At 40.0% G+C, this 144179-nt stretch overlaps 1 protein-coding gene across 1 annotated transcript; it reads left to right on the top strand.

The window, feature by feature from the left end:
* Positions 1-45065: 45065 nt before the first annotated feature.
* On the top strand, positions 45066-134126 carry SLC24A4 (solute carrier family 24 member 4; the record flags this gene model as incomplete). Its single annotated transcript, XM_080344660.1, has 17 exons — positions 45066-45222; positions 47718-47825; positions 97250-97326; positions 98536-98610; positions 100566-100650; positions 104843-104946; positions 105599-105673; positions 106670-106695; positions 107393-107446; positions 108504-108646; positions 114447-114616; positions 116581-116725; positions 126703-126869; positions 129060-129174; positions 131358-131470; positions 132131-132196; positions 133950-134126. The coding sequence occupies 17 exons, from the start codon at positions 45066-45068 to the stop codon at positions 134124-134126; spliced, it is 1857 nt and encodes a 618-aa protein (XP_080200786.1).
* Positions 134127-144179: the final 10053 nt, after the last annotated feature.

Here is a 144179-nt window from a genome sequence, read left to right as displayed (position 1 = left end):
ATTACTTTTTTCCCTAAACATCAGGTATTCTTTGCCCCAGATTTGACAACATGTTGGAATAGTGCTGCAGCTGGAGAGAATCTCAAGGTAAAACAGTCAGGCAGAGTGAAGAGCCATGACTGTACCAGCACCAGCTGTATGCATGGATTGTGCTGGGTAGCAGGGAAAAGGTAAGTGTGCAGCTGCTGTCAGCAGGCTGGGTGGTGACTCCATTAAGAGATCTGTACAGAGCAACAAACGCACGTGAAGCAGCAGGTGGTTGTCTGAGCCAAGTTAAGAAAGATGTGCCTAGGCACATTAAATCCAGCTCGAATAATCTTCATCAGTGAGGACAGCAGATTTATGTTCCTATGAACAGGCTGTGTCTGAAATAGCGGACACAGCTCCCAGAGGGGATTTTCACAGGCTTTGGCAGGCAGCCTCCGAAGGGATTTTCACTGGGTGGGTGTTCCCAGAACAGATTGTGCGCATTATTTCAAGGGAAAGTTAAGAAATGAAAGCATTTCCCCTCTACTCAAACACTTGGCCAAGACTGAAACCCTTCCTTGTTGGGTTGCTGCTCTGCTGACCTGGCTGCAAGATGCCTGACAAGAGCTGATGAGGCTGGGAAATGTCAGTCTAACATTGGCTGTCCTTGTGTTAGGTGTTGAGGGACTGTGCTATGTCTGTATTTGCCTGTGCATAGGCCCAGTAAAGCTGAACTGAGGGAAATGAATGATGCTGGAGGAATGGGAGGGTGCTTTGCTCCCTACACCACAAACTGGGTGTGCTGCAATGAGTGTGCACCGTCAGCTATCTTGAGAATGTCCATGAGAGTATTGACTCTTTCCTACACCCATCAGCACAAGCGGTCCAGTGGCTGAGCAAAGGGGAAGAAATCTGGCAGTGGCACCCTGCAGAGAAGCAGCAGAAAGGGAAGGAGTCTGTCCAAAGGTCACAGCTTCCCTCCTCTGCTCTAAGCACATGGGGAACTTTCTTTGCAAATAGCTTCTTCCTATGGCTGTCACTAAGCTCTAAACCATTCTCTATGTTGGATACTGAGAAAGCAGCTCCTAGCCAGTCCCTCCCATCAGACCCCGTGCTCCCAGTGTATCTGCCTTCAGGCCAGCCTGGGCTTGGCATCTTGTCTGTGTAAAATTGGATCTTGCCCTGGTAAGTTAATGCGATTGATCTGGCAGGTGATTTTCAGGATCAGTTATGATAATGCCAGGTAAGTGAGGCAGTGCAGACTCTGGGAAGCCAGCAATGTTTGAGAATTATAATGTTTTTTTTTCTCCAGAGCCTGGGGAAATTTGTGAAAAACTCCTTCAGCCTACACCTGGTTTCTTCTTAATCCTCTCTTTTCTTGTGTATGTAGTAAATACAAACAATACCTAAAACAACTGGTCCCTACGAGTGCTGGTGTCCTGCCAGGGCAGTGGCTGGTGCATGGCCCCAGTGCCCGTAGCTCCCAGCAGTGCTGCTGATTTCCTTGCAGTGCTGTCCTTGGGCACTGCCACTGGGAAAGGTGTCAGCTCCGGGTGGGACACCACTCCATGTTGTTATTGTTTCAGGAAACCTGATTAGTTTCAGGAAAAAGAAGTTTTTTTGTTTTGTTTCTATAACAACTCTTCCTTTGCCATCTGCTGCTTTTTATGCTTGAACCTGGCGGGTGCCATGAAGCTGATGAACAACTTGGGTGCTTGTTTTCTCAGCCGCAGCAAGGACCTGAAGCTACACACTGGGGGTCCTGAGGCTTGTGCCCTGGAGTAGCATTAGCAGGACTTTCTTGCTTCCTACAAAAGGTGGCCAGATTTTTCCACACAACACCATCCATAACTGTGTCATTTTATTCACCTGTATTTTAAGGGTCTGGAACATATATTCATGCTTAAAAATATAGTGGGCCTCAGCACCTTGCTGATGTAAACAGGCTCAAGACCCTTGGCATTCTAGAAAGCTGGTTTACACTGACTGGCAAAAAGGTGCGTAGTGTTTAAGACATCAATAGCGACAGGCACAGACATTTTACATTCTCAGTGATCAATGGAAGTAAGACGAACAGGCTTGTCCCACTTTAGCACTCATTTTATATAAATTCAGTGCCACTGGTTGCAGTAGGACTACCCTGGATTTGTGTGTGTGAGCAGACATAGGGGCTTCCATTCCGCTCCATGTCACCCAGTGACATTTTTACATTAGTTTCACCCATTTAAATCTTGACCAGAAACTGTGAAACCAATGGCAAATCACTGCACCGTGCTGCCCACTGGTGTGGTTTCTCACAGCAGTTTTATGCTCTGTTCATTTCAGGATATGGTTAACTGCTATTTAAGCGAGATTAGTTTTGAATGCAGTGCTGCTTGGAGAACACCTCTGGATAATCAAGTAAAAAATGTCTGTCACACTTCTGAGAACTGACTGAAAGTCTCTCGTTTTAGTGGCTTTCCAGTTCAGCTAACTGGAAATATTAGAAAGTCTCTGCACTCCTACAGAAATTATACTCAAGTTTTGAGTTAGTTTAGTTCTTAACAATCACCTTCATGTATAACATTCTTTTTTGCTCTTTTGATATAATATTTGTTGACTTGAGTCTCCCAACAACTGTGTGGCCTAAAGGACGTCCATAGACAGTGAGAACAGAAAATTTACCTTATGGCTTATTACCTATAATAGAAAACTCTTCTTGAAGGTAACCATGCCAGGTGCTTGTGTTAGAAATAATAAATCAGGCTTGGAAAATATATAGTTTTAGTTTCTTTATGCCTGCATTTCAGCTTTGGAACATGTTGCCCAGGGAGGCTGTGCCATCTTCAAATGTGGAAGCTTTCAAGCCCCAGCTAGACAAAGCCATGGCTGACCTGTTCCAGTGTTGGAAATGATCCTCCTCCAAGTGAGCGATTAGACAAGAGCTGTCCAGGGGTCCCTTCTAATAGGCATTTCTGTTATTTTGAATTTGAATTACATTTATCAGCTCTTTCCACAGTCATGAGAAGGTAAAATTAACTTTTACAACTACATGAAGTCATGAAAGCATAAAGGAAAGCTTCTATGTTGATACTTGAAATAACAAGCATGGCAGTGCTAAAGGAGAGTGGTGCCTGAGATTCACTTTGTACCAAATTTGGACATGGTGTCAGCAAGTTTCCAATCTGACATTGACCTTGGGACTTTATTTTAGGAAGATTGGACTTGACAAAGTGACCATCTTGCTTGACCATATCTGGTACAATAATAAAGATCTGTCCCAGCTGCATAACCTTAGGATTCTGTCCTGTGGGGATTCTGCAGAAATAATTCCCTGAGTAACATGGAGCTCCTGTGAATACAAACACCTTCCTCTTTTTAGAAATGTGTGGGAAAGTAAGGCTTTCAGCTATATAATGTGCTGCGGAATCACCAGCATAACAATTCTGATCAAAGCTGACACCTCCCATCTGTTTCTATATGCAGCCTGTTCGGCATAAATCATAAACAGATGGTGTCATGGTGTCAGTGTCTCACAAGTCATGCTACAGTCACTGGGTGTTAGCTAGGGCTCAGTCAATGCCTAACTTTGCCGCTTAATCCTTAATTGCTGAGTATGTTTCATCCGTAGAAATAACCTTTTATCCATCTGAAGCCAACCGCTTGCTGGTTTCCATGGTGTGGGTGGCCAGAGAACAGGTTTTTCCACCAGCCAAGCTGTTCATCTTCCAAAGCTGCCTGGCTGCAGCACCATTGTCAACAAGTTTTGCAGAGGATCAAGGGCGGGCTGGTGGTGCATACTGACTCCGTCCAACCCATTTCCCATCTCTTTGCCACCCACATAGTTACTCTGATTCTCAGAGAAACACATGCGCTCACTCTCTCATCCTACTAATTTGCTAGTTGGTGTAGCTAGTCATCTTGCTTTACTCCACTTGATCTCGCAAGCTAGCCAGTGTTTTGGAAGAATAGTCTACCTACACATAAAAAGTCTCCCATCAGTCAAGGATTTTGAAGGATTGGATAATGGTGATGTAGGGCTTAACCCTTATTATTGTGACTACTGTTGAACATCTGGCACTTTAATAGGAGTTGTTTCTGGCTCAAAATCCAATCAGTTAAATTCTTCCTCTCTGATTTCTCCCTGAAGTTGCAGCTGAGCATATTCAACTGCCTTTGAATGCCTGAAATTAATTTTTCTCCTTTGTGGTATCCTCTTTGGCCGTATCAAGGATCGCATTTGAAATTTATCTTTCTGTTGCTCTGATTTAGAGCCCAATCAGTGAAGCTGGAACAAACTCCAAAGTTTCTTAATTCTCCTTGATACTGTTGAGATCCAGAGTCTTGGCTATGTCCTGCTCAGAGAAAGGTTGCTGCTTCAAAGCTTGGGTGTAAGTCTGGACCTGATGAGCTCGAATGGCTGGGAATCATCTGCACCTCAGTTTAACCGATACCTCTGTCAGAGTACTAGGCAACCACTTTCAGCAATGCAGCTGCAGCTCTGTGATGTGACATCGGCTATTGACAGCTCTGTCCCCAAGCCCACAGCCCACATCCAAAGTAGAATGAGTCTTAGTTTGCAGAGACAGAGCTCCAAGAAATTAATTCTTCACCTCAGCAGGAACTTCAGCTCTTTGGCTTTCTTCAAAGCCTACAGGAAAGCCACCGTGTGAGTGTGAACAACACCTGAATGTCTTACAGATCAGAACAGCCAAATTTCAGCTGCTGTCCTCTCACTTTGACATGCATGTCGGTGTGTTCAGAAGTGAAGCACCAGATCAGTGATTTATGTCAAATAAAGCAACAGCAGACAAAACTCCAAAGCAATTTTCAGCCTGAGTAATCACTGCAAATTTGCTCCAAATGTTGAACAGATGGAATCTGTATATGACTTCTCTGGGTATAAACACAAGCACCCTGTCGTATTTCAGTTGCTGATGTAACAACACAATGTGGCTCTTTCTAAAGGGAAAGTACATGATTTTGGGGGTCTGATTATTTGTTTTCTCAGTGCAGTAAAAGATCTGGTGTATTGACTTGCAAATAACACATGACAATTGCCAATTGGTTTCACTCCATTCAAATATTTGCTCAGCAAAGTGGTAGTATGAGTTCTCTGCAAAAGGTGTATCTGTCATATCAGAACTAGTTTATGCTTAATTTGGCTCTGCTATTGCCACATTGGGTCACTTCTGATATGTAAACTGGCGCGAGAACAGAAGCAGAAGAAAAGGAGTCTTTTCTTGAGTGGCAGTCCCCAAACAGGGCTGTCCTACTCTCTCCTCACTTGCTCTCTAGCTTTAGGAAAGTCACTTACCAATTCATGACTGTATTTGTGAAACAGGAATAGATGGTTGTTCTCATCCCACAATATGTCTTGAGATCTGTTGATGAAAAATACACAAATTAATATTCTTACTGTTATGGCTTAAGGTGGGGATCTCAAATGGGGAGAGTGAGGCTCCTTTCTTCCTCTGCTGCCAGTGTTTGTGACCCTGCACAAATGCTGTTGTAGAAAAGGAGGAATAGGGCTAAGACCCCCTTACTTCTTAAAGGAATTACTGGAGACCTCACAGGCTTCTGGTAGGCTATCTGGAGCAGGTTGTCCTGACCCTTCATGAGTGTTCCCCAGAAGGGACCTGTACCCTCCACCCCAGTGCCTCCATAGGTGACTGGGATCACAGTTTCCATGTGACAGTGTGGAAACTCTGTTGCTGTCCGCTCCCTTGACAACTGGCTTTGACCTCTCTGTAATTCCCTTCTACTCCAAAGAGTGAGCCATGATATTCCTCCTACCTTCTTCCCCTCCGCTAATGTGGATCTCCTAGTGCTGTTTTCACCTCCTGAGCACCTGGGATCACTGCCCCTTTCCCTCTGCCAGCTCCATTTCTGTGAGTGATGGGAGCCATCCCCATACCACCCCTCTCGCAGTATCACCAAGTGCAACAGGACTTTTCCTTCAGAAAACTTATGCTGCTGCAGACAAGTTCCCTGAGCTTTTCCTGCCACCTTTTTCCCAATCACATACATTCTTTATATCCGAAAATTATCCTGAGTGGAAGAGGGGCCAAGCAGCCAGATGAGTGTTGTAGCTGATTGCAGTGTCTGCTAGATCCTCATTAGTATTTTAGCTTTTGGATGTAGTTGCAGGATAAATTTGCTAGTTTCATTTGCTTCCAGCAAAAGCTGCTTTAGGCTTACACATGTGAGGCCAAGTACCCTGAGGAAGGATTTAACATGCCAGGCCTATGTGTTAGTGTTTTACATAATGTTTGATAAGAAACTCAGGTGTCATTTGCTCTTAGTCAGTTGATTGGTTCTTCAGCACTTTCCAATACTTATGGCAAACTTCTTTCCCGCTGGAGATGCTAAAGCTGTCAAAACCTCACACACAGTATGATGTTTGGGAATGTGTGATATTTTGAAACGTGTGCGGGAATTTCCAGCTTCCACTCACTCTTTTTAGGTCCTGCTAATATCATCTATATAAATACACAGACATGCAAAGTTTCACACCTCAAACTTCCTTTTACTTCTCTGTTAGCCTCCTTCTCTCCTTTTTAATAGATGCCTTAAAACTCTTTGCTGTCGGCAAATTTTCATCACCAGCCTCCACTCTGGATCCAGTTATATCTGCCTGTCTTTTTTTTTCCCCCACTCTTTTCCAACTTTTTCCCTCCACTAGGAAAAGAGAAAAGAGAAGGGGAAGGAGAGTTAGAGCAGTGTTCTCAGTACAGATCTCTCAAGGGACCTCTCTCCTTGTGCCTCTGGAAATCAGTTGCTGGCAACTCTCAGCGCTGCCATCACTGTCACAAAGTGCATAAGTTGGTCTGTGAGCTTCCTATAGTATCACTTGCTGACTCTGCTGCCTTGTCTGTGAGCTCCGGCTGATCTGATATTTATGACAGGTGCTTGCTGTCTCCTCTTCTAAAACTATCATACTGAAGAGCTGTCAAAATATTTATCAATAATAATGGTAACTGGGAAGTGCGTAGTCTGCAGGCTACAACAGCCATTTTGTTTTTTCACCTCTGCTATTCCAAGGCTGTCCTGCATGTGTGTGTCCTCTCTGATGTGAGCAATTACTTTCAAACACATAAATTTAGTCAGAGTTTTGTTGCTCTGATTTTTTTTTCCTCCAGTTTTTCAGTGGTGGGCGATTGTGTCACGTCTCACAGATCACAGGACAGTCTCCTGATTCTCAAATGACCAAGTAAAGGAAATTTATTTTAGTGCCCCAAAGCTCTTGCTAGTTCCCACTTGCTATGTACCTTTTTTTCGGTTATGTTCTGAGAAGCTGCATAAACGTTTTCAGGTCATGTTGTAGCTGAGTCTCAACATCCTTTGACAGGAACCTCATCACCCTAAATATACTTTATTCTTGCTGGCTGTTTCCATTTAACATTCTGCTGCTGTCAATTGGGAACTGCTGAGTTTCATCCCACAGTTGCTATTTGGTGGATCTGACATAACACCTTCCCAATAGTAAGCTAGGTAATTCTTCTATGTATGAGAATTAAATGAAAGCATAAAGATATAGTTATCCTCGAAGTGACAGAAAAGGGTAGTCTTTTTTTTTTTTGCTCTACTCCTTGATAGAAAAAGCAACAATTGAACAAAAAAAGCAGATTTTGGAAAACCAAGGTGATAAAATCTTATTGAAAAAATGGTCATTATTATGTCCTGGGCTAAGCGGTGTCTTGGACCTTATGTAATGAATTCTGTGGGGAAGGTAGTACTGAATGTTACTGCTATGATGCTATGTTTTAGAGTTTCATCCCTCCTTAACATCTCTGTTCAGACTAGTCTCCACTACCATGGATTGAACATATACTGCTTGCAACAGGCACAGGCTTTAACCCTGCATGTCTTAGCCTGCTCCTGAGGGAGGGGGCTTGTCTTGTAGGATTGATCTCATTTAATTTTTCAAGGTCGTGAGCAAATCTTTTTCCTCTTCACTAGTGCCACTGGGAAAGGATTAACTTTTTATTTTACGGTGTGGTATCAGATGGAAGACGCTTTCCTGAAGAAAGAGCAAGCAAAGGCATGCCCCTGGGGACCTGACCTCAGTCAGGATCTGATACTGCGAATGCTGCTGACAGGCTGACCACTTGAAAGATCATGAGATGTCTCTGATGTTTCATGAGCTATTGGCTTGTTCATTCATGTGAAACAGGTCATGTTGTGTTTTATTATATTGCTCTTCTGAAATCAATGTAGTTTTCCAAACTGGGTAAGTCACTCTACATGTGTTTTGCCATATTGGCACTTTTAAACTTTCTGCATATATTAAACTGCTGCAGATTTTAAAATCCTTCCTATTTCATAGAGCTTTCACTGTTTGAATCCTTGAAGAAAAACTTGAAGTTTGCTGTACTTACACTTTTGAGAGATGAAGCTGTGCCAGAATGCCTTCACAGATCCTGAAAATGGTAATTACAGAAATGGAAGTTATATGCGTGCATCAGGAACCTGGGGAGCTGCAATGTTTCTAGCTGCAAATAGATACATGGCCTAGGAAATTTTAGTATGGTGACTGTTGGTAACAGAGAGGCATGTAAGAAATGTGGACCAAAGCAAGTACTTTTCTTCTCCCATTATTTTTGCTATTTTCAGTATTACTTTTGGACACACATGGCTTCTCAGAGGAAAGCCCCCACTTAAGTCTCTTACCTGTCTCTGGTCCCTATGAGTCTATGTGACAATCTTAGCTGTGGAAGGAGAAGAGAAAGAGGGGCTATGGTGAGGAGAACAGGAGCAGAAGGCTGCTGGATAACTGAATGCCAGCTTAGAGATGGTGACAACTTCCTTTCTCTCCATAAAAAACGCTAATTAAAAATAAAATTCTTAAAAATCAGTCTTTTTTTTTTTTTTAAATCTCAGCAACTGAACTCTGGGAAACTGTCAGTTTTATACATCAGGCAAATTTATCTGTATTTTGGCTTTCCAAAGAAAAATACATTTTTTTTTAAAAAAGAGCAGAGTTTTACCCAGGAAAGTATTTGGCTGTAACATGCTCTAGTTTCTCTTCAGATTGTATAAATTTTATACTGTCTGTTGAAAACAAATTTTGAAAGACAATTTCTGGCCAGCCTCTGTCTTTGTACTCAGCAGCACAGCTGCTCTGAGGCCTCAAACCAGACTGAAGGTAGATTGCAGTCATGCTGCCAATGACCTTCTTCCAGCACTTCTGAAGGTTGCTGGGTTTTCACCGAATATTTTTGTCTCTACAGTTCCTGGCATGTGGCAGCTTTACACATCACCAAAGCAACTCTCCTGTGCACCGTGAGTGCTGTGGCTGGAAAGGTAAGAAAGCTGCCTGCCTAGGGGGATGCAAACCTGAGGCCCAGGCTTCATGCTGAATTGTACGTGATGGAGGAATCTAATGCACATAAAGAGGACCCAGCACAGCTTTTGTGATTCCCAGGGTGTTGATGTTCTCCTAGCAAGCATCAAAGCAGCCTGGGTGCTGCTCTGACTTGGCTGCGTGTGATCACTCGCAGCCCCGCACCTACGCTGGTTACGTGTCCCCAGGGCCCTTCTACAAGCATGTTCTCCCTGCGGGATGAGTACCCTGGGCATTGACAGCACACAGAGTTTATCTTGTCTTCTCAACACTCCCTGAAGGTTTCTCCATGCAGGGACAATGTGTACCTGCTTCTTGGAACAAGTTAACAGCTTCTTTGTCTTCCTGGAGCTGTGCACAGCTACTGCTTTGACAGCCAGGACCTGATCTACAGGAACTCAGTAAGAAAGCCGTGAGGTCAGCTTCTCTCTTTAGTGAGGAATTTATATTAATATCTCTATTTTCATCAAATGTGCGACTTAGAGTGAAAGGACACATTCAGCTTATGCTGTCTAGAAACACAATCCTGTCTTTGTCAAGCTGTGACATCATTAGTGATGAAGGTCTTGCATCACTGATCTCAAACAAGGACATTTTCTGCAGCTAATCTTTGGATAGATGAGCAGATCCTCTAACAGACACCTTGAAGACATTTCTGTATATTCTGGAACAAATTTAGTATCTCGATATTTTTCCTAACAAAGGAAGGATGAAATATTTATTATAATTAAAGTAATTGCTTTACTCTTCTTCTGCCATCATCTTGTTATAAATAATTTCTTTAATCTACCACAAATCTGTTGAGAACATTCAGAGAAAAAGAAAAACCTAAAAAGCCATCGGACCCAAAATGCTGCTCTGCCTCATTGGTTGTTCCCGCAGCCATCAGCTACTCAGTGCCCCAGTTCAGTGGAGATGGCCTCCAAAAAGATTTCTGTTGTTTTCTAGAAACCTTTTTGTAAGAACAATAGCTAAAAGATGACAGGAAACATCCACATATATTATTCACTGTTAATACCAGCACCCTCTTTTGGTCTTTTTATAAGCGACACCAGGTGAAGAAATCTGTGATGACCTGCAACAGAGCAACCTACTTAGCTCTGCTTTGAGCTGGGCCTGTTCTTAAGTAAAGAATTACTCAAAACTTTTTGCAAACGCTATTCAGTAACTTTTTTTTTAGTCACAGAGACAGTGCTGGGTTTTGTAAATGCCTTCCTTGCCTGCAATTGCTAATAGTTTTTCAGATTATGGAAAATGGGATTGTTTAAGAAACTTTCACTTGCTTTTCTCTGATGACCTTTCACATCTTGCCTGGAAAATCTAATCAATCTCTTTAATTTTTTTTAAACAGCCTCTCTGCTGCCTGTTTTTCTTTGTAGGGCCATATACAGCGGCGCATTCATGCACAGCACGCTGCTGACACTGCATCATTCAGCTATGACCCTTCTCAGAAAAAGAACCTGAAAAGATAATTTCAATTGCAAAATCAGCCCTTCACTTCTCGATTCATCCTTCTCCTCTGTAGATAACTAATCTAATTGAGGTTTTAGGTTGGTCTTATAAAGTTGTGCCTCAAGAGAAGCCAGGGGTGACTGAGCTCCTAATTTGTTTGACCCAAGTTACAAGTCTGAAGTGTGGTGGGATGAATGCCATTTGTGCCTCTGTACTGCAGTTAAAAATAGCATCAAAAAGCATCGGACCCAGTCTTGTGTGTTTGAGTCTGCTCTTGTTATTCACAACAGGGTTTGCAGCAGTATTTATCATGTTCTATGAGTTCCCTCTGAAAGCGGAACTGGTGATTTCTGGGCAGGCCTTTTCCTCATACTTATTGCCCGCTTCCATGCTCTGTGAACTACAGCGAATTGATTGCCCCATCCCTGATTTGCTATTATCCACTTTTTGCTGATAGGAAATTGAGGGAGGGAGAAAGTAAGGGCAAAAATATCTGTGAGATTTGGGCTTTTGGGTAGCAAGGTTGCCTACATTTGTAGGGCTAGTCCCTCTCTTACTGAGATACAGCCCTTTTCAAGGAAAGTGTTTGTGTATAAGAGTCTGTGTCTATATAGCTAAATGAAACAACATCCTGTAGTAAGCTTAAGCACTGGACAGTAATTATCCATATTGCTGAGTAGGCAGCTTACTCCTCGCCGTGGTGGGGCTATGCCAGCTGGCAGCCTGCGTGACTAAAGGCAGCTGATGCTTCAGAGACCATCCCTAGCAGGCGAGATAGAAGACATGGTGCAGCGCCTGGCTTCCTCCTCAGTGCCCTGACATGCTCTAGCAAGCCTTACTTCCTCAAACCCTCCTGCCCTCATGTATACCCTCATGCCATGCTGCGTGGCACATGTATTTCACATGCTCTTGCTATAAAATTATCATTCACATGGTGTGTTGAAGTCCCATAATTTCAATCATTTTGTATTAAATACCGTTCTCTGTCACAATAGTGTCTGAAGTCCACAAAACTTTACATGGACCCCAGAGGACATGGAGAGCCAAGTCTGTACAGTGTGAATGTGACCCACTGTGGGTCATTTGGCCTCACTCTTGGTCCTGTTGTTGTTTAGCAGAGCATTCATGGGCAGAGAGACGGGAGGTTTGGAGCCAGGTACCTCTGTGAGGGAAATGCAGGTGATGGGGGTGAGACTGGAAGCTGAGGGAGCTCCTGGTATTTAGGACAACTGAGGAAGAGCCATCTGCAGCACAGAGGCATTGGCAAAAGGCTCTTCTCCTGGCCAATAGTAATGATGTCATGTTGGGATTTATACAAGCTGATGGTGCAGCCAAAAAGTGATGCCCTGAAGGAAAGGTTGAAACAGCCATTGCCTGTTTGGATTTATCTGTGCTAGTTGTCCAGGTCTCCAGCCCATAATCTAAGGCAAAAGTCATATGATTCATACGTCCTATTTTAGGATGAATGACTCTCCCGATTGTGCTGGGACTTCTGGGGAAAGGCCTGAGCCTATTTTGGATTTTTTTCCCCAATGCCATTTGGTACCAGGGTTAAAGGGAGCAGAACTTGTGCCCAGTGGGAATTTCTGCACATTTGACTCTTCTTCAAGCTCTGGTACTGGCAGCTAGAACAATGGTGGGATGAGTGAACTTGATCACAGATGTGAATATCTGCTTCTATCAGAATACAAAAAAAAAATGGGGAGGCTGTTATTTCTGATAATTTTCCTTCATGCAAGTCTGCAAAGCTTTTTCCCCACAGAAACAGAAAATGGGAAGTACTTTTTGGTCAAACATGTCCTCTGTAAATTCTGTGGTTTGTACTCCTTATAACTGTAGTTACTGACTAGCAACAAGTGGTTACTGTTTTCTATTTTTGTTTTTAGAACCTAAATATAAATGCTGCAATAAAAGCAGAAGAGAGAAAATACTGTAGTGCTTCAGACTTGAAATGTTTTGAAACCAGCTATTGAAGTCAGAGGTTCATGCACTAAGCTCTGGTGTACCTAGTAATACTGGCAGGAGTTGGGTCTGTATGTCTGCAATGTGGCCAGTTAACAGCAGATCTCCTGCAAATAAACAAATAAACCAGCAAAACAGCAAATAATCCAGATATGACATCCGTAGGTCACAAACTGTACCAAAACCCAATGGCTGTGTTTCATATGGTGCACTAGGAGGTGTGAGTCTGAAATTTCCAGTAGTAAGCCACTAGCCTTAGGCTCTAACAGCTGGAAATGATGGAGACTGTTATCAACTAATGAATGCAGCATTAGGCCTTGTCAACAGACCACTGAATGCTAATACTTTACTCCTGGCTTTGTCCTTGCAATGCTAGGCAGTGATGAAGGTCCCTCTGTAATTAATTTAACTTTTGTAATTCTATTTCCTTGTCTGCAAAATGGGACAGTGAACAACCACATTTGCAGAAAAGATCTGCTGATGAGAAGAACTAGATTACAGCTTGGGGGAATGATTGTTAGCCCACATTCTGAGTAAGCCTTGTCTTTGTTCTTGTTTTGTAATGGCCTGCTTGTCGTTTCCTTCACCTTGCATGTGGTGCCCCTCTAAGGGGAACCAAGTGGGAAGGGCCATATGAGCCAGCCAGGATCGCACCTGTATTCCTGTGCTGAGTATTATCTGTTTGATGACTCTAGAAGGGTTTACACTCAGCCCAGTGATGGCATCAGCAAATCACCCTTGGGATGTGCCTTCCCCTCTTCATTGTCTACATGCAGCAGCAGTTCATTCCCCTTGAATGCTGTCCTCAATATCAAAGCAAAATCCAATGCCCTTAATTTGCTTGCTTTGTGAAAGCTGAATGAGAGTAATGTTTATTTGACTTTCATTTGGAATCTGAATTCCGCTAGGTTCACTCAAATGTTTAATCAGCATTGCTCAAATGTTTTTGCAACTTCCTATTGAACCTCAAGACTATAATAAAACCTGAAACTGAGCAATTTATTTGCAAGTCCTTAAGATAATTCAGAAAATTATATTCTCTTCAGAAATGCATCCTCCAGGAGCACAAAAAGTATTAGCTTTCCATTTCACCCTCAAAGAAGAATTAAATTTCATTATTTGTTAGACTTCTGCATATTCACATCCTTCCTCTCTAGGGAACCTGTTTTACTAATAATCACAAAGCTTTACAAGCTCCCAGAAAGAAGCCAGAAGGGACTGTAACCAGCAGATGTTCCCATAGGACATCAGGGTTATGCATGTAATGCAGACATGGCCCATCTGTAGCTCAAATATTGTATCAAAGCCTCCTGCTTCAGCAGTGCTGCCGCCAGTGCAGAGGCCCTGGGGCAGACCAGGGGGTTTAGGTGGGTGCTCTGGTTTCCTTCCACCAGAGCAGCACGGACCAGATGAGGCTGAGCAAAATGCACCTACTTCCCCTGCTCAGCTCTGCCACAATTTTTGAGCCTTATCTGTAAGAACCTCTGCCCTAACCTTCACTGGGCTGGTGAATGCCACTGTCTGATGTTCTATTGCATTTATACAAACACCACTAATGACTAAGCACTCTATCTCCAGAGTGATGCAGGACCAAAACCCAGAAAGGACTGAGGCCAAATTTTGGTGCCAAGTTCCCCATCTTTCATTAGATGAGGTTGCTCAAAGCCATGTCCAACCTGACCTTGAGGATGTCAGTCTTTGGTCTGAGAGCTAGTAATACAGGGAAATGATCAATATTTAGTGAAAAGGACTTCTAGTCTTCTAGTGACTAGTCTTCTAGTGACTAGAATTTCTTGAAGTGCCTTTGGCATGCAACAAATCTAAAGAACTCAAAGAAATCACACAGGCTTGCATCATGGAGTTCAAGTCCTTGCTTCAATTCAGCCAAAGTGGTGATTTGAAATTATCTAACCATTATTTGGACCTGTCTCTCTCTAGCTTTAAACAGCCAGTCTCAGAAAGGGGCTCATGCCTGACATTTCTGAGCAGACACAACTACATCTTCTTAGTGGCCTTCCCTGTTGGCTAGGCTTAGACATCCCTTTGCTTGGTTTACCTGTTTCCAGTGAAGACAACTCCATTTTCTAGTGCTTTGTGATTTTTTCTGGGGAGCTCCAAACACCCTACCCAGGACTGTGAGGTCTCTCAGGTTCTAATTCAGTTACCCTTTGTATTTAACCCTCAGGTCCAAATATCAAATTTGTCCTCCTTGTTTTTATCCTGGTTTTATAAACAGGTCTCTAGAAAGATGAACCATTAGTGTGTTGTACCCTCTAGCTTTGCATGTTACTCAGGGGCAGGTTGGAGAGTGCAGCCTCTGAGTTAAACAAATCTGAGACAAACTTTTGCAGAGACCTAAGAGCATGGTCAGAGTTCCTTCCTGAGTCTTCTCTACCTGTAATAATCCAAACACAGTCTTCTAAAAAGCTGGGAGGCTTGTGCTCCTCTTAATCCCAGAAAGACTGTGCTAACCATGCTGCATTTCAATACTTTGAGTACTATCTGAATAATTGCCTTTTAATGGAGAAAAGGCAGATTTTTCTTGTGTTGCCATAACTCCTGGAAAATAAAGCATAGAATAGACTGTTTCAGTTGGAAGAGACCTACAATGGTCATTTAGTCCAACTGCCTGATCAATTCAGAGTTGAACAAGCTAAAGCATGTTGTTAAGGGCACTGTCCAAATGCCTCTTAAACACTGACCAGCTTGAGGCATTGACAACCCCTCTAGGATGCCTGTTCCAGTGTTTGACCACCCCCTCCATAAAGAAATGCTTCCTAATGTCCAGTTTAAACCTCCTGTGGAGACAAGGTATGCTAACAAACTACTTTTGCCATGGCTATACTAGGAAATATCTTTACTTAATTAGCTCAGTGGATTATAACATTTACTCACAATCAACATAGAAGTGCACTTGGGTTTGGGAAAAGGCTGTATTGTATGTGGAAGAGTTAAATTGAATCAGTTCTTCCTGCAGAGTAGCCAGATGTAGTTGGTTTTGCCTCCAGGCAGAGAAGCCCAGCTGTAGCCCCACGAAAATACAAATCACTGTGAAGACTTTCTGTGAAACGCAGCAGTGTGGGCTGGTATGATCTTAGTTTCATCTTTCTTTGATCAGCTGTGAGGCCAAGTGTGACAAGGATGTGGTCTTGTGCTACCTGCAGGCTTGTTTGTGTATTTGGGTGTTTTTTAAATTTCTTCATATCTTAGTTCCAAGTTCCTAAGTCCGGTTTAGTCATAGACTGTAGACCATTAGTTGAAGTATTATAGTAAGTGTCTGTTTTCTGTGAGTTTCCTGAGTCCTGAAGAGTTGAACAGCAAAGCAGCTAGTACTGGAAGAAATAACTAGAGTCCTAGGTGCTACTTGTAGCTTCTTCAGATCAATTTTTTGAAGTTGTCTTTTTACAAATTATCAATTATCCAGATACTAAAAAAACCATAAAATATATTTTAAAGTATTGAGTTTTCTGTTCCTCCAGCAGCAATGTCTATCTGCACATAAAATCCAGAGAGACTGGGTGAAAACCAATGCAAACATTACTTTTCAGCCACTTGTGGCTGATCAGATGAGCATAAGCAGTTGGTCTTTCTCTGCTGTCACTTTTTTCTCAGCGGTAATGTATCTATCTGACTAAAAACGTTGTTCTCAGGTTTTGTGTATGGCTTGAGCCCTCTCTCTGGGAATGTGCAGGGCCGAGTGATGCAGCTATTTTTCCTAATGAATCTGCTCCTATTTCCTACATCCTAAACTGTCCTGATGGCATATGTGCCTATTCTAGGGTCATCATGCCCTTTCGCTTGACTCTTATCAGGCACATGTGCTGCTACATAAGGATCAGCAAACACATCCCTCCTGGACCTTTAGCTCAAACTTGTGTTCTGTTGTCTTCTAATTTTGGAATTTCAGGAAAAAATGAAAACTCTGTGACATTAACTTGGAGAGTACTTTTGTTTAAGTTGAATTCTCTTGAAAGGCAGGAGTAAGCTGGAACTGAAACTTCACAGCTGAAATACTTGGATTATATCTATTTTGTTGGGCTGTGCCTTTCCTGAAGGTAACTTAGACCGACTGCATCTTCAGTTCATAGTCAGAGAGCTAGTGTTACAGCTATCTTGTGGAAATGCAGATCTCACTGATATGCTGATATGCTTCCATCTTCTCCATCTCTTGCTTGGTTGAAAACTTCTGTTGTTGGCCTGCATGTATTGTTTGATAAAAAATTTCTTTGGCATATCCACATCAAGCTTGTGGACGATGTTTACTGCTCCTCAGGCTGAAACAGTAATTATGCATCAAATGACAGAGTGAAGGCCCTAGAGATAGGAATAGCATCTAAAATATGAAGCCTGGGATGGTGCTGCCCACCTTCTAACCATCTACTAATCACATACGTATACATAAACTTCTCCCTAATTTTATTTATATGTTTAAAAAATAATTAGTATTAAACTCTGCTCTGATTTAGGCATTAGTTCATAAAATCACAGAATGGTTTGGTTTGGAAGGGTCCTTTAAAGATCATCTAGTCCAACCCTCCTGCAATGAGCAGGGGCATCTTCAACTAGATCAATTCTTAAATGCTATTTTTGAGTGTCAGTGATTTAATTCTCACCACAAAAGGAAGTGATTTTACCCCAAAGTACAGATGGGAAACCTGCACCAAAGAACTCCTGTGTGGTTGCCAATAGGAAGGACTTGGTGGATAAGAGGAAGGCCATGTGGGTGTACAGCTGTGCTGGAGTCCTGTCTGCCCAAGCAGGGCTCATGAGGTTTGAACTGTGGTGCAGGGGAATCACTGGTTTTCATACCACTTACAACAGAGGAAACCAGGGGCCCTTGCTCTCTGCTTTTCAGTTTCATCTTATAAACACAGCTTGAGGGCCTGGATAGTGCAGAGCCAGGATGATTTAAATTCATTATTTAAATAGATGCAATGACTATCTTACTGAATCTCAATGAACTGTTTATGTATGAACTTCTGTTTGAAACACTACCCCTAATCAAACATCAGGAGAAAAGAAGCCTCCATATTTTCATTGAGCTCCATTGTTTCATTTTATCTCATAATAACAGCTTCCCTATTTTATTTCCATTGTATTGAGCCTAAGATCAAAGCAACAGCTTTGTTAAAAAGCAATCAATTCTAATAAATTTAATAAGCAGCAAAGGAATTGCTTTGACGAAATGAAAAGCGTTTAGGCAAGTCTCTGTGGCCATCAGCCCATGTGTGCTGGCACCGCTCTGTGCTGCATGTCCAGCTGCCCCTGTCCCTGTCCCACTCCGTCCCCGGGGAAGAGCAGGACCTACCTCGCAGCACTGCAGCTATCTGCCTGCTTCTCCCACTCTGGGAAAATGGAGCAGCTTTAGTCTATTCAGCTCACATGAGAAAGGCCTGAATAATTACACCCTGGAGGCTTTCCTGGAGCTGAGGGTAAACAGCAGGCAAATGGGATTTCATTCACTTCTAATCTAAGTAGAACATACTCAGCTCTTGGTATCCAGTGCGGAACATTTAGGTGTATTACTTTTTTCACTTACCACTGCTCAGTCTAAAACCAAGCAGTAAGTTGGTGCATGTGCTCAGGTCATTTACTTCCTGGGGCTTCCACATACCAGGGCCGCATTTCTGGAATTCCTCCTATTCTTTAAAACATAAAGCTCCAGTTATATCCAATCTTCTGGTGTTAAATATGTTCCAGGCACCCAACATTACCTTATTGCAGACCAGTTAGGACATGGTATTGATCCTCCAGAGGAGGTTGTTGTGAGCAAGGTAAACCACAGCTCAACAACTGAATTTACTATTCCAATTGTAGCGCTGATCTGGAACACCAGGCAGTGACTGGCACTTGCATTAGCATTGCCTTTGAGACGGGAAGCAGCCTGTGCTGACTGGCTCTGCTGATTCCCTCCCAAAGGCTATTTCTGATATGCACAAGCCTGCAAAGAAGGGTAGGGTGGAAGAAGAGGGAAGAACAAAATAAATACACAAGGCAGAAGCATCAGAGGACTATCATCTGCTGCAGCCGCAATTCAGATTAGCCAGTCATGCAGGACGATGGCAACATTGCTGTAGTGGATGCAAATACTGCAGCAATGTATATATCTTGGCTACACAGGTGAAAAAAAAATATGTAAAAATGACATGCATTTTTATTGCATGGCCTCAGAATCCCCTACAGAAAAGCACCCTCAAAACTCCTTCAGGTCTCAAATCTAATTATTGACCTCAGCAGTGAGTTAAAGGACAAGAAGAAAACTTTTATTTTGGCCCCTTTTAAATTAGAACAGTATTTATCAGCCCTCAGATAACCTTGGTGGAAAGGTGCTGTATTAGTAGTTTTTAAACTATAAAATCTGACCAAAAAAACTTGTAGAAAATATCCTTATTATGTATTCTCATATGGTATTGGGAGAACAATTAAGAATAATTACACCAATCTATGGAGCTTGTACTCAAAGACAATAAATTATATTAGTTCTTGAGCAGTGAGTGGCGAGCAGCCAGCATTGCACCCTCAAAGGGGACCAGAGAAGTGTTTTAAATGCTGTCAGTGGGAGTTTAAAATCCACTCAGGACTTTGTGTTTGGATATTTTGTAAAACATCCAGATACTACTAAAGTGATGAGCAGCAAGATAAAAACACAAAGCACAACGGTAGTAATAGCTGCCACTGTAAGAGCTGCAGTTGGGTCAAGGACAGACTAAGTCCATTTGTCAGAAGTAAATGGTTGAGTGTACTCTCACCTGGACTTATTTGGTCCAATAGACTTCTGTGGTGAGCTGCCAGTACGGTTATCTCCCAAAAAGTGAATGTTAGAGCAGAGTCTGTGCATTTCTTTGCCAGTGAGGTAGAAGTCCCATCTGCTTCCTGTTACCTGTAGGGATTTCAGAAAAATTTATCATGACCTCTATATGTTTCCATTGCACAAACAGATCTCAGACTCATACAAGAAGCAAGTGCCTTGTAAAATGAAAGTTTGTTTAGTACATAGAGATCACCTTTCAAAAAAGTACGTAAATAACCCAGAGAATTCAATCCCACTGAAGTTATAGGTCATAAAGACCTTATTCCTACCTCTAGATCTTAATGCTGCAGACTTCAAATCACTTTTTGTTTAGGAACTGTCCCTTACCCCAGGGTGAATTTGGGGTAACTGTGCTTTAAGTGTTGCCTAATTACATATTTAACTGTGAGGCTGGAACCCTTCTGTCTCTTGGGTGATAAACCTGCCTAAAATAAATACTGACCCCAGATACAGTCTCTTAAGTAAATGAAAGACAGCTTAGAAATTTTCTCATTGGATATTTGCCGTTGAGACTGGAATAGCTCACAGAAGTCTTGTGGAGAACATAGCAATGGCATGGAAGATTTGACAACTAAAGTGAATGCAAGAAAAAGAAATGTCTGTAATAAAGGGTCTGATCCAGCTATACTTAATGAAGGAAGGTCTCTTACCAATTCTCTTGAAAGAAAATTTAATTGAGCTTGGATAAGGTTTGAAAAGTTGCTGATGGATTTTGATGCTGCTGTGTACAGCCTTTAATCCCATAGGTAGGCTGCTTTGACAAGAAGGTGATCAGGAGCAGTCAGTATGGCTTTACCAAGGGGAAGTCACGCTTGAGCAACCTGATAACCTTCTATGATGAAATGCCTGGCTTGGTAGATGATTTTTGAGAGCAATGGATATTCTCCACATTGACTTCAGCTTTTGACACTGTCTCACAGAAGGTCAACATAGAAAAGCTGATGAAGTATGGGCTGAATAAGCAGACAGCAAGGCAGACTGAAAATAGGTTGAATGGCCAGGCCTAGAGTGTGGTGATCAGTGGAACAAAGTAGGTATTGGAACAAAGTAACTAGTGGTTTACCCAAGGCATCAATATTGGGTCCAATCTTGTTTAACATCTTCATTAATGGTCTGGTTGATGGGGCAGAGTGTATCCTCAGCAAAACTGGGAAGAGGGACATGGGCATACTGGAAAGACTCCAGAAATGGGCTGCTAAGTTGATTAAGGGATTGGACCATATCTCCTACCAGGAAAGGCTGAGACAACTAGGACTGTTCAGCCTGGAGAAGAGAAGGCTCAGGGGGTATCTTATCAACGGGCACAAACTGAAACACAGGAGGTTGCCTCTGAACATCAGGAAATACTTTTTCACTGTCTGGGTGACAGAGCACTGGTGCAGGTTGTCCAGGGAGCAGGTGGAGTCTCCATCCTTGGAGATATGCAAAAGCTGTTTGGAAATGGTCCTCAGCAACTGGCTCTAGGTGGCCCTGCTTGATCAGGGAGCATGGACCAGATGACCTCCAGAGGTCCCTTCCAACCTCAACCATTCTCTGATTCGGTGACCTTTTCCTGTAATAGATTAAGGCGGAGGATGAACTTATAATTTGATTCACTTTTAATATCGAGCATCTGTTCTCTAGCTAACTTGTTATATCAGAACAATTTCTTGGTGTAATGCTTTTCCCAGATGAAATAGTTTGAACTGGAGTGCATTAAAGGAATCATTTACCTGAGACCTTTGGGACTGAAGGAAGCACCCACAGGAAGAAGAATGCCTAAAAATAGATGTGGCAGACAAACATGAGCATTTCTGTGTGCCAGATTACATCTTATATAATCATGCTCATCCTTTGCCACCCACGACTTCCTCTGGACACACACCTTGGCTTGGGCACCATGCGAACAGCACTGAAGATCTTGAGTCTTTCTTCAAAAGTAAAAGGTATGAAGCAAGTAAGCAAAAGGTGAATCTCAGATATCTGATGACCAGGCAAGCCCAGGTGCAACAGGTTGCTGTGAGGCATCTTACAAAGGGCAGAGCTGTACACAGACACTAAGTCACTCTTTACACTATTAAAGGTCTCATTACATGGCACTTGGACTACACTTTTCAAAGTACGCTCTGCATAATTGTGTTTTTCATTGCAAAGCTGTATAGAGTTTTAATACAGGAGTGTAATCAATCACTGCTGTGTTTTCTGATATTAGGTGATGTCAGCCCTGACGTGCTGTTTAACATGAAAGTAGCAAATGTCTGCATCATTTCTGGTATAGATTGACACTGAATAACCTGGCAAATATATTGACCTGTTCACTTGACTTTAGTTTGTCTAAATGCTTCAATCTAGGCTGTGAATTCTTTTACTTAGAGAGCATTCCTCCCTTTTAAAATTCATCACCCTACTTGCTTTCTCTTTTAAATACCTCTACTATAAACCAGTTTCAAACACTAAAGCCAAACAGGCAAAACACTACGGGAATCTTCAGGTGAATACTACTATTTTAAATTTACTTTCAGGTACTTTTCCTGACAATATCAGGGCTATATTTCTTTTATTTGATAATGCATATGTTGGTGATAAACCAGGTACTAATTAACATACCCCGCACTTAAGATTCCCTAGTGACAATTAAAGAACAAAGGTCTTGGGAATGATTAACAGTCAAAGCTAAAGATAACAGTTGACTTCAGAACAATCTGATCTTTACCAGAATGCATTTGGCTACAAAGACTTGAAGTAACCCCTGTAATCCTTTAAGTGAGGTTACTCCAATCATAAAGAAGCCATAAAAATAGCACTTGAAATTTAAGAGGTTTATGGCGGACACCACCCTAGACTAGTTGTTCTGAAGAGACATCAAAGGAAAATATTCATTACACACAAAGCCTGCTGAGGATCCTGAGGCCATTTAACACCTATAGCATAGCTTTCAAGCTGGGGAAAATGCATTTCTTTATCCTACCCTCTACACAACTGGTTAACCTTCAGTTCTGCCTCTCCTTCAGCCCCCTCATCTTCAACAAATACAAAAGATCTCTTATACAACATTTAGGTGACTACCTTTCTTTTGAGTTTGCTGTTATATTCCACTATAAATATGATAAACTCTGCTTTTTCAACGTAATGTTCCGCTTTAACTATGCCGAATCCTAAAGCACATTCTATTTTGGGAGCATCCTAGATTCTGGCATGCTTACACATCAAGTCCTCAGAAACCTGAAAGTAGAGTGATGGTTAGTGTCCAGGGCTGCAAATCAGCTTAGCAAGGTTGCTGATAGATATAAGAGAAACACGTGTCTGCAACTAGTTGTAATTTTCTCTTGCCGGGATGTATTTAGGGATAAAAAAGAAGATTTTAACACATAACATTGAAAAAATCTCTTTCAGACATGTTATCTGCATCTTCTTAACATATTGTTCTGGGTGTCTTAGTGTAGAAAGAGCAGGAAGAACAATTTAAACCTTACTGAAATCAAGCAAATTGGATTGTGGCAGCTAAGTTCAAGTGAAAGCTCCTTGTATATGAAGAGCTTACAACTATTTGCCTGGCAGAAAGCCATGTGATCTTCCTCTTATAATTAGAAAGAGACTTCTACATGGTGACAATTCCTACTGCTCCACTGGCTGCACGTGTGCAGGTGCAGGATCACAGAGGTGCTGAAACGAATAGTGAGGGATGAACAGCAAGAAGAGAAGGCAGGATGCTGCTCCTCTCTTGTCACTGCTGCCACGTGCTCTCCCTGTGACAATTCTGTTACTGTAATTTCCACTCTGATTTATCACCTTAAGGCCAAAGACTCAGGAACTATGTACGTACTCAGTTCCTCAGTGTGGTTGGTACTCTGCAAACACAGAACAAAAAGGCAATTTCTGCCTCTAAGCTTGCCATCTAAGAATAAGATATGATCCGACAGGATGCAGACAGCTGAACAGGAATACATGGGATCCAGTGGAGATATTATCAGAGGCAGGAGGCTCCAGCTATGAGCAGCCTAGCTAGCTGGTAGCTTTTTGGTGACATTATGGCAAAAGAGAATTTAAGGATCATTTAAGGGTGCACGTGAGCATGGCTGTGGAACTTCATAGAGCACATATTGTGTGTGAGGGGCAAGATAAAGAGAAATGATGCATACTAAGCCTTCAAATAAGTGAGTCCTGACACACAGACTGATTAGAAGCATGGTTTGGTTGCTCTGAGAATAACTACAAGACAAGAGCTAGGATGGAGTGGAGGGTTGAAGAGCTGGAAGTGGAAAGATGAGAAATAAAAGACATTAATGCACTGTGAGAATAGGATAAAGTGAAGGATCCAGGCAGAGGCGCAGGAAAATTATTTTCTAGAAGGATTTTGAATGAGACAAGTAGGTAGCAGGGATACTGGTAAAAACAACCTGTCAGGCTGAGATGTTGCCTGGACATGGAGGCAGGAGACACAGAGTGGCAGGGCTGAGAGGATGGCAGTGTTATCCCAGCTGAGCTAGAGAAGGGGAAGGACACATAGTGGGAAAGACTGTAGCCATGTTGACTTTGTGTTAGAAATCACATATGTGTAAGGAGGTACCAGAGAGACAGACAGATCTGCATGCAGGTGAAATGCAGGCCCAGATGGAACAGAGCAACAGTTCTGCCAAATATCTACACAGAGACAGCAAGTGTATCAGGGAACAGGTATTGATGGAGAGTAGATGATCAAGGATGCAGCTCTGGGAGGGGTGCTCAGGTGACTGCTGCTGCAGAGGATGCAAAGGAGGAGCAATGAGGGAGGGAGAGGAGAATCAGAAGGCGCTGAAGCAAAGCTGTGAAGAAAAGGAGCTGGCAGGTTGCAGTGGAGGAGGCTGGTTCAAAGCTACTCCTGGAGCTGTGCTTTGAATCAGATTTTTAGACATCCTGGTGAGTACAGTGCTGCCATTATTTTTTCTCCATCACTGTCTCTTTCTCAGCACACCAAGTTCCTCTGGGTGTGTTTTAGCAGGAACAGGCATCTGGTGAGGCCTTTTTTCATGCAGAAAGAAGTTGTTGTCCTACAGGCATAAGCTCAGCCAGCCACAGTAGACAGCAGATGTTTGGTGGGAGTCACAAAAGTGTCTTGCCCTTTCCTGCCACTGCCAGCACCTATTATCCTTTTATTTTCTTTTCCAGATGACTGCTGGAATGAGTCAGTAGAAGAAGAGAGGGATCAGAGACAGAGGTTGCCCAAAACAGAGCTGCCACCTGGCAAGTTTGCTCACAGCTGTGTTGGGTAGGACCAGGGTGGGAGAGGGTTGAGTGGGCAGAAGTGTTTGTGGAAAGTGCTACTGAAATGCCACTGAAATGCCACAGAAGGACAGTGGCATTTTTATGGACAGAGGGCCAGAAGGAGAGGGTGGAGACTCATTATTTTAATCCAAGTCTAGTTCATTGTGTGAATTTGAGTGAATGTCCTACCCTCCTCTACACTCCTTCTCATTCAGCTGCCTGTATAAGGTGAGGGTAGTGGGGTTTGGACAGTATGAGGTTTAACCGATACATGTGCAGTGCTTAGAAACACCTGCAGGATCCTATTCTGGAAGCGAAAAATATTATTTGTCCCAATCTTGCAAATACATTCTTCTCACTTTTCACAAGTTATTTTGGTGACTAGAGATTCTTCCACTTCTAGACACCCATTGTTGTTTCATTGCAGGTAGAAAAAAAAGAAAACAACCTAGCTCCATGAATTTCAAGGAACTTTGCTAGTCTAACAGTCTAAAGACCATGACATTGTGGGAGATGAAGTTCTCTTCAGTTTCCTTTCTGAAAGACACCTTAATCTAGCCAAACTTCTCACATGCATTAAGCCAACAGACTTTCAGTGGTTTCCCAGGTTACAGTTCATTAGTTTCTATGTCACAGAGAGCCAGGAAGCACACTGAAATAAGGACACTGCAGATTTCATTGTTGCGTGGTGCTAACAGAGAATTCACTTCTCATACAGATGATTAGACAGGCTGTGGTACTTCAAGTATTTTTAACTTGTGATCTGATGAGCATTTTAGAAATAGGAGAAGTGGCATAAAGGATCACACATAAATCCACAGTTCACGGCATAAGGTGGTCATCTTCCAAGTTTATGGCATCTAACAGCCACTTTAAAATAAATGATACCCGTGGGTGGGGAGGATTAGTTTGCTGAATGCTCTGTTGGACTCCTCTTTCTAGAACCTGAATGCTGGCACGTTTTCTGACTACAGGAGGGATGACTTGAGGCCTGGAGGACTGCTGGAAAACTGGCACTATGGGCTAAGACGCCTACCCAAGTAAGTGGTCACAGAAACTAAACACTCTTAGCACTCTCCTCACCTCACTCCAAGAAAATAGGTCCTTCAACTACATGACGAACAATGTGCCATTTAAAGGTCATGGGGAGACTGGGAAGTTTTTCTGCATTTTTGTGCATTCAGAGGACTCAGACTTGAAAGGTGCTTCCTGAGGGAAGACCGTGGCATCTGCACAGTATTCCAGCAGCCACAGTGGCCACCTTGTAGATGTAGTGAGCCAGGCACACAGAGCATCTTCCAAGGACCAGGACCATCAATAATAAGTCTAGGGCTCAGGTCTGTTCATCTGCTAGAACCAGTGCTTGTCATACTGAATAATGCTGCTTTCTTGTTCCCTGTACTCTGCTCCCTGGGTGTATCTCACCAGCTGTCTTGTTCTAGCTCCTAGGGGCATGCAGCTTTGATGGTCAGTGTTCAATAGTGCCCAACACCACGGGCTCCAGTACAGCATTACCACAGAGTAACAGCAATAACAAAAACAGGCAGGAGGGGACTGTGAATCTTTTGAGCTTGATGCTGTTTCAAAAGAACTACATAGCAATATATACTAAACAGCTGCAGTCTGACTTCAGAGGCATTGATAACTAAACTTCATAGTGATTAAAAGCTGCTGAAGGAAAAGATGAGCCTGGAAAATGAAAACGGACTTCCTCAATCCCTTTTCCAACTGTCCTGCAGAGGAGAAAAAGGGATTTTGGTAGAAACTCACTAGGAGTACATTCCTTCTCCAGTTACTTTCCTGAGTTTGCTGATGGATGGCACAGCTCACTGCAGAGGTTATTGGTACATTCAGACATCAGTTTCATAAGCCTATTATTACTAGAATCTGTAGGCTAATTAACACTTGCATGAGAAGTTAATGAAGGACAAAGATTCTTTATTGCTGATGGTCTCAGTGAAACAACTGTCTGGAACAAATGAAAAAACTATTGTCAGTAGTAAATTCCCATTACAGAGAACCACATAAATAGAAATGTCTCAGAAAAGGTGACATGCTCTTTATTTCGTGGCTCTTATTCTAACAGTGGCCCTATGGTACATGTGCAGTATCTCCCTGATGCACCCATTTGGCTTCTTGGTGGGTATCTATATAGTTCGATGTCTCATCTTTCTGCAGTTCTGGCAGAGTCCTGTTTACCTGCCACCTGAGACTTGTTCTTCTGTCTAAAAACTCATCTCTTCTCAGGCCAATTTAACTTATATGATCCCTGAGCCAAACACCTGGATGTAACACTAGTATTTTAAGCAACATTCGTGTCATTGTGTGTCACTGAGCAAACAAGTGTCATGTGCCCTTCACCTGTGCAAGGTACTTCTGTAAAGTGTTGCTAATTTGAGCTTTCATTTGGATGGTAGCTTTATCTCTCTAATGCATAAGGGCCAGCAAACCCTCAGACGAGGACTTGGAAGTACTTTAACTCCTATGTGGTAAATTAGACTGGATAGGAGTGTGCATTAGAGCACACATCCTGCTTGAATTCAGGCAAACTAGAAGTAACAAGATAGGGAACTGTAGGTCTGGTTAACAGTGTTAACATCATCTTCAGATGGGATCATATTTGCTACTCAGTTTAGAAGGAACGTGATCTACAAGCTAGACGTCACCAAAAGCTACTACATTTTCAATTCCTTCTGTCCTCTCTTGCATATTTAAGAAAATGTTATGTAAAAGAGAATGGCTTTTCCTTGTGAGAAAAATGTCATAATTTCTACTGAGTTCTACTTGGCTGGTTGATGAAATTACTTACCTTGTGGGTCATGATTATTTGGTTGGCTGGCTATCAGCTGTTCCTCAGCCCATCAGTCTGTGAATCTTCTGAGGTTGCTACAAATCCCACGGAAGTCCATAAACTCTGAGTTTAACAGTGAGATTTAAGTTAGCTTAAGGATATGTAAAGCTGTCAGAGGAAAGGGAGCTCCTTGTTCATTTGGTTGCTTGGGAAGTTCTTGTACATACTGCTAATCACTGCTGATACTTGAAATGACTTGCAAAGACAAACTGCTGTATAGTTTTACTGAAGCTGTCTGTGCGTTGGTTTAAAAACCATTTCATCTTTTGAAAGATGTCATAAATAAAAGGTTTCTTTGTGACAAAAGATCTGGAGAAACAATAGACCGGCATGTCACAAAATAGTCAGCTCCTGGATTGTCACTTCTAAGAAGGTGAATGTGTCAGAAATGATACGGACAAGACGAATGTGCTTGACTAAGACTGTTCAGGGAGCTCACATTAACTTTACTAAGAGCCAAAGACAGGTACATGTGAACAAATTCATCTGCAAATTCAGAACATAAGTGGTAAAGAGACTGAGATAACTAGTTTGCTCATGAAAAACAGGGAAAACACACCAACATTTGTGCAAATGCAAAAGGCAGAGAAGACAAACTGAATATAAAGGAAAACAGGAAGATATGATGGAGAGTGGAAAATGTCCTGTGTATTGGATCATGTGCAACAACAGGCCAAAAAACAGCTGTTGGAGAGAGCACTCGAAGCATAACTGCGGAGGTGGGACCCAGTGCCAGGGATTTCCTGTGCTCACTGGAGACACGAGCTCTGGCCACAAGTAAATTCTTTGGAAAACTATATGGTAATAAAGCACAAAAGAATTACTGTTCTAAGCTGAAAGGAAAATATTCTCTGTTGCTAAGGGAAGTCAGGGCTTAGTTAACTCATCACTTTTTTCATAGCAGATACACATATATATGGATACAGAATATGCCTCTTGATACACATTCATGGAATAATCGCTACATGAATTAATAAACTCCTTTCACATATAACTCCTTTCATAGACATGATCTTCATGTTTAGTTTTGCTATTTACATTCTAGTAACTGCCATTCTTGACTACAGTGTGTGGCGATGTTCCTTTGCTAGCTTTGGGGCCAGCTGAGCTGGGTATTTACCTGGCTTCTTATGCATGTGCCATTTAGCCACTGGGCTGCTCTTACTGATGTCTCTTCTTTAACTCAGTCTTCATAGAGAGAAACAAAAATTCTTCTGCAGTTTGCATTTTGCAAATATACCAGTTTTAGGTAACAATTTAGCTCTCTCTAGGATAACAAGGTATCATCTGGTATAGTGAAAAGTTCAAAGCAACCATACTGTGATAACTTTTGGCTACTAGTCTTGGATTTTTACTCCCAGGCAAAAAGCACACATATCACAAATATAATAATTACAATGTAATGGCAACACTTGTCTTCTGCCTCCATGGTACCGAGGAGTTTGAGGCTCAAAATAGTGACATGCTTGCCACAGGGATAGTATTAGATAGACAGATGGTTCACTGTTCTCCCTTTGTAGTCGTACAAACCTTATTTCGATGGACCTCTGTAGACAAACACATATCACATACCACCTGGTAGTCAGCATGTGAATACAAAAGGTTAACTTGCTAGGTGTGCCCTGGCAATTAGAGAATTGCCAAGGGTTTTCTACACTGCTGAGCACATTGGTGCATGATGATGATTTCCTGAGGGTTTTAAAAATATATCTTTCCTTTTCTGTTCTTTTAATAATTCCTGTTGGAATGGAGAAATGTATTAAAAACTGATGTGCACACAAAAGAGAATTCCTTCTCTCTTACTGTTTGTATATAGGCAACTTGGAAAGTCCTGTTCCCCTTCTGCATTGTAGTTGCTGAGTTAATTAGTGGCATACACTATGAAAAAGGTCCAGTTTTCAGGGAAATTGTGTACAAGTTTATCTAATCAGATGGTGATTTCAGAAGGCTGGATCCATCAATTGTTAACATCAACTGAGGTTTGCTGAGTCTTTGCTTTCATCTCTCTCAGCTTGTCCACAGAGAACAGTTTCTGAATTGATCCAAAGCAGCTATTCCTCCTGGAGTTACTATAAGGAACAGTTGGATTATGATGATTTGGCAGAATTTGTTTTTTACTTTTATTCTTTTCTGCATTGTAATCTATCTTCTATGGCTTGCTACGGTGTAAGGAAAAGATTTGATTCTTAAGCAAAAAACAAAACCAAAAACCCAACATGGATTTCTTTAGGTGCTGATTCAGGTTCTGTGCACCATTTTAGTGATAACCTTGTCAGGGTCCTGATCACAACAATTGATGCACTGAACAATGCAAACAGAGTTTGAATGCTGGGAGCTGGAATAGTTGCTGAACTGAAAAATGAATCCTCATTTTTATGTTTTGCAATATAGGGCTTGGAGACACTCTAAGTTTCAATGTTTTGCTGGCTAATGAAAGCTTCTTACGGCTATATGGCTGTATGTATGTGACAGTATAGACCAAGGGAAAAATATCAGCTTTGTTAGTGATCCTGAGTCCCATCTGTATTCTGCAGCACACAGCTCTTGTTCTCTATGTGTCTTCAGTAGGAAAGTATTTTAATTCCTACTGGAATTCCTACTGTGAAATCGCTTTTTGAGAAGCAGAGAAACTGATACTGATGCAGAGACTAAAGCATCTGCCTTAAGGCTATTCTTTGTTTTTCTTTTTGTTTTTCTTTTTTTTTTTTCTTAGCACAGCCAGCCTACCAAAGGGAAATAGGATGTTAGCAAAGGTAAATGGTTCCTTCATACCTTTGTGTTCATAAACACAAAAGGTCTCCCTCCTATGTGCATTACTGAATAATGCCTTTTCCTATGACTTGGTTAAAGATACCTGCTAGTGTCTCTAATCTCTGATAAGAGAACCCATGGGAAAGTGTTGAAGTGAGTGTTTTATGTGGTACTTCTTGAAACTGAAGGGCACTCACTGAGTTCATCTGGGGTACCTTCCCTCAGCCTCTGTAATTAACACTCATTAATATCTGTGTGAGATCAAAGTCTCCTCTCCCCCAGTACTGTTAGACTAAAGGGCATTCCAGATATTCTTAATTTGGGAGAAATGTAGGAAGCGATTAAGTGGAATACTGTAGTACAAACACAGACGTGCATGACTGGTCAAAAATTACTGTTTGCCTGGGGACTGATGGTGAATATAGACGTGCTCTGTGTGAGCAGCAGGAAGATGAAGTAAAATCATGTGGAGAGGATGAGAGAAACAAAGAAACAGCTTGTCAGAGGGCATGAAGAATGACACCAAAAAAGACTTTGGAGGTGAAAGGCTCGCCAGACAGGAGAGTCTCAGTTGCAGAAAGAACCAATCACTGGTGTTCCAATTGATCAACAGGCCAGAATTTCACATAGCTTTGTAAGTAAATCTAGAAAACCTCAAATGTGGATGAATGGCTGCAGATGGAGAGTGTGGAAGAAAAAAAGACCATGTACAACAGGAATAGATACTCTTTCTAAATACAGCATTTTACAGAATATTCTCAGTAGCTTTTCTAGCAGATACATAAGCAACATAATTTGAAGAATCTGCAGTTAACAGTAGACTCAGGTCCAGAATGAACTTATGAAATGTTTGTGAATATGTGCATTTGGCTCACTATTTGTCAAAACATACTAGACTAAATTCTCAAAGTCCAGTGACATCAGCAGAGAAGACAGCGGCAAGGATGGTTTGGTGAAGATCAGCATTCTAGAGACAAATGCATTTGAATGCAGTTTATGTACCAAAATGGAGAATTAGAGAATTAAAATGTGTAATTGCAAGTGTAGTAAGATGAGAAAGGAGACTTCCAAGAACAGCTGGGGTTTTTTTCCCAATTTTCCAACTTTCCCTTACTGGCATTGGCAAACACATCCTTGAACAACTCATGGTTTTTCCTCTTGCTCACAGGGCAGGGTCACAAAGACCCAAAATACATTCCTCTGCACTCCAACCCCCACTCATCCTCTCCAAACCACAAAGGCATGTGCTCAGTGATGACTTCTCAGTATCTATTTCTCTTTTTCAGTTACAGTGAAAATGGTGTGACTAATCATGACAATGCAAAACACAGGAATTACTCAGTTGTTGTTATCAATGCTTTAGTGGAAAATACATTTCACCTCCCACTGGATTAAAACTACTAACCCAGTCTCTGATGCATCAACCCCTGCTACTACAGCACTATGTGAGGCTCGGGGCTGATGTGCTCAACAGAAGTGCATATTCTGCCATCCTTGGCAGTCTGTTAACTAACACTTCAACTCCCTTCTGAGAAGACATGTCACGGGGAGGCAGATGTCCAGCAGATCATGTGGGAAATCAGCCTTTCCAAATTTCTCTGAGGAGGTGCCATCCTGGAGATGATGGTTGGAGCTTCCTAGGAAAAAAAACCGAAACAAAACAATGAGAAACAGACAAACCTTGCGTTCCTGAACACCCAGTGTTTTCTCTGACTTTGCTTTTGCCTCTCTCTACTTCCCCATCTTCTTCGTCCTCCATTTGGACCATCCCCTGTTCTGCATTGTCCTTGTTGTCCTGTGTTCAGTTTTGGGCCCCGCATCATAAGTAGGACACTGAGGTGCTGGAGAGAGTGCAGAGGAAGGTGATGGAGCTGGTGAGGGGCCTGTAGCACAAGTCTGATGAGGAGCAGTTGAGGGAACTGGGTCTTTTTAGCCTGGAGAACAGGAGGCTGAGGGGAGACCTTATTGCTGTCTACAACTACCTGAAAGGAGGTTGTAGCATGGAGGGTGTTGGTCTCTTCTCCCAAGCAGCAGGTGATAGGACAAGGAGAAATGGCCTCAAGTTGTGTCAGGGCAGGTTTAGGTTGGATATTAGGAAAAAGTTCTTCATGAAAAGGGCTGTCAGGCATTGGAACAGGCTGCCGAGGATAGGGGTGGGGTCACCATCTCTGGCGTTGTTTAAAAGGCATTTAGAGGAGGTTCTTAGGGATGTGGTTTAGTGCTAGAGTTAGGTTATGGTTGGATTCAATGATCCTGAGGGTCTCTTCCAACTGAAATGATTCTATCATTCTATAATTTATTACATGCATACAAAGCTTCACTCTAAGGCACATGCAAATTCAGACCAAACTCAAATGCTGCTTTGACAGCATGGAGCATGTGCTGGGTCTCTGTGGGACAGGAGGAGCGTGCCAGGCAGGGAGACACTGCCAGACCATGCTCCCAAGCTCTCCTTGAACTACAAGGCTGCAAAGTTCACTCAGGTGGGTTTCCACAGTCTTCAGGAATAGCATATAGTGGAATTACCAGTTCTCTAGGTCCAAGTTTCAGATTTTCTTCTGCCCAGTGCTTTTCTTTTTCATACTCCCCTGCAAAAGGGTACATATCTTCCTGCATACAGATTTTAAAAATAAAAGGTATGAAATATACATATTCAGCAGCTCTTTAGCCCTACAATGCATCATCATATCAATCTTAAAACCCAAAAGCACCATTATATATCTGGAGAAAACTCTAGCCATGTTCTTAAAAAGAAAATACTTCTGCCCACATTAATTGGTAATGTAAATAACATCAATTATCATTTCATAAGCAAATATGCAAAGCCCTTTATAAGTCCTCAGCACAAAGGAGAAAATGTGTGAAGCCAGGTTGGGAGAAACATCCTGTTAACTGTTTGTACACACTAAGAAATTAGAAAGATTGATGAAGAAGCTGGATGTTTATAACATACACCCTGACCCATTAGCTAGCCTGAACTAAAAAAAAAAAATCAGCGAACATACAAACGCAAAAAAAACCTACTGAAGGATCAAACTCCTCCAAGTTTTAGGATTTAAACTACTTTCCATCTACCTGGGGTTAAAAAATAAGTCTTCTTGCTAAGAATCAATTTCTTCAGCCTTCTTTTGCAACCTCTGGTACTAAATGGTGCTCAAGATACATGCTGGCCTAGCTGCATTTTGTATTTGTTTCCACCTGCAAAGCCTCTCCCTGTCTTTAATAAATTACATTCTTCAGTCCTTTGCATGTATGAATGATCATTAAAACTGATTCTTACTAAGCCTCTACATACATAAACACATATATATATTTACAATGTGCAAATTATTTTCATTTTACTTGGTGGAGATACAGAGTGATCTATTGAGACACAACAGCATGTGCATGTTGTAAGTAATTCAAGAGTGATAGAAACTTCATGAGCCTTCAGAATAAATATTGCACATCACTTAAAATCAGATAGACATTTGATTTCACTTCCTTAAAATTTCTCAGGTAGTAAAACAGATATGACTGAGAAGTTTAAAAGTACAGTTGAGCTAGATCTAAAATATTTCATCTCGTCTCCAAGCCCACGTCTCAGTAAAGTCAGAGACTGTAAGATGTTTTACTCGCTAAATAGCACTAGATTTTAAAAGTGTGATGACATCTTAGCATCTTTGAGTTCACTAGAAAAACCATGAGCATTCATTCTAGCCAGATATTTTATCAAGGCAAAGGAAAGACTTTCAGTGTTTCGGATTTTGTGGTAATGATTTTCTTGTTACAGCTCTTTTAACAGCCTGTAGGTTAGAAAAACAGCCGCCAGGATAGTTACCTGTTGTAAGTTAGCATTTGAAAACCACTGGTGAGTGCAGCAGTGCTCGGTGTCTGTTGGTCACAAGTTACTCAGTGTAATCCCCTCCACAAGGCTCTGAGCCAGGGGCACCACGTCAGTGACAGCAACACCTGGGCTGGGTTTCAGGTAACTCTGCTCACCTTAATTGGCTCATCTGCCTCTTGCATCGTGGGGAAAAATGTAGCAGACTCTAAGCATGATTATTATTCTGCAAGTGACTTTAAGAGGTGGGTTTTGTTTTGTTTTGTTTTCTGGAAGGCTGGTTTGCTCAGAGACCTGACGATGAGCTGAAAGACTTTTCTTCTCTTAGAACTTGGCCAAAGGTCCATTTGACTCAGTGAGCAGCAACTCAGAAACACTGCGAAAAGCAGAAGGGTAAAAAGATGAAATGGATCACCATTCAGAAAGGGTACTTGATTTAAACATTCAAGGGACAACAGCAGTGTATGTGCTTATTAGCTTCCTCACCGCCACAAACGATGCAGCAGTGCAAATCCCAAAGGCTGGCGGTTGCTGCAGTCCCACCTCAAGCGAGCAGGCACGACGGGACGTCTGCCACGGCAGTGCGGGCAGCCGCGGCACATGGAGCGGTGCGCTGTGCCAGGCACAGAGCAGAAGGGAAGCGGGAGGCAGCCTCGCTCTGGAAGCTTCTGATCTGTTCTGAAGGGACAAAACTGACAAAAACAAAGCTGTGCCCTCTTAGTCAGTTTTCATGGCAAAGTCACAGCTAAGCCCCTGGAGATTTTGTGGTTTTGCTTTGCATATAATTAAAAATTAATTAATTAGGATTAATTTAAAAACTGAAAATCAAATTTTAAGGCTAGTTAAATCTTCCAGAATACTTGCCTTTTTTTATTTTTTAAAAAATTAATTTGTTAAGAGTTTGGAAGGCTAAGATAGGAAATACAATTCAGTTACACAATGGCTTGCTATGTAACATTCACCTCAATGATCTGATTTATTTCCAGCTTACCAACCATCTTGATAATTTGGGCAGGAAAAGCATGATAGATTTCCAACAGTGAGAAAACCAAATTGCATAAAACACAGCCCATCTCTTCTTTTCCTTTGCACAGTCATTGCCAAAAGCATAACTAATTCTGTGAGACTCCATCAGTCACAAGGCTAAATGAAGCTCAGTACTTTTTTTAAATGATTGTGAAATGGACACCAGATCAGTTCTCTCCAGATAAACATTTATTTAGTTGTACTGTTATGCTTGTTCAAAGAAATTTGATATATTGTGTGTGTGTGTAGAGAATTGTATAAACTTTTATCAAAAGCTATGGAGTGAATATATTTTATGATGACCATTACAGCCTGCCTGGTGCCCTGATGCTCTGCCAGCCCATAGTGAACTGGCCTGGCTCTTCTCTTCCACATCCTCCTAAGCCAGCTGGGTAAGGGTAGGATCTGCTCCTCAGGGTTTGCTGGGAACAAGTTCTCACCAGTGTCCCAAGCCTCAGTAGACCAGTCTCCTCATACCCTTTCACAGTTTACCTAAGCTGTGGGCTATATGGATATCTCATTTACCACCTGACCCTCTGCTTAACCATCCAGGAGGAAAGCACTCTCAATAGTGCATGCTTAAATCAGTGGATCTGGCCTGCCCTCCCTCTCCTCAAGGCACTCCTGACGTACAGCGGCAGCTGCTTACCTGCACAGAGCACACTGCCAAGTCTCTGAACAAGCAGGTCTACCAGCAATGCTTCCATCTCCTGTGGATACATGTGAAGAATAAAACATTGTTCCAAGGAGAAAGACTCTAGAGAAACTGAAATTCAGTAAAAATTCAGTTGGTCTCAAGGGCGGTCTTCTGAGCAAGTGCTGGGCACCCTTCCTCAAGAGGACAGCTGTGGAGTGGACACTCTAGGCCACCCTGGCCACCAACAGCGAGGTACCCACTCTGCCAGTCTACAATGACTGATGGTGGGAACAATTCTTCTAATCAAGACCATGTCCAGCCCTGGGGAGAGGTTTAAGACATCCCTCATGCCCTTCTTTTGCCTACAAGTGAAAATAATATGTTTTTAAGCTTCATCTAAAGGCTTATGAACAACTAAAGCTCAAGTCTCTAATGTTCTGCTTCTGAATCTGTTCTGAACAGAACATTTTGTGTGGCATATTTAAACGTATTAAGTGTTTCTGTGGTCAATTTGCCAATGTGTGAACATGATCTCCATTACAAGGGTTTTGGTTTTTTTTGAACTTTTCTTGCCAAACATATAGTTGAAACACTGGATTTTCCCTTGTTTCTTTCACGATAGACAACATATAGATCAGTAAAGCTAAGGCTGTGTTAAGTCACAAAAAATCATTTTCTGATGTGAGCATAGGCAATAACCAAGAGCTGTTCCTTCCAATGCCTGAGAGAGGTAATTATGGTATTTCAAGATATATGGTGACAGATTGACAAAGGTATGCTTTTATATTTATCCACGAGGATAATTTAATACCCACTTCTGAGCAGAATGGCTCTGTGAATTCATTTGAATAATCAGAAGGGGTTTGCCATATCTAGCTGCATTTTTACTTCTACTAATGCTAATCTTTTTCCTGCAGTCTGATTAAACTTTACAAATATCTTGGACCACAACTCTCCAATTCTCACAGCCCACTGTTATCAGTAGGGATTGATTGGTTTGAGGAAGCTGGTGTTGCTGACCCTTAACAATACCATTTCAGTTGCCTGACCTTGTTGATAATAGGACTAAACTTGGTGGCCATCTCCTAAGAGTGGTATTATCTCTTGTGTCAAAAAGGACTTCAAGTACTGAAAATTCTGTGTAGGGAAATTTTATTTTCTTGTCACCAGGAAAAAGGTGGCCTCTTGTCACTGTAAGAAAGCAATAAGTACAAACACATGCTCAGCAGCAGCCAAATTAATTATACATTTTTAAATTTCAAGTTACCCCAAAGCGTGTCTCTGGATTTACTCTTGGATGACTTTCTTTCATGTTTAGCTGCCTCCTCGCTCCATTGTTTCCATGGTAACACCTCTGAAACATTGCTTCTTTCTGAGAAGGTGAAATGTAAAGTGGCTGGAATAGTTGCGTGCTTAAGTATTTAAATGAAAACAACAAAAAAATAGTGAGGTGAGTCAGACATGACAGGTAGATGACACCTAGAGTAGCTGCTATTAAACTGGACTATGGGGTACTGCTACCTTTGCTGTTTTCCTACCACAAGCTGAAAAAAGCAGCCAGCTCAGAGGAGCTGTGCTGAGCCTGGGCTGTCCTGGTGCTGAGGCAGCTGAGCACACTTAGGACAGAGGCTGGCTGAAATAGCCTGCTGCTAACCTCTGCAAGGAGTTATGAATAGCAAAGATGCTAATTTGCAGGAGTGCTTTGTTTATTATTTGCCAGTGATAAACATTTATTGTTAAAACCGGCAATAACTACTAATTGTCTTAGTATTTTACTGTGATGTCTGTAAGGAAGTTAACATGGAAATGGCCTCAAGTTGCACCAGGGGAGGTTTAGATTGGATGTTAGGAAAAAAATCTTCTTGAAGAGGGTTGTCAGGCATTGGAATAGGCTGCTCAGGGAAGTAGTGGAGCCACCATCCCCATAGGTGTTCAAAAGGCATGTAGACGAGGTTCTTAGGGACGTGGTTTAGTGCCAGAGTTAGGTTACGGTTGGACTCAATGATCCCGAGGGTCTCTTCCAAGCAAAATGATTCTATGATTCTAATACTATAAAAAGTAAAAGCCAAGGCTTGAAAATAGGCCAAAATTTGCTTTGACCGTGACTTTTCAGTGACTTACAGTAAAAACGTCAGTTATCTGAGTTTGGAGGAGGCTGTGCTGGAGATGTGGCAGTTTTTGTAAACTTAAAGGGAGCTTTTGTAGACGACCTTCTTCTTAAAGTACTGCAGCTACAGCACTGTGCTACACCAACCCTTTTCGAATGTGCAGTACAAAACTTGGTCTTCAAAGTGGATGTAGTGGTGCTCATCTCCCCGTTTTAGCTTGTCTCACTCACCCTTCTGATCCACTTTGATTAAGGTTCCCTTTGCATGCTACCACAGATGGCTGTGTCTAGCCCACTTGCTTAGAACCATCTCCCTGTTCTTGTCTACCAAAGCTCTCCCTTCCTTCCCTTAAATGTCTCCTTAAACAGAATACGTTTCCCCTTGCTTTTCTGAACCTGGACTCTGAACCAGCCTTCTCTGTTCCTCTCTCTCTCATCTGACCGTAATGGGGAGCAAATTAACCCTCCCTTCTTATCCCTTCCGCAGGAGACAACATGAAACAGCAATGAAATAAATGACCCGAGTTCCTCAAACAAAACCCTCCATTAAGCACTGTTCGCGCTCACTTGATTTCTGTGATTGGCATTCCCCCGGACTATAATTTCACATTATTTTATACACTGAATTTATCTTCCCAGGGCAATGTTGTTTCCTTCCTACTCTCTATAAAAGCACATGATTTCTACTAGCTTTACAGAAATAAATTGTAAGAATATTCTTCCCCTTCTCTGATTGTCAGCTACAATTCCTCTTAGCTTTTACGTGATAGGTTTTCAATAGATTAGATTTTCTTTTTTGAAAATCTGTGGTCAGATGAGGAGGAAAATTCCCAGAACTCTCCAAGCTCACTAACAGTGTTAAAAAAAGATGCCAGCCAATGTAGGAGGTGTAAATTTTCTTAACATTATTCACCATGATTTTATTTTAAAAGATTTGATAGGCAGTCAAACAGCAATTTCAGTATCAAGATGGATATTAAGTTTCAGAGCAAGCCCACTCAACATTAGGGAAAGTTGCTATTGCCTTAGAAAAAGGGAATGATCAGGATGACCTCTCCAGGCTCCTTCAAGCATATGTTCTACAAGTCTCTGAATAAAGACAGTTCTCACCTTTTCAATATTGTTGTTTCAAGGACATGAGCTGCCAGGACATACATTCCTGCAGTTGCTTATATAGCGTTTGGAGTCGGTACTTTGTTTTTTCCACAGTCACCAAGGATGAATGCTTGTTCTTCTTTTCTTAATCATTTTGATGGACTAATCTAATGAGGGAAAGGAGCTGCTTTGTTGGATCTCACTCAGCTATCCCAACAGGACTCTCACTGAACCTCTTCGGCCTCCAGGCTTTCAAGCACTGCTATCATCTGAGGCTTTTTGTGTGTGAGAATTCTCCACAGCTTCCTCCTGGGTATTCGTAAGATCACAGCAGTCTGTGGTTTTGGCTAACAACACGTAGCTGTTGAATTTTTTTCTCACTGTAATGAGTCAATTTTTGCTTAGTTAATGATCCTTCTCATTCTGAGGGATGAGCAAAGGGTTTTGGAAACAGATCCCAGTAGGTACGAAAGCTGAACAAAAGTGTGGTTGATTGAGGTGTGTGAAGATGTCTCCTCAGTAGTTGTTTTGAATTTCACAGCATTTCACAGACATACAAAAACTTTCCACAAAGAAAACAAATGGAGCACATTTTACAAAACTGAATTCAGTTTATTTATCTAGGAGAGGAATGAGATAATGGAGAGCAAACAAAGGTGTTGTATAGTGATGGAAGAGCGTGCTGCAGTTAACCTGCAGAGCTGTGACCAGCCAGCATCCCCCATGTTGAGCATGATGTCAGATACCTCCTTCTTCACAGTTACGAGTAAGCACAGTTAAATTTTTACAAGCTTCTGGGAATAAGACTGAGAGTCAATATTAAGCTTAAACCTGTGTGTAGATTTAAGGGGAGATCTGAAGAGGAGGAAGGAATTCTGTTCACACAGAGTGGAACAAATGAAAAATTTACACTAGGCCTAGAAGATCAAGAGGTTGTGAACAAAATCTTGTGGAGCAGAGGGAAAGAATAGGGGAAGCAGAGATGTAGGCAGAAGCAAAAGTGACTGTGGGGGCGGAGAGGAATACAAAATCACTGGCAAAGTGTAAACCCAGTAAAATTAATTGAGGCTGGGATTCAGTGGAGATAGCAAGCTTGAGAAACTGAGACAGAAATGGTGTGTGTAGGGAAGGATACGCTGTGTAACAGAGTCCCTGTAATTTAACCCCCATTTCAGTATGGCTTTATGCGTGTGCATGAGTTCTTCAAATCTGGCAAGGATTTCAGCAGATGACTGAGAAATCTAGTGGGTGTTAGACATAGATGCTGCAATGCATTTGGATGGCTTAAACAATACTGATTTAAGGAGACAAATATTGAGGTTTTTCTAACAAACTAACTCCCTTTTTTTAGGCAGATATTGATTAAAACCCTCTCACCAATGCTTAAAGAGCCACGTGGGTATATACCCAATGACATACAGTAGCCTGAGTTACAGTTCAACCTTAAAATATTGCTGTGTTAATATTTGCTTTCTGCAAGCTTATTTTGTCAAGTTATATTAGTGTGTGTTCCTTTTCCAAGGACTGGATCCTAAATAAGCATGGGATTTCCCCCTTCTTAACAGGCAGGTGATTACAGACAGCATGAACCCAAGGTTCTCTCCATGGCTCCCTCATATAAACCATTTTGACCAAATAACAAAAGCAGGATCCCAGTCTCCTTCCTCACCTCTCCTCTCAGTTGAGGTTTTATGGCTTATGGGAGATTTTACAATATTTTTTGAGGAACACTGTTAGCTTTTCTTTGATATTATCTCTTGACCTTGCGTACAGGGGGATTGGCACTGGATTGCTGATTATATCGGTCGGAAAAACTGGCCTTGCACAGGCTGGTTGGGTGCCTGTGATAAACGATCACTCTTTAATCCTCTGGGCTTCTCAGCTGATGCACTCTGAGCTCTTCTGTGCTGGAACAATCTTCATGGCCAACTAACAGTATCTCAATTTCCAGTTACCCTGCTGTGCTGCTGCTTTTCCTGATCCTTTTAGGACGTACCATGGAGAATTCATCCAAACATTATACTTCTCCTTCGATTTTCAGCAGCGTCAATATTTTTTTCTCAGATGAGCTACTTTATGGATCTCCTGTGAGACACTTCCCTAATTCAAAGCCTTTTCATTGTTACTCCAAGATACTAATTGTGCTTGAGATGAAAACCAAGCATATTTGGCAGTGCCAGCTGAAGCCAGCATTAGTCTGTACTTCCCGTGAGACATTTTACCATGGGACATGGAAGTTAAATGATCACAATGACAAGCACAGTGATAACAAAAAAAGAAAGATTGTTTCTTGCATGTGGCTTAGTTTAAGCCAAGAAGTGCTATTTAATATTTTCTTCTTCTACACTTTGTTTTGATGGTATTTTCCCAATACTTCTAATTTCCAAAATGTAATTCTTTCAGAAGAATTCCTAGCCCGGAAAACATTTTGTTCTGATGATAACGCAGAGAACATCCGAACTATCACCAAGCCAGTCACTATGAAGGCATCACTCAGAAAACCATATGTGTCTTATTCTTTCATTTTTTTCTTCATCTTGTTTTGTTTTGGGTTTTTTTTGAGACTACTAATGGGAAGACCCCATTGAATTTATATACAGTTGTTCTCATTGCAGTAAGAGACAGCAATAATTTAAGACTTAAAAAATGAACGTTAATTTCGCTATCACCACTCATTCATGCACAGCATGGATGTCTCAAATCAGAAAAAACAATGTTTTGGGACACCACTTCAGTAAAGACCTCAGTCTGAATGGTCTGAACATGCCCAAACAGACTCTCTGGGTCCTGCCAGCTGCTAGGGGAGATGTGACTGGAGCTGAACTCTGCAGCACACCACTTCCCTCTGAGACATCCTATATAAATAGGAAACACCAAAATAAAAGTGCTTTGGAATTCTGTTCTGAAAGATTAGTATTCAAGAACAATTTTGAGCCTGCCCCGTGATCACCAGACTGATTAAAAACGCTAATCAGAAGCTTGTATGATTAGGAGATTAGTACTGTCTGAACTTTGATCTGCCTCATTTGTGTACACAGAGAGGCAGAGACACACACAGTCACACTGAGAACTGCTTTCATGGGTAGCAGATTTCTATTGCATAAAGGATTCATAAACTCTCTATTCACTTTTTTGGTTTTTGTTTCTTGCTTTCAGTTCCGCACAGGGATGGCCCCATGGTTTCTACAGTCACTAACGGTTACCTCTGAAACAGACAACTTTTTAACAGCCAGAAAAAGGAAAAACATTGTCAAAAAAGGCAATATTATACTTGCATTGCTGTAATTATGTGCTTTGATTTGATCCATGTGATATTCATAGAACTCAACAGAATTAATGAAAACCCCTCACATGTGAAACTTAGGACCTCTAACAATGCTTCAGTTCCATGGTCTTTGTGTAAACAACCTATAGACACAAACATGGAATATCTGTGAATCACAGCCTCATCTCCAGACACAAATTTACCTCAGTTCCAGACAAACTTGTAACTGCATGTCTTAATATCAGTAACTCTTCAGATCAGGAGTGCCGACTTTGAAAATGTCTTCAGTGTAAAAAGCAAGTAAGATAATAAACTTGGTAAATATAAAAATCACAAGCAACCTCTGTCAGCTGTGGAGAAAGACCCAATCATCAGGTCCAGCCTCTCTGAAGCCATGGCCCTGGTCTGCCTTATCAGTGAAGATGATTATAAATTTATGGCAAGTGGATACTGAAGAAACAACAAATCTCTGCAATCCCTTCTGGTGTCATCATCCTTCTATTGCTAGATAAAATCTTCCTACAGAAAACTGCAGTCTTGTCAGCACCACAACCCTTATCAAACACAGAACAAAGCGATGGCAGGCTGATGTTCACATTGCCCTTTTTAGAGGGGGAGGCTTCAGTCTCAGAAAAGATGTGCTAAAAAGCCACGTGAAGAATTAGATCTCAGGCATTATGCCCGCTGAAAGGGTGTGCAGTGCCACCTAACTATGCAGTGGCATCTCTACTGACATGGCCAACTAACAACTTCACTGGAGTTTAAAAGTTTTCAACAAAAAACTAGTCCACTATAAAAAATGGTCCTGATCTAAAGAGCTTCAGTTGCTTTCATTCAGCTTCCCATGGTTCTGTGTCTAATTAACCTCTAAGTTCTCTTGGTCAGAGATGGCTTTCATGATTGTGGGTTCAGCTGTGAGATTTCCTGGTTGGCCAAGGAGAAAAATAAAGGGATATAAGCTGACTTGTAATCTTCTCTACTACCTTTTCTGTAGTAGGCAAGAGATTTCAGAGTTACTTCTGCTCTCTCGGCAACTATAAAGGGAATGAAAGAGAGGAGACTTGTGCATGGCTTAGTGCCACCCTTCTAACGTGCTGCTGTTTTCCTTCTTTAATGTAAATCAGAAAGTCAAAGGCCCATCAGAGCCTAGGTGCCCCTGGAGCTTGAACAGTTAAGGCACACAAATCTCTGTAACTCTGTGCATGCAAGCAAGCAACAAGGCTAACACAACTGCTTCTCCAGTTTGAGTAATCCATTTTGCACTTGGAATAGCTTGGGCAGCCTTCAGCATGAATCCAGAGCAATGTCACGTGCGGTGTGTACCGGAGCACCCTGAACACTTTGCTGCTGCATTTCACTGCAGCAACCATAATTCATAAATATATTTAAAAAACACATTTGCAGGAAGAAGGGAAAACACAGAGGACTAGTGATATTTTACTTGTGAAGATCTGCTTTTGTAGGCTAGGATATTTGTATTATAATTATGACACCATCAGAAACAATGCCAGATATGAAGCATTGTATGTTCTGAAGTACAAGGGCAGAGATTCAGAGGGAATCACCTGAAAGGCCTTCTGTTACAAATCACGTGCTGTATCAAAAACATGAGTTAATCGCATTTTGTCTACATGCACTCCCTAACATGCACGGCATTTCTGGACACTCTGAAGGAATACAGAACTGATGGCTGTCCTGTTGTAGGAAATTCCTGGGACGATTCTTGTCAGCTAACAGTAACCACTTAATTAACGTAAATACCAAATTTTGGTTAAAAAAAAAAAAGAGTCTGCTTTGGAACAGTCTGGAACTAACCGACGTTTCACAAAATGGGCCATTCACTTTGTCGTTCTGAACACCTGCACACGGTCGTTACGGTGCAAACTCCGCAGAGCAGGGATCAGGGAAGTGCCCTTTCCTCCGTGGAAGTCTACCTGGAAATGCATCTCCTAGAGACAGGTGGAAGAACACAGGGGGTGCCGGTGCCACCGCCACTACCACCCGGCGACACCCGCCCTCTCCAACGGCCGCCGTGGCCCCTCACGCACCCGCCGCTGCCTGCTGCCCTCCTCGCACGGCCGGCGACACCGGCAGCGCGCATCCGCTGCGCCGCTCATGGGGAAGGATTAATTTAACCAGTTAATTCCGCCCCCCCGCCCAGAGGTGGGGGAGGGTACACGCGCGTTGCTAGGGGTGCCGGAGGAGCACCCAGAAAGTTGCAGGAGAGGGGCAGGGAGAAGAGGGCTGACCAGGCGCTCGGAGGAGCGGCTGCCGGCGCCGCGCTGACAGCCCGAGGGGCAGCTACTCCCACGCAGCGGCCGTTACGCCCACCCGCCGCCAACGCCTGGTAGCGGCGGGGGGAGGGAGGAAAGGGATAAACTTTGAACTTAGCCGCGGGGCGGGCGGGGAGCTGCATGGATGCCGCTTTCCCTCAGGGCTTGCTCGCAGCCCCCCGCACGCTGTAGGGCGGCCGCTGACAGAGGAACCGCCGCGCCGCTTCCTGCGCCGCCGGCCATGGTGCGTGTGGGGCGCGGGGCTCAGCCCGGCCCCTGAGAGCGGCGCCTCGCCCCCGCCCTCCGGGCTGCTGCCGCCGTCCTCCCTGCGCCTCCACCTGCCTCTCTGCTTCGCCGCTGCCGACCTGAGCCGCTGGGCATCGGCTTCTCTTCGCGCTGCAGCCTGCCCGACATGGAACCGTCCGCGGGAAGCCGCCGGGAGTGAGTCCCGCTTTCCGACCCACCTGCTGGCCGCCCCCTCGGCGCCCGCGCTTGCTCCGATGGAGCCGGACGAGACGCCGCTTGCCGCCCCGAAGACCATGGTGCTTATGCTGAGGAAAGTTCGCAAGAGGCGGGAGATGCTGCTGCAGCAGCTGGGCTTCATCTGCGCCATCCTCTTCTTCGCCTGGTGCATGTCCAGCCTGCTCTCCAGACTGGGTGAGTGGTTGTGGCGGCGGGACCGGGGACGCGGGCAGGGCCGGGAGGGCGGCTGGAGCGGCCCGGGGCAGCCGGGGGTCGGCGGGGTCAAGCGTCCGCGGCTGTTCCCGTTTTGAGTTTCTCCGTGGAAATACCCCAGCGGGCGGGCGAGGCGGAGGAGCGGCGCGGGTTCCTCAGGAGAAACCCCCGCGCCCGGCAGGTGCGCGGCCGCAGCCCCGGGGACAAGAGGCAGCGGCATCTCTGGCGCCTGGTGGCCAAGGGCTTCCCAGCACCGATCCCGCCCGGGAGACGTCCCGCCGGCATCTCGGGGGGCTTCAGGTCGGGAATCAAAGGGCAATCACGGGCCAACTGTGTGCCAGGGAACGTCCCTGATGTAGTTTCCCTCCTGCCTGTGCATCAGAGCTGAGTCCTCTCCAGCCGCTTGTGGTCCCTTCTGCAACTTCGGGCCACCTTTCATTTTAGGTTGTAAGCCTCCAGCAGCTACAAGTGCTGTTATTTTTGTTTTGTTTTCTCCATCTCCTTCCACCCTCCTCCCCTCCCCCCCCCCACCCCGAGTGGATTTGACCGAAAATCCTGTCTTTTAAGCAAGGAACAGTGCTAATCTCATGTTTTATAAGAGAGAGTCTGTTGCATCCTTTGTGCAAGTGCCCTGTCGGTAAACTGATGTATTTATAATTAACTACATAGTTCCCTTTTTATTATTATTTTTTTTTCCTGCCTGCTGGCACAGTTCGGGCTGTAAGCATGCAGCTTCAGGCCCGCTTCTTGCAATATGCTTTGCATCCCTCAGATATGAAGGCTAAGGTTGCTGGGACAGCACATGGGTCTCTAGGTAGAACTGCCAACAGTCCTTGAGGCTTTAAGAACAAAATCTAACTAAGCCCAGATTCTACATTCATGTTTAATATAAGAAAATCAGAGTTCAGCAGAATTAGGGTGGGTCATCTGCTTAAAATAAAGCTGAAATTAAAATGTGTGCTTTACGGGAAGAAAAATCGGGTGGAACTTTCTAATGCTTTTGTGCTCAAACTATTGCTGAGGTTGTTTGAGATACATCTAGGATGGCAATGAGCTTTCCATATAAGAATTCAGTGTCTTAGACCATATTAGCATATTGCTCATCTTAGAACTTTCAACTGTCTTTTTTCTTAATTGTGGTTTTAGAATATACTGTTGCTTTATTTAGGACTGTTTGTCATGCCTTTGCATTTTTTTTTCTTTTTTTTTTTTTTCCTTCTCCCTTGGACCAGCTATTTTCATAAACTTACTGCCTTGTAAAGGTAATTGGGGTATGATTATGTTTACATAGTTTTTTGTTGTTGTTGCAGATAAGTTTTTAAAAACTTTTTTATAGGTTTGCATTAAAAATATTATGACTAGTGAAAGTTTTTAATCTCTTGGGTTATCAACTAAATCCCTCATAACCTGATTTTTGATGGTAGGCTGCATCAGGTAGGTTTTTTTTTTTTCCAGCTGGCTAATTTACAGTATATTGGATCTGTGAACACTGATTGTCTGTTCTCTAAGTTTCTTATAATTGTGCCATCAGATTATTTTAGCAAATACTCTAGCCAAACTAACGTCCAAGCTAGATTTATTTTGCAAGAGTCGCTGTAGCAAGGCACAAGCATTACATGATGGGTGAATATAAACTCTAAGATCAGCCATAGGAGAATTTTTGTTATTATAATATGTTCATTTGAAATGGGTAATGTTGAGATAGAAGTGATTTAATTAAGGGGTTCTATTCTTCTTTTGATTATTATAATTGCTTACCCTGTGTCATCATAAGTGCTCCTTCTGTACTCTATTCAGCAAGTTCCATTGACAATGCTTCTGGACTATGAGTTTAGGCAAAAGCTCCACTGACTTCTAAAGAAGTTTGTTTTTCTTAAGACTTGTGGGGTTTCACAGTGTAGTTATTTTCCATTTTCCTTGACAAGTTATGCAGGGATCAATATTGTCAAGTATACCCAACACTGAAAAGATCAGGCCCTAGACTCAGAATAAACCAAAATGTAACTGGAACATGTCCATATGCATTTTTATTTTTTGATAAATCAGTAACATAACATGTGCAAGTGCATATGACTAAACGGAAGTGTGATTGTTGCTTATATGAGCATAGCTGGGCTGGTTTCATCTACAGGAACTGTTAAGTATTGAGTTTCACAGGTGCAGGCTTCAGTGTTTGCTTGCTGCAGAATATTTTCCTGTTGGGGGTCACAGCCAGGCATTCTCACAGACAGGCATCCTGATAGCCAGAATGTGTGAAGAACTCTGATACTGCACCATCATAGCTGGTTTCACCCTTTGTAGCTAGGAGCACCTCTCATATGTGTGTTGGTGTGCACCCCACTCACACCTTGATTTTGCTGCGTTCACATGCTGATGGTCTGTCCACGCTTGTTGCTAGTAGGGGCATATAGTCCAGTTAAGATGATGCGGGAAAAAAATTAGTGACAGTGAGCATAACCTCTTTCTATTTAATATAGGCCAAGAATCAACTGTTGCTGACAGACGTGTTTTGTCAGAAATATGGAGGAATAGAAAGTTGATGGAATCATCTAATCGGACAGTTGAACGTAACTGTACGGAGCCAGGTAAGATGGGAAAACTTCGCCATGTCTTGTAAGCTCTTGAGATGTTTTGCATAGTGCTGTCATGACCAAGCTGCAGTGATATGTTAGGGTAAACATAAAAGTGTCCAACTTAAAAAACAGCAGGACTGTTTCATTTAGAAATAAGGTTTACTGTGCTATATAATGCCATGATTTTATCAAAGCTAAAAGTTAATGTTATGATGTAAGAATGTTTTGGGGTCATTATGAGACTTCTGCTGGCAATATTCTTTAATTGTGTTTCTTTCGGTGATGATTCCTGTCTAGCTGATGCTGAACTGGCAATAGAGGTGTAGTCTTCTTGAAACTATGGGTAGCTAAACATGCAGTGTTTGAGATACCATCTGAGCACAGTGATTTGTGTTCATTAGTGTTATATGTTTAATCACGTTTTGCTAGTTTAATGATAAACAATATGTTCAGAACAGGCATTTATATTGTGTGGAGGGGGATGATGAGGTAACTAAAATGGAAACCCTGGAATCCATTTTACTTCAGGATATCTAGCCTGGCCATGAGATAATAATTGATTAAGGTCAGGGATAGATGATGCATTTTAATATCAGTGTTAGTCCACAATGCGTTCATCTTCCCATCTGTCTTTCCACTGTGTATTTCCTTTCTCTCCCTCCATGCCTCTGTGTGGTTTACGGTGCGTGGGAGATGAGACATTTTGCCAATGACACTAGCCAAATGAATTTAAAGTTTAGATTTTTTTTTTTTTTTTTTAAATGACTCTTATCAACTAGGGGATGACAGCAGAGCCTGTGCCTTCTTGCAAACAGTGACAGCGTGAGTTCTGGGATACTGCCCCAGTCACTAGAAGAGGTTGGAGCAGTACTCTCCCTCCCTAAGTTACATGGTTATTGCAATGCTGAGGCACCTGTTGTATCGATTGAGGAACACTACTGTGCTTTTGTGCTTCTAAGAGAGGAGTGGAAGAACATTAAGCAAAGAACATGGGTCCAAAAGCTTTATCTTTATCATCTGGATGTCCAAGAGCTTCTCTGTACTCCTGTTAAGAACTTTGTGGGTTAGTTTGCTGTTGTCTGCATCTGTAACCTCATGATGCTGTTGATTTGTCTGTGAAAGTTGTTCACACACAAGAAAGAAGAAACAAATGACCTTTTGGAAACACGTAATTATTCTTTGTGAATAGTCAGAAAATACTATTCTTTCCCTCTCCTCTTTAATTTTTCTCCACATATGTGGTTGCACCAATGTGATCATGTCTGAACACATACTTTGCAGCACACTTGGAGCCAAGCCAACAAAGGCCACAAAATCATAGAAGCTGGATCAGAAAGGTGCCCATCAATGTTCTTGATGGGGATTTCCATTTAGCATGAATGAAAACTTTTTTACAATGATATGATGAAACTGCCAAGGGAAAACATATGCTTATGTGTAAATTGGAATACCAGGAGCAGTGCTGACTTCTCCACATGTTTAGAGCAAATAGGTCAGCTCCCTCCAGTCCTCTAAAATTGTGAGGTTAGTTTAAGAACAATTGGAATAAATAAATACAGCCAGGTCATTTTGATGTGCTTTCTGAAATTCGGGTCTTTGAGGTGCACTTTTTTCTGTAACCACAAGAGCTGGACACAAGAGAGGCTGAAATATGCTTCAGAATGCTGAGGTTTTAAGGAAAATATCATGAGACTTGTATTAAATTAGTGATTTCTAGTCACGATGCTAGAATTAGCCTTTGCTTTTAAAAGTTTTCCCTCTGGTAGAACACAGATTTAAAGATCAAATATGTCACAGGATTGCAATTGTAGCTTTTTATTAGTTGCGTCCTGTTATTCTGCAGTTATGTACAGTTTATCTCTGCATCTTCTGCAACCAAAGGGGGGATTTAGATGCTGCAAGAGTCACTAGATGTAAGATAGCTACAAATAAAGGGAGCATCTGAAAAATACCTGAAATTCATGTTTGTTGGATAGGAATGGGTCTGTAAGAACCCATAATTGTTACTGCTCTGTAACAACTTCTGTAGATTTGTGATTTTTTGGGGGGGTGGGAGGGATAGGGCAGGGGTGGTCTTAGGTTTGCCTGCCACCTGTGCCCCTAGCTTATCTGGTAGCCAAACATCAAGATTTGCTCTACAATGAGAAGAAGGTACAATGACGTAAAACCTCTCAAAAAGAAACAAGTAGCACAGCTCATCTCCATGAGAGTGTAGCTTCTGTAACCCCATGATTATGTCTGGAGAAAGTAGTCTCAGGAAAGACAGAGAAACTTGATCAAGGTTGCATAGAAGATGGGTGAGGGAATGTGGTTTTCAGTCATGTGCTTATCCCAGTGTAATGAAAGTCACAGGAATGTGCTGTCAAACACTCTAAGTGGCTGGACTTTATTTCTGGTCATTTTTTTAAATCTAAAGAACAGATAGTTAATATGGATATATGTTGTATGAATACAGTGCTGTCTGTAGGCTCCTTTGTGAGAAGTATAATAGTTATTCTTATGTATGTCCTTTCTGTATCTGCCTTAAGCACGAATGCATGGATGTGTATATGGTATATAGCAGTTTTCTTATGTTATATAAATGTTTTTCTGTGTGTTTTTAGGATACAAGAACTTCATACCACCTTGGGAAATACAAGTTCTTGCTGAGAGCCTGTTAATCCTTTGTGTCATTGCAGTGCTATTGCTGTGTTCCCTTTTTATTAGCTTCCCACACAAGTCTGCAGCTTTACTTCCCTTTTCCCAGAGGCTTTCGACAAAGTTAATTTATTTACCACTTCACCCCCTTTTCCTGCTTGCATGCAAATTAGGAAAAAATCCCCAGTCGTCAGAAATTGCAGTTATAGAAGTTTAAGACCATGAGAACCTTGTGGTTCATGACAGTGGTAAGAAAGGCTCACCCTTGGTAATATATCTTAGGAGAAAAACTCCAGGAGCTTCTAGAAGTAATGTAAGAAGCTTGTGGAAGGTACTGTCTGCTAGAAGCTCACATAGCCTACACTGTCTGAGATTGTCTGATTTACTGAAGTAGATCTTTTTATATTGTGTTCTTCTGGAAAATATCAATGCTTCTAGGGCAATTGTATCAGAAGAGAAAAAACTTTGAAGTATTGGCAAGGCAGCTTCAAATAACAACCCCTCAGGCTCTGACAAAGGAAAGAAAAATACATATATGTGTGTGTATATTATCTATGAATACATATAGATAGAGAGAGGAGGAAGGATTTTCTGACCTTTGGAGGTTAGAGGGACTGATATTAATGTATATCTTAAGAGGTGGTACACTTTTTCTGATAGTAACTATTCCACAGTCATAAGGGGTTATAGATACTATCTATTCCATAACAGCAGCAAAGGAACTGTAGGTCACATGCAGGTGGGAGGTGGAGTGTTTGTGAGCACCAAGCCACCCTCAGTTCAGTCTGGACTAAGAAAAAATCTTCGCCAAAGTTAATGTACTCTGTGGCATCTTTCCATTGAAGACCATTCCTGGCTTGAAACTTCCCCTTTGCTGGAAGCTCCTTTGCCAGGAAAAGATTCAGATCTTTATATTGTCCTGGAGCCAGGCTGGAGGGCTTATAGATTGTCCATAGAAAGCTTCAGACTTCAAAAATATCACGAGAGCCTGAGATTTTTGAATTAGGAACCTTGTGCTTGTTTCATATTAACTCTTCAGAGGGCTGCTGTGGGTGGCCCTCTTTGAGGGAAACCAAACTACCTTTTTGTTGTCTTTGAAAACTTTTCTTGGGTAAATTTCTGTGTGAGGAGGTGTTGATCTGACCCTCACTTAAGGCAGAGAGATCATGAAGAGGGATAGTAGTTGTCTCTAGCATCTTAACAGATCTCATTAGTTTATGACCGATTTTTTTTTTTGTCTTACCCGAGCTCTTGCTTCCATCTACCATCAGCTTACTAGCTTGCAGTGCCATCTGCCCAGCAAGTCTGATTTATAGCTTCTCTGCTCCAATGGCTTTGCCTGTTGTTTAAAAATGTTCCTACGACTCCATGACCTCCAGGACTCCGAGGAACGTTTTCAGAGCAGTTACAAGCTGGGATGACTGCGTGGTGCAAAATCTCTAACCACGTGACACCACTGGGTTGTGTTAGGCTGTTAAAGCAGCTGATCTGGACTCCTTTCTATTGTTAATATTTTCAAGTAATCTCTGTATACAGTACAGAAAATGTTTAAACTACTTGATGTGAATTAGAAATTTATCAGAATATATTTCCAGTAGTCTTCTGACACTAGTTAGTGAGCTGCCTTGAAACTGGAAGAGTCAGTGGGTTCTCTGCCCAGTGGTTTGTCAGGTGTGGACAGTTCATGAGCTACATTGATTTTAAATAGCTGGGGATTTGTTTCAAGTGTGCTCCTCCCATTGTTATCAGTAGGTAAAGATGAATTGTGGGCTGGGGGAAAGGCAGGGGTAGCATTTATTTCTGAGCCATGCTGCCTTTTGACTTTAGAATTAAAAGGCTCACTGTAGCAATGCTTTCTGTTCTTGCAGTGACAGAAAAAGAATCACTTCTGTACGGTGAAATGAAGTGTTTCCCAGCAGCATATGTATAACTGAGTTCTGAGTCAGGATCAAAAGTCATTAAGTGTCTATATTTTACACTGTTAGTTATAACCTTGGGGACTCATGTAGGATGTGATACATTGTACAGAAACTGCAGAAGACTTAGACAGTTTTGTTAACATATCATAGAAAGTACAAGAGGCTGTTACTTTTTCTGCAAAAATCAATGATGGTGTTCTCAATGCCTAGGGAAGGTAGAACTGACTCTTTAAAATAATTTTCCAAAAGGACAGAAGAAGCTTGTACATTTGTTGTAAAGACACTCTAGGGAGAATCAATTTCCATCAATTTTATTTAACAAACATGGTGCTTAGTTAAATGCATCATTCTTAATATGCTGGATTGATGTGTACTTTTTTCCTTCATCCTTATAGACACCTTAATATGTAAAACATAAACTTTGTGTAATAAATGCTGATCTAAACATATGTTGTTGCTGGTAGAATATGTCATTTTTTGGTGATGTAAATTCACTTTGAACAATGTGATAATACGTATTTCCTTTAAACAATGTGCTCATGAGCTTCCCTAGATCAAACCTCCATTTTGTAGCAGGGATAAATGCCTTAGACCCCCACTTTTAAGGAGGTGGTATTAATAATTTCACTGTAACCTTTGTTTCATGAACAGTCTACATTGGTAAGCTCAGCATGACCTGCACTTCTCTTACTATGCATTCATACAGGATGCATAGTAAGGTGCAACTGTTGTAGTATGATAGATTTATTGATTATGCATACATTTTGATTTAAAATGTTTCTTTACTACAATTTCTTAACCCTCAAAGACCAGGAAATTTACCAACCCTAAGTATCCTGTTGTTATGTTGTTCCAAAAGGAAATGAAAATGAAGAAGGATTTAAGAAAATTTTTCTTATTTGCTTTATGCATATAGTATTCACATAACATACAGGTGCAGTGTCCAGCGCGTGTGTATATATATGCACAGATGCATATGTTTATGTAGTGGAAAGAGTTACTAACCAGCTAGCGTGTATCTTATTGCTGTAGCCACTTGTCATGTGCTTGTGGAGTTTTATTTGTTTTGGGTTGGTTTTGGGTTGTTCCTCACTCCGGTGTTTCTGTGCTCACTCTTGTCTCTGTAGATGCTGAGCGGTAAACTTTATTGATTGTGATCTCACTTGGATGGTTTCTATTCCCAGGGGGAGATAGATGTGAGACAATTTAAAACCACTTTTAGTGGACTAGTTGAGGGCAAATGACAAATGTTTAATGGCAAGTTTTTCTTGAGTGGCTTCCAAGGTCTCCTAATAAAAATTCACACCTAGATTTAGGTTGAACTTCTGATACTCTTTGTCTGGCTTATTGATGTGGATGTTAAAAGGGCTGGCAGGTAGATGTCATTGAAGTTAATTGGGGTTTATTTATTTTATTTTTTTTGTGAACCAGTTTAGGAAATGTGCTTTTTTTGAAGCTAGAATAGAAAAAAATAACCAACCTTCTTCTCTCTGAGCTGTTCATTTTCTAACAGTGTATTAATGCTGACATCCAAAATAGTAGAAAGAGATGAGACAAACATCTCTCTGTGCTTTGGCTCAACCTGCCAGCAGCATCCCTGGAGAGCTGAGAACAGAAAGCGAACTCCAGGGTAATTTATCGATTTCCCCAGGTCTAGGTGCCAAGTTTGCAGGAAGTGGTTTAACACACAGTAAATAAGTGTCTGACAAAAATGCCATTTAGAGATGTAGTAAACAAGGGCAAATGAAACAAAAATAAACACTATTTAATATAGCACTGTATATTCTTAAACCTGATAAAAATGTTACTTGATATGATCTTTATTTCATATGACTCAGATTTTTATATAGTTGATTTTGGTCCAGTGGAAGTGCACTGTGCGTAAGCTAAGTCTTTGCTCTGAAACCAAGAAGCAGGCTTGAAACAAAAATTGGTATTTCTAAAACGTTGCAAATGTTGCAAGAGTGATAGAGAAACTTGAGGTTTGGAACTGGGTGGTAGAAAACATAAGATTATCCAGTCATGGAGCATGGAGTTGGTGAAAGGGACACAAAAATACGAGTGGAGAGAGGCTGAATTTGGATAATGAGCCATCGGAGAATCATGGGAATAGCAGGGCAAGGAGGCAGGCCCTGGGGAGTGGTAAGCAGTGATAGTGATAAAAGATGTATGAAAAATCAAAATGTGGTGAGAAGTTTGGTTTTGGTTGGGCAATGAAACTAGAATGAAAAGGAAGTCTCTAAAAAGGGCTTAAGTTACAAAAGGGCTACCTTTTACAATTGTGTTTGGCACATAAAACTGGAAGCATTCACAATTTATATTGATTTTTTGATTTATTTTTTAGTGTTGTGTGGGGTGTGGTGTTTTTTTTTGTTTTTTTAAGCATAGATTGCCTATCAAGGAGGAACATTTTCAGAGCTTATAGTAATGACGCCATCTAGATATAAAGTCATCTAGAAAGCTTCACCAAAACCTGACCCTCCTTAGCTTCAGCTCTGTCTCTCTGAGTTGCAGTGTTTGTTTTGAGGGTTAAAATGACTGATTTAAAAATACACTTAGGCATAGCATGGAATTTCATTGGTGTATATTAATTTTAAACTTTGTTCTGCTAATAGTTCTGATAAGAACCCTCATAAGTTAATTACTATTTCATAGGTTATGAAATTTTATTATACATATATATTACTGTATTCATTAATACCAATGACTTTTTACAGAATAGATGTGGTTATCCACCCAGCAGGCTGAAAATATTCCATGAACCTGTTGACAATTCAACTGGCATCACTCTTGTTCTACAGGAAGGCAAGACCTTCAGGCAATAAAGGGTGATGGTTTCCTTTATTCTTTAAAGTTGACAGACATTATAGTAGAAAATGTAATAGCTTTTGAATCTGAGTCAAATTCATTCCTGCTGGGACTCTACTGATAAGTTGAAGTACAGCAGAGCAGATACTTCAGGTGGAACACAAGGTACATGTATATGAGCTCATTCAATTGTTTCCTTTATTTACAGCATTAAATTAATGGTTTAATGTTAATGACAGGTGCTGCATTAATAATCTTGAGAGAGTGACGTTCTCTACCCATAGTGGGGAATAGTGGCAAATGTGCCTTCTTGTGAACAAGAATGTAATTTAGACTCTGCCTGTGCAGTTTCCATACATACTTGCTTGTTGGACTGTTCTCGGAGATTGCCAAAGCCTGATGAATTATTTTTCCCTTGCATATGATGCACTGACTTGTTCAGTGGGTTGAAGGTAATATGACTGGATCTATTGCACAGATCTATTAAACCTTTGAATAGCAAGATGTAAATATTCACAGATGGTGGGAAACATTTAAACTTCGGGAATGGTAAAGTTAAAATAGATGAAACTTATGTTTAGAAGCTCAAAGAGCTGAAATAGAGAAAGTAGATTTATTTATTATGTTTTTCATTTTCTGTGCTTCACATGTGCTTTGAATTTTGTGAGTTCCTAACCCAAAACATAGACTCATGAAGAGAGAGGCGTTTATTCTTTCAGTGTTCTGGAACCATATCCACACTGGTGCCCACTGCCTTAACTCCACCATGTCATTAGAGCCCTGACAGTTAACAGCAGGTGAGGTTGAGCCCTACAGATTTGATGCTGGATGGTGAGATGCTGTTTCTGGTTTAGTTCTTTGGTGAGAATCTTCTCTCTTTAAATACTTTTCATGCCTTCATAAAGGTTGCGTTCTTTGCCTGATAATGTCACGCTTCCTTAAATCCCTTTACAGGATTTTTGGCTGCTGTTGCCTAAAATTGTAAGGCTCTTTCTTACCTTCTTAAAGCCTTTCACAAGTCTTCCCCTTCGCTCTTGCTGCTAGCCTTTGCTTCTTTTACCTGCACTGAAACTTTGAGATGAGTTTCCAATGTCCATTTGCCTTTTCTTGTTATTTTTATGTAGCCTCTTACAGATGTGAAAGAAACTATCTGGAATATTATAATTCTCTCCTTTTTTGAATCTCACTTAATGAACCATGAGCATCGTGGTGCTCTCAGGAGATTGGCCAGCCAGGATTGGCTAGACAGGGAAGAAGTCAGAGCTAGCATGTTAATTAGTCCTCTTTCAGCTGTGCACAGAAGCTTTGCTGGTTGAGGGTGGAGGGAGATGAGGAGGGTCCCTGCAGAGCTTTAGTGTGTCCTTGTGAGATGCAGTGGCAGCCCTTAAGAGCACCTAATGGAAATAGAAGAGGAAAAAGAAGACTGAAAAAGGCAAAGTGGCTTGCCCAAAGTCTGCAGAGAGGGTCCATTTTTTCTCCTCCTGTTAGTCATAAATTGTAGTCATACTAAGTTCACTGAGCCTGGAGCTGTTGCTGCAACCACCATTGCCTCTCTGCTCTCCTTCTTGCTCACCTCATAATGACTTGACTCTTACTGTGCTTTTTTTCATGAGAAATGTAGGTTTTCAGAACAGGATGTTTTTTCCCCCCACTGTATATCTTTACAAAGCCTAAAATGGGGCACCAAGTGTAGTCACTAGTATAAATGGGTCAAGGATAAACCCAGGACTGCTTCAGTATGATGAATGTTTGTGATTTCCAGTGATATCTAAAGGTTGTCAAGTGAAGTATCCATCTTGCCTCTAGGAAGTCAAGTGGTTACCACTTCCCAGCCCGTTATGCCAGGTAGCTGAATGCTATATTACAGAGCAATTATTATTTCTCCTTCTCTTCCACTTAGAGGGAGAAGGACTGATGGAGGAACCTTGGAAGTTATAGAACTTCTCAGTTGCTCCCACAAGGGGGTGAAGAGATGCCTGCCCAGCCCATCTGTGAGCAGGTTGCCATCTACAGAGAATGAAGATGAAAAATTGTGACTAGGGAAGTAGCGGGTCCGTGCTGCAGTGATGGTTCTACTTCTGGGGAATGTGTTCTTGGGACCACTATGTGAGAAGGACTGTCGAAAATACCAACACTCTTGTGCCATACCAGGCATAAAAAGAGCAACTCTTGTTGCTTACAGACTGAAACAGAAAGAAATAGTCCAGCAGTATTTTCTAATGTGTGAGTAAACCTGTGTTTGTGCCTGACTCAAAGGTTTTTGAGGGGAGGGGAGGTGTTGTCTTGGCCATAACTGACTTATAAGGGAGTAACAAGTACTTCAGATTTGAAGTTGATCAATTATGTTTTTTAATTTTGTTTGGTTTTACTATAGTTATTTGATTGTCTATGACTCTTTAGTAACAGCACCTGATAGGAGAGTTCTTCCTTGGAAAGACTATCTGGGACCGTCTCCAGAACTGCTTTAATCTGTGGATATTCAGGGCAACTAACTTTAGTAAGTACTACTTAGGTAATTAAAGGTTGGAGTTGGGCTGCTTTCTCTGCAAGACAACAGGCTGGTACAGGGAAATTAGTCAACTTGGTTCAGTTACCTTCTGTATAGCATGGAATCTGGTTGCAGACAACTCAGAGTTTGATTTTCTAATGTGTTACAGGGTTTTGCCAGTAGAAATAATATTACTCTTAATGTAGTCTTGGAGGTAGAAAAACTAGCACAAATTTCTTATGTTGAGATTAGTATTTATAACTGTTTATGAAACAGTCACAATATCCATTTTGCACTCTGGTCTCAAATTTGCTTTAAAGAAAAAATGCAGACTGGCTAAAGAATAATAATAATAATAACAAAAAGTCACTGCTAAATAACTACCGGTGAAATTCTCTTTATTTAGTAACTGTTTCACCAGTTTGTACCCATAGATGTAGGTACAAGATCGATTTTCAAATGTAAGAGATGTTACATTGAAAAAAGTACAGTTGCTGTGATCATACAAATATTTCAGGTTCTTAAAAAGTACTATGTTCTACAAGCATAGTGGTTTTTGAAATCAGTCAGGTTTGGCAGAATTAATGAAATTATTTGTGGAATCTTCCGGTTTTGTCGGACACTTTCAAAATTCGATGTTTTCTCCCTCATTCCAGCCCCTGCAGGGTTGAATGCTATACAAATGCCACTAGCATTACTAGTCACCTGGGATGAGATTGCAGGTGGAATGGGAATAATGATGCATGTACTATATTACTTCTTAGAGAAAAAAATGGTCATTTTCACAACTAAAATTCTTCCCTTCTATCCAGTAACGGATTCCAAATATTTTGGTCCTACTAGGTTGCCCACTGCAGACTGGAGTTGAGCAGAGCTGTGCAGCTCTGAGGAGAGACTGCACCTCTGCCAGATACTTTTTGACAGGTGCCCAACTGTGCTCTGTGGGTCAATTCTGTCCTTTTCCAAAGGGTTTTCAGTTGTGAGGGCCAGCACATTTGATAACTTGTGGAAGAGATGAGGACCTCCTGTGTCCAATTTGTTGGGTGGGAAGTGGCTGTGTCAGACAGCATTGGCTGTGTGTCCGTGCTAATGTGTTTCACCTGTGACATCTCTCTGTGTTCAGGCTGTAGTAGGGGCTGATATCTCATGATTCTGGAGTACCTACAGTCATGACCCCAAACTAACATTGATTATTATTATAAAAAACAGCTTATCATCTGTTTTGTATAGAAAACTAAGTTAAGTCACTGTACTAAGTGGAGAGAGTTTTGGGTTCATATTTTTTGGAGTTTTTACAACAGAATCTTGCTTCTCTTTTTGTAAATTACAGATAAGTTTGCCTTTTGCTTTAATGACTATTTTAATGCAGTAGCTGAAGTTTGTGTTCAATAGTTCTGTGACATGAAATGTACAGGGCTGCATAATAACCTTCTACACCGATCTTTGCTGCAAGAGACCCGGATTCAGTGTTTCAGCGTGGCACAGGGACCAGGAAATCCTCAATTGTAGCTGTGGCTGCTGCAGCAACTGCCTTTGGTGATTTCCCCCTATATTCCTTCACTGCACAAAAAATTAATTAAGCACTAGTGGGGAACCTAGATCTCTTTATCCCTTCTACAAATATTATCCAGTTAGGTTGGGCTCTGAACATGAAAAGCATCTTTATAATAGGAAGCCTTGTTTTCCACAGAGAATGAAGATGATCCTGGCTTTCCCAATGGTAGATTTGCACCTACTTAGATGCCACAGTATAAATTCTCATTTAGAGTGAGTGTAAATGTCATGTAGCTTGTCAGTGAGGCACCTGTTTCTTACTCTCACATTATTCAGTTAATTGCTCTGTTTTTTTTTTTTTCCCTCTGCAAAAATACCTTGCCTCCTTCTCTACCTGTAAAATTAATATGTTTTTAATATGAGAAAAACAAATGGATTGCTTGTTTCAAAATAGTTTGTCAGATTAGGTGTTTATAGGAGTAAAAATTCAAAGTTTTCCAGTTGTTGTGTTTCCAATTAATGCATTTGTATTCTGCTAGTAAGTATATTGGTATTTTAAGGAAAAAATAGTAATTCTTTTACCGGGATAATTACTGAAAATTATCTTTCTCTTCTTTATGTAAATGGTGTAGCGTACCCTTTAGTGACTTGCTATTTTAGTTGCATGATGGCTTTATACACTTAATCTTGGAGAGGCAACTGGGATCGTATTATTCAACAGCCATGGATAAAAGCCTCTTGCAATTATGAGATTAACCAGAGTTACACTATGTTTTGATTCTTCCTGAAGTCTGATATGTGAATACACGTGTGCTTTGACTGGATGTGTATTTGACTTTTTTATTTTCTCTCTTTTATTTTTTTTTCCTTTTTTCTTTTCGCTTCAGAGATAAATTCTGTTAGCTGAAAGACTTTCAAATAATTTAAAAGGCTTAAATTCCATGGATGTTCCTTCAGATGCTGCTGAGTACCAGGCACCTTTACCACTGCAAAATAATAAAAACCAAGAAAAGAAATTTGACTTTACTGGCTGTTGAGCTGTATGGTCTACGTTTTATGAGAAAATAATTCGGATCATTTGATTTTCTTTGAAACAGACTCAGAAAAGGAGCGTGCTTTTTTTCCCTTCTGGGAAAATGTTCACTCTCCAATATATGAAGATAGAAACACATAATTAAAGTTGTGAGAAAAAGAATACTGTTGTGAGGTATTTGTTGGTGATAAAAATCTCTAAAAACCTTTCTTTTTGATTGTTTCTCCTTCTCCCCTCCTTCCCCAACATTGTATTTATTTGTTCTTGACTAAAACATTTCACTTTATGATGTAAAATAATTTTATGGGGGAAAATATCTCTTATTAATACTTCAGATGCTTGAAAACAGGATCAGGTTGGTTTTCATAAATCGGCACAGCTCGTATTTCTTGATGTTGTGTAACAGCTGTTGATGTGATGCTACAATTTAAACTTCAGAAAAAGCTGATTAGTGTAAACCTCCCACATAGTGTTGAGGACATGCTGGAGTGACATCTCAGCTAAATGACCCCCCCACACAGAGTTACAATTCAGTATTACAGAAATAGTCCTAGCTCTCAAAGTTAATCTAAATGTATGGCTAGATTTAGAGGCTTGTGTTTGTTTGCTTTGGCTGTTTGGATTAATTTTTCATTTGACACCTTTTTTTGTCCACTTTTTGGTAACAGAGCCCATGGAATGGAGCTTTGCAGATGAGGTACTAGCACACAAGCAGCAGTCTGTGGAGGGAACAAAGTTGTCTAGAAGTGGAAGTTTGTTGCAATACCCCATACCACAGTGCATTCACTTCGGTTTGACGGGCAGATTTTTAAGTATACTCACACTGGATCTAATTAGTGATTTCACTTGGCTCACTTGAGCAAACATTCTGATTTAGTACAGCATTTATGTGCAACTTTAAAAATAAACATGTAACCAACCTGAAGTTTAAGTTGTTGATCCTTTCTGGATCTGAGACATTTAAAATGCTTTCAGTATCCATCAGGATTATTCATGTTTCAGCATGTGTGGGGACTTAGACTCATGCGGGAGTCAAAGTTATAGAGATTGAGTTTTTTTCCTTTTTCAAATGAATATTTTAGTTTTGTGGCCCCACTGGCCCTTCCCAGGCCGCTGTTTAAATCAGTAGGACTTCTCCGTACCTAGCAGATGCAGCATTGGACTGCTTCATCTAGTGGAAGCTAGGATCTTGCTATTATTATTACATGCAAATATTACCTGCATGTAGGTCCTCTGATTTACATTAGGGATGATATACTCTTCAGAAGCACTGCTACTTGAAATGGGGAATGGAGATTTTTCTGTGCCTTGTCTATTATATTTACATGATCAGTAAAGCTAGTGTGTGAGCTGACCATCGAATGACCTTTAAAATGCAGCCTTTGGAGAGATGAAGAGAGATTTGTTAGTTGACAGATTTGTGCTAGCAAGCTCCAGGTTATTTACAGAAGTCTGGAATTTTGTGCTGTTGGATTTAAAGAATACCGTGTAATTCAGATCAAAGGCAAAGTATTAAAATCTTAATTCCACTGAGAAAAATATCCTTTATTTTGGTATTCTCAGAGACATTATTCTTAATTCATGTTACTAATGTACCTTATAAAAGAGAAAATATTTAAAGTCTTCTCTTAATTTATTGTGAAGCCATTTTTCTTTCACAGCAGGACTACATAGCAGTCTGTGAAGCTTGTCATTTTAAACAGTGAAGCTCTGTTCTGATATTAAATTATACAAAATCACAGAGTTTAGTGTCAGGTGTTTGTATTTCCTCCATTTCTTACATAGCAAAATCACCAACATACTCAATTTTATCTTTAAAGTACTGAAATGTCCCTCTGTCATCAAGATGATTAGAGAGCATGTAGGTAAGTAGAAGGGAAGGAGAGGAGCTGAGGGAAAGGACGTTTCAAAACTATTATTATTGCTGTTCAAGAAAAATGTTTAAATCAGTACAGATGGAAGATGCTAAACTGGGTTTCTGTGGACTTTTACAACCAACTTAAAATTCATGGGTTATACATCTGAAAAAGATCACAGTGAAACTAATTTTTCTGGTGGAAAGCAAAGTAGCCATTGCTTGAAGTGTTTCCCTCTCAGAAAGGGAGGTGATGAAAATGAATTATTTCTAGGCAATGTTTGTATGCTATCTTTTGCATAGAAGTACCTTCAATCGTGGTAGATGACTTTGGGTGGTAAAACAGGAACTGTAAATCTCTGTGCTTGCGGCTGTTTGTTGTCCTTGCGCTGTGGAAAAGTGCCAGATGATGTTAGCAAGTGTTGTATGTGGTCCAAATCACTGTGTCCTCCTTAAAAATATTTTCTTTACCTCTTTCGTTGCATCCAAAGCTATGGAACTTATACTGGCGGCTTAATAAAGCAAAATCTTATTGTAGTGTGGGTTGTACCCCCGTCCATAGAAGCTATTTCTCTGGCAGTGAAATAATTGGATGTATTACTAAAAACTTATTGATTTCATTCTCATTAAAGCCAGTAAGGAAAATTCACTTGAACAGAAGAGGGCAATGGGGTGTAGAGTGGGATTTTAAGAGTGTCAATACTTAGACATAGATTCTTTGTGAAATCTTTAGAGTAAAGGTTCTTGGTTCTCTGGGTCTTAGCTGGAGTTAGATATCTTTGGCAGTCTCATTAAGTGCATCCTTAGGTACCTCAACATCTTGGCACTTCAACAGTAAGGGAAAAGTTAAAGAAAACTTTCTACCATGTTTTAGAACTGGACTTTCTCACTGTAGTACCATAGGTCTCTAGTCCCAAATCACAGCTGTCGCAATCCCAGTGAAGTCAGTGAGGGCTTCTGAACCCCAAATGAGTTTTTGACAAGCACTTCTGGTAAGATGGGTGAGATACCCTCACTATAGAATCTTTCACGCCAAACACAAGGAGCCATTGGGATCGGGGACAGTAAAGCAGTAGAGAGCAAAAGAGACTGTAGGACAAAACTCGTGGTCAAAAGTTTGCAGTTCTTGTGGAGCAGGCTGGGAAGTGTTGAATTGTTTTGCCTTGCTAGCAACACTTTCTCACTCATTTTGGACTGACTTATTAGTAAATGTGCAGAGGTGCAAAACTGTTACACTGTAGGAATCAACTTTAGGTCTGCAGTTGAGATAGTTATAATCTGGTTTTTGTTGTTGTTTGTTTGTTTGTTTTAGGGAGAGGTGGTACTCTCTTGAATTAGTGACCAGTGAGATGAGAGTGTGCTGGTCTGAACACTGAAGGATTTAGGTTTAATGGTTTTATTGAAAATGGCTTGTACTGTATTCAGTGAGATGTGTAAGGATGAGCGTACCTAATTATCTAGCCTCTGTAGGGGCTTTGTCAGGTTTTAATGCTGTTTTACCCTGTGACTAGAGAGTAGTGTTGCTCAGGTAAAAGCTAGTTGCTGCTTTTCCCAGATGAAGGTAGGTCTGCACAGCTGAAATTGCCGAGGGAGCCTGCAAGATAAACAGGGAGGTGCTGAATTCCTGCTTCCTCTAGGGATTAGTAACTGCTAGTGCAGACTTTCTGAATTTGTTTCTTTAGACTTATTTACTCAACTTCCATATTAGTCCTGGTTTAGCCTTAAATTTGGTGATTCTGATCTAATCTTCCATGTTGCAGGCCTCATTTATGGAGTTTGACTAGAAATACTTTTCTGTCTCACAAAAGTACCATGAAATTGCACACATTAGACTGAGATGCCATGCTACAGTAATGAAAGTTGCAGAATACTACAAATAGAAAGAAAGTCATAACCATGGAAGACTTGATGCTAGGCAGTTATGTATACACAAGATACACTTAAATTGTTTCTTAAATTGAACATTGCATTTGAAATAACTCCTCCCTGAAAATATTTAGTGACAAAATCAGACTTTTCAAATGATGTACCAAATCTCATGCTATAGGCATCGTATCTGCAAAATTAAAATAACATTCACCCATTCAAAAACAGTGATATTTTTGTTTGTTTTTTTTTCTAATTGTTGAATATTTGACTCTTTAGACAGTAGTGAGTGCCTACTGTTAAATGTTTAATTCCCTGTAATGCATATTATGTTGGTTGTTTATGATGAGAATAACTTCAATGTGACATCAGCCATTTAAATTCAAACCATTAGTCATATGGACCATGTCCATCCACACTAGAGACAGGCATCCCAAATACTGAGGTATGGTGTATCTTTTCTGTTCTAAAACAAGCATCCTTCATAGTGTTATATGAGAGAAATTGTATCTCCAGAGACATAGTTCTAAGTACGTTTTATTAAAGGCCCAGCTAAGTTGGTAGAAACATGATCAACTTATTTGTTAATTTGCTGTTGTATTGTATTTCTTTACATTTTGCCCATGACTCTTCATTTTGCTTTGCTTTGTCATAGGCTTTTGTGAATTGCTTCATTACGAGACCCTTCTATTACAAATGTGATATTGGAAGAACTTGCGTATGTGTGAATTTGAAGCATGTTTAATTATCTCGTTTGTGTTGCTGCAGGTGTTACTGCTCTGTCTCACAGAACAAGTGACAAGATGCATAGTGTTGCTGGACCTTTCCATTATCCATTTCTTATTGATTACATGTGGTAGAGGAAATAAGTTCAGAAAGTAAAAATTAGGATCCTGTGCTTACTGACACCATCTGCATATGGAGAATGTGATTTCAAAATGACAACTGGTTCTTTTTCCCAGGATCTGGCTTTCATAGTGGACATTTGGAGTATTTTAGGGCTCTTGTCCTCTCCTTGCTCTTCCAGGATTGGCAGTTTACCCCTGAAATGTTGTTAATATAGAATGCTCTAAATGTACCTTTCCCACCAAGCAGACATTGCTGACCCCCTCCTCAAACATTGTTCCTTGCCAAATGTGTCCCTCAAGTTCCCTCAGCCAGGCAGCCCAGCTGCCACTGCTGCTGTCACCCGCTGCTCCAGGCAGCAGCTCTGAAACCTGCACTGGAGGATTCAGTTCTTCAGAAGCCCAAGTCTACAGAAGCTGAAACTGTTTCTTAGACACTATATCATAAATTATCTTACGGAGTGTTGTCTTGTGCAGTGTACCTCTGAGTGCTTTTTTTATTGACTGACCATGCACACATAATCTGTCAGTAGCAGCATTGTATATCTTGTTCTTAATATATCTTTTTAAATTCTGTATTTAAACAATTCCCAGTATTTATATCCTCACTGTACAGTATCACTAGCTCCTGTGTGGAATACCACTGAAATGTGGATGGACTGCAGGCTTTCTGTGTGTCTCGCTGCTTATTGGTCTCACTTGCAAAGTGTGTTACAGCTGAGTAGCTGAGGTGGTAATTAGGCTTCATACTTTTGGGGTATGTGTAGCAATACTTTTTCCATCCAACGAACATAAACTGCAATAAACTTAGGGCACTTATTGTAGCGCGGATCTCTTTTTAACTAGGGGAGTTGAACTAAAAGAGTATATTTCATGGAAATTGGGATGAAATTGGGCCAGCACGAGAGTGATGTGCGGTTCCTGCCTCTCTCCTTCTGCGCTGACAGCTCCCTCTTGTGTTCACTTACTTATCTTAGCCCTTTTTTGGGGAATGTCCATAACTTCCCAGTTCAGTGTATGAATACCCACATGGTTCCATCTGTTCAGTAATATTAATATGTGTGTTCTAATGGAGTGTCTTTGACCAGAAAACAGAGATTATATGTTTTTGGTTTTTTTCTGTGAGGATACATGTCTGCTGAAACATCAATGCTGAAATATTTTGTTTCTTTTCTTTATAGTCCTACCGTGTTCTGTGTTCTTCCCTCTTTGTAAAAAGCAAGTCCACCTCATCAGTCAGATGGGTGCAGTGTAGCACAGGAAATAGAAATTTGGCTCAGCAGCCAAACTCGTAAAAATAAATGGAAACATACAGCATCTGAGTAGACGCAAGAACAGTGCTCATAGCCATGTTCCTCTGCTTTAGCAGGGCATTTCCATTATGTCCTGTTACCTTTGGAACAGCAACCAAGCCTGTCCTTTTCAGGCACTCAGTGGTCAGCATTATTTTATGATTCCAGACATTTGTATGTAAATTGTATGTATGCCCTGCAGCCCTTGTTAAATACAGATTTCGTCAGGAAAGAACTCTGAATTTTGAATTCTGAGAGACAATATTGCAAGAGAAAGTCATGTTATGCTGGTATAATTATTTAAAAAACCCTAGGGGTAAGATGCCTAACCAAGAGATCCTGTGATATGTGTCGCATGCTTAGTGTCACTGATGTGTGCACGTGTGGTGTGTGAACACACAGTTGTGTTTTGTCATGTGAACGTTTGTTAGTATTTCCAATGTTTGAATATGCTAGTGAGTAACAGAGGTCATCTCAAGTGAATACTAGTAAAACCTGCATAGTATCGGGTATCCTACTCTCTTTTTGTTTACTCTAGATATTAAAGCAAAATTGCTCTTAAGTAAAATGTTTAGAATGTTGTATTTTTTTCACAAAAATATCTTTTCCTGTCTCCTTGCTCTACTAAGGCAAGCTGCCTTAGTAACCATAAGTCCAACAGCGCAAGCTGCCAAGTTATAAATCACTGTTAGTGCAGTTTTGCAACCTCGTTAAATGTTCTAAAATAGCTTAATTATATAATTCTACATCTGTGGATATTTTAAGGAAATATTTTAAAATCAACTGCCAGCTTGATCATAATCAAATGATGGCCCTAATTCAGGAGAGCATTTAAGCACAAGGTTAACAGCCTCTGCTGAAGGTGGAAATTTTGAGTGTTCTTAAACAGACATCTCAAAGAAAATTTAATTTCTTATTTTTTAACTATCATGGGAGAGATGCCCTTTCACAAACTGTGAAACAATACTATTGAAAAGAAGATTGCTTGTTTAAAAAGAAACAAAATCTATCTTTTAATTTTTGCCAGTTCCGTGCAAACATTGGATTATGCTCAAGATTAATTTAGAGCAGTTCTTTAAACCTTAAGGAGTGAACATCGTGTCACCACTTCATTTCTTCTGTTCTGAGTTTACAAACAAAGCTGAAAGTCTCTTCTTTCATGGGCTGCTGATCTCATTCCAACTATTTTTTGTTTTCTTCTCTACTAAATCACTCTACAGATCATGAAGCATTTGCAGAACTGGTCAGCAGACACTGCTCCAGACTGAGAGCTCAGTGAAATACATGCTGTGTTAAAGTACCTTTTCTACATAGGTGGCCTACAACATTCTCATACGTGAGATCTAACAATAATGAGTAATATTAAGTAATGTATTCTTACAACCTCTCCTCTCCCTAGAGGCAGGCAACGATTGTTAGACCCATTTTACAGACAGAGAACTGAGCAAATCTAAGCACATAAAGGACTGAGGCTATGCGTGAGTTGAAAACAGAAGGGTTCAGACCTGTTTTATTTTTCTTTCCTGGAACTGATAGATTAACTGACAGAAGGGTGCCTGACTCTGTAGCCTCTTGATTCAGCCAGCAAGTTAGATGGGATAGGTATAAAGGGAATTATTTGTATGTATCCTAGGAGCTATCACTATATTGCAACATATGCAACCAGAACAGAGTATAAAACTCAAGAACAGAGCAGTGATTATTTTACTGATCTGCTTTGGTATGACCATCATTACTTCACTATTCCTGCTCCTAGGGCTGGTACCTAACAGATTAGCAGGCTGACATTGGTGTCATACAACCTAAGCATCTTTCCAGCTGTTAGCTTAAGTAACTGAATCTTCTTCATCGAGGTCATAAGCTCTTAGCCTAGATCTAATTTTTTTGGCCCCAAAATTAAAGCCTATAATGTATTTTTCTTATATTTAAGAAATGTGAAAACAATTCCTATGCTTTATGGGTGGTTCAAATACAGAAGGATGAACTTCTAATCTAGGAGGGAGGGACTACCTCAACTTCTTTTTGAAATGTCTTCAGAACATTCCACTTGGCAAAATCAGAAGCAGTTTTTTGCTAAGAAATTGTTTTTTGTAGGTGTGTAACCCTTTTTAATACATCTCTTATATTGAAAGATTAGGAGCTAGCAGAAAGCAGAGTTGAAAGAGTATCTGCCTTACTCTTATTATGGATCTCCATCAGTATTTTTCTTGTTTTTCTCACTGATTTTTCTATTAAACAAAAGTATTAAATAAGCAAGTCAGAAAATCGAGTCTTTGGTGAACACATGCTAAAAGAGAAGAAATTGCGAAGTACATTTTGATCTAAAAAGCCTTGTAATTGTGAACCATCAAAAGCTTTTCCAAATGTCGCTTGAAACAGCGTATCTACTGTACTGTAAGCAAGATAATGGCTGCTGTTTATTACTACTACAGATTACTAGATGTGCTATTTACAGTGTTAAAGCCCCTAGCTGAAATGTCATTTCCAATGTAATACTTTTCAGCATATAAAGGGATTATTTTGATTTTCTTAGTACTTTATACTTTCTAGTCATATAGACGTGAGAAGTGCTGGTAGCACAAGAAAACATTGCAAGATGCTCATACACACAATTACTGAAATACGTATTTATTGCATTTATTGCACAAAGCTCACACATACATTACACAATTATGCCCCACACATGTGACACAATTAAATGAGAGAAGAAAATCTAGCTAACCTCATAAAGAGAGGGGGATCTATATCAGACCCTACTTGTGTTTTTTGTAGTATTTGTGTCTGTACAGGTGAGTAGAAGGATGTGTACATCTCCCCATATGCTGGTCCAGGCTATCTCAGAACCTGGCCTTAGGCAGGAGTAGTAGTGCTAGGCTTCTACTTCTGGTGCTGTGCTGCTGGTAGGAATTGGCTGGAACTATGTGAAATTTTAAAGCTCGTTCTGTGAAATGCTGGCTATGATGAGAAAACTGACTGAAGAAGACCTAACCTTTGACTTCTTGTTTCTGACTCATTATTCCCATTTACTGCTACCTGAGTTGTTGTCAAGCAGCTCAGGTAAAGCTCTAGGTAAAGAACTGCCCTTATTTGAAGGCATCTCAGAATGCACAGCTTGGATGGTGGGGAGAACAAATGCAGGAAAAAAATATGTGGCAGGGCAGATACAAGGCAAGAGATGCTTACTCCAGCTTTGCCACCAACTGAGACTTGGGGTTATTTTAATGACATGTGGAGTTATAGCCTTGTTGCAGCACCACCTGGGAAGGCTGATCTGCTTCCTGGGCCCTCCACAGTCCTGGATTGTGCAATGCTGAGATGCACATAGAGTGTCTGCAAAAGGGCTGTGCTGCTTCTGGGACTTCCAAAAAAGTCTGAGCCTGTGTGTGATTCTTCATTTAGCAAGAAAATATCATCTTCCCCTGCCCCATATAAACAAAGGAGTGAGAGACACCTTTTGTTCTGACATGTAAACCTGAAGACATTGAAAAAAGTTGAATGACTTCAGCTTTCTAGGAGAATAGACACTGAGTGTAGTTCTGATAAATACTGTATTTTGAAATCTGACCATACATGTGCAGGCCAGGATGATGGTCATGAGCCTCTGATTGCTGCCTTAGTCCTGGGCAATACAAACATGAACTGTTCCTTACTCAAGATATATTTTTTTAAGGTTAAACATTCTTTTAAATACAATAGCACAGGTATATCAAGAGACTGAGTGGGTAGTGTTCTATTCTATTGAGCTAGTGAGCTATTTATTTGTCCCTCATTACCAGGATATTTTCTTCTCTCTTTTTTTCTTTTTAGTGAACAGAGTTTGCAAATGCTACTTACTCTTCTGTTGTATGTAGAGCTTTGAAAGATTTCTTTGTCTTGCAGAGATTAGCAATTTTTAAAGGCATAGGTAAAATCAGGTAATTATTTTCTGTGCCATGGTAAAAACCCAAACTACTAGTCTTGCAGATAATTTCTTTGTGATGGCATGTGCATGAAAATTTCCCATTTTTAAATAGCTCCGTGACAATATGAGGAAGGTCTGAATACTAAGCAGCAAAAAGTTTGCAGATATGTAACAGGCAGGTGTGTGACTTAGTTGAGGCCATTTTGAAAATGAGCTTAAGAGCTATGTTGGTCTTGGAAGTAGTCTACTATGTACTTGTCTTTTAACTCTAGATATGAACCTTCTCTGCTCATCAGGATGGCCTTAGCCTTCAAAAAGGCTTCTAGATATTATTTAATCTACTGATGTTCAAATTCAAGTGCTTTGTTGAAATGGTGTAATAAAGAAATGCAAACATAAAGGTTATACATAGGTGTTTACACTCAACTTTTTATCGCTAAAAACTACCATTAGATTATTAGTTCCTTCTGTCGATTCAGCTCAAAGTACTATGGGTTGTAACAAAGTCAATCAAATACAGCTCTTTGTTTTGCTGTAGGTTGGTATACTGACTATAAAAATTTGTCTTCTGGGGAATGAGAATGTATTTCAGAGACTCTTCTAGAAAATACTAAAATTGCTATCCTGTGTCTGAGGATCACTTAGTTTCCTTTCTTTTATTGACCAGATCATGTATAAAGTGTTGGCTCTTCCATCGCAGTCATCAATGATTTCTCTAGCTAAGTAGAGTTTTTAAAATCTACTCAGTTTGATGAATCAAGCTTTCTTTGGCATCCTTAATACCAAAGCCACTGGAGCCAAAGAATTACAGCTGAGACAGGACTGTTATTGCTGCTCTCCACGTCTAGAAGTTACAATTATATACAGTGCCCTCAGGATTAGATGGTCTCTGTCTGCAGTTGTTTCCCTCATGCCTATTAGAAGAATTTATAGTTCATTGTCTATTAAATTTAAGTTATCTTATATTGAGTCAAAACTTGGTTTGGCCACAGTCAGACAGGGTTTAATGTGGATTTTTATTTCATGACCTAAACTTTAGGAAAAACTGGTGGTGTTGTTGCGGTTTTAAAAATGAAACTCACTTTGTAACTAAGGAACATTACAGATTTATTTTGTTGTCTTATTACTAGCTTTACCACTATTTGCCACACTGTGGCTCTCACTTATTTAGTCTTCTGTAATAATTGAGGGACGTCAGCATTCTGTGCAAGGAAACAGCTTGATTTTTATTGTTAGTACAATGCCAGTATTCTAATAGTGATAAGGAGTAATGCTGGTCTATTTGCTACGTATTCTCTTTGCAATTAAAAGTATTTTCAATCTCTAGAGTAACCTGGACTTCAGTGCTATAGGTAAGATCAACTGTTACTAAAAAGCTTAACTCTTGTTTAAATCCATGAGTATCTAGTTTAGGCATTCTAGTAACTGTTCAAGCTTACATATTTCTCTCACTTAGCCCATAAATACTTCTCAGTGTGATCTCTTCACAGTAGAGCCTAGTTCTCATTGAACATTCAGGACTTAACTAAAGAGAATTCCTGTACATCTAGGTGAAGAGAGTATACATAGGTGGTCTTTGGATTCATCTGTTTTCTTCATTTTTCGTAGAATTATAGAATGTCCTGAGTTGGAAGGGACCCACAAGGATGATCAAGTCCAGCTCCTGTCCCTGCACATGACAACCCCACAGTTCACACCATGTGTCTGAGGGTGTTGTCCAGTCTCTTCTTAAACATTGTCAGGCTTGGGGACATGACACCTCCCTGGGGAGCCTGTTCCAGGGCTTCACCACCCTCTGGGTGAAGAACCTTTTCCTAATGTCCAACCTAAACCTCCCCTGGCACATCTTCCTGCCATTCCCTTGGGTTCTGTCATTGGTCAGCAGAGAGAGATCAGCACCTGCTGCTCCTCCTCCCCTTGTGGGGAAGCTGTAGATTATGCTGAGGTCTCCCCTCGGCCTCCTCTGGGCTGAACAAACCCAGTGACTTTAGGTGCTCCTCATACGACTTCCCCTCCAAACCCTTCAGCAAATTCGTAGCCCTCTTCTGGACACTCTCCAGTAGCTTTATATCCTTTTTATGCTGTGGCACCCAGCCCTGCACACAGTGCTCCAGGTGTGGCCGCACCAGTGCAGAGCAGAGCGGGACAATCACCTCCCTGGCCGGCTGGCCATGCTGTGCTGGATGCGCTCCGGACACGGGTGGCCTCTTCGCTGCCTGGGCACACTGCTGGCTCATGTTCAACTTGCCATCAACCAGAACACAACATGGACTCACAGCAGTATAAACTGTTTTGCAGTTCTGACACTTGAGTGGTGCATCTGGTGTTCAGACCTCACCAGCAGCCCAACAGGGATCCTGGCGAGAATCAGCTCATCGTTTCAAGGGAAGCTGCAAGCCGTGGGCTCTTTCCAGCCATAGTCACTGCAGCCATTTCACTGTGGTTAGCCTTCGTATCTGAAATGCACATCAAAGACAGCTGTTCAGCTGAGAGAAGGGATTCAGGGTGTGAAAAGGTGTGGTGTGAGATGATGTTTTCTCTAAACAGGTTGCAGCAGATGTTTACCCCTGGGTAGAATACCATGGAATATAGCATCAGTCTTGCTTGTGATCACATTGTGCTTTAATAGTACTGGTGTGGGCATGTAAGCCTAACAATTTCTCTTGTGAAACAATGAAGAAAAGTGCAGATAAAGTTACATGCTTTGTGTGTATAAGACCTGGGTAACTGTTATTTTGCCTAAATAAGTGAATTAATTTGCTGCATTTTGTAATTGCTTCATGTTTATACAGTGACGTCTAAGTATGAGTCTGCAACTAAGATATCCTAGTCTAATGGGATTTTACAGCACTAAAATACAATACTGGTTGTGTCTGTAATATCTAGATATACTACATTAGTCAACAAGAACCTCTGTCAGGAATACAACCTGCTTCCTACAAACATTCAAGGAGATAAGCTTGTCTGCCTCTTTGACTGAAAGACATAGGAATGTTCGTCCCTGATCAAAATATCCCATTGTCTTTTTTCTTGTTAGAAAACTGAATGGCTCAATGCCTATATGCTTATCAGCAATTTGAAATAATTTATTAGATAAATTGTTGAAAATCTTGCAGTTTTATATCTTACAGTGTTTTAAGCAGTAATGATGAACAACTGTACCCTGGGATATGAGATGCTTACCAGATATAAATGAGCATAACTGTCCTGAAGTCTTTGAAAAACTGGCCCTTTCATCCAACAGGAAATCAAAATCACAAGCAAGTCTGGTAGTTTCACAGTAAAAAGCAAATGATTGTTTTAACAGTGAGCATAATCCAGCCTCAAAAAAGATTACTTAGTGACATAATGTACTGTCTTTAAATCCAGAGTGGATTAATAAACAAATGATTATGTGGGGTTTCTTGGCATAACCCATCCTGCAGCAGGTTAAACAGAAGATTAAGATACCTAATCAGAAAGATCCTTCTAGTTTCAAAATGTGCAAACCTATGAAAACTGATTGAAAAAGAGGAAAAAGCATTTGCTCAGATAGAAACCCATGCTAGGATATCACCTCACTGATTTTTGCATGTGTTTGAGAACTTGCTATGAAATATTTGGAGGACAAACAGTATTGCATTTCTTATTTGAACATTAGGAAACCCCTGGAAAAACGATCCCCTATCAAGGGGACCATTTAAAATAAACCACACCAGTTGCTCTTTGGAGGAATGGTAGTTAGCATTTAGATACTGGATGTTAAAAAAACAAGTGTCGCCCAATGTGTGAAAGATGATATTTTGTCTCTTTCATTTTTTAAAATTTTTTACTTGGTTCTTAGGAAGTAGAAAACCATACTGAAATTAAATTTAAGAGTAACTGAGAAAATGGACACCCTGTGTCTGCAGTTTTTGGGACTCCAGATATCCAGATTCTTGGACATATGGCCAGTCCCAGTTGAGTCTTTCCGTTTAAAGATTTCAGCCTTCCTGAAGCAGGACCGCTCACAAATGATGAAAGTAATTCTAGTAATAGACTCAACGGTTTGCTTTCTCCCTTCTAACATCAAAAGCAGTTGTGGGTAAGCTGGAAGGCATTTTTCCAAGATCCCTGTGTGCAAAGAATCATCAAGATGTTTCAGCTTAAATAAGCAGGTAAAACATTATAGCACAGTGAGCTGGACACCTTCTAGGTTCAGCAGTTCTTAAGGACCATGAGACTTCCTTAAACCTATTTTTGCACATATTTGGTCTTACTAGGTAAATGTTTAGATTCTGGTGATAGCCAAGTAGAATGGAGGTAATAATTTAAACTAGTTTTCTGGCAGTTTGTACTGTTTTTGGTAAAAAAGCATCCTCAAGATATTTTCACAGTAACTTTGAAGGTGTGTTTGATAAACTGTTAGGCATGAAAGTTCAGTTTTAGAAAATTTATACTATGATTTGAATAATGATACACATTATGCATTAGTACAAGTCCAAAAGCACTTGATGTTTCATTTTCTCTCTCTTTTTTCTCTTTTGCTTTGTATTTGGATGAATCACATGTGACACACCAAAAGAGAAATTAGAAATTTCCAAGGCAAATTGGATCTTACAGAAGAGGTGAAAGGTTCTTGTCAGCTTACTTTATCAAAAGCATAGATCTAATTAGTTTTTCAAGATACCAACAAGAGGTTGCAGATATTTTGCTCACTTAATTTTCTTGCAGAGGGAGTAGTTTCTTTGAAAATTATTTTCAAAATGGCCTGATATTGTTTTACCTAATTTAATTGCTGGCAGTTGATGGTGTTCTGGTGACGCATACTTTCAACCTCAAAGAAAACAAGCTGAAAAATTAAGTGTGGACTGGTCCTGAGGGAATCTTCAATGACTTATATACACATAAAATGTGAAATGAAGGGGATAATCGAACAGCAAAATGAATTTTCAGTTACCACTTGAGCATTGTGTGTATTTGTGACTAACATTGATGCTTTTCCTTCCATTGAAACACACTCCTCTGTATTTCAGAAGAACTTGGCAGGTGATGTCTTTTGGGTAACAGATCCTAAAAAGTAAACATGTATTAAAGGAAACTTTCAGATTCCTTTGGGCTGTTTCAGCTTGAGTGACAGTGTTAATACTCGGTCTATTTTTAGGAGGTGGTCTTATGGGATAATGGGTGATGCGTGTGCACAAGCTTTTTGCATACAGACTTAGAACTTATGGAAGTGATTTAACTTATCAGATTCCTTTTTGTAATGGCATTGCAATTACAAAAAAGCTATTTAAAAACTGCCAAGAGTGTCTGGCAGAATTTGAGAGGTAATTAGAAACTTAGCAAGCTTTTGATTGTAAAGAAAAGCCTGCCTGCAAGTTGCTTGGCCTTTATCCAAACTCGTGACAATAACATAGCAAGAATGTAGATAAGACTACTATTGAGTATTTTAGAAAGCAGCTGTGTCCATCCTTCAGTGTTAGTTTCACCTTTTCTTTTGTACACATTCATAGTGAGATATGCCAGTTTATAGTGAGATATGCTACTTTATTCATGAAAGTTGTATTGTGATGTGTTGTCAAGAATGCTCTTCTCTTTGCAGAATGGAGGACTATGGATTATTGTGTACACAAAAATCTGGTTTTAGACACCAGAATTTGGTAGGATTAAATAAGATTTTTATGTTCTGTTCTAAATCTCAGCACTTTTGTGTGACTAGACAGATACAAGCTTGTTCTGTGCCTAGCCAGAAATGTACCTCCCTACCAGTAGCTGGGGACAAAAACCAGACACAAGCACTCTAATATCTCTGCATTAAAGAGAATGGAAGTAGCTGAGCACACCAACTCATTCTTGTCTCTGGCAAGAGTAGGGTCTGGCTAATGGAGTAGAGGCTTTTGAGGCAGATTTTCTGCTAATCTACACCAGTTCATGTTCTATTGGATTTCGTACAATTATTCTTCATTTATGACAACACGAGGTAAAGAAGGTCTTTTGCTTTTTGGATTATGTGTCATACAGTAACTTCTCTTTTTTAGCAGAGAAAGGTAAGGGGAAACGGAACACTTTGTAAAGAAATGCATAGGATGCCTATGGCCCAGATACATAGTCATTTTACAGTGTTTCAGATATGCTAAGGCTGTCTATCCTAATAACTGATAGAATAATTTTATAATTTTATAATTTGCCAAGAAGTTAAGCATATAAACAGCTAAGCACAATGCAATTAAGTGTGCTGTGTAGTCCTCTATGTAATCTCAGCAGAATGCCCCTTCAGCACCTGGTGGAAAGACCTTCTCTCATAGGGTATGAAAGGTCATACTGCTTTGTATCTTGATCTTTGTTAATTCACTTTATGTTTTCACATTGAGATTTCCCATTCTTTTCTTGAAACACTTAATAAAGTTAAATTTCTAAAGAGATGGTGGCATGTTTTCTTGCTTGCTGGACAGTCATCATGATGTGGAAGTCCTGGGGTTTACCAACAGCATATTTGTTAATAAAACCTGAACTATCAGTCTTGTAACTGGAATTTTATATACCACTTCTGCATCAAATATTGTTCAGAAATCTGATTAGATATTAATTGTGTCCTCCAAAACAAATAATTTAAAGTGAAAAATAAAATAGAAAGTATCAAAGTTGTGTTATAGTGATGGATTCTGCACTGCTGATGAGTAAATTAGATGACCTGCTAGGTTTTGTCCACTTATAGTTTGTATCCATGGCAAACCACACCAGGTGGTGCTGTAATACATAAGCTTTGCAATTCTATTCCTGGCAAGTTAATGCTTTCTTGGGAAGATAAACTGTGTATTGACACTTTATTCTTTGTTACAGATTCTCTCAAAAGGAAATAGTGCAAGCAAGAAGGGACTAATCTAAAGCCTTGATATTGGAGATCATTGCTGAAACATAGTTTATTGGACTGAAATTTCTGAAATAATAGACTTCTTAACATTCAGTTTGACTACCTCATTTTGCAAGTGGAATGTTTGGTTTGAATACATATATTATTAATAGGTAACAGATGTGAAATTTAGATTTATTATTTTTTTTTTTTACTTCTAAGCACCCCAAAAGTGCTGGAAGGTCTGGCCTTCTCCTTGTATCAGATGACCATAGAAACCTCAGAACTAAGAGTGTATCATATACAGCCAGGCAGAGTCTTAATGAAATTTCTTGTTAGATCCACTGAGTGTAGTATTCCTTACATTACACTGCACATGGAAACCAGAATTCTAGACATTTTCTCTCTAGTATAACGGAATCAGAACTTCCTAGTGGAAATTTTCACAGTTGATTAAGAGATTTGGATACACCATTTCAAGAAAATCAAAATAGGACTAAATCCTCCAGTGATCTTTGAAAATGTGCATCTTCATTCTTTTGCTACTAAGTATTCCTCTTCTGTGCTGTGGTTTTGTGAGATGCTTCTAGCTTCTTAATTGCTTCCTTTCACTGTAGGGGATAAAAGGTGTTTATCTCAGTCCCGTATCCTGTTGGGACCAGAGTTACTTTAAAATATACTCGTGCTCTGGCCGCAAAGCAAAATCCAGTACAGTCTTTATTGTTTTCTTACAGCTGTGCTTTTGTCACCGTTTGATTGCAGGTCAACAATAAACTGCAGCAGATGTTTTGTCAACCACCTCTGCTTCCCCCTCCTTAGCCCCACCCCACTAAGGAAAGGCAGTAGGAGGGCAAAGAGAGGCAGAGAGAGAACTTGCAAGTTGAAAAAGTTAAAATATGTTTTACTAATGCTACTAATAAAATAGAGAAAATAATACAAAATATACAAAACAAATCTTGAATTCCCTGGCACAGCTCAGCATGGTTCCAGCAGCTGCAGGGCAGGCACCCAGAAGTCCTGGGTTGGACTCTGCAGCAAACTGGAACTGGATTCAAGGATGCAGGGTCTGTCACTAGTCCTCAGATCACAGGGACAGCAGGCAGGGTCCTCCTCAGATGCCAACCATAGTTGAAGAGAAGAACAAGACCTTCATGATCTCCCACCTTTATATGAAGTATCACGTGGATGGGATGGAATACGTAGTTGGTCAGTTTTAGTCACCTATTCAGTTCGCCCCTTCTTGCTTATGGGATGTGAATGCTTATCAGTTACCTTGCATTCCATTGCTATGTCTACCAAAACATGTATCCAACCTCAGGAAAGTGCAGTTATTTAGAAGAACTTAGCTGAAAGAAAAATTCACTAAAAGAGAAACTGGTCTTGTTTTTAACAAAACTAGGACAGCTTTATATCAGTTTTCAAATATGTTCTAATTTAGTAAATGAAAAGGAATATGAAACATTGTTCAAGCCTGTATTTTTCATATTTCTATGAGTCCATAGGTCTACAACATGACAAACAAGATACCTAGAAAGATATCTGTCGCAACTGGAAAAAAAAAAAAAACACAACCCTAGATTTCAACAGAAAGCACAACCCCAGACCTTGGCATAATACAGGGTGTCTTAATGTCTATCCTTGTTTGAGAACACGTTTACACGTGCTTTAAGGTGCTTCCCTAGGTTAGGGCCTAAAATAAAACATAGGAAAGTGACTGAGATGCAAGAAGGTCCTGCAAGTGCTGGACCTGAGACAGGAAGGCTGTAGATTAGAAGTTCAATTTAAAAAGAGCTGAGAGCAAGTTTGGTGCAGAGAGCGGGAGGCTGAGGGAAGCATGGATGGCAAGATGGAAATGTGAAGCTGAGAGCTGGAGAAGTGACAGCAAACGGTAAGGTTGCATAATTACTCAGAAATAGGCATCTCTGATCATGATGCTTAGACTTTGGATGGGGCACCTTCACTTGAATAAGTCAGCGAGACGGAGCTTCCGCACCTCCAGTCAGAGAAAAATAGAGCTGGAAGAAAAATTCTGTGTCATCTAGATTCGCTCTCCTTTGGGACAGAACTGGAACAAACACGTGTATCAGATTCAGGTATTAGAACTCCCACTCTAAATACCTACTGCCCCCAGCCAGGTTTTATGTGAGTCAGTGTTATAATGGAGTTTAGGGGCTGTTTCTTCGTAAATATAATTGCAACATTTCTAATAGTTAGAACTTTGAAGGTTATATTTGATGGTCTTTAAAAAATTACACTCTAAAGCTTGGTTCTTCCTTTCTTATTGCAGTTGCTTTTAAGTGTGTCTGTTCAGCACAGCACTTCTAACACCAGCACAGCATCTTCTAACATGTCTCTGGTAACCCATTATGTTGCTTGCTTGATGTTTTAATAAAAGCTAAAGAGTACAAATTATTTTACATTGAACTCAATTTGATCTCAGCTGATTAAATCCTTTTCTATTTTCCCTTCTTCAAAAGGATTATATAATTTAGACGGTTGAATGGGAGAGGGAAGATATATTAGTGGATTGAGTTAAGCTGGGGGTTTACTTTTATATGGTAGCACAGGTGTTTCAAACCTCAGCTAACATGATGTTTTACCTGGTTATGCAATTCAGGGATGTCCAAGTAGAAGAGGATGCTTAATTCAGCTTAATGATTTTCTCAGTGTGGTCAGAGTCTGCTTCAACTCACCTGATAAAAAGCAGCACTGTTTTTGCTGCTGCAGTTCAATGGTTCATTTTGCTAATGGAAAAGCAGATGCTAACAGGATCAGATAGTCTCAAAGTTTATAAAGTTTAACACTTAAATGCATGAAACATAACATTGTCTAAAATAGTTTTCTCTGAGACCACAATGGCTATTTTGTGCCTCTGCACAGCATGTACTCGCATGTGTGCAGTGTGTATTATTTTCCTTTGATGAATTTCTATCTATGAAAGGCAAAATCTTGAGGCCATTATGTTTGGTATTGCTAAAGTCTGAAATATTTCCAGCAAAATCATCAAAATAATGTACATAAGCATAGTACACATAAGCATATATAGACACATATATCAAAATCAGAAAAACACATCTAGCTCACTTCTGTTCGATATTGTTAACTAAGCTTTTACCGATGCAAAGATTGAAGTAATAGCAAGTCCGACTAACAGAAGTTTAAATGATCCAGGTCTCCAACATCTCAGTCTAAGTTTTGAAATAGTATTCTTTATTCTTACTTGTACGTTTGTGTCTGACAACAAGGAAAGTAGTTTTTTAGCTTGCCATTTAATGTAGATAGACTTACCAAATTTTAAGTTGTAAAACCTCTTTGTATCCAGTCACCAGAAGAGACAAAATGGTGAGAAGGTAAACAGATTATCTGAATCCAGGTAGTTTAATCAAGGGTATGTGTCAGAGTATTGCCTGAGCTGAGAACAGAACACTAGCCCAATTGTTATAGTTTATTAATTGTGTTCAAATGTCAGCCAAAAAGTAATTTAGATTTTGGCAGTGCAAAAAAAATTCTAAAATCTGAAGAATGATGTTGAGTTGGGCCAAAATGTGCAATCATTTTTCAGGGGAAAGCTACCATGGAAATAATTGCTTAAGTAAATATTGCTGAGTTTATTTTACTATGTTTTAGAATTCAGTCTTGCAAATTATTGAAGTCTTGCAGATTACGTGCCTTGAACTGCGAGTTCTGTCTGATTGAAGGTGTTTGATTTGCTCTTTAGATGTTTGTTTTTGTGGGTTCTTTGGGGGGAATTGCAGTTGACTGCTTTAGATAAAATTTTTTTAACATCTGTGGTTCCGACAGGTTCACTCCCAATGAGATATGTGGGCAATTGCCATTTGTTTGTGTGTCCATCTCCGTAGCAAGATCACTCGGCCAGTTCTCGATCTTTCTGTAATGCTTCCTCTCATGCTGCCGTCGCTACCTCTGTTTCTTCCCTGCTCTTGTCTTCTTTGGCGTTGTGCTCTATTAGATAATCCCTACTTTACTCATAGTTTCCTTGGCCTCCTTTTTATTTTTCTTTTGGTATAATTAATGTTTCTTTTATTGCCCTCGCTTCTTCATAACATCTTCAGTTCTGCTGTGGTGGATTAAGTCACAATTTCTCTGATGGTAGTTTCCCAGTCTGTGTATCTGTGGCTGTTTCTCACACTTTTTTCTGTTTGCAGACCTTGAACCTTCAGGCATTTCTTCCTGGATGTTCTAGTGTGTTATTAACACATCCTTGAATGTTTAGTCAAAAACAGCACATCATTTGGCCTCTCAGGAGTTACTGCTTACTGTGCATGTTTTGTGTAATTTCCCACTCCTCATTTGATTTTCTCTACTTCTCTCTGTATGCTCTGCACTTGTTTCAGTCCTCTCTTTCTTAGCTCTTTGTGTCTTTGTAAAAAGTCTTTGATTTCTTTCCCATTTCATGTTTTTTTTTTTTTTTTTCTGTAAAAACTTTTACTCTCATAGCAGTTTCTTTACCAGTAATCTCTTCATCCTGTGTAGTGGTGGTGTTTATGATTTCTTTTTGGTTTTATGACATTGTGCTTAGTTGTATTATTAAGTACATACCTTTTACAAACAGCATATGTATAATGATGAATTTTAAGAATGCTGTGAAGATAACCCACTACTTCACCTTCTAACAAGGAGAACATAGCACAGTGATGCCATGACTTTTGTGTGAACTGATTTGCAGCTCTGCTTTGTTGGATTTGAATTGTAGGAAATTGCTTGCAAAATTATGCTGTTACTTTGATTATTTGTAACATATACTGGCCTGTGATCTCACTTTCACGTATCTAGGATGTCACGGTTACTAGAAGTGCAGCTGGCATTTAAACCAAATGCATGTAAACCGGCTTTGTTGCTTTCTTCCAAACACTTCCCTCCTACAGTCTGTATCCATTAGCCCAGAACTAAGCCAGGTGGGGTGTTGTGTTTTGGTTGGTGTTTGGGTTTTGTGTTTGTTTTGTTTTGTGGGCTTTTTGTTTGTTCGCTTGGTTGGTTTTTTGTTGTTGTTAGGGTTTTTTTGTTTTTGTTTGTTTGTTTTTAGGGAAAATGGGATATTTGATTGCATATCAAATGTGTGCGGAAATGTGATTTTGTAAAGTCTGTGTATGTATTTTTTCCCTGTAGGCATTAGTGTCATTCTGTATCCTATTTTTAGTTTTTCTGCGGTGCTCTTTCTGTCACTGCTTTGAACAGGGCTTTATTCGCTGAAGGTTAGTCAACATTCTGATGCCTTTATGTGACTGCACTTATTAGTAGGAAAAGATTCAAATTTTCTTGTGATTGTTCATGTGAGTTATTCATGGGTATACTGTTCCTGCTTTAAATGTTAATTTCAGACGATCACCACCCTCTCCTTAGCTTCTTCCAGCTGCCACTGACACCCCCCTCAGCCTGCCGGCACAGCTGTGCCATCCTCCTTTTCTTGGAAGATGTGCCTGCTTTTGCTTTTCAAACAGATTTCTTCCCACTTGATGTGGTGGCAGGGGAGCCCTGTGGACAGTGCCTCATCACGCTTCCTTGGCTGCAGCCCTCTGTCATTACTATACATTGCTGGTATTTGTAAAGGTCTACAGTTATTACTGTCATTTCCTTACACTTTCGCCATTCTCAGGCTAGTCTTAAGTGTGGTGTGCCTCGTCCCAAAACCACAGCAGACCTCTTCCAGTGTGAAACACCACTTGGGTCTTTGAATCCTTTGATGATCTCCTGTGTTCCAAATATTTCCACGAATAATCGAGTTTATTTCAGACTGGCGATCACATTCCTAACTGCCACAGCACCCCACGGGTAAAAGGGCAAGGCTTAGCTCGAGATATTACCAGCATATGTCACTGTGTATGGCTGGAATTCTCTAATACTCTGACATTACCCTTGTTTCCTTAAGGAGTTATATTCTGATTCCTTTCTACAAGGAATTTGTCTTAGGTGTGGCAGCTCTTTTGGTGTCACGTTTTAAGAGTGCTGAAGTAATTGAGATCATGTCTATGCAGGGTTGTCACTGGTTCACCAAGCAGTTAGCAGAGCACAGAGCCTACAATGCCTAGGTTACAAACAGGAATAAGGAACCTGATCTAACATAGATGTCTCAGTAATTTTCCTTCAGCTTTATTGTGTCTGTGCTGTTTTTATAGTAGCCTCATGAATTGGACTTCTGGTAATACTTGTACGAATACATTAGAAATGGTCATCAATGCCATTGGTTATAATGAACAGCTAAAATGTCAATATGTGTTTCTCAGTGTGTAGGATTTTGTTTTGCCTACCAGTGATAATTCCTTATAATTATTCCTCAGTGCAAATAGTACTGTAGTCTAGTAAAATGTGGTTTTGCTATTTAGTTGTAGACTGAACTGTCTTCAGTAAACTCCACAGGCAAATGTATCTTTGCATGGTGACTTTGTTTTTAGATAAGATCATCATAGGAGTACTATGATGTATATTTAAGAGTACTTAAATAGGTCCCTGACTTCAAACTAGATTCGAAGGGGCATGGGGTTGTAGCTGGATTTGCCTCAGTGGGGCAGCGCTCTAGAACTGATGAAGACTGGGAGGCCTCCCATACCCTGGGGTGGAATCAGTGTGCTCAGCTTGCTGTTTGAAATGCCTGCACACCAATGCACGCAGCATGGGGAATAAGCAGGAAGAGTTAGAAACTTGTGTTCGGATAGGAGATTATGACCTGGTGGCAGTTACAGAGTCATGGCGGGACAGCTCACATGACTGGAATGTGGTCATGGGTGGCTATGTCCTTTTCAGGAAAGACAGACCAGCCGGGCGTGGTGGTGGAGTCACTCTTTAGGTGAGAGAGCAACTACAATGTATTGAGTATTGTCCAGGCATGGATGAGGAGCAAGTTGAGAGTCTATGGGTGAGAATTAAGGGGCAGGCTGGCAGGGGTGATACTGTTGTGGGCGTCTATTACAGGCCAGCAGATCAGGGTGAGGAAGTTGATGAAGCCTTCTACAGACAGCTGAGAGCAGCCTCTCAGTCGCAGGCCCTGGTTGTTGTGGGGGATTTTAACTTCCCTGATGTTTGCTGTAAGGACTATTTGACCAGACAGCCACAGTCCAGGAGGTTCCTTCACTGCCTTGACGGTGACTGTCTGTTGCAAATGGTGGAAGAGCTGACTAGGAGAGGTGCACTGCTGGACCTCATCCTCCTTAACAAGGAGGGTCTGGTTGAAGCAGTAAAGGTTGAGGGCTGCCTGGGTTGCAGCGAACATGAAATGATGGAGTACAGGATCTCCTGTGGCAGGACCAGAACAGCAAGCAGAATTGCAACCCTGGACTTCAGTAGGGCAAACTTTGGCCTTTTCAGCAATTGCTGGGGGAAATCCCATGGGCAAGGCTGCTTGAAGGTAAAGGGGCCCAAGATAGTTGTTTAGTGTTCAGGGACTGTTTCTAGATAAATGTACCTTTATTGCCTCTAAAGGCCAGATAATGTAGTTTGCTTCCTGTTGAGTCCAGTGCAAGTGTCCATTGGATACAAATACATTTCTAATGTGCTGGTTTGGGCCTTTCTGCTGCGGGTTATGCCACAATCTGTATGCATGCTGTGTAGTAAACCAGTGCAGAATAAGCTGGAGAGAAGTCTGGATACCACTTTGATCAATTTGCTGGTCAACCAATAAAGTTTGGAGATAAATTAAAATGAAATCTGCTAGCACTCCTTAGGTTGTTTGCACTTGTGATGGCTGCTCTGGCATGAGAAGTGCTGCTGTCTGCCTTGGTGTCAGACAGAGCACGTGCACGCAGGGTTGTGACAGTGTCATGCTTGTTTTTGGAAAGCAACACTCCACACTTACAAGTGGAGTATTTTTGCAGTACATGGAGAAATACCTAAAAAAACCCTATAAAATAATCTTTAATGGCTGGACTGTAACATTGCTAAATCAACATACATGTTTTCCTTCTTTTCTTTCCTTTTGCTACTTTCACTTCTGTGGCCTCTGGCCTTGTACTCAGTTTTGTGTACGCTTAAAGTGAAGATTGTCTCTTCTTTATGTTAATTAGTATGAGATTCATTGCAACATTCATTTACAGATACTTAATAATCATGAAATAGGATTTCATATGCATGAAGACAGTGTGAGAAGGATTGTGGAATTATTGTAGTGTTTATATTTTTACCTTCCAGCAGTGGACCCTCCTGCTGTATGCCTTTATTCTGGATTAAGATTGCTTTTATCCTGGAATAATGACTACGCATTTAGGAAAAAAAATCACTTTTACTCCCTCAAATCTTAAGTGCCACTCAAGACAATGCTAAATATGTGGAAGTCTCCAAATCTTTTAAGAAGCTGGTTTTTGCTTATCAGATTTCATATTTTGGTATGAGGCTGCTGAAGTATGTAGTAGAGGCTAGTACTGAAAAGAGATCATTCTTGAAGTACTCCAGTAGTATTTACAGCTCCTTATTGAATTTCTAGAGTAAGGACAGAATGCCTTAAGGATATTGTCTAGGGAAAAACAGCAGAGAATTGTGCAAATCTGCCATATGAAAAATTATTTATGTAGTAAATGAATCATAACTTGGGACCTGGAGAGTTACATCTTGGGTGCCTTAAATGGGATTATTTGTCTGGAAAAGGTGAAGTAGGCTTTAGCCTATGGTTTAAGAAACAAGTTGGCATGATTTTTTATCAGGCAGAAACCGCCTGCTTGAATGTGCATGTATTTGTGACTGAGCTAAAGCATATGAACTGAGAAGTAACACTGTGTGCTCAAAAAATGGAAACCTGGCTCTGCAAGACTCTGATATTTATTTAAAAGATAAACAACAAGTCTGGTTCTCTTTTTTGTTTCTCTTCTAGGCTTCGTAAGTGTCTTAGATTTTTGGTCTTGGGCTTTCTTCCACAAACACAAAAGCTAGCAGCAGATTTTTTGTTTTAAGTGAAAGCTGATGTTCTCACATAATTGCATGATTCCAGGACCATGGCTTCAGGAACAGTAAAAAACAAATATCACATGGTTTACAACAAAGTAATTAGAACTGGCTACACCACATTGGCATGGCTCACAGGAAGAAACTATTGTGCTTCTGTTTGTCCATATAAAAATGAGTTTTTTCAGAGCACCAAGTGCTACATGGAACAAAAAGTTATCCTAAATTCTTGGGTCTGAAGCCTGACTTCATTATAGATCCAGGGTTTTTAATAATTTTTTTTTGAGAGCTTAATATGTGCGACTCGAAACAATTTTTCAAAATTCAGCTTCCTTCCAAACTAAAAGCAAAATTCAGATAATTGATCAGCTGATCTCAGCATGTGGCATCAGCGGCCTGATTTTTATAAGGGCTGGGCATGGTGTCCGTGGGGAGCTGAGTTGTGTAAAAATCTTGGCTTGCCTGTGCTGAACCCTTTTGGGAATTCTGGCTTCAGAAAGGTCCCCTAATGAACAGCTTTGAGGGCATTCCTCTGCCTTATTATTGTGTGTTTGTATTTAACCTGTTTGCTCTTGATTGATGGGGCTTTTTGGAGAAAGCACAAGAAAACTCACTGTTGGAGACAATCCTGAGTTGACAGGGGTGGAATAAATGTTTGACTGGGTCTTTTTATTGCTGCATTCCAGCACTTTTCTTTCTATATCCATTAAGAAAAACTTGTGAGTAAAGAAAGTTCAAACAGTACCCATGCCTGACTTCATTTTATGCCTTTCTCTACTTGGTCTCTGTAGGCCTGACTAAAAGTCTACTGTTGCTCTGCTGCCTCATGCCCGTTTTTTTTCTAGAAAATCAATTTATTTAATTTTAGCCTTGTAGAAGATGTCATCTATAGTTTTTGTGCTGTTTCAACTTGCAGCGTAACACTGTTTTACTGGATGGTTAAAATCCCTACATGGATTTGGTATCAAAACCCAGTAAAAATACATATATTTTAAATATTGAATTTCATTTCCTTTTCCATGCATTTGGGGAAAAAGAATGGCATGTGCCAATACAGCTGCTTTTAAATGAGCTGTACTGCAGCTTTTGCTGAAGTAGAAGGGATTCGAAAGCCTATTATTATACATTAACTGTGCTGAAGGCACAATAGCAGAGTTTCATTTAAAGTGCACTTCTATTCTGAAAGATAGCTGCTCTGGCAGCTCTTGTGGTTGCTTGTTTCTTCCTTCTCAATGTTTTCTACATTTCATGTGTTCAATTTTCAGGTAGCCTGGTAGCTTTTCTAGCTACCAGCAGTTCAAACTTAATCTGTGGTCTGAATTTGATCAAGACAAATTTTGCCAGTCATTTTACAGTTTGAATGTGGTTATCAAATCTATTGAGGATGAAGAAATAGCCTCGTATTCTGTGTTACTTGAGGGTCTATCCCCAGTAGATATAAGAAGGTAGTAACACCTTATTTTAGTCACTGACGAAGCCCAGGAAGAAGGAATTTGCTTGTATAGAAAAATACTTTTACAGTCAGTTTGCAAGCAGAGATGTTCATTAAACAGTATTGGTGATATTTTCTAAGGAAAACTGCTATTTTCTCTATCTGTATCTATTAATAAATGTGATTGTCTTTCTATTAGCTCTGTCACTGGTAGCCAGCTTTTCTTTTTGTCTTTGAAAGGCAGTTTTGATCCCACTGTCACATGTCATCTATGGAATAATAATACGTCCCAGTTTTGAAATGAGTGTCATCTGTCAGTTTAACTCTTCAAGATGTTCAGAGAGGGAGACTTCAACCTGGGGCCAGATTCACTTAACGAATCCATCTTGCTGGCATATTGAAGCAGCACAGAAAAGAGATTCTTTAAGCTATGAAATTCTGCAGTGTAGGGAAATCTGTCAAGGGTAACTTCTGTGGTGGTTGTTCCTTGTACACCTGCTGAAAGAGTCATTTTGGGAACAAAGCAGGAGACAGTGGTCTGCTCTGATTATCAAGCTGTTCATTAGGCATAATACAGCAACAGTATATACAAAAGCAGCTCCAGTGTAGATTCAATAACAAAATTGAGGAGTTACAATGCACGTTTTGGAAACACGTAATTCTTTTGTGCCAAATGGAGTGTGTTCTTTCAACGAGGGTTACTAGTCTACAGTGTCTTAAAATGAAGTTATACTTTTCATAATCTTTTCAGAAGAGTGGCAGCTTGCCTGGTTGATTTTCAGAGCCCTCTGGTATTGAAACCAGACTGTTGTTTTCCCTGGCTATACATCTTATGAATAGATTTGTAGTGAAATCCCCTTGCCGACGTCACTGACGTTGCAGACAGTGCAGCCGCTCCTTGGCAGGGGATTTCTGGCCTTATTGTGTACAGGTGAACAGACTGACTTTAGGAATGGATAGGCTGAACAACTAGCATAGATGCTTTCCATTCTTTAGTTCTGGAAGAGGTTTTAAAGTCTGACTGGGAGAAAAAAAAACCAAGACACACACAAAACAAACAAAACCACAAAAAACCCTACAAACAAACAAAAAACAAAACCAAACCAAAAACCAAACAAAAACCAAAAAAAACCAAAAATCCAAATCAACAACAACAAACCAAACAAAACCCCAAACAAAAAAACAACAAATGATCAAAACAAACAAAAAACCAAGACCTTCTTGAGCTTGAGGTGATAGTACCAAAAATTCATAGAACTCAAGAGATGTTTGGTTCTCCAGCCTGTGAAAAACAGGAGGAATGGTTCATTTTTCTGTTGGGGTGAAAAATTGCCTGACTTTTTAACTGCGCTTTCTTATGTGAGTCATAGTATTGATAGTTAATCCAGTCATTATCCCTTTTCCAATAGTTTTTTTCCTATCAGATATTGATTTTGTCAGGGACATCGCTTTCTGCTGTATTTGAAAAGGACACAGCCAAGTTGAGTCTGAACCCCTGCATGCCCAGAGGGACCGCTCCCTCAAGTGAAGCAATAGGCTGTTGACCACAGAAACCATCAATTTTCAGGAAGCAAAAATGAGGGAAAAGTGATGGGGAGGGGGAAGGTCAAATGTATGAAGCTTGAAGTAAGAAACCAGAGGGAAATTCCATGTAGAAGACAACATTTCTTTTGCTTGTGACTGATGTCTGTGGTTAATTCACAGAACAATCAATTTAAACGTGTTCATGTTATTCCACAATGATTATTCAGTCCTGCAATGAAGAATGAACCATATTATTCACCCTAAGCTGGGAAATGACATGTCTGAATAAGCTGCACCAGTGCTGGCCCTTGCTAGCGTTTGAACTGCTTTGGCAGCCTTGTAGTGTAGACACAGCCGAGGCAGTACAAGACAGTAAGTAAAAAAGGGGGGAAAGTGAAAAATGTTTTAGTATCCTGGTTTGGGAATCTGAGGTGTAAAATAAGAGTTCGTGTCCTTGGATGGGGTTTTGAAGAATACATCTGTGCTTTGTGGAAAACCAATACCATAATAACGGAAGATGTTATCAGAGTTCAGAATTCTGAATCTGGTCACTGAGCTTATTTCACGTATACACTGGAGAGCTGTCAAATGGAGGTAGGCTTAGGATACTGCACTACACTAGATCAAATCTTTTCATGAAAGATGTTTTTAGACTGTAATTAAACTGGGTGTTGGTAATGTCACCTCTGTTCAGCACTGATTTAGAAATGTTCCTGTCCCCATTCTTAGTTAATTTGAGTGGACTGCACCATTTGATAGCTGTACTGAGATCCTGGATCATGGTACAGGTGTTCCATGCAGGTTCTGCTTGTCTTCTATGGAACCTGCTACTTTGCAGTTTCTAAGGAGCATATCAGCTGATGGCCAGGGAGAAAAAAAAAAATCCGTGCTCCCAAACCTTAGGGTCCTTTTAGAATTAATGTTGAGGACATTAAAACCGTTAACACAAAGCCCAGTACACGTGAAATGCTGCATTCCGATATGCAGATACTTTCCCATGCTGTGGTACTCGTGCATCCATGTGTCATCACTGACTCCCTTGATCAGGAGATGAGATTTCATCATGCCTTTTCAATTTTCTTTTTGTTGGCAGATAATTGTTAACGTATTTTTATTTGACTGTTTGACATTGCCTTAATGAGCGCAAATACTTTTTTTTAAATGAAAGAGGAAAGAAAGTGTAAGTCCAGGGTTTAATAAGGTATTATTGTTATTTTTATTGTAGCTAATCAAGTCTTGTATATTTTCATAATTCAGTACTCATGGAATGAGGGTTTTGAAGGCTATTTCATTAATACAGTATCATTTACAATACACATATTAGATGGATTTAATAGTTTAGAGTTGAGACAGTTATTTGCTTTGTAAGCTGCCACTTCCCATTGCACAGATAATCACATTTGGCAGTTCTCTTTTGGTTCAGTAATGCAAATTGAATTAATATACCACGGGGATAAAATTTCCTCATAATTCTCGTTTCTGAAGTGGGAGCAATGGAGGAAGATGCTTACTGTGCGTCCTGCCATGTGATACTTTGCCTGCAAATAGAAAACTTGAACTTTGGCATCATGCAGCATTATAGCGATGTATAAATGTCCCTCAAAGAAGTTGGGTGGTATTTCATTGCGCATCATTTGGATGCTCTCTTGCTGTCTACATAGTATAACCCAGGAAAACAGTTTAATAAAGAATTATCTCCAAAGGAACCTCCTTGCAGAATTTTGCAAGTAAACATGTGTTTCTTTGAATTGCCCATTCCTGATTTGCTTTTACACTGGTGCCTAGATTAGTATCCAGCAGAAGCTGAACTGAGTATTTGAGGAAAAATCTACATGTCATCCTGCTGCAGAATAAACGGAAACAGCTGTCTAATGGGAATGGGAGCTTAAAGCTTGATAATTCTTATTTTTTCCGGATGGCATCCAGGATTATCAGTGAATTGTTCTTTTTTTCTGGTGGTTTTTTTTTTTGTGTGTGTGTGTGTTTTTGTTTTTGTTTTGTTTTGTTTTTCTTCTTTGGTGCTTGTAAGATTTAAGTTACCAGCTTTCTTGTGTAAAGGCACTTGCTGAGTATACCATATTTCTCCACTGTCAATTCAGAGTTAAGGGCGTGTTAGCCTGTGGTGTTAGAAAGGGTTATTTTAAAATTTGAGATTTATAGGATTTTTTTTCTTAAAATTAATTTATGCTTTCTGTAATTCTGTAAAATATATATATATATACATATAGCTCTAAGGTACTATGGCACATTTATGATTTTATAATGACTAATATATATTACATCTAATTTGGGAAGTAGTATTTAAAAGGAAGATTTTCATATGACAAATTTTATATATGAGTAAATGGCTTTCACTATGATAAAATGATCTTTAGGTTGACACTGTTTCCAGTGATAGTGCTGGAATACATGATTAAAACATGTCAATACCTTTTTATGAGCAAAAGCAACCTTGTTTTCCTTTTCTAAAGTACGTGGTTGCTGCTACAATGCTGACAGTGCACAGGTTACACAAGAGGATCAGATGAGTGTATTATATGGGAGAGAATTTCTCCCATTGCTGTCAGGATGTTTTCAAAGTAGCCAACCTTCTTACTGTAAAAAATCTTTCCAGTGCACTGACTTTGAAGAACAGTATGAGCCAAAGCCACAAATGTTTTGAAAGCAAGGGTGATTCTAACACATCCATATCCCATTCATTGCAACTCAGCTGATAAAGGACCTCTGCATTTGGGGAGACATGGTTGGAATCCTTTTTGGCTTTCACTCAAATATTCTAACTGGTTATATTACTGCAGAACTATATATTAGGGCAAGTTGCAGTACTGTGAAGGCTCTTGCAAGTTCAACTCTTGATGCACAAGCTGTTCACATTTTACTGCTGACACCAGGTAGCAATGCATGCTTTTGCTTGACAGGTAGAAAGAACGCATTTCTGCGCACAGTGAGGATTTTGCTGTCACTGAGGCACAAGTACATGTGCATGAATGCAAAACCGGGCCTTGGGAATATGAGGCTCTGCAGTGTGAAAAGGGAATTGCAGATAAGCAGAAGTGCACGAAGTTCAGAGGTGCCTAAAGCTGCTTGCAGTGCTTAAACAAATGACACAATTTTTGAAATGACATTCAAAACCCACCTGGACACATTCCTGTGTAATCTCATCTAGGTGTTCCTACTCTGGCAGGGGGATTGGACTAGATGAGCTTTCGAGGTCCCTTCCAATCCCTAACATTCTGTGATTCTGTGTAAATATTCAAGCTTGCTAGTGAATACAATTATAGAGGGGGTAAAAGTGGAAGTATGTAATTCTGTCTGTCTTTTATGCCTCTGCTATGGGTGAGTCTAATGATCAGCAGCCCCTGAATGCCAGGGCAAAGGGGTAGGTATGGCAGTCTGTAGATGTTACACATCCTGAAGGGACAGAGGAACACGGGCAGAGGAACAAGATGCAGGCATTAAAAGGAGAAGTGGGCTTCTGTGTCCATCATTTACCTAAACCCCTTCCTGCAGAGATGGAGTGGAGCTGACTGCTTGTGTCCTTTCAAAGAGCTACAGCTCCCTTCTCACCATGAGAAATTTTAGAGTTGTAACAGGCTTGAATGCTTAGCAGGTATTAAGAGTTGGCATATTTGTTGCCTCTGTGAGTAAATCAACTGCTGATAAGGTGAAGAAATCACATGTCGAGGCAGGTTATAAAACCACAGATCCACGTGATTGTTGAGAGGTCCTGTCAGGCTTAGGAGATTTTGAAACTTAACTGCATTGGCAGCCTGCCTGTCACGGTATAGATAGGGCATATGGGAACAATGCTCTGATGGTACCCCAGCAGTAATCTGGTAACGGCCTAAGTCCAGGCAAGTGTCACTGACATGCTGGGGTTACCCTTACCCCAGCTGCTGCATATAGATCTTCACTCCAGGGCGATGCAGACAGCTTAAGCTGTACAGCTATTATATTCTGTTCTCAGACATGCCGTTTGCATACCTTGTGTAGCTCTTTAGGCACAGAGAGCTCAGCCAGAGCTTTTTATAAGGTGAATCATGCTTTCTCTCATGGCATAATTAAGGAATTTTTTTTTTGTTTCCATCACTCAGAGAAAAAGGTGGTGGTGTCCCCTCTGAGTCATGGCTGGATAAGCTGCTTTTATTTCCCCACTCATTTCATGATTAAGGAAAGGGAATGAGCTGCAGAATTATGACAGTTCCAATATAGACTTGGCTTTCTTGGTGCCCTCCCTTCCCCCTCAATAAATCTGTGCTTGATAAGATGAGCTACAGGAGCCATGGATTTGCAACAGTACCAGCAGCATAAATATTTCTGTATTTCTAGTTGATTTTAAGATGATTGGTGTGTGTTCCCCTCCTTTTTATTTTTTTTTTTTTTTTGGCAAAGGTTAACCCCATTAGATGTACTGCTCTTCATTTCATCTCCTTCTCCCATCTGTTCTGTCTCTTTTCAGTACAAACTGAGGAGATGTAGCTCCCACTCTGGCTGCCAGATAGCTCTGTCTCCCATACATGAGCAAACATCTCTGTGTGAAGCAGAGCAGTGCCCAACTGCGTACACGCATGAGATTGTACCGTGAAGGCAGACCACGCTCTCTCCAGCTCCATGATAATGTCACATCCCCTCTGTCAGCTCATCCAGAGGGGGGAATGCCACTGCTCCCCTCAGTTAAGTGCTGTTGATTCCCAGGCCCAAGCTGGGAGCCAAGGGAATCCAAACAGCTTTTTCCGGAGCAACCAGGTTAGCATAGCAGTAGGTAAGAAAAACAAATCTTCATTTAAAATGTTAAAACCACAGTGCATGTAGATAAGCTATACAGAATTTACACATGACAATTATACAAAACCTATGATTATCTGGATAATAAAGCCATAAAGTCAGAAAAATCTTACACTGAAAAACTCCCAACTTTACCTTGGAACTCACTGGCATGTGGCCATTTCATTAAGGAGAAAATCTCACCAAGCTCCAGAGCCTTGCTTCATATTCCTGACTTTTAAAGAAGATTTTGTTGTGTCTCTGTGTGAGAAAAATTGCACACCATGAGTTCTGTGTAGAGAGGAGCATTATCTTTGAGAAAAGCTGTCTTAATTAATTTAAAATTACCTCTGTGAAGCAAGCAGATATTTATTACAAGTAGTTATTTATTATCACCAGACAATGTATGAAGCAAGATAGTTTGCAGCAAAGCTGGTTTGCTTTTACTTGGCGATCAAGTGCCCGGGCTCATTTATGTCTTCTGGCTCTTACCTTTTACATTTTCTGGTCTTCTGATTTTATATTTAGCATTATCTTTGAATAAATAAAGTAATATTAGAAAGATTAGAAAGATAGTGATTTTTATTCATGGTTCTTGAAACTTCAGTTTATGCTGACTTAACCATTTTTAATGTTATACTGTGAAATATTTTACAGTCAACTGAATGAGTTTACCAGGTAGGTAATAGCTTCCCAGATGATGAATCTGTTTTGCCAAGTTATGGGACAGGGACATGTTCCCTCTGCTATATGGTGGCAGTGAAGGATATGGTGCTGGTGGCACAAGCACCTGTGATGGGAGCTGCAAACCTTCACATCAGATTATGTCAAAATCTGTAGCCTATATGTGTGTATTCTCACGGGTACAGCCTGAATGGAGAAGTGGGGGATGTGGTAAGAAAAATAATATGTGTGTCCTGAATACATCCGTGTGGGCATGGTATTTTAGCCAGTGAACAACCATATTGTGTAAGATGCCAGCAGCCATAGCTCTGAGTCTTTTCCCCCAAAGGAGAAGTCTCCTGAATGCTTTTTAGTTATTAATCATTTTAATTTATATTAATTGTTAATAGGAAGAATTTATTTAAAACTACATTCTTTGGATGCTGATTAATTTTTTGCCATGCTTCACGTGGTAGGGAATAACTCCTCTGAGAAAGCTTGCTTTTGGCAGCTAGTGTAGCTGCCAAGACAGTCTTAAATTTGATGATATTCCAATATTACTCCAGAAGGGTATTCCTTCCTGAGTGCTACTTGGGGGGAACAATATTACTGTATTTTACTATATTACATATTACCATATTACTATATATAGCTATATATTACTACAGGGAACCTGCTTGGCTGTTGCATGCATGTAAGGTTCTGTTGGCATCTTAAAAGATTTCTCTGTAGATAAAAGCATTGCAGATTGCTGCATCTTCACCAATAGTTTGTGCATTATCCTGCAGTGTCTTCCAGTAAAAGAGTAAGAATGTCAACTGTAAATACATAGTGTGTCAAAACTAGAATGCAACCAATTTTCTTCCAGCTTATGCATATATCCACTCTCCTTTTCCTTGTTTAAGGATAACAGTGATGAAAACCAAACAGAAAGGAAGATGTTTTATTCACATATTTTAATTTTAGAAGTAATTGAATGTGTTTGGCTCAATAGGTAAATGTCTTTTATTTACAATGCGGTTTGCATTTGTATAGCAGTGCTATTTCTTCTGACTGTTTCATAAGGTCACAAATCTCTTTACAGTGCAAATCACAGCCCTTGAAGACTGTGGAGTTCTGTAGCAACCTAGAGCTACTTTCTTGAAGCTAGTCCTACCAAACACTGGTGTGCTGATGGTCTTTAGGCACAGAGCTACTCTGCACACCCTTGAATGGTATTGCATAATTCATTGAGTGATGGGGTATTATTGAACTGTTGTGCTGATACATTTGTGTATTTATATCTACTGTTACTTTCATTTTTACTAGTGATTACAGAAGGAGTACGAAGAATGGAACATTTACCCAGGAGTAGGAAATTGCATTCAGCAGTAGCTAAGCAAAGTTTTGTATAGAATTATATAGCTTTTGTTGTCTGAGGTTTAAAATAAAAACGCACCTATGTCTTGAGAAAGCTCTGTTCAACATATCAAGTACTGTTACCAGTTTCAGTCAGAATACAGTGGTAACAACCATTCTTATTGAAAAGCCTAATGAAAATCAGCAAACAAGTTGCAGTCAGTCGTTGTTGAACTTCCATTTTATGCTAAATATTTTATAGTCCATTAGTAGTTTTAATCAAAACTATAGTGACTTTCAAATATGAAGTTGGAGTACATTGAGAGATTTCATAACATGGTAACTTTGGTTTTTTAGAGGGAAGGTATAACTTATGTATATAAGGTTTTAAATACTGCTGTATATAAGGTTTTAAATACTGCTTGTTGCCAGTGTATTAACTCAGAAATAAAACATTTATGGTAGTAGATACTAAGGAAAAAACAGAGCTGTGGGGTCTTCAACTTTGCACGGAGACACTGCTGAAGTCTTTGTCAAGCTAGACATATGCAACTTATGTAGGTGTGTATAGCACAGATGAGAAGAGACATTTTTATATTTATATAAAACTCAAAGACTGAGGAGATAAGATGTCATTCAGAACTTTGAAACTAGATTATGCTCTCACTGTAGCTAAGATTTTCAAATGTGTTTGGGAGCTCCAATTTAAGAAACTCTAAAAAAGTGTAATCTTCAAAGAGTTACAGTGCAACATTTCATGAAAACAAGTCTCGTTTAGAGTGTTTGAAGTTTACTAGTTAAAAACATCAACCATACCTCAAATTCTTGATTTCTATGTTCATGGTTATTGTTTGCAGAACAGCATAAATATATTGTGCTCTTATGCATTTCTTTAAACTGGCAGACTTGCATATCGGGAATATGATAATATATTCCCTCTGATTCCTTCATGAGTTTCAGTATATTATGGTAATTTCATAGAGACCTTCTGGAGCTTATCTTGTCAGTGTATGTCTACAACTCCTTGCGGAAAGGAACATCTGTTTCTGAATAATAATTCAGTGCATTTGGATTCCAGTGGCAGAAATAATTTTCACCCTTAAACTTCCCAGACTCCTGTCTGAGGCACTGTAGATCTGTATCCCTCCCTGTCTTGTAAATCTGGATGGGTTTTATTTCATATATTTCTTCAGGTGTTTGATTTAGTTGTTGTCATTGTCTCCACCATCTGGAATCCTTTTTTCACTGTGTTGCTTTTGTGTGGAACATAGATCCACACAACTGTCAACCAGAAATAGTTCCAAAACTCCTGTCTTTGCACATTCCTATCGTCCACCTACCATTTCTGTTTCCTTCCTTCCTTGGCCAGATTTAGGTAGTAGACTTTCTAGAGAAAGTACTGGAAATCTCTCTAAGCTTTGTGAAACAATTTGTGAGACCCTAGAGCCCTATAAAAGCTTGCAGTTAAGAACGTGATGGAGGGTTACAACCATTGCTTAATTTTTCAGGCAAGGCACACATAAAGCCTGGAGTATTATTTGAGGATGAATTTTTGTGCCCATGCCCATCACTTTAGAAGTATATTTAGAGGAGACACAGAGGAGATGATAGTAAAAATAAGGCATTAAGAATGTGAAACTGTTAGTACAGTGGAGGTTGGTTTATGTCACTCCAATTACGATAATTAGTAACACATAAGTATCAGTTGTCTGTTTTTAATACAGAGCAGAAAAGAGATTCTGAGGTTGCAAGCTACAATGTAATAAATTGGAACACAGATTAATGTTTGGTCATATATTTCTACAGAGGAATTCTTATTTTTCCATCTTCTGTTTATAGATAGTGTAATTTATTTTTTTAATTGTAAATTTCTCTTTCAGCCATTAATGAATTTCCTAAAGATTTATTTACAAATAAAGAACGACAGCGAGGAGGAGTTCTGCTTCATATAATTGGTGTAAGTTTTCCTCTACTATGCTTCTCTTTTTGTTTTCATTTTATTTATCTTGTAAGATGTTAGTAGTCTTAGTGGCCTAACTAAATAGAGCTATATATATTTTAACATGACTCTGATACTTTGATTTCAGTGTTTCTAATATGTCTATATGAGTATAAATCCTCAAAAGTAACATCTTAGGAACATCGTTTAGTGATGGACCGCATAGTGTCAGGTTAATGGTTCAACTCTATGATCTTAAGGGTCCTTTCTGATCTAAATGATTCTAAGATTCATTTAAGAAAATAGTGCAAGTCTGAATTTGCAGTATCTGCTCATTCATCCTTTTGGAGATAAAATCCTGGCCGTATAGATCACAGACGTGTATTTGTCTGTACTTCATCTTGTATAAACAGGGTTTGGGATTCCTTTGTTGATAACATCAAGCATCACGTGGAAGATTATTGATTCTTTTTCTTTCTTATTGTGCCACTATGCAAAAGATGCAGTGGTTATTTTAAAAAACAAACAAACAAACCCACAAACTTAAAGAACTATAGAAAATGTCATGTACAGTTTTATATTTTATTGTAGAAAAAAAAACCCCAAACAAGTCAGGCCTACGGGCTCCAGTTCTCCACTCCTCCACTCCCAGCGCAGGGGAAGTAAATTAAAAGGAGTTGTGTTTGATGGAGACCAGCAGGATTACACCCACTGCATGTGCACATCATGTAAAGCCGTATAAGCCACTGGGAGAATTACGTTTGCAGGGAACCAGGTGCATTCCTGAGAGGTTTAGTGCAGTGAACCATGTTCAAGGTCAGCTTAATTCCAGGTGTGATTATCTCTTGAATATTGTTAATCAACGTGGTGTTACTTTCTATTTAATTACTTGGTCCGATAATTGATGATTATAGATGATGGCTGTGTAACTTTGTAAACCTTACCCATTACTCTCTGTTATGTGAAGTCTGTTGTGGCACCCTATTGTGTCAAACTGTGGTACCTTTCATATTCTAGAGTCTGTCAAATGTTCTTGTTCTAAAATAATTCTTACATTCAATAATCTGGTTTCGTGCCGTAAGTTGATCAACAGAAGGATTTTCATTTGGAATGGAATAAAAAATGAAGGTGTATATTGCTAGTCTGAATAAATATAGCATTGCCTTCTTTCCTCTTTTCATGTACAGGAAAAATCTGAAGTATTTCCTGAATTTATTTTCTTTACAGGCTCTTTATATGTTCTATGCTTTGGCTATAGTATGTGATGACTTCTTTGTTCCATCCTTAGAGAAAATTTGTGAGGTATGTTAAAGAACTTTATTCCTCTTTTGGAAATTTATTTAGAGAACATTATAGAATCAAACATTTTGTGCCAGAATTGTTTAGAGTTCATTCCTGTCAGCTTTTTGGCCTGATCCTTTTCAAATTATTTGAGCTTTCCGTTAGATAATGAACCTGTGGCCTGGACACATTGGTTCCCCTGGCCACAATCAAGCTGAAAAAATGAAAGATTTCATGAGATCAGATGGCAAACCCCACTCTTAAATACCTCAAGCATGTAGCTAGGATGGATATGACAAATGAATGAGTTTGGTTTATTGTTGTATTCCTAGTTTTAGAAGTCACTTGTGAAAATAAATCATACATAGACAAATTAATGTGTTTGCTTACATATCTACCACTGTATCAGCAAGGAGAAAACAAGCATCTGTGATCCTGGTGTAAAGTGGAGAAAAGTGAGAATGCATGAGAAAAGCATGTACCTTGGTTTGATATGGAATGAGAATACATATTTTTTACACAAAAATTGGTAAATAAATATAATTCCTTTACGTAATTGCTGAGAAGATCTTGCAAAATTACATGTAGGATTCTAATTGAGTTGGTCAGGACAAGGTAGAATTTATACCTGGTGTGTAAATATTGTTATGTAAGGCTTTGGTGAGCTACTACAAAATGAATACAAAACCAGATTTTAATTCCTTTTTGAAGGCAAAATGAAAATCTCCTTTACTTTTTAACAAAAATGTGAAAAACTCCTGTAGCTAGTTAAAAAAATCTATTTTCCTGTGGATATATGTACTAAATTCCTATTAGTGTTACACAGAATAAGGGAGGCAACCGATAATAGTGAAACAGTCAGTAAGGATATTTTCTTTCCCTTTTCAGATGTTGTCTTCAGCAGGCACCGTATATACCGTATTTTGAGTTGTAGCAGTTGGGTTGTACCAATTAAGGTGTCACTGATCCTCTTGTCTCACGTTCTGTGGAACATTAGAACAGCTAAGAAGAACTCAGATAGCACACTTAAGTTTGAGTTCCTGCAGCAGTATGACTGGTAACAGATTGAATGGTACAGTAAGGCCTCATGTTTATGTTTTGTCAAGTTCTGCAGGATGCCATTTTCATCAGCTTGAAGTGTTACATGGTGCCTAAAAAAGACAGGATTTCTGTACTGGTCCTTTTGTCACTAATCACTTTTCTAGCCTTGGAAGAAAAATAAGGTACTAAAGATGAGCCTAGAGACTCTCAAAAAGGAAAAAGCTCCTCTGTAAAACCTTCTTTATAGTTCAAGGGAAAGATCTTCAGAGAGTATTAAATTGATGCAGCCCACTTGTGGAGCTACACGTGTTTCTGGTGGTCTGAGAACTCTAAGTTATATATATCCTGTTAGAACTTAAAAGACACTGTCATAAGAGTAGATCTGTCTGCAATACACGAGCCTCTCTGTGTCTAATTGGACTAATTTTGTCTGTATGAGCGGATTCACTTTTGATTAATACAGCTGAAAAGTGAAGCCAGAAACAGGCCTGCTGTTTCTAAGATTTATTCACAGAGGTTCTGTTTTTCTCTTACGGATTTTTATTTTCAGATTTTAGAAGCCCCAAGAATTGTCCTTAATTCTTGAATGATTACATTTAGAGTACCAAAAGTAGATTAATTAAGAGCATTTGAGATGTTTAATTTATTTTAATCTGCAGAGGTGCTTTTCTCGTATCAGCTACGTGTAAGCCACCATTGGCTCTTCAGTTATATAGAAGTAGGTTATTTTACCTGACACTTCACTGAATTAGGTTATAAACATTTTACTTGCTCAAAGTATATTTGCCTTCTCGAAAGGCGGTGTCTAATTTTATATCATAGTGACTATTCCTTCTTTAACAGCACCGTGGCCGGAAAACTAGGAGCTTCTAACTTTGCAACTGTAGAACTGTGCAGTTTCAGCAGTGTTGAAACTACGATTGCTTTTCTTCCAGAAACTACATTTGAGTGAGGATGTTGCCGGAGCCACATTCATGGCAGCAGGGAGCTCCACCCCAGAACTGTTTGCATCTATTATAGGTATGGAGCCCACACACTAGCTCTTATGAGATCTACTGTTAAAAAAAACAGCAGCAGATCAAGCAGAGGTATCTAAAAGTTCTGCCTATTTTCTGTCAATTTATAATCGGCAATTGCAGCTGTCAGCTAGTCTGTGGTTCATGGTATAATTAACTACTCAAAATATCTCATGAAACTGTGAATTTCCTCTCAAAACACAGAGAGGAATGACTGATTCTGAACATAGGAAGCAGAAGAAGAGATTTATTGCAGTCCCCTGAGAGAGAACTTGAGATATTTGATGCCTCTTTGGCTTCGTTCTTCACAAATAAAAGGAATTAATTTTAGCAAGGAAGCAGGAGAACAGGGAACATGGGAAAAGAACAAATTAATGTGTGGATAAGTCAGATCTGTTAAAAGACAGAAGGAGAGAGTGTACATTCCAGAATTATTTGAAATAATCTCTGAAATATTAAAGATTATTGGCCAAGAGAGGAGGTCTAAATGACAAAATGAGTACCTGTTAAGAGAAGGAAGGACACAGGAATAAACTGATAGAGAAGAGGGAAAGCAGCAAATTTCCTATAATCACAGAACAGTTTGGGTTGGAAGTGATGTCCAAAGGTAATCTAGTCAAATCCCCCTACAGTGAGCGACATCTTCAACTAAATCAGGTTGCTCAGAACCCTGTCCAGCCTGGCCTCGAATGTTTCCAGGGATGGGGCATCTACCACCTCTCTAGGCAACCTGTTCGAGTGTTTCACCACCCTCGCTGTGAAAAATTTCTTCCTCATGTCTAGCTTGAATCTCCCCTCTTTTAGTTTAAAACCATTATCCCTTGTCTTGTTGCAAGAGGCCCTGCTAAAAAGTCTGTCTCCATCTTTCTTATAAGCCCCCTTTCAGTACTGAAAGGCCTCAGTAAGGTTTCCCTGGAGCCTTCTCTTCTTCAAGATGAACAATGCCAGGTCTCTCAGCCATTTCTCATAGGAGAGGTATTCCATCCTTCTGATCATTTTTGTGGCCTCCTCTGGCCACTCTCCAACAGGCCCATGTCTTTCCTCTGCTGAGGGCTCCAGAGCTGGATGCAGGACTCCAGGTGGTGTCTCATCAGAGCAAAGGGGCAGAATCACCTGCCTCGACCTGCTGGCCATGCTCCTTTTGATGCAGCCCAAGGTATGATTGACTTTCTGGGCTGCAAGTGCACGCTGCCGGTTCATGTCCAATCTTTCACCCACCAATACCCCAGGGTTGCTGTCAATCCCTTCATCCCCCAGCTTGTATTGATACCGGGAGTTGCCCTGACCCAGGTGCACTTGGCCTTGTTGAACTGCATGAGGTTCATATGGGCCCATGCCTCTAAAAGGCATCCTGGCCCTTGGGCCTGTCAACCACACCACTCGGCTTGGTGTCTTCTGCAAACTTGCTGAGGGTACACTGGACCCCACTATGTTGTTGTTGAAGATATTAAATAGTACTGGTCCCAGTACGAGCCACTGAGGGACACCACCCATCACCAATATCCATCTGTACATTGAGCCATTGACCACTACCCTCTGGATGTGACAGTCCAGCCAATTCCTCATCCACTGAGCAGTCTACCTATCAAATCCATACCTCTCCAATTTAGAGAGAAGGATGTTGTGGAGAACTGTGTCACAGGCTTTGCAGAAGTCCAGATAGATGACATCCATAGCTCTTCCCTAGTCCACTGATGTAGTTACTCCATTGTAGAAAACCACTAGTTGGTCAAGCAGGACTTGCCCTTGGTGAAGCCAAGCTGACTGTTTCAAATCACCTCCTGGTCCTCCATGTGCCTTAGCATAGCTTCTAGGAGGATCTGTTCCATGATCTTCCCAGGCACAGAGGAGAGGCTGACAGGTCGGTAGTTCTGGGGTCCTCCTTTCTACTCTTTTTAAAAATGGATGCGATGTTTTCCTTTTTCCTGTCATCAGTGACTTCAGCTGACTGCCATGGCTTCTCAGATATCATGGAGAGTGACTTGGCAAATACGTTAGCCAGTTCCCTCAGGACCTTGGAATGCATCTTGTCAGGTCCCATAAATTTATGTATGTTCAAGTTCCTCAGGTTGTCACAAGCCTGATCTTCTCTGACAGTGGGAGGGACTTTGCTCCTGCACTCCTTGCCTTGAGGTCCTTTCACTCGAGTGGTGTTGGAAGAAAGGTTTCCAGTGGAGACTGAGGCCAAATAAGTTGTCTAGTACCTCAGTCTTCTCAATCATTGTTACCAGTTCACCAGTCATGCTTATGGGCATGGGGGTGTCGCTTTTTTTGACCTTCCTTTTCTGGTTGACATACCTGTAGAAGCCCTCTTGTTATTATTTGTGTCCCTTGCTACGTTCAGCTCCAGCCACACTTTGGCCTTCCTGACCCCATCTCTGCATAACCAGATCGTGTCCCTATAGTGTTCCCAGGATACCTGTCGCTGCTTCCACTACCTGTGCATTTCTTTCTTGCCCTTCAGTTTGACCAGTAGGTCTCAAGTGATCCACGCTGGTCTTTTGCCTTCCTTTCCTGATTTCTTACAGCTGGGTATCATGATCTCTTGCACTCTATGGAAAATATCCTTAAAGATCTGCCAGCTCTGTTCTGCTCCCTTGTCCCTGAGGACAGTTTCCTAGGGAGTCCTGTGAACTAACTCCTCAAACAGGTGGAAGCTGACTTTCCTAAAATTCAGCATCCTGACTTTACTCTTTTCCTGACCTACATCCTTAGGATATGAACTCTGTGAGTGCGGGGTCACTGCAGCCCAGGCTGCCTCCAGTCTTGAAGTCACCAATTAGCTCACCTGCATTGGTGACCAACAGGTCAAGTATCTCATTCCAGCCTTGTTGGGCTGTCTATTACTTGGCTTATGAAGTTATCCTCAGTGCATTCCAGGAATCTCCCAAATTGCCTACAGCTCATGCTGCATTTCCAGCAGATGTCAGGGTGGTTGAAAGTCCCCCAGCAAAACAAGAACCTGCTAGTGTGATGCCTCCTGTAGCTGGAGTAAGGAGGCTCTGTCAGTAGGCTCTCCTTGATTTGGCAGCCCATAGTAGACACCAGCCACAAGGTTTCCTTTTTTGCCTCAGTCTCTAATTATTACCCATAAGCTTTCAACCTGCTTGTGGCTGTTCTTCAGAGACAGCTTGTCACAATCTATCGATTTCTTGATGTAGAGGGCAACCCCTCTGCCCCTCTTTCCTAGCTTGTCCCCTCACCCTGTAGCCATCAATAGCTGCACTCCAGTTGTGGGATTTGTCCCACCAAGTTTCAGTGATGACCACTACTAGGTCATAGCCTTCTAGCAGCACGGTGGCTTAAATTTGATAAATCTGTCTCTACTAAAGCCTTAGTAGGCTTTCTGTTACTATCTCAACTGACATTTTTACAAACTTTAGGTAAATACAGTCTAAACCAAAGCACTATAACCTCACATCCAACTTATTAAAAAGCAGTGAGAGTAGGTCTTTAAGGTTCCTCTCAGCGAAAGATTCAAAGTAGATACAGCTCTGCAGTGCATTCACATTATCTTTGGTTCTGTCTCAGTGCTGAAGATTACATTAGATAATCCGTGAAGGTCCACTCCAGCCATTAATTTTTATCATTCTGATACAATTATGTTACAGATATCTGAGACATAGGTGGGTTCAGTACTAAGGGAAATCTGAAAGTCAGTACTGGAACAGTTTAAATCTGAATCCTGGTTATCTGTTGGAGCCAGAAGATGCACATTACTGCACCCAAAGTGGCTACCAGCTTTTGAGGGAAGAATCTCTTACTGTAATGAGACATTGCAAGGAAAAACACACTAAATATTAAATACCTATGAGAAAGGTTTCTGTGCTTAATTATACTGTTTGAAATAAATTCCATGCTCCTGATGTGACAGGAGATGTTTTACACTCATTTGAATGGATTGCTGCACCACTAACAACCAAACTGTGAAATACAGGACTTCTAACTAGCTAAGAAATCATTTGCTTTTAATAAAAGTATTTCTGTAGAGATGTTAAGCCAAAAATGGGGACCTGCTAGCTAGTCTAAAAGCACAAAATATTCTACAGAGAAGTGAGCATTTATTATGAAACAAGCTTTGGTTAAACTTTCAAACAATCTCTTGTTCTCAGGTAGGATGTACCTTAAGTAATTAATTGCTTGTGATCTAAAATGAAATGTCAAAGATAATAGCACATGTTTTGCTCCCTCTGCAGGTGTATTTATCACTCACGGAGATGTAGGAGTAGGGACCATTGTCGGTTCAGCAGTTTTCAACATCCTTTGCATTGTTGGTGTCTGTGGATTGTTTGCAGGACAGGTTAGTATGATGCTCAATCTTTATAGAGCTCAATTGCTTACAATTTAGGGGTTTCCATGAGCAAATACTAAAAGAAAAGAAAGTATTAGTCAAAACCAAAAATGAGCTGGCATTGTGAAAAATGTCAAATGTTGGACAGAATTTACAAATGCTTTACAAATAGCAAATATTTTGAAAAGGTTCAGCTGTTGTTTCAGCACTCTGAACCTGTAGCTTACAGAGAAAATTGATTCTTCTTCATACAATACTGTGTTCACAGTCAACTGATCAGTGGCATCTGCAAATCTTTCCTGGTACTGATGGTAATAAAAGAATCTAGGACACACACAGGAGATTTGCTCCATCTACTCAGTAGATGGTTAGACTGTGTGTTCTATTTTTTTAGGTATTAAGTCTGACCGATTAAAATATCATTAGTAATAAATGTATTTCATTAGTGGAAGTTTCTATATGTTTTTTATTACTGGTGGTTATTATAGATCCATTGTCTAACAGACGGATATGTCTTACTTTTAGCATGCATCTGCAATTGGTTCCAGAATTGTTGCTAGTAATAATTCTGCTCACACACCTAAGTAATTGCAAGATAGAGGCCTTTGTTTTGTTTTTAAAATCTCATATTTTTGTTGACTGAAGGTGTGGTATTTTTCAGGTGGTTCGTCTCACCAGATGGGCTGTGTTCCGTGACTCTGTGTACTATACGATATCTGTGATTGTACTTATTATTGTAAGTAGTTCTCCTACCAATTAATTTGTTTCATTGCTTGAATTTTTGGAGGGCCAGCATGCTAACCATTGATGTACACTGGTAAACAATTATTTTCCTAGCTAGTTGTAGTGACATCTGGAAGTGAGGGCTTGGCTCCGCAATATGGCCCAAATATGAAAACTTCATACAGCCCCACAGAATATGTGTCCATCATGTTCATCAACATGTGTTCATTTGTAACTACAGCCTGTAAAGTTCTGCAGGCTGCTGTTACACCGTGTAGTCAGCACGCTCTGCCCACCTAGGAGACTGCTTGTTGTAGATATGAAAAATTTTGAGCTGCACCTCTCTTTTAAGTAGGGAAGGTGTCTCTTTCTTGCTTCTACACAGTAATTTTATTTCATTGATTCTGGGTAAATTTTTCTAAATAGAACACAGGTGAGAGACAGCTTTGTTCATCTAGAGCAGCGTAGTTGTTCCTGAATGTACACATTTGCTCTATCTCGTTGCAAGAAGGGGAAGAATCCACTTTGTTTTGTAACAAATATGGAACACTAACTGCCCGTTCAGTTCCAGGAGTTACGGAGGGTGGGATAAATGTGTATAACCACTGGGCCTAAGAGCAGAAGTAAAATGACTGTGTTTTCTGCTAAAACTAGACAAGCTGATGAAAGGGCTCAGAGCTAGGTGTCTTCAGAATACATGAATTTGCTGTCATTTACACAGCACAGCATATGGGTAGATGTGTGCATATCTGTTTGTCTTTCACAGTCATACTGTTTTACTCAGTAGTATTTATAACAATCAGTGACAGGGATCCAGGCCTTGCTCACAAGGTTTGTACTTTGTGAAGGACACAATCCATACAGTGAAAGTTCTGGCTAGAAAGTGTTAAAACTTGAGTAGCTTCTGCTAGATATGAGTAATATATATTAAATAAATTTGACTGTTTTTCAAGATAGATCTTATAAACAGTCAATTTATGTGCTTTCTTTTTTTTTTTCCTTCTTCTAGTTCATTTATGATGAGAAAATAGTATGGTAAGTTGTGTGATTTATTCTCTATAGTCCCATATTTGCCATGAGACTGATCAGCAAATAGAGTTGTGGTGTAATTAGCTTTCATTCCTACCCACTGAGAGTGTGATCTGGATTTGACACCTAGGAAGTCCTATGTATGTATGTATGTTCTTTGGTTAATTTTTTTAAGATGATCAGGGAAAACTGCAAGAAAAATTAAGAAATGTTAATGAAGTAAATGGGCTATATATTAGGCCTGAAGACTCGTGAGTGCAGAGTCACAAAAGTTCTGCTGCTCTGATTCTGGCTGTTAGCATTTCTAGGGGTGCTAGGTGTGCCAAAGAGCAGTCCAAGGTGGGATCTTAGTGGAATGTCATAAGCATCTTCTAGAAGAGTCCTCTCAGGCTGCCTGGCCTGGGCTTCAGCACTGAAATGACCAAAGGCCTTGGCATTATGATCCTCAGAGTATAGCTTTGTTTTCACTCTGCATAGCACATTTCTGAAATACATGTATTACATTTTATTGGCGTGTTTACTAGAACCTGAGACTCTACTTCCCCTCCATTCTACTAAAACACTGTCTAATCCTCATGATGCAAATCCTGTGTACACAAATGTGACTTGTACTAGGTGTATAATGCACGCTCCTAAGTAAAACTGATAAAGCATACAGCTGTTTGAGTGGCCTTTTAACACTTCTTTCTTTTGTCTCTTTGAGGTGGGAAAGCCTTATACTCATCATTATGTACTCATTCTACATACTTATAATGAAGTAAGTACCTTTTTCCTCTGTATGCCCTTAAGGTCTTAGTTGACCATCATTCTGTTGGTGTAGTTTTGTCCTTGACCTTCCTGCTGAGCACAGTACAGCCAGTCATGTGTCTGTGTAAAATCCCTTGCTTTTTTGTGCTTAATCAGTTTTACTCTAGATTTGTACACAGTCAACAACAAATATTTTCATGCATCCTTTTCATAGTGCACTGAGGTAAAGTGGCTTTCAGAAAAACTTGAGACAAAATGTCATTTATACAAAGATATATAAGTCTACCAGGTGTTCTGGATTGTCAGCACACAGCTTGTCAGCTATTACATGTATTTTGTAACCTCTGGAGAACAGAGTCAAAGAACATTAGACAGACTGCTAAGCATGTATTGATCTTCAGACTGTCTCATACCAGAATGTGTAGTGACATCCTTCTTCTCTAGTGGCACTGCCTCTGACAGGAGAGTCAGAGGTCTGACTGGTACTGCTGGGGTCTGTGACTCTTCCCAGTTGCTTAGTCTTATGTCTTGGTGCCTTCTGCTCACAAATCATGCTTTGTGGAATTTCTGTCTCCCTTTTCTGCTACATCTGGTCTTAGCAGAGATCATTGATAGCCCTCTTAGATCCCACTCTAGTGCTAAAATAGATGTGTTATTTCTTTAGATGGGTATGGTCAGCAGTCCCAGAAGTGCTGAAGCAACTGCCATGGGGAACACAGTACTGAGAGAAACAGTGAGGTGAATTGTGAGCTGATGCAGGAGGAAAGAAGCTGATGTACAGTGAATGTCCTGGCTCCAAAATCTGCAGCTCCAATGTTTTGCCTTCACTAAATTTACTCTAGTGTCTTTTTGCAGTTTGCTGTAACTCACGAGAGAGATACAGGCCTTGCTTTCCTGTCAGATTACCACTGAATTGCATAGTGCTTTCTCTTAACGTCCTATTAGTTGTCAGAGAACATGCATCTAGGCTTTACTGCTTGCCTACCTAAATTGTTCTCAGGTGCTTAAAAGCTTGACAAGGCAATACAACAATCCAACCTTTTCAGACCTTTCCTTTGCACTTGCAGGTACAATACGAAGATGCAAAATTTCTTCACCCTTAAAAGCAAGAATGTTGGAAATGGTGACACAGTCAGCAATGAGCTGGAAGATGGTAATAAATGTTGTGCCCCTAGTTGTGATGACCCATCCATTCCATTACTATGGAAAGGTAAGGCTGAGCAGACAGGACTTTGAAAAAGAGTAGTTCACATCCTTTTTATTTCTTTAATGTGGACCAAAACAGTGTTACTGTTCAATCATATGCAAGAATTTTTATTGGGTTACTTGACAATTCAGCAGTTGGACTGCCAGATGAAAAAAACCCAACCAAATTTGTTTTTTTCATATTCTGAAAATAAGCTGCTTTGCACGTTGACAATTTTGCTCCCTTTTAATCTCCTGTTCAGTGATGAGCTACAACACTGAAATAAATATTCCTTTTCTTGCCAAGAAGAAGGTCATTTTCACTTCAAGAGCTAGTTTGGAACTAGAAGCTGAGACTTGGGTGTTGAAGGAAAGGACATAGTCAGATGAGTGGACAAGAGGGATTATGTGCTGAGTTCAGATCCTCAGAAGATTGACTTTTACATGCCTAAATAGTTCTGTATACGTTGTCAAGCATATATGTAAAATTGAGAAATGTAGGTTCTTTGCTGTCTGTTTTTTTGTCATAAAGGTGAAGAAAATGATACCCAACTTCTGGTACTGAAGGTAAGCAGACATACCTGGGTATTTTTGGCTTTTTTGTAAGCCTGTTTTTATCATTGTCTTATCCCTCTTCCATTCCCTCTTCTTTCTTTAGACCAAAAACCATTCCTACCTTCAAAGCAAAATCCATTTAATTTAGTGAGCTCTTGGGATACTCTTAATGAGTGAGATCTCCTTGCTTTGTTCTTTGCAGACATCTCCCATTCCAGAAGGCTGAGCTCAGCAGCAGTGTAGGTAGCATTTGGAAAGGTCCTTGTGTAATAACAAATAGTGGCAAAGAGGAATTTAGAGCAGACTCAGAATCCGCTCTTTTCTGCTTTTAGTGTTTAGACTTGGGATCTCTTCAGGCTGTAGGTACTGCCACTTACTACAGGTTTATACAATGACAGCACACTGATACTCTGGTCTCAGATATGGTGTTTAGACAATAGTTTAATAGAGATTTGAAATTACTTCTCATAGGATATTGTAGGATAATTAAATGAAGATATATTTGAAATACTTTGACTGCATTTTACAATGAACTTTTGTGAACACTGATTATGATATAGTGGAGTCTGTCACTTGGATGTGAAGGTGTGTGCATACAGGGTTCAGAGGATACCTTCTAAGACGGTTGTTACTTAGGTATTCAAGTGACGACACAGGAAAAGGGTGATCCAGTGAAAGAACACAGATATTAGGAGTTTTTGCTTCCGAGGCATTTGTTGGGTTCTGAGGTCATCTCCCTGCATGCTCTCCTCTCTACCCACTGTGTGGTAAGGGATGATGGCACAAAGTGCTTGCCTGTCCACCTGTTTCCTTTTCAGGAAATGTGAAGATTATTTAATCCTTGTGAAGAACATGCAGAACTTTTAGGAAAAGGAGCGAGAAAGCTAATAAAAACCTGGATTCATGAGAGCAGTGTCTCCACTAGCAACTGTCCACAGCAGACTTCTTCTCTAATTTCCCTCAAAGATGCACTGAGACTGCAGTTTCAGTCAAATTCCTTTTGCCTTCTCCAGCACCCATTACACAACTACATGCTGCATTGGAGCGACCTTTGTCCAGAGTGTGAGAGTGTAGATATTATCACAGGCGAACCTACTTGGGATGAGAGAGGACGCGTAAAAGAGATTAAGGAGGTGACAGGGTTTGGAGTGAGCAATGGGAGAGGAGGATGGCAGGGTTAGCCTAGCTGCTTTGTTAGATGGGTGCTTCATGTGTCAAGAAGCTGTCCTAGGGAACCATCACATGGCTGCCTGTTGCAGCTCCCTCCTGTTGAGTCAAAGTATGCCATGACCTGTTGTCACAGAGGCACCCCAAAATCAGTTTTAGGCAGACAACAAGTTCCAAAACAGACTTTATTCTGGCTGGAAAAGTGCAGCCAATAAATGGAATAGAAACAGGGTTTATACAATTAGTTAGCACTCCAACAACATAAAATACAGGTTCAGATATTAGTTGAGGAGATTATTGGGGTACAGCAAAATAAGAATAATGAGGATCCACATTGTGCATGCACACACTCACAAGAAATAAAACCTCTGACTCCAGGGTACCCACAAGAAATAATCACTCACCTGGGTTAGGCAAAGACTCACACTTGCCTGGTTAGGCAAGGACTCATTCAAGGATGTATCCAGTAAATTACCACTCACCCAAACGAGGAGTTGAGGCTCTCTCAATCCCGGGAAGTCTCCTTAGACAGTGTCCCAGTCTAAGGAGAGGGCTCCAGTTCACAGACTCTCTGCTCCAAGAGGACCACTACAAAGGGGGCCTTCGGTGGGAACCCCATTTTAAAGTCTGGTCAGATCTGGCTGTGGGCATTACAACATGGTCCAGAAGCTTTGCAGCTACTCTGGGCCCCTCCTCTGCTAAAGACCCTGTCAATTGACTTAAGGTCCTGTTAAGGACCCAGTCAATTGACCGAGGGTCCTACCCCTCCTGCCCCACCAGCTGGTAGAGGTGAAGTCACCCTGCCCTGGGGTATGGGCAGATGTGACTATCAACACTTTTGTACCACCCTAGGTCTACATGTGGAGACAGGCACAGTGGGGCACAAAAGGTGCTAAAAGAGTCATCAACTGCCCCATTGAAGGCTCCAGATCTCAGGGGGGTGTGAAACTGCCACACCTATCAGTGACTCGCTGCTGGTTGGCACTGGGCTTGGCTTCCCAAGCTGAGCTGCCCCTTCCCCAGCAGCAGCTCTCAGGAACAGGAGCACTGCTACCAGCAGGGAGGGCGCTAGAGCTGACCTCTGCCTTACCTCCAGCTAGTGGTTAGCAACCTCCCCTGGCTTCACCAAGGTGTAGGTTTAACCTTAATCTGATTTTCCACAGGAGGAAAGTCTGATTACTTGCGCAAAAATAACATTTGCTTTGGGAGAGGAACTTTCTTCCTACCAGGGGTGGTTAGTCTGTTGATCAAGGCACAGATAAAAGCGAGTTTCACATGCTACACAGCTCTCTCTTACACTTATAAGTTTTATTACTTTTAAGAGCTTTCGGTGTTACAATATAAAAGCTTCCATTACTGAAGTTTCAGAGAAAAAATGAGAGCTTTTACCATAAGATAAATTCAAGGATGAGTTCTACACACACAGATAATAAAGGCGAAATATTTGGAGTTTATGAATAATGCTTCTATTTTAATAGTACAAACATATGGCTAACTGCTCTTGGCTTTTATTATGTTGACCAAAATTTCTACCAGGTGGTATGGTTTGATTCCTGCCTAAAACCAGCAACTCTAGAAAAAAATGGGTTTCTGAGGGCCTGACCAGGAGTCAAGTCAACAAGAAGGTTTCTGTTGATTTTGACAGGCTTGTTGATGATGACCCTTCATGGTGAGCAGGAAGTTTACGTAGTTGGTTAAAAGGAAAAGCCACGCTGAGAATCTATTTTTCGAAGGAGTATCACAAAGGAGAAGCAAAAAAGGCTTTTCTCTGTGCCACATTTGTGGAAACTACTTTTGCGATTTTTAGGTGGAGCCTGCTTGTACCGTATGGGAACAAGATATGTATATTTGTGGGCACAGGGATTGAGAATGAAGAGCTGTTACGAAAATGAAAGCTCAATATACTGCAGTAAGTCAAAACAGCTGCAGTTAGTTATATATATATTTTATAGTGATGCATTCTACATTACTGCTGAGATTTTTATCATGTTATTTCATCAAATTGGGTATGTTTGGTCACTCTCCTTAGTGCTCTAAGAAACAGTTCCAGAGCAACTGCAGTGCTTCCATGTTTGCACAGAATCACAGAATGGTTGGGGTTGGAAGGGACCTCTGAAGACCATCTAGTCCAACCCACCTGCTAAAGCCTGACACTCTAAGATAAAGAAGCGCTTTGGAGACTTCACTGCAAAAACTCATGTGAGAGCAGTTAATCTGCTGAGGCTGTTAAAAAGATATCTGGCCTTTTGCCTTACCACGATTGCTGTCAAACGTTGGTTTGGTGTTGGTTTTTGTTGTTGTTTTGGGAGTTGGTTTGGTTTTGGGGTTGTTTTTTCTTGTTGTTGTTTGTTTTGTTTTGTTTTTCTCTGTCTAACTAAAGCAAATGCTAAGCTACTGTGGTTAAGTCCTCTTCTGTGAGAACTGGTTCCTTGGTAGCCACTTCTGTGAGGACTGGTTCCTAGTAAGCTTGTCTGGCTGTATAGTCCTCCACAAAAAAGCTGCTCACTCTTAAGAGTCGTTGGAGTGGATGTGCTCCTTACTTACTGCACTACTCAGCAAGGTTAATTTGTTTTAGATGTCAGGCAGGGGGGGGTTAATTGCTCCTTAATGCTTATCAAATGCAAAATTACTATTAGTTCTATTCTTCATTAGAGATATTAAGCTGCAAGACAAGACTACAGAGTGGATTCTTTGAGTAGGGCATATTTCTGTGTGAAATCAAAGATCTCTTTATGGTACTTCAGGTGACCCCAGTGTACTCACTGAAAACTCATTTTAGTGAAACAAAGCAAGACACTCAGATGCTAAAGTGTAAGAGATACAGCTGTTTTCTGGTGATTCACAGGCTTGCTACATTTTTCTTGTTGAATGATAATGGAAGGATATATTTCTTCAACTTCAAATATGTCAGAAGATGCTTCAGACAGCAAAGCATTTATTGCATGATGTGATTTACGTGCGTGCAGGGATCCAGTCTTCTTCCTGAAAACCAAATGAAAACCAAAAATAGTTCAAGACTGTAACGATACCAAAAAAAAAAGTTTTCTGTGCGTTTAGAACAGATCTATTTTAATTCCTTTGTTTGAGTGGAATGTTTTCTTAGATTTCCTTTGCTTCCTGACTGGAACCGTGCACTAATAGTTATCTTTCACTCCTGTTTTCTAAATTATCTTCCTCTTCTTAATGTAAGTAACCTGATGCAAAAGGGGAGTGGGAGGGTAAAGCCAAGCTAGGCAAAGCAAAAAACAAGCAGCAAAGAATTTTGTTGGGTTTTTTTCTGTACATATTATTACATGTAATAATTAATATTTATTAAAGTCATATGCATATTTCTTGCCCTGCTTTCTAACACCACATGGGTATGTCTCCTGTCTGCTGAGCCTTGCTCTGCTTGCTATGTGTAGTCTGTAGCATTTGTGAGAATATTGGTTTGTTGTTGAGCTCTGAAAATCCTTGCCTGTACTTGTGTTGATTTCCAATATAATTTAGTCTCTCTGTGTTCTTAACACAGTAGAACCAAACTCTTAACCTTGGTACAACTTCCTTTATATTAACAAAGGCTTACTTATAACATGTATTTGTTCTTGACAATTGTTGTTTTTCATCATTTCAAATCTTGTCATATTAGAGATATTAACAATATTCTGTGATGGTAAAGTGAAGATTTCCAGAAGGAGTGAGCACAACATTAGGGACTTCTGGATGTGCAACGCCTTGATCCAGGGGCATAGCTTTACAGGTGTCAGGAGCACTGTCTATGCTGCCACAGGGCAAGTGCTTTTAGAGGGGATTTAAAAAACCATAGTGGGACATAAGCAAGAAAACCAGTACTACAGCATGAATGGCTGAGTAAAAACCACTCACACTCATTGTAAGAGTGGCTACCTTGGCAGAGTGAAATCCCTTTTTAGCATGTGACCTAAATGAAGTGCACAACTGATGAGCAGACTCACCAGCTGCAAAATTATTACAAGAAAGTCACTTGTAAATTCATGCATTCAGATGAATATTACTCCCACTTGAGCTTGAAAAGAATGACTCCGGGTGATGGGAAGCATGATAAGATCAATTACAGAACTAACTCTGTCCATTGTGATCATTAGTGAAGGGGATGCAGCAGTATGGCCAAAACAGTGTTGTGATGGTGGATGAGATCATCTGCTCGAGTCCCCCAAAGTACGGGTTCCCTGAAGCTGGATTGCGGTTGATGATTACAAGTAGATTTGGACCACGAACCAGACTGCGGATGGCAAGCCGAATAATCATTAATGAGGTAGGTTTATTAAGAAAACAATAAATGACTGTGAGACATAGTGAGACTGTGCTCATAGTGATGATGGAATTCAGATTCTCCCATGCTCCTAGGGATGGTCTTTCTCTAGCAACTGTGTCACAGCAGGTTTCAACATGGGTTCCCAGTTGGTGATGCTGCCTATCTTAATTGGAGGCAAGGAGTGACTCCATTATCTCCCTGTCAGAAGATGTTTGTTCCAATGCGTATGTGTATTTGTGCACACTGGGATTCTATCTGAGGGAGAAGAATTGGTTTTGATCATTACAAAGTGATCAGGCTAAAAAATGGTAATGGAGAGGGCAACCAAAAATCTGTAAGAACTGCTCTTACACTAGCAGCACATCAGGATCGCATCAGATATTTGCCTATCTCTTTAGTCTTCAGTGTAATCCTCAGCGCAAAATGAAAATGGACAAAAATGTTTTCATGAGGGTGATTTGCTCTGGACAGTTTCTGTTAACTCTTGCTTGATACATTGTCGCCTCTGTATATTGTTTATTTCATACACTGCAGCTGCAGTGACAGGACTGGCCAAGTGATGCTGTTCTGAGCTTGTATGAAGCACTTGGGGTGAAATCTTTGCCCTGCCAACCTTGGCCTTTATGAAGGCAGGATTTTGTCCTTTGCTCCCTATGGTGTCATATGTGAGAGGTTTTCACTCTGGCAAATAAATTAATTTTAGCAAGTTCCTAGAATTTGAACATTTTAACACAGTTCATGTGGCTGCTCAGCATTATGAGCACCCCAAGGAAGGAAAGCAGCACTAATATTTTTGTAACAGAAGTCCAATATAATGCTAAAACAGTGAAATATTCATTAGAAAGTGAGCTTGGTAGCATACAGTCAAGAGCAGAAGATCAGATAGAGCCCACAACAGCAGTCGACTCTGTAAAGTTCTGCGTTGAAGGCAATTAACCGATCAGTAAAAGTTCTTCATGGCTATGTGCACAAAGCTGATACTTACTCATTCAACATCTGTGAAAAACATTATCTAAACCAGAGCATTTTGGATCTATGTTCTTTGTATTCTCACTGCCAAAATTTTGTAAAGTATTCAGATATGAGTTTTCTCATTTCTCATTTTCTCATTTTCTGCATTAATAGCAGTTTCAGAAATTTTTTTGGATGTTGTGTAGTTACTTTATTTTCTCAAGGCATTTCAGAGCACTTTTTAGGAAGTTGCAACAACTTGTAATGAAAAAGACAACTCTTAACAGCCCTGCATTATCCCATCTAAGAAACGAAAAATATTTCTTTTTTTATAAACATGGGAAATTACTTTTACATCTTGCATTCTCCAGTGTATTAGTGAGTATATATACTGACATTTAAAACCTATCTCTAATTGTTGTACTATGTGCTGGAACTGTAGCAATCTTATATACGTCTGCTGGGGCAATTACGAGCTTCATGAAAGTATACTCTTGGACAAGAGCAAAAGGAGTTAGTTGTGCTTTTGAAATGAGAAGTAGGACCTTTATATTTACCTCAAGGAATGAGGATAAGGGTGAGGGAGAAGAGTTGGATCTGAGCAGGAGAGATCCTGGGTAATTTATAAGCCACCTCTTAATAGCAAGGAAATGTCTTGAGTGTTACCACTAGATTATGGTGGTGTTGCTTGTTTGAGAGGGAACCGTTGAATGAGAAGTGCTTCAGAATAACCACACTCATTAAAACACGGTGTGGAAGAAGAGATGTGACAATTTTCTCCATCATGACTTGAAAGACTCCTGCCAGTAATTTTGAGGTGAATGATCAACACTAGCACAATGAAGACAGGTAAGCCGCAGACAGATTTGTTTGTTACTAACTCGAAGGAAGGCTTTGTGGAGGAACATCACGGCTCACGTGACAGGGGCTGAACAGACAGCAAAAAACAGACGCAGATTTAACAAAATCGATATTTTCCAAACTATGGCAGTGTTGTCTTTGATACTGTGCAGCGTCAACGGTTAATCCGGACTGCCAATGGCTCAAGCAAACCACTTCAGAATGGGAGACAGCAGAATATTGAAAATGGGAACATCTCTGTGGTGAACCAAGAGGAGGAATGTGAACACAACAATCTATCTCCCTTTTCAGTGCCAGGTAAGGCCTATTTTCCAGATGTTTATAGTAAGGAAACAGAAAATAATTAAAATGCCAAAGACTGGGTTGCAAGAAAGAACAACATACGTGAGGAGAGAGGAGGAAGGGGATTGATTTGAGTGTCTGAGGGCTGGATTTGATGACAGTATAACTGAGCTGGAGGCCGTGTGGCTAAAAGCAGATCTTAGGAAAGTTTTTTCCAGCCATCATGCACAATAACAGTAGAAGAGCTGGTGTAGCAGAAACAAAAGGAAAGCAGGCAAGGCAGATCCATATTAAAAAACATGTCGGACTACCTCAATGGGTGCTGCATGGCTAGTAGTTTTGAAGTCAGCAGTTAATAATAGCCTGCTGGAGATTACTAGGCCAGAGGCAGATAGGTGCGTAAATATGTAATAACTTGATTTAGTGACTGTGGGGGAGGCTTCTTGAATTAAAAGGAAGAAAGGTTTCAGGGGAGAAAGATTGTTTGATATCTTTGACAGTATTTAATATTCTTAGCATAGCAGTATGTAATAATATTCACATTTTGAAATGTTTTGGAAACTCTTGGTGTGAAGGGCTATATGTAACCAACCTTGTTATGTTGGTGCCCTTAGCACATTTGCAGGTTCATTTTCCCCCAAGTGCTTTGGAGATTAGACAGCGGAGATTGGATCACCCCTCGCAGACATGTAGTCAGCAGTCATCTGTCACACAGTTACTGTGCAACACAATATTACTTGGCATAAATGGATACCACATGCAATGAAAAAGAAGAAAGAGTTTTCCATGTTGTATATGATTCTAGTTTCGTAGAGATTCCATTGCTTCGGTTGCTACCATTTTAGAAGAGGTGTTTGTGACTGAACAAACATTGAAGCATGCAATGTGAAGGCTGCATAAACCATATTTTTATGTGTTACTGTGTTGTGTGTGTCTTACAGCATCTTCTTGCAGTCAGCAGTTACACACTTTCGTTGGGGGTAAAGAACGCAAGCAAACTGATTCACTGAAAACAGGCCCATTAGAGGGGGGTCCTGATATAATCAATGAGATAATGAAGGAAGTGTTTCTATTGTATGATGAAATAAGTGGATCCAAGTCAGCAATATGCTTGTGCACATAAACGTGTTGTTAAAAGCAACAAAATCAAAAATAATAACAGTAACAGTAATAAACAAACTCTAAAAAAAAATGAAAAAATGTCTCCCCAACCCATCTTAAAAATGCAGGATTCAGTGCACATGTTGGGAAAGAAGGTTTTTTAACTGAGTTATTTTTAACAAGTTTTTGGACTCAGGTTTTAATTAGAGCAGTGCAATCATGCATTTCTTCTTACATTCCAGGACAATGCAGAAATGGTAACATGTGGCAAACATTACCTGGAGACCATGTTTGGATTTGTTCAAGACTCAATTTCATTATGAATAAAAAATAGATTTTGGAGTAGAGCTTCCTAAATGTGTGAGACATTCACATTAGACAAAAATGCTTTGAACTAAGAAGTTATGAGTTATGCCATTTGCCATTTTTAAATGCAGTTTTTCTGCATTTTTGAGAAAGTCTTTAAAGATAATTGAGGTGTAACTGGCCAAAGCGTAACCAATGATGAAACCATTCATACTGGACTGGAGCAAAAGTTCAAAATGAACTCAGAGTTGCATAAAAGTGGTAAAGTGATTGTTTAAAATCCTCATTGTTATCTTCAGGTTTTGTTACTCCTGTTGTCTGGAGATGATTATCTCTTGGTTGGATTCTCATTGCTCAACTGATACATTCTGAGGGAGAATTCTTTCATTTTTGCTTTCAGAAGTACCACTTTAATAACCTTGGAGAAAATGTAAAGAACCCGCATCATATGTTGTTGGTATTCAAGTACTGTGGGACAAACAGTAGCCTAAAAAAATCCTGACATTTAAAACTGGCTTTAGGGAAAAGGTGGTTTGCAGACAGTTTCCCAGGATCCCCTCTGGTTTTCTTTTGATATATTTTCAGGCTGAGAATAAGGCACATATACTGTCTAAAGATCAGAAGTTCATGTATTCTTTCAGTGCTATAAAGAGCTCTATGAAGAATAAGCTTTCACTTTCCAATAGGACTTTCTAAGTCAATTGCTTGCAGTGTATGAAGTAGAAAATTCACGCCAGTATTTTAAGACATGCAACAGAAACAGCTATGAATTGGCCCAAGCCTTTTTTTCTGCTGTGCTGTGTCACCTTTTTTTAGCCTAGTTTGGGGTTAGAGTTTCTTTCCTTCAAATTGCATATTCTAAATCATTTTGCAAGAAGTTTTTTCTGAAACAGAAATAAATATGTGAAGTTTGTGGCATTACATAAATTCTGAGTGATTCCCAGTAATCGTTTGCCATCTGTAAGGTTTTTTTGTTGTTCTCTTTTATCTTCTATCAATGGCAATGCACAGCAATAAATGTAGAGCTTTAGCACACAGAAATAGAGAATAAAACTGTTACATAGAAACAGTCTCATACTACAGCATCCAGCTTAGATCCCACGTGTCAGACATCCAGAGAGATTCACCCCCAGGATGTGGTTCAGGCCCATCTTGAAATGGGAGAGAGCACGTCGTTTTTATGGAAACTACATATGGTGTCATACAAACCAGACTTTGCCTTTGATTTCTGTGTGGGAATAAACATTCTCTTTAAAAGAGGAATTCTTTTCTTGACCTGACCTTTAGGCCATGATGATTATCTTCCGAGAGAAAGGCTCATTTGATACTTTACAATTTGATTACTGTTGTTTGGAAACGGGTCTTAAACTTTAAAAACAAACCCAGAGATCAGAATAAAGCAGGATGAAACTGAGCATGCATATGTTGACAACAAAATGATGCATAAAAGCCCTTGCATAGCTCAGTAGTCTTTTAGAGCCCAGACTCAGAAAAGCACTTTGGTACAGCTCTTAATGGATGCTTAAATCCCATTCACTGTCACATGTTCAGGATCCTTTAAAATACTCTATATTCTCAGCTCCTCCCGGTTTCACAGAAATGAAGAACTCCTTCTCTTACAGGATTGGACCATGGGTGCTTTATGTAAGTCGTGATGGTGTTAGCTAAAATAAGAATAATAATTCCCAGGGCTAAAATGAGATGGCAATGAAGGAGATTAGCAATCCTGCCCAGTTTTGTACAGATCTAAAATATGAAGACAGCATGTAGGATAGAAGCAAAAAGGAATTAACAGTATCTACTAAAATGTAAAAAATGTTTGTATTTGGTCAAACCAAATGTTTGTCTTGCTCAATATTCTGACTCCAACCATGACTTTATTAAGAAGCCTGGGGAAGAATGAGACAGGACAAGTTGGACTTCAGCTGTTTTCAGCTCAAGGAACTTCCTGGACTGGGTGTAATATCTGACTATTTAAAAATACTTAGCGGATTTCTCTTCTTCCTTGGTGTGTCTAATTGTCATCAAATCTTCGTAAATATTTAATACCCACAACATCCTTTGGGAAGGAGTTTCATGGCTGTGTGGAGAACCATCTCCTTTTACTTGCTTTGACTCTGGCTCCTAATAGCTTCATTTGATCTTGTCTTTTATTGGAAAGCACAGTGAACAAAGCAGAGCCCATGTACCTCACTTGGACACTCAGGATGTTGTAGCTCTTTGTTATATCCACTATGGAATTGTATGTCCTCAAAACTGAGCTAGAGTTCCATGAAGAAACCTCTGTTTTCTGTCTGTGCAAACACCAATGCAGACGGTTCTTTTAGCTTCTCTGCAGTGCCCCCATCTTCTCTCAGAACTTCTTTATACTTTGATCGCCAGTGGACCCAGCAGACTTTCTGCTCCTAAAATATTTAAAAATGTATTGTGAATTTTGATTCACAATCATATCATTTGATATGATTTAGGTGGCTGAGTTAGGAAGAGAGCTGGTTTCCAGGCTGCTTTGATGATGCAAGAGAGATGATCTTCCAAGAAGATAGTTCAGGGCGGGACCTAACTGTAGTATTCTGAAACGCTTTTTTGGAAGAGCTTTCTCTTGCCACTGCCCATGTAATAATATCTGCCTTAGAATTTGATTTCAGAACACAAATGTGCTTCTGAGGCACATTTCTCTGTTGTCTCATGTACTGCATTTTGATTTGCATTGTGTTCTTGGAGCTCATGAGCGAGACTCCTTTTGTAGAAAACTAAACTGGGAAATGTGCTCCAGAAGAGCAATGAGTATTCTCTGGAAGAGGATGCACAGGATAATCTGGAAAAAGAAGTGGGCAAGGATTTCATTTACTAACTCATCACTTTGTTGTGAAAAGGCAAAGAGAGACTTCAGGAAGTCTGTAAATCCCAGTTCTCCCTTAAAAAAATTATAAAGTAGACAGCAAGGTTAAAACATACAAAATAAACCATGGCAAAATCCAGCCAAGTCAAACAAGATATGGGGAGTATGTCTGTTCGGTTACATTTTATTTTTGTTGAATATTGTCCTATGTAAACCTATAGTAACTCTGAGAGTAAAGCTTGTCTCTGCATACTGGAGCTAATTCTTTTTTCCCACTGTACCAAAAATGTGTCTTTAAAAGAAAATTGTTGTAATAAATCCAAATATGCAAAGTGTGATTAAGGCACAGACTGAAAACAGAAGTCAGAGTTGTTTTGTACAGAACGCATGGTCTGGAATTTGGAACTTTTATTCTGGAAAATGAAACTTCTGAGAAAAGTGTCAGTAGTTCGGAAAATAGTCTGTTTTGGATGAGGAAGAGAAGTAAAACCTTGGTATTTTCCACAGAAAAAAGGAATTATTTCCAAAGCTCTGTTGCAGGAGAATTGCAATGTAAGTGTTTTAATATGTCAGCTGCCCACTTGGAAGGCTGACAAAGGCTGGGCCGTCTCGGATCGCCTTTTACACACTGTGGTAACACAGAGAGGGTCTTGCCCCCACAACTCCTGGGGACAGCTGCAGAGCTGAAATCAATAAGGATTTTCCAAGAAGCTGGAGAGGCAGCTGCTGTGTTAATTTTCCTAACAGCAAATTGAAAACTGTTTTCTCAGAAATTTCTTTTGCAATAAAGGCATTTTTCAGTGGAAAATAGTTCTGATGGAAGATTCACAATGCATTTAGTTTTTTATCTCTATTTTAGTTGTTTCTATATTGAGTCCCATACATGGGACAAAAATTTGTATTCCTCTGTTGTGTTTTGGATACTGCACATGCTCAGAAATCAGTTAGGCTTTCACATTGGCTAATTCACATATACTAAAGTTTTCCAATCAGTCTCAACTTTGAACAACAGCGATTTCTAGCAGAAATTTACTTGTGGTCTGGGTTATTACAAAGCTCCCAGTGTGGAGGTGTGTATGTTACTGTTGCACATTTTCAGGTCAAGATTTGAATTATTATTGGTAATGATGTGTGGGTGCAAATATATCTTGGTAAATATAAAGCCTAATTAGGACCAAGGGGACAGGTAATTTAAAAATCACTTTTCATTGGGGGGAAAAAAAGTCGGTCAGTTGGTTGAGTTTTTTAATGAAAAATGGTAGAGAGATTTAAAAAGAGGAATTTAAAAATGATGAAGTGGAGCGCCAAAAAAATCTGCAGCAACAATCTTCATAGGCCAGCCTGGATATGCCTTATTTTTCTTCTAAGTTTGCCATTGTCAAAAGCAAAAAAAGAACCCAGAAAAGTAGAAAACAAGAATAAACTCCAGGAAGCCTTTCTCATTTTGCAGGTAAACTTAAATTAGAGAAAACCTTTCACGTTATTTAAAGTTACCTTAAATTAGAGATTTATACAACTACATAACAATACAGTTATGAAAATCCTGTGTGCCAATTGGATTCATTTTTTTCAGGAACGTTACAGTTTATTTTAGTTCAATGAGCTACTAACTGCCATCTCCAAGATGTTTCTTTCACCTGTGAAGGTTTGGGCACGTTCTGAAGCAGCTGATGTGTGGAGCGGTGCTCTGTGCTTGGCTGCTGCCTTCCAGAGGGAACACTGAGTGGACAAGCACTCAAATTTCACTAACTACAATAACTTAGATTTGACTCCTGATGGTGAAGTTCCAGATTCCAGTCTGTCTGTATTCAAAAAAAGCTTTTTCTATGCAGCTTATTGACTAGGACAGGTAGGCTGTCTGCACCGAACGTGTTTGAAGTCCTGTTTCAGACTAGCTTGGGTCCATGGACTAAACACTCATTAGTATGTGGAGCACTTTTAAATTTGTGCTTCTGGTTCAGCTTTATGCCAAGGGAATCTCATTGGTGTAATACAAGGCTGCTCCATGTTGCAAACTAAAATACAGTAAATTGCAAATCGAAACACAATAAATGGGGACAATCAGGAGATTTAATTAAAGTGTACATTTCTGATCAGAATGAAAACACAGGCGTAGTTTCACACTTTCCTACTGAGCTTCTCTCAGATATTTGTGAATGTTGTGAATAGGACAGCATTTTTCCTGTAAAAGGCACTTTGGTGCCTTAAGGAAATATTTGTTTCCTCTCAGTGCTGTGATGTGTGTTGTTGACCAGATAGTGTTCACCAGGACACTATCTGTATGTGAAAGTAATTATTGTAAGCATAACATCTGGAAAAATGTCAAGCCCAGGAATGCACTGAAAAATCAGCAAAGGGTGCTGTGTTGTAGGGCTGCCACTTCATTTTCAGAAACATTGTAATCAGGCTCTTGTGTAATGATACCTCTCTGAAATACTTGGCATCCTTGGCTTCCAAATATCTGGAGAAATGGGAAAATGGCTGTATAAAGTAGGCAAAATAACTTAGTGCAAAAAGCCTCATCTTTCTGTTTTACAGTAGGTTGAAGTGAACAGAATATAGACCCGTGTTACTTTCTGTAGTAAAGCAATATTCTTTCATCATTGTTGGGGGGAGTGCAACAAGCAAAATACACCTTTACTCAGCTCTGTGGATTCCCACAGGAGCCTTCAAACCCAGGGCTCATAGGAGTGGCTGGTACTGCTGTTAAAACAACTGACCTAAGGCCTTGTAATGGGACCAGTGGTCTGTTTCTGTAAAACAGCTATGCATTAAATGGTAGCCTTAATGAAGATGATAATTTAAGTCCTTACAGATGTACTAGGAAGCTAAGCAACAATCATAAAATAGTTTGTCATGAACTAAAAGCATACCACAATTTAACAAATGTATCACTAAATCATTTTAATGATTATTTTAGAGTGATGGTCAAAACCAAAACAGAGCAGCACTAGAAGTACTTTCAAAAGAACTAAAATAAGAAAATTTTCAAGCTGCATGTTGTTTGTACATTCATCTGGGCCAGATAAAATGAATGAAGTAATCTGTTTCCTAAGGAAATAGTCTCCCTTTATTGAGGTTGCTGCAAAAATTATTAAATTCTTATAAAACTACCAAGTTACAGCATAAGAGTAGACTTCTTTAGCACTGGGTGTCACAGAAGTTCCATGACCCAGCATAGCAGGAGCTGAAGAAAATGGCTTGAGTCAGAACCAAGGCCAAATATACTTAAGCCTTCTTATAAAGTTTACAAAAGCTAGCAGACCCTGTCACAAAAGAGATGCCAATGTAAAGTGTGTCAAGTAGGCTGCTTTGGCCATGGTGGTTCAGAACTATTGCGGCCAGCCAGCTGCTCTGTCAAGCCGGCAAAACCCAGAATTACATGCAGTTATTGTTCACCAAAGTCTCAAGCCTGGTTGCCATGTAATAAATGCAAATGTCACTTCCACAAACCATCTAGCTGTAAAACCCAGTTCTGACTCATGGTGCTGTGTGGATAAAGCATCAACACTAACAAAGCCAGGAATTTTAATCGGACACACATCCATTCAAACTGAGCAAAGATAAGGAAAAGGCAAGTCTTCCTCCACTAATATTTCAGTTTTCCTGGAGCTGAGCAACCATAGCAATGGCAGTGGTAAGGCACTGTGAATTCTCACACTTTAGCATTTGTTTAAATAATTCAGGGCACTAGGCAGGATCCCTGACAAGATACATATTCCCCAGCAGAGACTGAGTGCATCTATTTATTTGTTCTCCAGGCAATTTTGTTTCTTCTCTTCATGTTATTGAAAAAATGAATGGGACTGAATCTCCTGTGTGCAGCAGCACTGAATTCAGTCAGATTAAACCCACATCAGATCAGAATTAGATCCATATTTTTTTCCTGTCAAACAGTCACACACTCGCCCTGCATTTGGAATTATGTGCTGAGGCAATTACCAACCTCGGTTGTGCTGACTTGTTGACTATGAACCAAGCTTAGCAACTTGGGTAGACAAGGAGTAAAATTACCAAGCATCTTTTAGTGATCTAAACTGTATCAAATTACACAGGAGGAGGTATAAATTACCATAGGATATTTACAGCCTTGTTAATAGAGTTAAAGTGAGATATGAGCTAAGAAGTGTCATTTTCTGGACAGAACAGATAAAAGGTAACTGTTTTAAAATCTGTACAGCAGTATATGTAACCAGAGAGGAAAAAAGGACTTTCCTATAAAATCTGTTATAGATCCCCAGTGACATGTAAAATTCTAGAGTTAGAATTGACCCAAGCAGACTTCAGTAGTTATGTGTGTTACAAGTCCCACAGCCACAAGCTAAATAGGGATAAAGAGCCATAGCTAAATGGAAATAAAGAGCCAAACTTAGTCTAAGATTTCCTGGTGGGTTGATGGCATCTCGGAATTCACAAGAAAATCTCAAGGAGCTGATTAATAACTTAAACAAGGCAGTTTAATACTAGAATACATACCAAAGTAAATTAATAAAGGCTTGCATTTGGATGTACCATGTTAAATTAGACTAGAAAGTAGACTCATAAATTACAGAATTATTATTAATTTTTAAATGTTTAATATATAATTGTATCTGGTGCACATTGGTCCAGAGGGCAGATTTCAATCGAATTGAATTCACTGACTAAACCTCCCATTAAACAAATCCTGAATCCCAATGTCTTCTCTGAAAGAAAATTCCTGGTTAAATTGATAGGAGATTCCACTGATTATTACCTGCCCTTTATAATTTAACTGAATACCTTCACTAGAAGATTTATCTGATAGTTTTCTTCAGTGCGATCAACAATTTTATTCATAATGGTATATTTTACTAGATCTCATGCGTATAATTATCAGTTAATGATGGAGATCCTTACTAGCATAATTCTAAAACAATGTATAGAAAACCCAAACAAAACCCACCATGCTGTTTGCTGTGATACTCTGGTTTAGCCTGATAAACAAATTCCTTATCCTACTTGGAGGATACCTCATGAAACATGTAAGTGCCCTGTATATATATGGTTCCATTATAAAATAATTTTATTTTATATGCTGATATTTATGTACGCATTTATTATACAATACTTTACATTTTTAAAAAATGAGGAGATGTGTAGTTGTCTTCAGTAGTTACGGTTGACTTTGGAGAGCTGTATAAGGGAAGTCAATATTTTGGTTTCCTTTTACAGAAGATAAGAGACCATCTCAAGGTGGTGCTATATGCAGTTGGAGAGAGTTATTATAACTAGTCTAGATTTTCTAAGTACCAGTTTAAAGTTCTGCCCAAGTGACCACAGCGAAGCATGTGAAACAAGTTTGTCATGTTCCTAGACTGGGTCTGTGCTTCTATTTTCTGTGAAAGTATTTGTTTGCTTTGAGTTTGTTTTGTTGTTTATTTTGTTTGTTTGTTTTTTAATTTGGGATTAATAGTAATACAAGTATTTGAAAGAGCAACAAGCCTGACTGTGAATTTGGGTTTTAAAAATCATCCATGCTTTTAAATCGTTGTAATTCTTTCATGGATTTACATGGACCTTGGCAGACTTATAAGATTCTGGATGTGTATACAGAACTTGGCTGAGAGTGATGAGACCAGCTATAGATGAGAGATACACTGGAAAATGAACTGACGTACAACTGTAAACATCCTTCTGGGATCATCTGCTGTGTTCGAAGAGATGTAACTGGGCCTGGGATAGTGATGGGAAAGCTAAACTTGTTCTTCCTTTCTTTGTCCTGCAGATGGAAAAATGAACAAAATTAAATGGATTTTGACATGGCCATTGATATTCATGCTCTTTTGCACCATTCCAAACTGCAGCAAACCACGCTGGGAGAGGTGCTTTATGCTGACATTTATCTTATCCACTCTCTGGATTGCCTTGTTCTCCTACTTCATGGTGTGGATGGTAAGTGCCTGTAGCAGGACTTCCCATACTGAGTAAAACACACATATTGAAATAGATAATAGATCTTTTGTGTATTTGTTAAAGAAAGGCATGTAATTGTAGTGCATTCTCTTCAGCTCATACTCTAATTATTATAATTCTAGCTTTTTTTTGCTGTTTTCAGCACAAATAATTGGGGTCCAGTAGGGTCCAGTATGGTACAGGAAGGTGCCAGCTTGATTTTCATCCAAGTAGTAAAAGGGAGTTTAAATGGAAACATTTAACTCTCAGTAACTGAGACACTTTCAGAAATTTGGCTACAGGGTCTGATACTGAAACATGCATAAAAGGCAGATGAGTGGCAAAATTTGAAGACTCAGAAGTGGTGTAAAACACCTCAGGTGGACTAGAATAATGCAAGAAAATCTTTCTTAGTGAAGAGTATTGTGATTGCTGGTATGTTTCTGTTTGCCCTGGATTGGTGAGAAACAGTGTATCAGGTGTAGATCTGTATATTGTTGATTCAGGAGCACACCTACTTGAAGATTTGAGAAGTTCCTATTGTTTCTTTCTTACCCTCTTTCAGTTTCTCAAATTTACATTTTCAGTCAGAGAAGAGGCATGAATAAGAAAGCTGCTTAAATTAGTTTCTGTAATGTAAAAATCAGCCATACTTTTGAAGTATAGAAAGTTACCTTTTCCTACACTAAAAGATGCAAAACCAAAAGTTGTATATACCTATAACTGGAAGTCAGTAGGATGTGCTGCTGAAGAATTTATATGCCCGTTTCTCCTTTTAAAGGAAAATACAGTGAAGAAACCTTTACCTGGTTTCATCCTGGAATATATATTTTCACTCTCGTAGTCATATATATATACTTCACTAGTCATGCACATGGAAGAATTTTTGTTCATCACATTCTTACCAGGAAAATGTTTTTTGGTTGGAGAACATCTCTAACTTCCTTAGATGTTCTAGGCATTTGCAGTCTGCTTTATATTTATGTTTTCTCTCATGGAAGATTGTGTTTTCTGTATACTCTTTGCACCTTTCTATACAAGTTTTGCATTGTAAAGTAATCCTCTTCTTTCTTAACATAGACTGTGTTGGAGAAACTCCTGTGCCAGCCACTCATTCTGCCTGGCATGATGGTGCCAAAGCCACGCATTCATTTCCTACCACGTGTCCTTTGCAAGACCACACTCTGTACCTTGGTTCCTTTTGTAGATGTCCCCTTCAGAAATGAGAGATGTGCTCATGAAGGCTGCCACACAACTTATTTTAAGAAACAGACAGACCTTAATACCCCGTTATCACTTGCAGCAGGAGAATCATGCCCACTCCTATTTCTGAGTCACAGCTTGCCCCTGAGAATAAGGTTTGCGAGCGGGTTCCTAAAATACACCCTTTCTTTGGCAAAGGGTCCAGTTTTCCTCATGTAAGAGACTGGCAAACTATTCCAAGAAAACAACACAGAGCCTTAAAGCTTTCCACCCTCAGCAGTCTCAGCAGGGAAGCAGCTGCCTGTCCCTGATTCAGTCTTCTCATGAGGCTGTTTCCTTTTCAGCTGCCTCTTCAGCCTTTTCTCTTGACACTTTTTCAGTCTTCTTCAGATGTTCCAGCTAAATACAGTTCCCTCTCCTTTCTAAGAGTTCTGCTACATGCTTCAGCCATTCCCTAAGCTCTCTTAAAGCTGCATCTAGACTCCCAGGGGACAATATAAACAGACTTGCTCACTTTGGGATTATATCAGGAGTCATGCAAGAAACCAATTCCTTCTTTATGTGTTGTGATAAAAAAGTTCTTTTTATCTCTGCTCCTATATCACAATATAAGTTGGCTGCAGTCCTTTTGAGAACAGAACCAGCAAGAATCTTGACATTCTTAGGAATAAAAAAAAAGCCCACAGGTTGGATTGTCTGTGCTCCTCCTTATAAGATCAATATCTCCTGTTAGAAATACAGAAAATTGAGCTTTTTATTTGCTCATAAAATGTTGAATAATATGAGCCAAAGTACTTTTCCTTTTCACAGGGTTGCTTTTAGGCTGGTTATTCCACAATTATTTAATTTGCAGAAATGGATAAGTATGCTGAGTCTAATCCTTTTAAGGTCCACACCATAAATCAAAGCTAAGAGTGTGCTGCACCTGTATTGGAATGAGGAGACTTTCCATATATGATAGGTTAATCTATTTTCCTCACTGTTCAGGTGACTGTGATTGGATACACCCTTGGGATACCAGACGTGATCATGGGCATTACTTTCCTCGCTGCAGGAACGAGCGTCCCAGACTGCATGGCCAGCCTGATAGTAGCAAGACAAGGTACTGTCTGCTGAAGTACAACTGCAGTCTTACGTACATGCTCTGTGATTTGCTTCCTCCATAAACATAATTTCTCAATGTAATTTTATTCTTATTTATCTTTTAACAAGGCCTTGAACCAGTAAAAATAAAAACCAAAATACTTATTATTGTGAACCAAATAAATAGTCACTGTCCTGTTATCTTATGCTTATTGGGACTGGCCACACCCTGGCATTCTAGACGGTCATTCAACACTCAGATATCCCGTGCACAGTATGTATCAGAGTAGAAAGATAAAAGTAGTAGACAAAACTGGAGTATCAGCTATTAAAACCTACATCAAAGAATATATGCTGACCAGCACTTGTCCATGTAAAACTTGTACTGATTTCTAGAAGACCTCTCAAACCCAGAGAAGTGAAGTTGTTTAAGTGGATCTAGCAGAAGTGATATTGCTCCAAGTATATTTCTCATCCAACTGCAGGCCACTTTTCAATTGGGACATACGAACAGCCACACTTGAAAAGGTTTTAGACGTCAGCTATGTTGTCATCAGCTTTCCAACTGCAATTGTCAAAGGCTTTCTCATGTGTCTTTCTTTAAGTTTTGATTAAGGTTCTTCACATGTTCTTTTTTACTTGAGAAATACACGTAGCCTCATCCTTTCCTGTTGTTCAAAAATATCAAACCTGACAGTGTGATCTCCTGTATGGCAATAGAATAAGAAAAGGTCCTAGTTGTATTCTTTTCCACTGTTCCAATTCCCATAGTCTTTTTTTTTTTTTTCTCACTTAGTGAGATCTCCAGCACACATCATTGGGCAAACAACAAGAATTCTGAATTGATAAATTAAGTACTCAAAAGCCCTACCTTTGTAATTTGATATAGGAGTAGTGCTATTAAATGTTGCATAATTGAAAATAATTCTATATTTAAAAGATTCCATTTTCCAGGTTGTGTTATTTGTTGAGTGCAGGAAAATCTCACAAAAAGCAGAACAAAAAAGAGTATGCAGGAATCTTGTGGAACTACCTTCACATTAAATTAGTTTTCCTTATGTAGTATTAAAGACAACTGATATTTGCAAGAACAGAAAGAAAACATATTACATTTTTAAATTAACAGACTGCTTCTTTAGAGTAGTTTTCTAGTATTAGGGAAAACTACTGTAGGGATTGTTTCCTCTGAAAGTGAAGGTATGCATTAGCTTGGCAAAAGCAGCTCCATTCTCTCAAAACTATACAGGGACTTTGTGCTACTTGAATCTGAGAGAGTTGTTTACTGATAGATTGCAGACAAATATCTAAAAAGTAAAAGTAAAGAAGGACACAACAGTAATATGGATCCAAAACATAACCTTTCTCTCAGCAACTGTCTGCAAGAAGATACTATATTTACAGTGTGGTATTGTCTGTCTCCACTCTATGTACTTGTGGGACATGTCCCTTTTATGTCAGAGTTCCTCTTCCATTCCAGCATTCCCTCTGTGGAAGTGGTTCAATAGTTAGGCAAGTGCCTAAGTGAAATTAGCAGGGGCAGAGAAGAATTCTGCCTTCCTCACATCCATTGACACTGGTGCAGAATGAGATGCCAGCCAGCGATGAGCATTCTGAGTAGATTTTGGGTAATGCCTAGGGTCTTCACCACCATTCACTCTTTTTTTTTCCTTTCTTGTAGCATTTTATTGCTCCTGAATTGAAATCATTGCTGATTAAGTCCCACACAAGTGCTTAGTATCTTTGACTACCATCTAATTGGGCTCTTTTCAGAATGATTTTTCATCATTCACATAAGATAAAGGCCATATGTCTGCATACTAAATCCAGTACATAATCTTCAGGTTCCCTGTGGTGGCAGACTACCTAGAAAAAGACATGTTTTTTCAGTTGGCATTGAACCCAGTTGCTCAATGTATACCACACACCCAGTAAAGGCTCTGCAAGAAACAAGATGCAGTTGGAGTGAGCAATTTTTACACACTTTTTTCAGAAGTCATGCAGAGATTATGGAAATTGTCTCCCTGCATCAGATTCTCCAGGCAGTCTAGGGGGGCTTGGATCAATGCAGATTATTCCACTTTAGTTTTCTCTAGTACACAGTGTAATGGTCTTATACTTTGTTTTTACCCACGAGTTTGTTTTTTGTGTGTATTTTTGTTTGTTTGTATGTTTTTTATTTGCTTTTTGTTTTTTTCTCTGCAGGCCTTGGTGACATGGCAGTCTCCAACACAGTAGGGAGCAATGTCTTTGACATTCTGGTGGGCCTTGGCGTTCCATGGGGTTTGCAGACCATAGCGCTTTTTTGGGGATCGACCGTGTGTATACTTGGCAAATCTTTAGTTTGTTCTTTTTGTCTATTTTAAAAAAATATATCTTAAAGCATGCAAATATATATATATATATATATTTTATTTTATTTTATTTTTTTTTTTAAAAAAAGATGACCTGCTGAGCCTGTTATTAGTTGCTAAAGAAGGTGTTATTTCTTTGCCGGGGAACCAGGAGTTAAGGAAGCAATTTTCCTTCCACAAGTTGTGATTAATTCCCAGTTTGTCAACTGGAGTACATTATACTGTATAGCAGAAAAATAGCACCATGGATATCTTTTCTTTCCTGTGTCATTTTCTGACTACACAGCTTCAAGCACACCTGTCTGTCTCCCTGTACCTTAGCATTTTTGTCTGTAACATGAGTATAACAGCATATCTCTCTCTCCTGAGGATCTTTTAACATAAAATCCATTATAAATACTGGTTATTTTTTATGGAGGTGGGATTACTTATACATTTGTTTTGATTCGTTAATTTTCCCTTCTTCATTACGATAAATCTGTCATGGATTTGCATGGTTTAAAATCTGTAAGTCAGTCACTATTCAAAACAGAAGGTGGAGCATAAATCAGTAAATTGATTTCTGATCTCCAAAGCGGAGTTATATGCTGAGCGTTTTAAAGGTGTCTTCTCTGATTCCCACAGGTTAAGATTAACAGCAAAGGATTGGTCTACTCAGTTGCACTTTTACTAGGATCGGTGGCACTCACAGTAAGTATTTGAGTGTTTCTAAGTATTCCAATTGCAAAATACTTATTAGGTATTTACATGTTACAGAAGGATAAAATGGAAATGCTTATTATCTCCAAAGCATTGATTCTTGTAAAATATCATTTTTCTAGCAATGCCATGAGTTGAAGAGCTACCATAGTCCTCAGTGAGGACTGAAATCTGACATTTGGTGCAAGAGGTGCTGGATACATGTAGCTCCCATTTATTTCAGTAGTGGTGTTGAAATTGTGGGATCCAGTAATGCTTTGGTGCTTCCATGTCCAGCTGCATAGCCCAGGTCTGTCTCTATGTGGGGACAAGACCCACGTATGCTTCATCACCCTTTGCCCTTGTCTCTGATTTCCAAAACCAGCCTGGACTAATCAAATACTGTAGCTAAAATCTGTAGTGAAGACTAGTCTGTGAGGACTGTGAACCTCAGAATTTTGAATAGGCATGCTAAATGTCATGCAGCATAAGACGCCTTTGTAACCCATGACTTGTTAAGTAAAACAATAATTCTGTTTCAAAAGTCAATTTTACTGGTACTTAACGTCTGATCTTGCTGACTCCCAGGAGAGCTCTGTGGGAAGAATCAAATCCCAAAGGTATCAAAATATCCACTTACACTAATGTCTTTCACTGGTTGCCTGTGGAGGCTCTGTAGAGGAGGGGATCATCACTTTTTGCACTCTTACAAAACTCCACATCATCTTTGCATGACTTAAGTGATAGAATGACCAGGGCTGTTCACTCTGCCACTAACTTCCTAATGCACCTGATATATAAGCTGTGGGAGCCTGTTCTTATCCCTAGTTGCACCATACTGTACAATGCCTGTGAAAGAACAAAGGTGCTAAGTAGACGTTTGTATCCAATGTTGTTGTATGAATGTTGGTGATTAGCACCTTGGAAAAAATGAGAGGATTATGCAGATATGTTACTATGGTAGCTGTTCATGCTTTTCTGAAGAGTGTCTTTTCATAGCAGAAGCCATATCACCCGAGTTTGAAGTGTCTGCTATTGCCTCATTTGTTCTTCTCCATACCCTGATTCACACAAGCCCTCCCAGCAAAACTCAGTGGAGAATTTTGAGCAAAACAAATAATAATTCAGAGGCACTTAACCTAATTGAAAATAGATGCCTTCATGAGGACTTCATTGCTTTGCTACCCGTAACTTGTAACTCCCCTTAGTTCTGGAGCTGAGCAGAACATTGAAGTAGGCACCTCTTCTGAAGCTGTTGAAAGAATGAACGTGAGGTGCTGGCGTGCTGCTGGGACATGAAGGGAACATAATAAATGGGACATAGGGAGAACACTGGAGGAAGAAGCATTCAAGTAGTTCAGTGCATTTCTTCAGTTCACACTGAATCAAGGAACGAATGCTGCCAGACTAGAATGTGCCCTGTGCACTGAAAATGCGCCACAGACTGAAACCGAGCACTAGGGGCCCGACTCTTCTATGCATAAAGAATTTGTTAAGGCACCTTTAACTGGATTCATTTAGTATTTTGTAAAAGGATCTTAGGACAACCGAGAGTCAGGCCAGACTTTGAGTTCTTAGTCTGGGCTTTTACATTCCTTTTCTTGATTAGAAAAATGTATGTTGTCTTTTTGATCTATAAAATACTGAGAATATATTTTATCTTCATTCCAGATCTCTAATGCGAAAGACTTATTTTTATCTTATAATGGTTGTTTCCAAAAGTCTCCTTTGGTGCTTAATTAACTAACGCTTTGTTTGCTTGCAGGTGCTTGGAATCCATGTAAATAAGTGGAAACTTGACAGGAAATTAGGCATCTACGTGTTGTTTCTTTATGCTATTTTCCTGTGCTTCTCTATATTGATAGAGTTTAATGTCTTCACCTTTGTCAACCTCCCTATGTGCCAAGACGAATACAGAAAGGAGACAGACAAATACCTCTGATGACATCTGCTGTAAATGACAGGAGGCATTTCACCTTTCTACTTACTTTCCATCAGTAATTTGAGTGTCATTCCTGCTTCATCAGCTAACAAGCACTTTTACCTGTGTGGAAGGAAAGCACACCCTTCTTTTAACATGCTAGCTCGAGGCAACCAAAGCATTTTCCTCCTCTTTGGATAGTGCTGCTCAGTCATAAAGCTGTGTGGATTTTATGCAGAACTCTAAAACAACCCGTTTCTGGGACATTCTGTTGTGGTTTTGATTCTCCTTTTGCAGACAACCAACCACCACCACCATGGTTAGCGAAAGGATGGGAGAAAAATCTTTATAGCTCTTTGGGTTTTGGCATTTATTTTCCATGGAAGAGGCAAGTTCAGAATTTTTCTTGGCTCAGTCAAACTGTCTCAGCTACAGGACCAGAAAGTCCAAGGCACATATCACGGCATGCACTGTTGAGGACATCATTTCACCCTTCAAGTGCTCTGCTTATAGAGGAACTGCACTGACAGCTTTTGATGGCAGTGTTGAATATTTAGCACTCCTTCCAACGAGCATGAACAATGTGGCAGAGAAAAAAGAGGAAATGGTTCTACGTTGTATCACTTGTGATGATGCACAATAGAAGTCAGAGGATCTGCATGCCAGAGAAGAGAATTACATGCAGAAATTCATACTTGAAAAAATATGTTTTACCACTCATGAGGAATGCTGTATACATAAATATAAACTAACATTTGTGGAATATCACACCACAAGAAAAACTTTGCATTGGCCCTTGTAAGCCCATTGTGTAGATTTAGAAGAAATTAAACAAATAAAATACAACTGGGTGCTCAGTAACTATCAGTTATTGTTATCAGCTGAGAGTAGTATCTGAACATAATCCAGACTTTGTGACCACAAAACCCACCCTGATTATGATTTGATTTGATTTGATTTGATTGGTGGAAGGAAGAAGCTCGTTTCATCATTTGAGAAGCTGGTATATTCTTCTGCATTTTTCCTTTATTCCCAGAAGCTTAATGAGATGAGTGTCTGACACTGAGCAGTGTAGATAAGAAACAAAAACCCAAGTATTTCAAGATAATATCATACTTGATTTGATTGCATGCAAGTTTTGAAGCATTATATACTTCTTTTTAACCCCTACTAGAAGCCAAGTTTTTATAAGCTTTCCACCAGCATAAATCTGAGGTAAGGAATTACTCTGGATGTAATCGACAGCAAGATCTGGCCCAGAGTATTAAAAATAATGGACAACATTCCACGTTGTAGCAGTCATTATGAATGCAAATCACTGAGACAGCATAGATTGAATTGCTACTAAACTTTTAAAATATTTTGAAACTGTATGTGAATTATCACATAAAGTTTCTCAAGAAGCACAGTTCTCTCTATACACAGATTTTTTTAATTTTTTAATGTTTATAAACCAAAACAAATCTATCAACTGTCGATACGTTTTTAAATATATTAATATTTTGCACTTGAGACTATATATAGAAAATCCCATTATTGTGTCAATGAGAACATACTATAAAATCTTAGCAAATAAGCACTTATTCAGAAAGTTCCTTATTTTGACATACATGACAAATAATTATGTTTAACCAGCTCACATGCAGAATACTGTTTACACCAGGCAATGTGTTTACAATGAAGGCTATTTTAAAAATTATTTTGGTATAAAAAAAGGAATGTATTCTGCTGTTGAATATTTTTAGTAATTGGATCCTTTCAATGGAATCCTAAGGAAAAAAGAGCAATGTATTTGTTATTTGTTTTATACTTTGTTACAAATGTCAGTATTAGTATCTATTTAGGGTTTTTGACTTTAATGAAGTAGGTACATAGTTAAACTAACCAGTTCTAAAAATGGCAACAAATACAGCATTATTAAAATGCTTTATTGAATAGGTAAGCATGACAGTAACATATTTGATCTCAAGTATGCCGGTGACCCCATTTCCAGACATTCAAGACATTTTTGCTGCAGTGGAAAGCTGAGGAGATGGAATTCATGTTCATCTTGATGAGTCTTCTGTTGCAGAAAGGTGTGAAGATGCAGCATCCTGCTGCGCCGCTGTAGGAGCATCCCTCTCTAGTCTGGCTCCCTTCCCTGCCATCTTTCTGGAGGACAGTTCGCTGCTGAAAATCTTGTGATAGCTTAGATATGACACTGAAAGGAGCACAGAGAGAGGCTGAGTAAATGTTTTTGTTCCTGCGTTCTGGTGTTGGGTGGGCTTGGAGAACTAGCTGTCTCCAAGCAAACATCTGCTTTTCTGTGCACAGTTCAGGCAGCTCAGATGTCTTTACACTGCAGAAGAGTAGTTCCAAAATCTAGTTGTGAATGCCTAGTGATCAGCTGAGTTGACAGTGATGAGGGCATCAATGTTTATTGTGCCAGACCTAGCAAATTGTACTGTACCTTCATATTTCTGAGCCAGGCAACTGAAGAAGACTAGGGGTGGCAATTTGTTCTGTAGCAGCTGATCCTCAGCCCAAATATGCATGAAATTGTTTGCTAATCCCATGAACCCTTCAGACATAATTTAGAATTATTCTGCCTGAATCAGATACCACCTGCTCCAGAAAACCAGTGTGTTCTGTTGGAGCAGGAGACAATCTTAGAAGGTAATACTGACCTTAAATTGCATAGCTGGTCCTGTCATCTATAGGCTTGCCTAAAACATAGATCCACTTCAAGACAATTTATACTGAACTCTAATGCTGCATTTCATGAGGTGGTCTCATATGCATCTTCTGCTATGAGACACGTATCATGCCATGTTTATCATTGCAAATAACATTAGTAGGATTGTCTTCTGACACCACTGCATGACCAGGGATGTATTGATTGCCAAAGAAATATTAGATGTTGTATCAGGGCCTTGATGATATGTAATCATATGAAATAGTTCAGAGAGTCCCTATGTAGTCATTACCCATATGCTAAAATAAATAAAGATGGCAGTTACAGACAGAGCCATGCAGATAAATGGAATGGCCTGAGAAAGATGTCATTGACAAATCGTTGTATGTCACATAAACCCACATCGGAATGTATCTGTAATTCAGGAGGCTATTGCTGAGTAATAGCAGACTAGTGCCTTTCAAATGTATACAAGAAAAAATAAGTTGCTTATATGGTCAGGAAACCACTACAAATTTTCCAATTAAGAAGCAGAGTGATTTGGTCTTGGCGCTCTGCAGTTAGTGCAGTTCTATATTGCATCTCTTCAGATTGTGTCAGTAAAATTTTTTAGCCATTTTGTTGTACTAACCATTGCAAAAGTTAGCTGGCTGACTTTGAAATGTATGTCACAATGTTGTGTAAGTGAATGTTCAGCTCAAGAGTGAAAAGAAAGCTGGTGGATGTGAGAGGGAAAACTTACTGTGATCTGAAAATTGCCAGCATACTAACACTGAAAAGTAATGCAACTCAGAAGAAGATATCCCATATCCAGCAAAGCTTAACTTCAGTAAGATTAATTCCATGCTTAAAGCTAAGCACGTATCCAAGTGCCTTGCTGGATTGTGTCCTAAGATGACAGCCAAGCATGATTTCAGGGTTTTCTGTCATACTCAGATATTTTAATATTTAATTGGTTTTGTAGTCTAAAGACTTTATTTCTTCCGCAAATTAAAAGGACTTCTCTTCTGCTGATACCACTTTGGATTGCCACTCTTGTAAATAAAAGAACTGGGTCCTTCTCTCAGACTACAAAACTGTGCATTTGCCCTGGTGTACAAGCAGGATCCAAAGTGAAGTGCAGCTGGTCAAGGAGAGCTTTTGGCAGCAGTTCACCACCGCAGCTCCATGGCAGCAGCAGGTCCCACACAGCCCCGCAGGCACAATCTTGCCTGCGGTGCGCAAGCAGGAGTGTTTCCATTGAGTTCAGCAGTGGCTGATTCCATTTAGATACCGTAACAATTCTACTGCATTATAAAGTTGGACGATGGAAGTCCACCTGCTGGTACTCTGAATCCTACTGATTAATGAAAGTATCAGCTGAGTAAAGATGTCAGGCTCAGGAGCTACATCTCAATCCAAAAAGCTACAGTTATGGTTATCTTAATGACTATTTGATGATCTAAGGGCTGCTCTCTGGGCTGAAGTCTGGCCTAGAAGAACACCTTAAGTCTTCCCAAGAGATACAGCATTGTCAGCCATCTTTCTCCTGGCTCAGTCATTGGCATGCCAATTTTATTTTATTTTTATATGCTTGCTGCAGCTGTAACAAACGTATAATTAGTTTCTCATTTCAGCTTATATTTGTAAACATTCTGTCAACATGTAAACAAATGGAAAAGGTCTTTACTAGTCTAATACTTTGGAATTATAGAGCAGATGCTATTCTGTCTTTGATTTCCTTTGTGACTGCGCTTTAATTACACATACTTGTTTCTATTATGTGTTTGTTCTAGTTGCACAAATCCCTCATGAGCTGTTGTCTTCCTTTCATGTGTCCTACAGTTAGACGTTTTTGGTAGAGTGCTTTAAGCTGTGTAAATATTGCCTGATTATTCATGCCAAGGAAAGATCAGACCTAATGTAATATGAAACAGACACTAAAATAACACTGACAGCCAGGTGAAACCAAAGAATCTTCCTACCTGAAACATATCACCATTGGGCATAATGTTCTGTCATCACAACCCTCAGATCCCTCAGTTATTTGTGTTTAAGCACTCACAAGAAAATCTTTGCAGCTCGTGCATTTACTACACGGTTTCTTTTCTATTTCTTTGAAAACTATTTCTTTGAAAACTCTGTATGTACGTGCACAATATTCTGCTGAAGAGAAGAATGCCGTTCAACTGACATGTACATTCCAGCTTCTGACCTACTGTGTACGTGTTTAAAAAAACTTTTGGCTAACTTGACCATACACTTTTCTCACATTTCCCCCTGTGGGAGATCCTGATATTGTCTCCCCAGAGAAAGTTGTGAAATCCTATATATCCCTGTCCTGAAATGTGAGATACAGGTAGATCCTTCTCCACAGGCTGAGATGTATAGTGATTGTGTCGATTTGTACATCACATTGTTCTGCTTGCTACCGTACTTCTGACATAGAGTACACTGTCTGAAAGGAATGAATGATTATGGGAAACTGATGCCATTTAGATATATTCTTACAAGAATTACCAGTTTGATGTTAATTCCATTTATTTTTCTTTTTTGCTCACGCAAAGAATGTAAGTGATCATTGCGATCTTATCACTTATCACAGTTTACCACTTACCTTGGTAAACTTGAAAGACAAAAATAAAGGCTGATTTATAGCACTAGGGAATTGTGACAAAATCTAAATGTATCAGAATATGTCTAAAACAGACAGGTATAATCTCTATAAAGGCTAATACAAACTAAAATGCTTCCTTTCAGAGGGTTTTTACAGCAAGATTATGGCCTTCATTTGTATACCAGTTGTGTATGCAAGAAATGCTTGCCAGTCTTCTTCCCCAGCAGCATCTATGTCTCCAATGGCTGAAACTCTGCCATGAACTTATGACCAAATTCTTGCCTTCACATTCTTGGGCATGGTTTCCAGGGCTCATTAGTGTCCTGGTAGTTGGCACAAATTTATATCAGTGGGACTGAGAGTGGAATTTGGGTCCTATTGTCTCTTCCGTTGCAAGAAAGTATTTGAAGTCATTTATAATCTCTGAAATAACTTCTGAACCTTTCAAAATTCCCTCTGTTTCATACTTGCAGGCAATTGCAGTGCACCCTTAGGAGGTGCAGTACCTCTTTAAATATTATTAAAACTTTCTAGAACTGCTTACTTTGAAAACAGAAAGGGATGGGTTTGTAAACTGTAAATAACAGAAATCTATTTATCATGTTATTTATTTTTTCAATGACTGTGACCTTATGCACTGTGAATGCTCTGTGATATGGGGTCCTTTGTACAGATAAATATGTCATGAAATCCAAATGGATTTAATGTGATAATTTGTTACAAAATGTTGGCATGATATTTGATTATTTTTGTTGTGAAAATTTTAAAAAATAGTTAATCCAGCATTTATAACAGATTATAGCAGTCAGTATTGTAATGCACTATATAAAAACATGTACACTATCAATAAATTATATGAACAGATAGAGTGTTTGTTGCTTTTTTTCTCAGATGATGACTACGTGTGAAACACTGTCATGTTTACTGTTCAAAATCTAAAATTTCAGGACCCAACTAGGATATGTACTTGCACATTCTTGGCGGAATCTGGACCCTGCTGAACTGAATGACAAGGCCCACATTTTCCTCTATTCCAGGGCGTATCACCTGGATCCAGCCATTATTTGGGGTGAGTTAAGTGTATGAGTTTGATTCACAGCAATTCTGAAACACATGATTTGCTCTTTTGCGACTAGAAATGTGTGTTTTACTGAGAGCACAACCTGCTGAACTGAGGCACTGATTCAGAAGTCTCAGAAACACCCGGTATTTTGGCTGCTCTGTCGCATGGTGTAGTGATATCCAGCAGGTTCACACTGGGTACTGGGTACTGAGTAGAGGGGATGGAAGCAAAGTCCAAAAGCTGCACAGTACCACTTCCCTTTCCCAGTTACGCAGCCTCTGGAAATACTGTGAAGAGGAGGAGTAATCCCTCTTGCCTTTGATTGCCTATTTCTAGCATACCTGTAGTCCTCCTCAGGGTCTATGATGACTTCTGGTATATGTACATACTCTCTGGTACAGTCTCTTCTGAGCTGATGAAAAGCTTTCAAATGCAGTTACTGGGGGAAAAAAAAGGAGCTAAGAGTTATTAGTCTGACATATTAACATTTTCATTAGGCAAGAGTCTTCTCATGAATACTCCTAGTCAGTTTACTATCAAGAGATGCAAGTTAAAATGAAGCTTGACCTTATTTTATTACTGACCTTATAACCTTATTACTTTATTACTTTTATTATTTATTAATATTTGTTATCGTTACTGATATTATTACTTATATTAACCGTATATTATTACTATTAACCACAATACATGCTTTTGGAATCCCTGTTGCTGTATAAATCTGTCATTAGCCACTGTGGTTTTTGTGCATCTACAGGTGACTCCTATTGAAGTGAGGAAAGGGGATATCCTGCATTCTTTGACTTTTGCGTAGGGGTTCATTCTCTGGTATATGCTAGACTAACATTTTCTAAGCTGGGAAAAGGAGAAGATTCCTTCTTATACACAGAATTAACTTCAAAAAATCAAAATTTGAATGTGGAAAGTACCACTTCTTTTAATCCCCTATAGGTATGACATGATGACCCATCATGATCTGTTATGTAATAGGCTCTATAAAAGGCACATTATCTATGGATTAGTGGCACAATAGGCATGACAATTCCTATGGGCTCTTACCATATGCCGTGTTATTGGTGCAGCTGCTTCCTACTGTATGGAATGCAGAACTATCATATAATCTGTGCATATGCTGAAATCACTTTATTATAGCCAAAGTGCTCATTGTACTTAAGGGCTTCCCCCATAAGCCATTTTTAAACCTTTCTGACTCAGCTGCATAAAAATACAAAAACGGGCTGCCACATGTTGTGGCTTAAGATGGAAAGGGTGAATCAGTCCTAGAAAAGGCAAGACTTCCCCCATTTGTCTTGAATCTATCAAAGAGAACTGGCATTTTGCAATAATTGGATGTTATTTTGTCATTTAACTTTGTGTAATTGTTTGCTTCCAAAGCCTGATTCTAGAACACAGTGTCATGTTCCAAACTTGTCAAATCTCTGCCTTAAACACCCAGGAAAGCCTGGACAAAATTTTGTTTCAAATTTCTCTTCATTTTCGTATTTTAAGTATTTTGCAGAAATACTCAACTAAGTTGCAGAAATACTAAACATTTTGCAGAAAAAAAAATCAGTTTTTTCATGAAGTTCGGTCAATATCTTTAACAAAACCCGTTTCAAAGCTTCAAATTCCTAAACTCTACATTTTTAAATTGTAAATGGTGTGAAAGAAAAAAAAAAAAGAGGCGCTTCTCTCAAATCATGTGAAAGTAGCACCACAATACTAGGGTTTTTGTATTCTGAAATTTTGCCATATTTACCCTAGGTCTTTTTAATAGTTCTAGTCCTCTTGTTTCTTCTTCCCTAACAAGTCTTTGAAAATGCCTAGTGCTCTCTGAAAACTGATGTTCTGCATTTGCAAAATCTTAGAGTGAGTGTCATGAGGATGGAGCCAGGCTCTTCTTGGTGACAACCAATGATAGGGCAAGGGGCAATGGGTTCAAACTGGAACACAAGAGGTTCCATTTAAATATGAGAAGAAACTTCTTTTCAATGAGGGTGACAGAGCACTGGAACAGGCTGCCCAGGGGAGTTGTGGAGTCTCCTTCTCTGGAGACATTCAAAACCCACCTGGACACATTCCTGTGTAACCTCATCTAAGTGTTCCTGCTTGGGCAGGGGGATTGGACTGGATGATCTTTCAAGGTCCCTTCCAATCCCTAACGTTCTGTGATTCTGTGATTTGCCTAGGATGGCTGCATATTTGTGTGAACACTGATTTCCCCCACCTGGACAGGTCCATGCAGATCAGCACACCTCTGCAGTTTTCTGTCTCAGCATACTTACTTTCCAGCAAAGCAAATGTAAACTCTTAGTGGGCCTGATCCCTGTTGAATTTCAGTGGAGGGAAATGAAAACCTGGGGTAGAGTTGAATTTATGTGATGCACCTACCAGATGGTTCTTATGCCATTTCCAAGGTGCCCAGGTGGTGAACACATTGAAAGCATTTTTTTTTTCTGGGACATCTGTGCCCAGAACCAACAGAAGGATTCAGAACTGCGATCTGACAAGCATACAGTGACGGATGAGTGAATCTCAGCTAACTGGTTTGTCTGAGAGGGCTAAATTCTGCATTGAGTTCATTGTTGACTGAAAATGACTACATGAGTTGGAGCAAAGGGCTCCTTAATTTAGCAGAAAAGAGCATTATGAGATACAGTAGCTGAAAATTTTAAACTAGAAAAGTCAAGGCAAACACTCAGGTGTGAATTTAAATAATATCAACAATTAAGCACTAAGACACTTTATGTAGAAGGGTGGTGAATTTTCCATCATGCAGCCTTTCAGTCAAGACTTTTTGATTTTCTAAGAGAAATCCTTCTAAAAGCTAGAAGATAAATTTTCAAACGTCAACAGAAGTTACAGACTTGATAAAAAAACCCCTGAGAAAAGTTAGTCTTGTGTTCTGCAGCTGTGACTGGGTGATCATAAAGGTCCCTCTGACTCTCCCAAGGTTAGTGCCAGCAGAATCAACTGCATTCTACACTGAAGTCTAGTTTCCCTCATGCAAAGGCACTGGCAGCTGCCTGACATTTCCATTTCCACTGTGGGCTGTATGGCAAAGTCTGCTTACACTTAGAAAGCCAGGAAATTCTTTCTAAAGGTAAAAGGGACAAAAAGTTATCTTTGTCTCCCTCTCCATTCCATGCAATTGCTTTTCCCTGCCTCTGGTTCATACTTCTGCCTGGTTTTTTTTTCCATTATATGTTCTCCTCACATCAAATATTTCTGGAATGATAGGGTTGCCAGATAGTGCCACCGGCGCTGTCTACCAGCACATCTGTCAGTCCCCAGCCTGCACAGCTGGTCTATATTCAGTCGGGTTTCCAGTATGGCAAACATTACTTGACCACTTAAGTAACTCCAGGTCAAATGCACCCTAAGACTGGAGCTTCGCAGCACAGATGGCTATTCATTCGCTAGCAATCTTACAACCTTATCATTAGCTTTTGCTTTAAGTAGGATTTCTTTTTTTGCAAAGCTGTCCTCTGCCAGTGTTAGAGATTTCATTTGCTCAGGTCCTGTGTAAATATAAATGTTTCCAAGCTCCATCTGGTTCCAGTTACTCAAGTAATAGAAATACACATGCTTCAGGAATTTGCAGACAGAGACTTACTGCTCTGCTGCCTTATAAAATCCTTTATAAAGTTCACCATGCTCTGTTGCCTCCTGGTATACCTGTATCCTGTAAAACAGTTTCCCCCGAAACTTACTGAAGTTAGAGAAACAAACAAGCTGACA

The sequence above is a fragment of the Nesoenas mayeri genome, assembly GCF_963082525.1.
Source record: "Nesoenas mayeri genome assembly, chromosome: 5".
Lineage (NCBI taxonomy): Eukaryota > Metazoa > Chordata > Aves > Columbiformes > Columbidae > Nesoenas > Nesoenas mayeri.
Note: the sequence above shows the minus strand (reverse complement) of the source record. Positions and strands in the feature narration are given on the sequence as shown.